At 45.9% G+C, this 144,179-nt stretch overlaps 2 protein-coding genes across 3 annotated transcripts; both read left to right on the top strand.

The window, feature by feature from the left end:
- The first annotated feature begins 5,720 nt into the window (after positions 1 to 5,720).
- KPNA7 (karyopherin subunit alpha 7) lies at positions 5,721 to 44,268 on the top strand. Of its 2 annotated transcripts, none has more exons than XM_069643085.1 (11): positions 5,721 to 5,770; positions 13,926 to 14,033; positions 30,234 to 30,374; positions 31,191 to 31,276; positions 32,071 to 32,339; positions 33,222 to 33,304; positions 34,669 to 34,932; positions 38,429 to 38,662; positions 39,841 to 40,023; positions 42,062 to 42,211; positions 44,047 to 44,268. In XM_069643085.1, the coding sequence occupies exons 2-11, from the start codon at positions 13,968 to 13,970 to the stop codon at positions 44,140 to 44,142; spliced, it is 1,572 nt and encodes a 523-aa protein (XP_069499186.1). In that variant the 5' UTR covers positions 5,721 to 5,770; positions 13,926 to 13,967; the 3' UTR covers positions 44,143 to 44,268. The 2 variants fall into 2 exon arrangements, with proteins under 2 accessions (XP_069499186.1, XP_069499187.1); XM_069643086.1 differs by having other exon boundaries at positions 5,761 to 5,847.
- Positions 44,269 to 51,573: 7,305 nt separating this feature from the next.
- LOC138567879 (general transcription factor II-I repeat domain-containing protein 2A-like) lies at positions 51,574 to 113,915 on the top strand. Its single transcript, XM_069646373.1, has 7 exons — positions 51,574 to 53,065; positions 94,702 to 94,836; positions 98,185 to 98,285; positions 109,014 to 109,098; positions 109,201 to 109,303; positions 112,100 to 112,221; positions 113,848 to 113,915. Exons 1-7 carry the CDS (start codon positions 51,574 to 51,576, stop codon positions 113,913 to 113,915), a joined length of 2,106 nt encoding a protein of 701 aa, XP_069502474.1.
- Positions 113,916 to 144,179: the final 30,264 nt, after the last annotated feature.

The following is a 144,179-nucleotide window of genomic DNA, read 5'->3' as shown; positions in this document are numbered from 1 at the left end:
TAATTAGCGCCTTCCCCAGTCCCATTGAGCCCTATGGGGCAAAAATGGGAATGGGGAAGGGCCATGGCGGCATGGGGAATTACCGCCCTGCCAACCTCGGAATGGGGCGGTAATTCCCCATTCCGCCATGGCGGAGTCGGTAAGTTACCGGCATGGACCATGGTGCTATTAGCACCATGGTCCAACGCCCGGGTCTTAATGAGGGCCAATGTGTTACTTCTGAGTATTTGCTCTCCCCTCTTGCTTCTCCACTCTTTTTGACTGCTTACTCTCTGTTCTCTCCTCCTCTCCCTTTCTCCCTTTTCTTATCTCCTCCCCTCACTTTCTCCTATGCTCTACGTCTATCAAAATTGTCTCTGGACCTAGTATGAGAGCAACCTTGTTTGTCTCCTCCCCCTTCCCCTTGCTTTTTTCCTCCCCCAAACCCTCCAGCACTATCTGAAATGTTGTCAGGCCTAGTACGATAGTCGCTTGTTTTGTTCCTCCCCTCCCTTTCTGCACCCCTCTCCCTCACCTTTTGTTTTTCTCCGGCTCTACCAGAAATTAAGTCAGGCCTATTATGGCAGTCGCCTGTCTGTTTCCATTTCCTTCCCACTCTCCCCCTCCCTTCTTTATCTATGTCTTAGCTCTTGCACTATTTGAAATGTCGTCAGGCCGAGTACGCTAGTTAATTTCACATCCTTACTGTTCATGGCCTGTAATAATGTCATTGTATTTTCCCTTGTTCCCTCCCTTGCCTTGAAGCGCTTTGAAACACATTGTGTATAGGCGCTATATAAATAAACTATCAAATCATATCATGATGATGGGGAGGCTTGCTGGAATATATTTTTCAAAAGTGGCTGCTGTCCCTAGAGGTGTGGTTCTTCTGGAGAGGCAACTTTCTGTCAACCTCCTGCTGTGACTTTGGAGAGACACCTCCCTCCCCTTATCCTCCCAGAGGCCCAACAGGTGCTGGGGGCCTCATGAGCACTGCTGATCACTTTCTTTCTTAAAGCAGAGCGTTTAAAGTGGGTGCAATTTACTATTGATGGCCTATTTAAGAGATCATTGTTGTATTAAGAACTGCAAAGCTGCATTTTTTATTTTGAAAGCACATGCAAAGCAGCAGTTGGCTACCTAAAATCTGTGCCTTCCTTCAGCGCAATTAAACATATTGCACAAAACCGTTTTAGCTATTTGCCTTATTTCCACATGTCTATGTTTTCCAAGCCAAAGAGCGCTTAAGTAGAATGTAACACTTTCCTCACATTGTATATGAAGCCTGCAAGTGAGCCATGAATATTAACCAAGAATGTGACAGGAGAGGTTGTCATCCTGGAGAGTGGAGAGGATATTTTCTCTGGTTCTGGCAATGCACTGATTTTCAGGGCACAAGTCGATACATGTGAGTGGACAGCGTCCGCCCACTTTTTTCAAAGAGTAGACGCAACCCTGGTTCTCTGTTTTTGAGACAAGCATTAAAAAAAATGTGCTTGCTCAAGTGTTCAGCTACTAGGATTTCACACCCGGTTGTCATGTTTGCAATGCAGGCGCGTACCCACAAGAACTCATAAAAGTGCCATTTAAACTTGCGTCTCATTTTTGGATTTTATTTTCTCTGGAATATTTAATTATAAATTGTTCGGCTTAAAAGGTGGGCACCTTTTAAACTTTGCTGATGTAGTTATTGGAAATTCTCCTCTCGGATTACAATGTTTTTGCTGCTGCCTACATATGTAGTCATCATTATCTTGTGATGTCACTTCCTTTGACGTTATCACATGGAAATTAAGGGGCCCCCATTTAAATTGCCGCACTTGGCCCCGCAAATCCTATGGCCGGCCCTGCTCGTCGCACCCAATTTTCCCCATGCCTTGTGTACAACTGTTTAGAAGGGTGTCTTTTGAACTTTAAAGACTTATGATTATTTAGTGATGTTTGCAATAATGTACATGTATACACTTGTTTAATACAAACTGTGGCTTTGTTTGTGGCATAACAGATATTTTGCAAACAATTTTGCATATTTGCACACTTTATGCTGATTCTTTGCACATCTGATTCTATGCGCAATGTGCATAACTGTTGATTTTTATGAAATGCCTTTTGTCTATTATGTGTTTTTGTGGAATGTTTTTTGTATTTTTAGAAAATACTAATAAATAATGAATATTTACTCACCGGCCTCAACAGATCAATTGTTACTTCTTGAGCCAAAATTGATATTCCATTTTAAATACAAAAAGATGTTTTAATACTCACGAGGCACCACTTTTGTAGTATTCGTTATTGTTGTTCCCCAGTTGCCTGCAAAGAGAGGGTGATACCCAGGGGTAAAGTCCTAAAAATTAAAGTGGGGGACTCATCAACAAACGCAATGGGATGTGACGTTGCCAGCAATTAGCATACCAAGGTGAAATAGGCACTTTTCATTAAATTAGCACTGCATAACCACCCAAATTGAACAGGAAATATGACATTTGCCTTTTATAAAATCAACACACACACAAAACCAGGAGAGGATATTTTCTTCTAATAGTGTTTTTGAAAACTTTAAAAGGTGTGCATGTTTTAAACTCTAAGAACCAATACAAATGGTTTCCCTGGGTCGTGCAGTACCAAAATGGGACATTTCACCTTTAGTTGTTTTAGTTTTAATCAGGTTATATACTGCAGCGACTGCGGTTTGATCCCGAAGTCTGATCCCTGAGGTTGGCGTTAATTCATAAATTCAAAGGCAACATTCAATGTTTCTTATTTTAGCTGGGGGGAATGAGTCCACCCTCTGAATAAAGTGGGGGGACTCCGTCCCCCGCGTGTACCCTCGACTTGAGCCCTGGTGATACCCATCCATAGGTTTGGGTGAGTAGGTCTTCTAGTCCTGGTTTTGTTTTTTGCACTTGTAGTTTTGCTTTTCCCATTTAAAATCAGAAGTACACGGATCACAATGCAAACAAAGGGTCAGGACTGGGGCACGCTCCCCGAGACTGAGAATTCTAAGTCCTGTCATTGAAAAGCCAGAACTGGCACCCACCTGATACAGCAATGGTCCAGCCCAAATGTAGTTAGGAATAAAGGCATAGCCAGCTCTGAGGCCGTTCCATACTACGTGGAAGCTGTTGAGATGTTTATTTTTTTTTCCAGATGGGGTCACATAGGGTTCTCTTGTATGCCTGCGTCTATTCGGCTTTGCAGAGCGCAAACCTAGCAGTGTGCTTCTACTGTTCCGCTCTGCAGGAGGAAACGTTCCAGAACGCAAAATGGTGCCAGCTAAAATGGCAAGCTGGCCTGAACCTCTGCCACTGGTCAAGTGGAGAGCTCTGCAATAAATAGCAGAATTATTCAGATGGTGAAAGTGCACATACAATGAGCGATATGGGTGTCCCCCAATTTCACGCAGCAAGGGGCGCACTAGCCTACATTGAACTCTGGAGATTTCGCGGTGGACGCCTTCACCACGAGACACTTTTATGAGAGCACGGAGGATGTGTTCTATTGCTGCACACTAAATTAAGACGCTTTTGCCCAGTCTAATATGGACAACCCACGGCCTCTTTTGGTTGTAAGTAGACGCCTGACAACATTATCTATTCCATTCGCAAGACACTAATCCAGTCCTGGTTTTAACAATGCATTCCGGGACTTGTAGTCCTAGGCGTATAATCGGTAAATGCAGAACTACAAGTCCCAGAGCGCAATGGTAAAACCAGGACTGGTCTAGTGCTTCCTGAATGGAATGGATAATGTTGACATGCATGGGTCAGGGAGTAGGGGGCTGGGGGATTGAGGGTTGCGAGTGCGTGGTTCTGTAAAAATCTCTCTTGCCGAAAAATGTGATGGGTCTGTGATATGGGCCTAATTCCGAAAGCCCACCTTGTAGGGCATGGCTGGAGAGGCGAGTGTATAGATGCCAGAATTATCCATTACAATCAGGCGCGCTGCGTTCTGGGGCTTGTAGTGCTGGGTTTATAATGGGAAAATCCAGGCCTACAAGTCCCAGAATGAAAAGTTAATTCCGGGACTGGCCTATCTTCCCCCGAATGGGATGGCTAATGGTGCCATATATAGACAGGCGTCTAGTGAGAGATGGAAGGCAGAACTCTCGGGGTTGCCCATGCTAGGCGTGAGTTGGGCATCCAGTCCTGGTTATGTCTGCCCGTTAAGGGAAGTGCAGTCTTGAATTTAAAATAAAACCATTAAAACTACAAGCTCCAGAAAGCAAAGACAAGCATTAATTATGTAGTTATTCACATAAGGGGACCCTTGAGAGATATGAGAATGGGTAATGGGAAGGAACTTTACTGTTTCAAGACATTTCAGAGTCTTGACTACTGTCACCACTCACCTCGGGGTCTTAAAGCGCCCTTTTCTAACCAATGTTAAAAATCGTCTGCAACACCAAACTGGAAGCATTGTGCATCGTTTCACAATGAAAAAGTGCATTTGTGCCATCTGGCCCCTACATCACGAGGGTCACCGACAGTCTCTGCTCACTTCTTTACCCACAGGAATGTTGGATTCTGGGACTTGCAGTTTCTCTTTCACAGTTACAAATATGAGCCTGCAATTGACAGCAATTTTATTTCCTTGCCTTCTTGTTTTGTAAAGTTTTTTTTTTCATAAGTGCTAAATGTTTGTATAATAACCAATGAACAATAAAAAAAATGGACGGCATACAGCGCCCTGTTGGCCTAACAAACGAGGATAGGCTTAAGGTGATCCTCGTGACCTGGGACCAGTCATTATTTAAAAAAAATATTAATAATAAAGAAAGCAACAATCATGTTAAAAACACCTTTCCACTTTGTCCCATTTAAAGATGAAATTCCATTGCAATAGCACTAACAATTTCCCCCTCTGCATACACCTCTCAAACTCCAAACCAAACACAACCACAAACCTACAGCACAACAAACCGCAAAAACTTCACTACATTGCAACAACAAAACAAAAAACACACATAGACTTGCACAACAGTAAACGACGACTACCAGCCGCAAAACACCCCAAGCCCAGCCAACTGACCCACTGGGCTGAGGCTGCCAACAGCACATCACTGCTCTCTTGCACTTTTCCAGTTACTTCCCACTAACTCACCCCCCCCCCCCTCTTTCAGAGCCGCCAGGGGACCACTCCAGTGGTGATAGTGTGCGGTACAAATGTCCTTTATCATTAACATTGTAATACGGTACTTTATTCATGTTGGTTCAATTTCAGTGAAAGACGACTGTAATCCCTGTCTGGACTCGTGACGTGTTGTCACACGACCGTCCCCAGAATGCATATTTTGTTAAAAGGAAAGCCTGACACTGGATCGAAGGGGTGCTCGGAATGTGCAAGTCCTCTGATCACCTTCCAGGGGTCTGCAACCTGTGGCTCTCCAGAGGTTCTGGACTGCAGTTCCCATGACACCTCGCCATTTACTAAGCTGGGTGGGGCGGATGGGAGTTGTAGTCCAAGACATCTGGCAAGCCAACGGTTGCAGAGCCTGACCTGGCTGCCATTATTTTAGAAATGCCACACCTCATTGTGGTCGGAGCACATTGTTTGTGATGACCTTGTTTACTCGACTAACGCCTGCAGTTTTCCAGGTCCTATATGGTATTTGTTAAGCGGGCCCTTTAATTAGATGCTCGTTATGCGCCATGAAGCCAGCCGCTCTATAGGCCATATTCTTCTTACCCCATTGGTCTTCAAGTAGAATGATAGGTTTAGCCCCGCCTCTGCAGGAAATATAACCCACAGGAAGCGCGGGAGTTATCGTTTGTTTAGTTGTCAAGCGTGGAGTGTAAGTTTGCCGGTCTCTGGAGCGCTTCGTGTTTATGTAGTTTGGTTACTCTCTGTAGGTAGCTTTCATTGGAGGAGGTTTGTATGTGAGAGTGCATTTTTGGGGGGGGGCGCGGAAATCAGTGGGGAAACGCTTCGTTTATGCATTGTGTAGCTTTAAGGGTGGTTGGAGTGGGTTGTGCTACGGTTTTGGTCGGGGTGGGTGGTGGGGTTTAATTTTTCGTTGGTGGTAAGGCTTGTTTTGGGGGTGCTGGATTGGTCGACTTAAATTTGGTAGTTGTGTGGCTGCATGCAGTAGGTGACTTAAAGCTAGTCCCTGGCGTGGGTTTTTGTGCCTTCTCTTGGCGGGGTGTAGTAAGGGGTGTATATATACCTACTTTCGTAGTTTTTCTGCAGACAACACTAGCTTTGTTGAATTTGGAGCTACCCCTGTTGCAGTGCTTTAAATGGGCCCTGAGGACATGTACTTCGCGAAGGCAGTACTGGTACGGAATTAGGTGGCGCAGGGAGCATTCCTTTTCACTGCATTACAGCGAAGGACTAGGCTTCTGCAACCTTTGCTGGGGAAGCGGCGCCCTTTCCCCTCTTCTCTGCACCACCCACAGTGCCCGTAATGTCTCCTTCAGGGCCCGCCCTGTCGTCCAAAGGAGAGACTGACCTGCAGCTCGTGACACCATTTCGCTAAGTGGGTTTCACCTGTTACCTATGGTCTCGCGAGTTTTCCCATTGAGCCGATTGGTATGGAAAGCTTGGGCAATTCAACTGTTTCTTAGCCGCACCCTTTCTAATATGTAAACGGTTAAGTGATTGGATTTGTGATTGAGCACTTTGGACTGAAAACACGTACACAGCTCCTTATTAACAATGAAAGCGAGCACTAACAGCCATTTAAAACCTAGTTTACACCCACGATATCTACTAGTTTGACATGCAAGTCTTTATATGGCATTTCAGTTTCTTAAAACTATGAATAACAAATTGGTCGTTTGTGTGAAAGAATCCCAAATTCACTGCTTAACCAAAGCGCTCAAACTTTTGTGCCCCCTGGGTGGGTGAAAACACCAGAATTTGTATTCGGTGGGTGACAGCCCATTGATCTATATGGGCCTGTAAGGGCCTTGGTGGGTGAAAGCTGCCTAAAGTGTGTCAGGAGGTACGGCTTAACCATAGTGTGTGATCTTTGGCAAATGTTTGATCTCATTGTTCATTGCCTGAAAGAATTGGGATTTCTCAACGCCTGCCATTTTTTTTTCTGAATAATACCAGTATCAAAACAGGTCAAAATCACTCTGTGATGAGCAACGTTGAGAGATGGTTGCATTAGGCTGACGGTCAAACGTAATTTTTTATTTTTAACTTGCCAATGAACCACTACTAACATTTTGGGTGGAAACATTGATGTTCCAGCAGAACATGCTACAAGGCCAGAGCAGTTTGAACATAACTGAAGTGAGTGTAGAAATGGAGAATGACACACATAGCAAGTGAGACAAATGGAGAAGTAAGAACATGGCGTTGAAGGACAGTGATTAATGTCAATGGCCTTGCTGGACTCCAGTGTGAGTGATCTTAAGCCCCTGCAGCTGAACCCGGGCCCACTTAAAACCTGGCTTGGTAGTTGCCTGCATTTCAAGCACTGCTATTCTAAAGGGTGCCTTTTGTTGCATTGATGTGGCTGGGGAGGTGTAGTGTTCTGGAGAGGGCAGCTTCTCCCTATGTTATGCTTCAGTGTTGAGGGATTTAGCACACTGCGTGGAGACTGGCATGGCGTCCCCCAGGGTAGTTTGTAAGCAGTGTGACGCTTGCAGCTGCGTGGGTGTACGGCTGCTGGCGTGGAAGGAAGTACTACCAGTTTGGGCTGGTGGTTACGGCTGCAGCTCTAGTACAGCTGAAGAACAATATGGGAGTGGCTGTGTAGGGTGCTTTCTGGGGGTCAAATTGCAGTGAGTAGGCAAGGGGAATTCCAGTGATCGTGCAGTGCATGGCCTGTTTTTTTTTTAAAAAAAATCTTCACTGCCCTTGCCGCAATTGGTGGGGGCAAATAAGAGTTAACCAGGAGACTTAAAAGTGGTGAGTGAGAACTGAGCGCTGTTTCGTGTTCTTTTCCCCCCTCTAGACTAAAGCTTCGGCCTTGCAGGCCCAGTGCTTTGTGTCCGGATCACAGGATGACTGCAAGCTTCCCTTGTAGTGGTTGACTGATTGCTTTGGGCACATTGATGGTGTTGGGTGGGTATACTTGAAGGGCACATTGCACTGGCTCTTTTCCACGCAAGGAACGAAGGTGGGCAGTTGATTTTCTAGCAGATTGTAAGCTGCTGAATGTGACCATATGGGGTTTGAGTTTGGTTTATGGGGATAGCAGGCCTGGCTGATTTCAGGAGGCAACCTCTGGGTTGCTCAACTGGACTGACTTTGCATGGTGCCAAAGCAGTGGGGTGAACAAAGGAGTTTTACTGGTATTATGGGATGGCCCGTTAAAATAAATGAGATACTCCTGAGATCACCTTGAGTTGTAGCTGGGCACTGTACTATCATTAATGGGGCCCCATTTTGCTCTTGGGGACCCTGTGCATCCTACTTCTGCCATTTACAAGACTCCCCAGTATTATTCTTTTGGTCTGTTAACTAAATCCTTGTGGTAGACTTCAGTGAGGTACCATTGGTCTTTCCCAAACGTGTTGAATGTGTTAATTTCCTTCATGGTTTATGTGCCAGAGGCATATGCTCACAATGAGAAGCCTGCAGTACTCCTGCTCTTGAGCTTGGAGCACTTTGTGTAAGCTATCGGGTGAATGGTGTAATCCCTGGAGGTTCTAGTGATTTCATACTGAACCTCTGGTTGCATAGGCTTGATACAGGCAACATTGTAGTTACCTGGGGTTGGTTGCAGTGGGTGTTACTCTGGCACACAATGTATTCATTGTTTCAGAGCAATAGACATCGGGGTGAGCTTATCTGATTTATTAAATTAATACAGCATTAGACCCCGACCACAGCATCTCCCTTGGCCGCTTCCAACTGCTGTGCCGGGAATGTTCAATATGTACAGTAACGTTCTATGTGGAGTGTTGCTGACAGCAACACTCCTTAACTAACTAAAGTACATAACAGGTCTGTCTTTATTCAACACACCCTTTCTTCACCACCACAATTCCACACCTGACCCCCAATTACTCACACTGCACCCTTCAGTACAGCCACATCAGACAGGATCTGAATACAACAAATCTCCCTACCTCTTGACCACGCCTTTCTTTATCCTCACCCAGTCACCACACTACTCTCAATTATTTCTTGTCTCATATTATCTCATCACCCACCTTTTTTCATCCATTCATTGACAACGCAATCCAACTTTCTTCCCAACCAAGGCAACCTCACTTTGGTATTAGCCTTACAACCCCTCATCAGTTCAAAAGGGCTCGCAGCCATTGTGGAATGGGGCTGCATTCGCAAAGCATAACTTCTCTTGGATGGGCACATGTCCATACCACACATTTCAGCCATACGGATGGTGTCCATAACACACCTATTCGTTCAATCTTTCTACCATAACATTCCCTCCCGGGTGGTATAAAGCTGACTTCTTATGTTTCACATCACACTTTATGTATTCCACAAAAACACCTGTAAACTGTACAGTTGTTTGTCAAAATACTTCCTGGGAGTCCTTCTCTTGCAAACCTTTCTTGAAAAAATTCAACCATGCTCTCTCCCAAAATCTCACATGCAATCTTAAATTCTGACCATCGTGAGAACAAATCTACTATTAAAATAACCTAATTTCCCCTGTCCATTGCCAATCTCTACTGGACCCAAGATATCCGTGGCAATCTTATCCCTCATCTTCCAGTGAATGCTGACCTCCACAATGGGTTGCCTTCTGGCTTCCACTACTTTGTCCACTTTGATACACTGAAGGCAGTCCACTGGTGGTCTTTCAATGGCACTAGCAAATCCTGGCCACCAGTATTTGCACCTTAAAATGGTCTTGGTCTTTGTCGCACCAACATGCCTGCTATGTGCCAAATCAACTCATATCCCTAATGGCCTCAGGAACAGCCCATAGCCACCAAAATAAAATACCATCAACTGCTCAATTCTTCACGTACCTCCCGACGCATTTCCACCTTTTTGGGCACACTGATTCCATGTATGCTTGGACACTCATGAGAACCCCATCCTTCCACTTCTCAATACTCGGTCCCTTCATGATTCACAAAAACCATTTGAAATACCTCCTCCTTATTGACCCATGTGTTACTCTTCATTGCGCGCTGCTGACACATTATCTTTCCCTGGTATTACCTGCATCTTAAGTCTGTGGCTTTGTAACTTGTGACTTAAGTAGCCACAAGCCTAGACACCTGATCCAACCCCTTACACTGAAATATAACTTTGTGGCTTGTGATCTGTTGTAAATATGAAGTCGGTGCCCCACAAAAAAATCGTACTTAATGTCCCAATGACCTACCAGTTCCTTTTTCTAGAACAGAATCATTTTCTGGTCCCCTCAAACCTTTTGAGGCATGCGCAATTTTTTCCTCCCTTTCAGAACTTTTCACCTGCAACAATACAGCACTGATGCCATGTTACTGGCATCTACTGTTAAAGCACTCACCCTATGGGTATCAGAGTGCCCAAAAGTTGTGCCAAATCAATGTCGTCTTTTTATCAAGTCTCATCTGTACATTTTCCATTCCACTCAATCACCTGTTTCTTTAGCAACTTTTTCATTTCTACAATTTTGTCAGCATTGTTTTTCACATTTATGGTTTCATTTTATTCCCAGAAATGAACATAGTTCCTGTTTGGCCTTTCCACCTCCTTTATGGGACACATGTACTGACACCTCATGACCCAGATATTCAACTTTATCCATTTTAAATGTAAACTTTTCTTCCCTCAATGTTTTTCCTCTCGCTTCCAGAATGCTTAAGACCTCCTCCAAATTTTGTCATGTTGAAGCAGAACCTTTCATCACTATCCATTACTTTCTGAAATGCAGAGGAAGCGTAAACGAGGCCAAAAAGCATACTCCGACTGGAATACTCCCTCATGCATCTCAAGCATTATAAACGCTGTCGGCTTCCTACATCCTTCTTCCAATTCAACCCAATGAGCGGTTGCCATGTCCAATTTTGAAAATACTCACACTTGTCACCATTTCCACCATGTTGGGTAATGGATGTTGATCGATCATCACACCTAAATTTGCACAATTCCACGCACAACCTCAATTCAACAGATGATTTCTTAACCACTAGAGTGGATCTCAGTTCTACTCCACCAGCCCTTTAATGCTAATTCGCAACAGATTATCCAATTCTTTCTTTCCCTTAACGCTAAAGTAAGGGGCCATAATTTGGCTGCAAAAGGGACACTTCCCTTTTTTAACACAATTTAATGTTGCATGCCCCACACCTTTTTTTGAACACTTTCCTGATTTTCTTCACTCACTGTGTTCCCCACATGTAGGACCTGATCAAAGGTGTTAGGCTCTAACCTTATCAATTTTTGTTAGCGCCATCAAAGGAGTGTCATGCCTTCCATATGCACACCTTCCTTTTAAACTCGAATTTGGCCTTGAAATAGCCTAGATCAATTTTATCAAGATTGTACCCACCCAAAGTCCGGTTCTAGTAAATTCTGAATGTACCATCTCTTGCTCAATCACCATCCTAGACATGAGATGTCTTTGAAACTGAATCTGCCATCATTGAAACCTGCCTTTGATTAGCCACTTGACCAGCCGGTCAAGTAGCACAGCGAGTAGAGCGCTCGTTTTGACATCCGTGCAGAGCTTGCTAACGTAGGTTTGAATCCCAGCAGGGCCAAACTCAGCCTTTCATCCTTCCGAGGTCGATAAATGAGCACCACTCACCGTGGGTAATAATAAGCAGCGCTCAGATACCTGAGGGTTCGTAGCGCTATATAAATGCCAAATTATTATTAACTTGCTCTCATACGTATGTTCGCATTCTTCAACACCCTGAACTGTTAACTGTAACATTTATTTTCCACATGGCATGTTCCATCATCCTCAGACAACCTATGCCCTTCAATTACATATAACACCTTCTTTAGGTTAAACTAGAATTTCTTGCAGCACTCTTGTCTTTTGCACTTTGCATATCTAACTTCTTCCTGGACATGCCAACGAACCAGCAAAGTGAGTTACCAAATGTTCATGTTCTTGGGATCATGGTTCCCTTTAATGGTGACTTTTCTTTCTTCTTTGTATTCACTACATTTAACACTTCCACTTTAGTTTCTCAACACCTTTTCTGACAGTTTTGTCACAGACAATGGAGTGTTCAACCTGCTTGGCGATTTCCAGAACTTCATCCAATGTGTGCTCATCTTTCAACCATTGCTCCTCTTTGATCTTATTACAATTGCAGTGGGTCGTTACTTGATGTGCATATATTTTCATCAAGCAACTCTGAACTTGCAGGATAAAGCTACGTGTCATAGGGCTGTAACGTATTCCACTTTCTTCTTCCTCTTGTAACCAAACACCAAGTTATAGCACTCTAAAATGGTGCTTGTTTTGGGGTTAAAATTCAAGTCCAACTTGAGTAGCGCGTTGTCCAGTTAGTTTACGCAATCGCCTCCACCATCGTTAGCCAGATGAGGTAACATATCAAATGTGTTGGCGCACATATCCTAGGAAGTGCATTAATGTTTTCTATCGTGCAAATTGAGTTTCCCTCAAGCAGCCTTTATGTAATGCATAAATCCCCTTTTCCATTGTGCCCACTTTACTTTAGCTGGGTCCAGAGATGCTATAAATACCGGAGGGCCAGGCACTCCTGGCATAGCCTTTTTGCAACTACACTGGTGTTCTGAAGCAAAGCACTCGATTCTTATTTTTTCCCTTCAGTACCAGGAAATTGACCTTCTTTCTACAGTGTGGCTAGGGAGGTAGTCTCTAGGGCCTGTAGGTGTTTATCTGCATTCACCAGTTGAACCCTCTGAGAACAGTGCCTTAAACGTGTTAGCATTGTCTTTCAGCCATTTGCGCATGCCCGATGCCTATTGCAGGTTGAAGCAATTGGGGAGATAAGAGGGCAGGGGGAGGCGCACAGATTACTCTGGTGGCCTTCCTTGGTAAGGCTGTCATTGCGCTTGCTAGTACCCTGACGGGGCTTGTGGAGCTCACCTCCTTCACTGCGCGCCCACCCACTTGCTTGTGCCCTCGCAGGGACCTCCGCTTACTGCCTCACTGGCTTCTTCAAAACATGCCCAGATGGGGGCAGCGGCTGCTTCAGTGTGTGTAACACCTGATTCTCAACTGTCCGCTGCTCTCCCTCACTCAATCACCGGCCACATGAAGGTGGGTGGAGCAGCTGCAGAGTAGTAGGTGTAGGCCTACTATCACTCCCTCATTGACCGTGTTGCCCGGATGGGCCAGAACAGCGCTTTCCGTTTCGACAAATGGAATCTTGCTGTGTGGTGCCGGGGTTTAGCTCTTTAGGATCCTCATCGCCAATGTTAAGATATGAGCCAGAGACATCGGGGTGAACTTGTATCTCATTAAAGACATTAGACCCGCAACACAGCATTTAGCTGCTTCCACCAACTGCTGTGCCAGGAATCTTCAATCTGCACAATAAGTTTCTATGTGGAGTGTTGCTAACAGCAACACTAAACTTAACTACAACATAACACCTTTTTATACTAAACCCATCTCCAGTGGCCTTCCACCAATTTTCTGGACAAGATAACAGCAGTATCGTGCCCACTCATAGGGTGGGAGGGATAACTGGACTAGAGCCTGTAGAAGTAGGCGAAAATGCAAGTAAGAAGTCGAAATGGGTGAGATGACATAGCTACACCTGGTTGATGTAATGGGGTTGAGCTAGAATGTGATTGTATGCGGGGGCGTGTGTAATGGTTAACCACAAATACCTAGCTATTGTGATCTGTTTGGTTAATCTGTGGATGCAAACACTTCATAGCTCTAAGCTTTGTCGATATACCATATAGCTGGGCATCTATGTAACGTTTAACCTTGGTCTTCTCTATTGGCCTAGCTGCAGGCTGGGTGCTCGTATTGGTCACTGACCGGTCAGTGCTGCTTTTTATCGCAGGTTATTGCTTTTGCTGGGGCAGTTAAAGCCTCGTCCCACCTGAGCTTCTCTTACTTGTAGGAGGATCAACTGAAGTCTTTGTTCCATCAAAAATTCACAAAGATGCCGACCACTAACGAAGCAGACGAGCGTCTGAAAAAATACAAGAACAAAGGCAAGGACACAAATGTAAGTATACCACACACTAGCATAACTTTCTCGAACTTTACTTCAACGCATTTGTATTGTTTACATATTTAGTCTTGTGTTTTTTTTTTTTTTACCCATGATGGCACCATTGGTGGTTTGTGGCAGGTATTGTAAATCTAAAAACCTATGTTACTTACTGCAGATATTTTTGTCCTTTGTATATAACTCTGTCTAACTTTATTCCTTTTCTAGATCTGTAGTGCCAGGTTTTTCTTAACTTGGCTGCCCACCTAGTGTGGGAACCAGTCCTGACCTGTGGTGGTCTAGTCTAATGTATGTCAGTTGACAAGGCCATCGCCTGAGGCCTGCAGTACCCTCGTCTTGAACCCACTCTGGTCTTTCAAGGCAGCCTTGCTACTGCTTGACACCTCTATGCATTACAGCTGTGAACCCAGGCAAGATGGCAGTGTAGGTTTGGAAAAACAGAGGTTGGGTTCTGAAGAGGTTTGACATGCCATTGGTTGAGCAGTCTCTGAAAACGGGATTCCAGGGTTTCCTACTTAGTCTTCACGTGTAGTTTTTGGTCAATTTGTCCACTGTTCAAGAATTGCTAGGAGAACTCTGCACCCCTGGCACACCCAGAAACTGCAGCCTTAGGTCCTGTAGTCTCCCCTCTTGAGAGGTGTGAACTCACAATCAGCCTGGACTTCTGCAGGTTTAGCCAGCTTGACATGGCTGTGGTCAAAGGCTTACATCGATTTGCTGGGTCCAATAGACTGCCCAGTACCAAGAAGTGTGAACGCCACTGCAAGAAGGGAGGGATGGCTGGAGCACCAGTTGACTGACATAATCTCTTGCCAGGCATCCACATCACCTCATGGCAGTGTGCCCATGCCGTAATTGTACGTCTGAGCTGATACTACTCTACAGTGGTTGTATTATGCAGGGACTGTTGTGGATTTGGCATGAATAACTCTGCGCATACATTGGTATTCTAGGGGATTTGAGTTGGCCCAAGATTAATGTAACATCCTCAAAGCTGATCCACCACTTTAATTTGCGTTTCTTTCATATGAAGTTTAATAACGTGCTACCCTTCCACATTGCTGAAATTGTATATGACCACTTGTGGCTGTGTGCCACTACAGGGCTTGAGCAGTTGAAGTCTACTCTGGTTACGCTGAGCCCCTCTGCACAGCCTGGTGTGGCATTCCATCTATCTTTTGGCTTGGATCATGGGTCACTGATGTATTTTCAAAAAGCGTAATGAAAATTGACTGCGTATTGCCCACGGCTCTTCACCCTTGAAAGTAGGCTCGAACCAGTGAGGGTTTAAATCTTTAAACCCTTCACTCCTTCTCATGGCTCTTGGCAAACCTTTAGAGCAAGTAGCTCTTAACATTAGTAGTTAAGTGCTTCCTTTTTGGATATAGGATCTCAATGGGCTCCACTTTACACTTCCCCTAATTTGGTTGCCGCTCTACATATTTTTGTAGATGTATACCAAATCCACACCGTCCTGTTCAATGCTCATCTGTTCGGTTTTGTTTAGAATGAAGCAACAGACCGCAAAAGGTTACCACCAAACCAACAGCCTTCCAAGCAGTTGGTGTCATTACTTTTATCAAAAGGTAATGGTCTTAACACTGTCCTAGTTGAAGATGCTGGAAGCAAAAGGGCAGGCTACACTGGAAAAATCAACCGTCGCCCTCTAATCTTTATCTACTCTCATCACTCCACTACTGTTCATTCCTCACTTATCCTGGCGAAAAAGACCTACTTCTCTGATCTCCATTTTCTATCCCTGTAGTCTTTTCTGCCTTCGCAAACTGATCCTCTTCCCCATCTCTTGACCCTTCCCTCTCCCCCTTAACCCTATCTGACTTTGCTAGCTTCTTTTCTGACCCAAGTGTCTAATCTTGGTTCCTCACTTTCTTCTTCTGCTTACATCAGGCTACTTCATCTCTCTTCACTCCCCTCTCGGACTCGAGCACTGTTCATGTAATCGTGCTCACCCTACTGCCTCGCCTTCTGACCCAATCCCTTCTATACTTGCCCCAAAAATCTATCCTCCATTAGTCGCATATTTGACTTCATCAACTCCCCTTTCTCCTTTGCTACGTTTCCCTCTTCAAAAAGGCTGTCCATCATTCCCATTTTAAACCTTCCTTCAACCCCACTATTCCATCCAACTTTTATTGCATCTCTTTTTTTTCCATTTTCTTTCCGAATTGAGTCTACTTCTATCTGGACTAAGTGTTTCTATTTCTCTTTCTGCCTGCCACTCTAAGCTTTCTTCTATCCTTATTCTCCCTAGCTATTAGCAGCATTTGACACTGGATCACCCTACTCTTTCTATTGATCTTTGTTTGGATTGTTTGTCCTACACTGGTTTGTGTCCTATATTAGTGATTGTTCCTTGGTGGCTTCCTGGTGTAGTTGAACCTCATTTTTTCCCCTCTCTGATTTTGGTGTACCTCAAGGTTCTTTTCTGGGCCCTCTTCTTTGCTCTCTAGATCACTCCATTGTCTTTATCATCCCATCTCTGTGGAGGATTCCCACAAATGTTATTTTTGTCATAATTTACCGATTCTCTCCATTCTAACATCTCGACATGTCTTCTTGCAGTCCAGGCTAGGATGAATGTTTCCTTCCTTCCCCCTTAATGCTACCAAACATTCTCTTCCCTGCCAATCTCTTTTCATCCTTCCTCCCTCCTGAATCTACTGCTTGTAACCCGGGGTCCTTTTTGACTGCACTTTGCTTCACTTCCCACGTTGCTACTAAGTCTTGCTGTTTTCAGTTCTTCACTACAACTCTGCCTTTCATGTCTTTTCATGCTACCAACTTTTGACTACTGCTCCCCTCCTTATTGGCCTTCCTTCTTGACTGCCACCCCCCCACGCTCTTTAATTCTGCACTCTGCCTCCTCTCTCGTTTCATCCTTTCTTTGCAACTTTTGTTATGCACACATTGTCTCTCTCCTATGCTTTGTGTTCCTCCTCAGCTCTTTGATCTGCTAACCAGTTCTTGCTCTCTAGCCACCCTTTCCTCCCCTGTGCAACCTCCAGTTTCTGTTTCTCCCTGCTGGCTCCTCTCTGGAACTCCCTACCCCTTTGATGTAAGATCTTCTCCATCATTGCCCCTGTTCCGTACACTCCTCAAATCTGTTCTCCTGAATTCCAACTCCTAGGCTTGACTTTCTGCCCCTCTTCATTCCTGTGGTTCACCTGTGTTGTAAACTACTATGCAGTGCTTTGGCAATCCCAGGAAATCCTTTTAAACTCATTGGTTCTATGTCCCAAATGAGAATTGCCTAGTCCGCACCTCCCTGAAATTAGCGTACTCTTATGTTTCCGACCCCACCTTTCACCTTTGCTCCTGCCTTTACCTTTCTTTGCATTGCGGCCATACATGACTGGTCAGTATAGCAATCCCTCAGAGCGCTGTGTGGTTTGTTTAGTACTGTGTGCATCGCAAGTGTTTACAGCACCCAGCTTTGTTGGGGAGATGTGAATTGGAACCCTGAGTGGCAGCCTGACCATGGTCTGTTGCATGAAAAGGGGACTGGCCTAGAAGGAGTAATTCCTTCAGACTCACTACATGTGGGGAGATATAAGGGTTGGGGTTAGTGATCATGGAGATGGTTCCGTGTTTTGGCAAAAGGGGACGAGCTTCCCTTACTGGCTGGCAGAATTTTCACGGCGGCCATTCTTGGTGTAGTGGAACTACATGAAGTCATGTTTGTGCATGATTTCAAGTGTGCTGAAGCGTCATGGGAGTTACTAACTGCGTAAATGTATGGGATGCCCACCTGCTGATGGCCGAGGCGATTCTCGCAGAGCTTGCTTGCTGTGAGTGTCAGGAATTGGCTGTATGCGGAATACATGGGGATCAGCCGTATTTAGTGTTGCAGTACTAAAGGGGGAACTGGCTGTTATCAACCCCAAGGGCAACTGTCTATAGTTGAGGGTTCTGCTATACTTTACATGCAGAGGTTAGTAAATAACATGCAGTTGTATTCCCATTTTATGTCCCTTGTCAGGCACGTCTGATTCATTGGATACCTGTCCATTTACATAATCTCACCCAGTAAATGCAGTAAAAATGCTTAATGGATACAAATATCACTGTAATGTAGAGAACTATCTTTGGTATTGGTAGTAATACATAATGGAGAAATGATAGCTTGATATACCAGTGTGGACTGAGTCATAGACTGTAAAAGGCAGGCGAGGGACACACTGGGTTGGATGGTGAATCTGGCCATGTCCTCACTTATTTCCTTCAGGAGGCCCCCTTCCTACATGGCCAGAGGATGGTAGCCACTACCTGATATTAACCCTGGGGGCGGCTATGAGGGGACCATCTAGGGGAGGTACACCACAGAGTAATAGGTCATTGTTGAAGGAAACCACATGCACTCCTTTTCTTTCCAAGAGGTTTCCTGTACCCCTTGCCTTAACTGCATATTGCCACATTCCTCCCCAATCTACTGACAGATCTACTGTTATTGCTCCCCAAAATACCAAAGGGATGGTACATTGACAACTGGGACAAGGAGGAGTCGGGGTAGTGAGGATCACTTGAAGGAGGCTCAGTATCCACTTCCTCAAAGCTTTGTGGTAATGTTGATAGAACTGACACGAGCGAATATATTAATGAAGATTGAATGAGATGTGTTTGAGGCTTCTTTATAGCCAAATCACAAAATAAAGAATACCCATTAAAATGGGTAAGGATCTTCCTAAAATAGGGATGGTGAGATTTTCTTTTTCTAATCACAAACCTGTCTCCTGTGGCTGCATCTCATTCCTGGTCCTCACAGGAGGTAGGTGGGGCATGAATGTCGTGTGTGTGTGCGTGTGCGCGCTCAGTCTGCTAACTTGGTTATAATGCTTAAGGCTGAGGCACCTTTGCAGCAAGAGAACAGGACCTAGTATGTCATGAGTCTTGGTGGAGGGTCCCTTCTGGCCCTGAGCACCTGACTGCTGTGACCTTTACCCAATACTGAACTCTGGTGTTCGTGCATGCAATAAATGCTTGCACATTGGTATCCTGGCGAAAGGTATCGGTTAAATCGGGAGATGTGGGGATTTCCTACCACCCCCGCCCCCCTTATACTGACAATCCTTCACTTTCTCCCGTCGTCCCTGCTGCTTTCCGACTCGCTCCGTCACCAGCCAGACTTGTATCTGCTGAGGAGTTCCTCCTTCAAGAAATAGAAATATGGGGCTCCGTGCGGACCCCGTTTTACTTCACTGTCACACCAAGCAAACACTCATTGCTATTAGCACGTATGAACATATATTCTATTGTCCTCGCACAGATTTCCTCAATTACATATATTTGTAGCAGTGAAACTTGGGGAATTGTTCACCACCATGCTGTGTGGCTCCGGCCTATGGAATTTGGACCAGCCTGTCAATACAAATAACCATCACCAAGTCCTGTGACCTCACTTCCTTTTTTTCCTACATTCTCGGCATGCAATGATCGGAGCACTTCACTCCTCAAATACTATATTTTTCTGAAATACTCCCCACATTTTGTCAATGTTGATGCCCCCAGGATTCAAGCATTGAGGATTGTGACTCTGAAATGTTGGCCATCCAATAATCACAAGAGATGCTTGTGGTGTCTTGGCACAAACATGAATGTGGCTCCTGCCAATCCACGATGCCAAGGCTTTCAAGGTGAGGTGGTCAAAATGAATGCTCAAAATATCGTCTGAGGCTTTAACTATGCTGTTGAAGGTGTTCCTCTGAAGAATGTCTAGTCAATGGATCCATTTTCAGAGAAAACTCTCTCACTCCCAGAGGGACTCCATCACTCATCTTCAAATGAGCCATTCGTTTTGGGAGTCCTTGATGGAGGTTTCCAGTCAAATTTCCCCTTCTACAGAGAAATGGTGACAGTTCAGGCAGAAAAATGTTGCCCCACGATACTATAAAGCCGGCAGGGTCTGGTCTTTCAGTGCCCTGGATGAGCTCTTATTAGAGTCCAATGCCACAAACCTACAGACCATTGCATGTCCATATTGACTTTTTGCCAATTGGCAGCCAAGCTCAAATACCCTCTGTGCCATGAGGATGTGCTGAGGAGAGTTCCTATGCTACTTTGGGAGAATTCTTGACGACAAGGGCAAGTAATTCAGTTTTGGCCTTGAACCCATGCAGACCCCTGATCATCCTGAGGAACCTTTCTTGAGTCCCTGATTAAAGATATGGCTGCTGATCTCCAGGGGGCAAGTGGTATTGATACATTTCAGGAGGAAGTATCTGTACAAGCAAGACCCTCGTGCACATCCTAATGCAACATACAGGTTGGTCGTGGGGAAGGTGACTTGAGGCCCTTGAATGAGGACCCCTGACCAATATGGTGACAGAATTATTTAAGATATTCCTGACGGGCCTAGTAAGGGAACCAGTTTTGCCCATTCATGCAGCACTAAAGGATCCTGAGTTATGGAAGAAGCCTTGCTGCTGGTACTGAGCAAGAGAGCATTCATCCTCGTACCCTAACTTGCTCACAAAGGACCCTAGCCCTGGGAGCCTAGTGGTCCAGGCTGCTAGATCCGGGTCCAAAATCATCGGTCAGCCTACAAATCTTTATTCCCCAGATGGGGATACGAGGGTCGCTGCATAGGTGAGGATTTTGCTTCAACGAGCAAGGAAGTAAACTACTCCTGCGCCTTGGCCAAATAGTAATTGACCATGCTGCAGCGGAAATCTAGGTTGAAGAGACTGGTTGCTAAGCAGTATCTCAACCATCCTCATCCTCCAACTAAACCTTTTGTTATTATGGATTGTTACTATAAATCATTCAAAGGGGAGGAGTCCACCTGCCACAAACAAGATATCCCAGTCCTACAAGAGGTAGAAAGGCAAATCTGTTGTCGTCGGCTTCTGTCAGCACACCAAAACCTATCTAGCCACCCTACACCCCTCCAGTGGCAGGGCGTCTGACATGATACAAACTATGGCAGAACATTGCTTAAGAAGGGAGTGGGTCAGATGGCGAGAATACTGTCTTCCATCAGACGGACACCCTCTCATATCATGAGATCAAAACCTTCAGATCTGCTGCTCCAGCAGACTGATTCCCTGCTAGAGTAAGGTGTGATAGAGCAGTACCTAAGGGAGGGTTGGGGGTGTTACTCGAATTTAAAATGGACCAAGGACTGCAACCCGTCATGGACCTGAGTTGTTTAACAAAGTTCTTCTGGGAGGACCAATTGAAGATGCTGTCCCTTTTGCAGATCCTCCAAGCTTTAGAGCTTCAGGATTGGCTGGTGTTGGACCTTCTGGATGCATGCTTCCATGTTCGGAAACGCCCCAAGCACAGGAAGTACTTGATTTATCAGCAGTAGCAATGCATGCCACTTCCTGCACAAGGTGGGCTTCTCCCTCCAAGAAGTCCTAGATGACGCCTTAAAAAATGCTCTAGTTCATCGGGACAGAACTGAACACATCCAAAAGATAATTTACCCCCTTTGTGGCATACTGAATTTTTCTGGTGCCATAGACCACAATGACTACTTCAATGGGCTATCGGCTCCCAATGGTTGGCTCTTGGCCAACATGATGGCTCTGGAGCAGATCATGGTCTCTCAGGCCCACCTGTGGTGGTCCAGCAAGAAACGTAAGGGAGAACTATTTTGGCAACCTTGGCCAGAAGTGACTACAATGATTTCCTCAATGAAGAGCTAGGGCACGCGCGTGAATAACTACTGTGGTAACTAGCAGAAGCAACTCCACATACTCTTATTGGAGTTGGGCAACCAGACTGGTACTGATGGGCTTTTTCCACTTGATACAGGGGGAAACAAGTCCCGATCATGCCAGACAACTGTGTCCATGCACCCCCTCAAGAGGGGGAGGGTGTAGGCTCTCTACCACTGTGCAAAGAGGCAAGTTAATGCTGGTTTGGCGTTTCACAATGTAAACTCTCCTCAGCAATGCATCAAGTGGAAGCTATGCCAGGAAGTACTTACAGGTCTGTTCACCATTTGGGGAACGCCTTCGAGTAGCTGTGTTTGCATCCAGCTCCCAACAGAAGTGTTCTGCTCCACGTAATTACCCCCTGCCCCCTCCAGATGAGCACTGGGTGTGGTAGTATGCAGGGGGGGCATGTTGGTAGTGTACTGGAACCTTCTAGTTCATGCTTTCCACCTGGTGCCGGTCATCCCCATGTCGGCGCTCTTTTCTGTTACTCCTTGCAAGGACTCCAGGTGGACATGGCCAAAAGGTACTTGGTGGCAATCTTCTTTTTTAAAAGCATGCCAGACCAAGGCTCTGCTAGGTGACCCTCTTCCAATGTAGTCTTGGAATAATACTTGCGACAAAAGATTAATCTGCCAGCTTTGAACCCTCCCAGTTCGACAAATCAGTCTTACACTCTTCTCACAAAGCATTTTGTAACTAGTTGCTTTTTTTTCCCTCCTCGAAAGGGACAGCACCTCCAGATGAGTAATCCGTTGGAGGACACGTTCAAGTAGAAGAAATTAAATCCAGCTTTCTGATGGCTGTTCCTCTTAAGGATTCCTCATTGCCTTCCCAGCCTGCCTCCTGACCCCCCTCAAATCCAAGTGCTACCTTGCTCATTCCAGGTCGCTCCTCTGCCGCTAGACTCGTGACAATCGACGGGTTACTTTTTGAAGAGTACAAAACACAATTGTGCAACGTGTCTAAGCGTAGGGGTGGGGGGGGAGGGAGTACCTATAGATTCACTGTTCACCACTGCCAGCTGCATGGCTTACAGGCGCTTGCGTGGCTCTAAGAAAAGTGGCGAGAGGGTGTTGTGCGTGCAGCAGAGAAAGATACTTATTAAAATGTCAGACAACGGAGTGCGCGTCAGTATCATTTAATGTCTAACTGCCTGTTTCTTACATTCCACATTCTAATTCCATTTCACATTCTAACCCTACGCCGTCCCTCGACCTATGACGGATAACATTCTAAACATGGCGTTTACTATTAAACATCACAACAATCCCCCCACTTATCTTTTAACAACCATTTAAACTTGCCATTATCTTAACATGGCAACATATTTAAATAACTTACATTTTTGTTGACTTGACAGTTACATAAATCAAATGACTTGCAGTTTTGTTGTTGAGTTGAACATGAACTTGAAATTATATTTGTTCAATAAGCCGCTCCGGCCTGTGGGTTACTCGATGAGGCCTGCTTACCACTTTCCCTCTAATACTATATCAACTTCCTCGCTATCATCTTCTCCATTACCATTTTCCACATCACCAATAGCCACAACATCAAAGACCCTGAATATTACTTCCTCCCAATTGTTTAGCTGTCTCTGCAGTTTTGGTCCTCCAATGATATATTGTCCCACAGTAAGCCATCACCCAATTCATCTGATCCAGCAACCAGTTCACCATGGCCACTTTTCTTGGCACCTGGTTCATCCTCCGTGACGATTTCCTGAAACATCCTCTTGAAAAACGATGCATTTCGTGTGACTTCATGACGGTCCTAATCTACAGCTGTGGTCATTTCCTTTACCCTCCAGACCACTGGTTAATATTTAGTGTCCACTTTAGATTGCTATTTCTGACGAACCAGTACTTTGTCACCTACTCCAATGACACTTTCCTTGGCTCTCCTCTTGCGATCAGTCCATTCTTTGATTTTCTTTCTCTTTTCTTCATCCCTTTTTCTTATCTCTGTCCTCTTCCAAAGTATAGTCTTCCACTTGAAGCATTCTTGGATTTGGTCTATAATGAATCATCAGCTCTGCCGGCGTATGCCCTGTTATTTCATTGGGAGTATTACGATAACTCCTGAGCATTTGCGATATTGCTTCATTCATTGCTACATCTATTTTGGCTTTGTCTTTTTTAAATTCAGCATAAATTTCTCGACCATTCTATTTGCCTGTGGCCACAATGGAGTAATTTTTTGATACTTGAACCCCAGATATTCAGCAAACTTTTCTATGTCCTTGAAATGGAGCTCCATTATCAGTCTTGACTATTTTGTGGATTCCCCATTCACTGAAAACCTTGTCTATCGCACCAACCACATGCGTGAACGCATTTGACAACACATGCTTCACCAGGGGAAATCATGAGTATTCATCTATTACAAGTAAATATCCCCCCCCTCCTCCAGGGGACCGTAAAAATCCATCTGGTAATGGCACAATTAGGACATATCCCATCATCCAGCTTGGATACTTGACATGTAAAACATTTTCTCACCATCTCCAACCATTGTATCCATCCACGGGAACCAGACATGGTTTCTTAATATCTTCTTTGTATTAGTTATGCCTCTATGTCCCTCATGCGCTAATAGCACTAGCGATTTCCACACTCCTAGGTGCCACCAGCCTATTGCCTCTCAACAGCATACCATCTGTTGACACCAACTCTCCACTGATCCTTGCCAACCTTTGTATTTCATATCCACCTTTCCGTCAAGCGTGTTCCTCTTGGTGTGCTGAGAGCTTCCATTGACCAGTAGTAGTCAAATATATTGCCTCTTGAATCGGTGGGTCAGCTTTACTCTTTTCACTAAACAATGTCTTTGAAAAGGCATTAGCAGACAAATAAGATACATACTCGTCTGCCTCAACTTGCATCTCATTTTCCTTTCATTTCCAGATGTCTGGATAAATCTGCGGGGTTGGCCTCCTTTCCAGGTTTGTGTACAATGTATAATCCTACTCTTGCAATCGTATACCCCACCTCTCTATTCATGGTGGCATCCTCACTCTTGGGTTTCCAAACAGGGATGTCAATGCCTGATCTGTAATAAGTACAAACGGTTTTCCAACTGAAATGACAAAATTTCTCACAAGCCCATACAGCAGCCAAACTCTCCTTTTCCGCTTGTGAGAATCCCTTTTCGATCCTGTTTACGACTGGCGTACATTATAACATGTCTATCCGGATTCATCGGCTCAACTTGTGCTAGAATCGCTCCCAGCCCTACAGGACTTGCATCAACAATCGCTTCTGTTTCCAATTCCGGGTTGTAGTATGCCAATTGTCTGCTATTTGTGAGCTCCTTTTTTATTCGCTCAAAACTGGTCATGCACTCATCATTCCATGTGAAATTTGTCTCTTTAGCAATTGTCGTAAAGGATCTGTTTAAAATTGCAAAGTTCGGCACATAACGGGCACAATACCCTGTCATTCCCAGAAAGGACCTCACTTCCATAACATTTCTTGGTGGTTCCAAGTTAATCGTGTTCACTTCTACTCTCATTCCTTTCTCAGAAAATGTGTCCAAAAAACTTCAGACTTTTACTCACTCCACATTTGCATTCATTAAGGGTTAATCCACTATTTTGTAAGGCTTGACACACTCCAACTAGGGCATGATCATGTTCCTTTTGAGTGACGCCATATACCAAAATATCGTCACTGTAATTAATGTGTTTTTTATAGGAGAGATCACCTTCCTAATTGCTTCCTGAAAAACCTCTGCTGCTGACGAGATCCCAAAACTCAGCCTTTTATACCTGTATAGTCCATGTGTCACAAACGTGATACTTTGTGATTCAGGGTCAATTTCTAGTTGATGGTACCCCTGATTCAGATCCAGTTTTGTAAACCTTGTTGCTCGATTGAGTCTGATCATATCCTCTAGACTGGGTCCTGGATGTCTTTCTCTTTGTATTGCTACATTAGGGATTCTCATGTCCACACACACGGATCCGTCCATCTGCTTTTGGAACCACCACTAACGGTGATGCCCATGGTGTCGGACCACTTTCCACCTTTTCAATTATCGTTGTCAACCAATTGTTTTATTCTCTTGACCTTTTCTTGGATATGAAAACCTATTTTTCTTGGATGCTGTGGAGTTGGTCTAACCAGCGGGTTAGATAGGATAGGTAGATGTATTGGGTCACCTTTCAATTTTCCCACTCCTTTGAATAGATTGGGTGATCTCTCCTTGATCACATCAATGTTTATTCCGCTCTCTAATATATTTAATATCTCTGGTTTCCTATGTGGAATTCCTTTCTCATTTTTATTGTATTTCATTTATTTCTAAATCGGTTGCGGTCTTGCAACTAATGAGACACCTTCCCTCTGGACTGTCAATAACAAACACCTCAGAGGGCATGTGGATATCCTTGTATATTAGTTCACATGTTTTTCCCTCTTACAGATAATGGACGGTCTGCACCCCATTGATATGTTGGCTCCTGATGACTTTAAGGGATACAAATGTGCTATTTTCCCATATATTCTGTTATTCATCACATTCACAGTGGCTCCAGTATCCACTAGGAAGTATCTTTTGGTTGCCCAGTCTTATGGTGGCCTTTATTGCGTTTTGTCATCTCTCATGTTAGTCTCACATATTCTTTACTATATATATGTCATAGTTCACTCAATCTTTTCTCCCCTCATTCACATTTCCACCATTTTCCGTTGCAGCGTTATTCAAATATGGATCATGATATCTGATCTGTTTTGTGACTTTCTGTACACTTTCCTCAATTTCAGAATGTCCATAGTCCTTACAAAACCAGGCCGCAAGTACGACTGCCCTGTCCGCAGGTTTGGCTGATTTATTTTTTGTTTTCTCTCCGTTCTGCGTTCACATTCCCATTATATTGCCTCTGCTCTATGTATATCCTAGTCTGGGTCATTTGCGGGTTTGACCTCTGCGCAGATGTCCATGACAGCCTTTCTCTACACATTCTCTCAAAATGATTTTCTTGGCCACAACGTGAACAAGTGTGACCCAGTGCCGGGTGTTGTCCCCTATGCAGAAACTCATATCCGCATCTTTAACTGTGCTTGTCTGCATTGCCTCTCCGACCATTGTGCCATTTGGATCCCTTCTTTGCCACTGCATATTTTGTCTGTCCATGGCAGCTATTGTATCCATTCCTTTGGGGTTCTCTATTTGCTGCCTGGGTATCTATTCTTTCGTAGACTCGTGCTAGTTCTGGCACCTCCTTTAGAGGGAGCGATTTCTTCAATAAGTGCTTTTTGAATTGACACACAGCCTTCAATTCTTAATCGGATCGCCTCATCGTCGTTAAAATGGGGAAAAATCACAGTACATGGCTTTACGTTGCAACCACAATGCGAACTGTGCAATGGTTTCACTTGGGCTTTGACTGCATTGGTTAAAAATGTATCTCATAATCCCGATTCGGTGGAACTGATTCTCATATTTATTGCAGCTATCAATGTATACATGCTCTTTTCCTCTTCAGGAATTGTTCTGATGACATTTTTCATCTCCCTTCCCACTAAGTTTGTGAAAATGTCCAGTTTATTTACAGCATTTTGACTGCCCACGGCTCTTAAACTCTTCAAAATCCTCCAACCATTCTTGCCATCTCTGTCCCTGGTTGTCTTGAGGTTCTAGATTGAATGGAAGGGGCTTTCTTAGAAAATGTGTCAGATCAGTCGATATAATTGATGCTCCTGGCATTGCTTGTGATTATGCATTTGTCTCCTTTCATTGTTGGAGGATTTTTTTTTTTAATCTCCCCAATGTCAGATACGTATTGTTTAAATTTTACTTGCATTAGATTTGAGTTCTCATTTTTTCAGAGGAGAATTTTTTTTTTTATATATCCAGCTGTGTGCACGCTTCTCTGTATCCATACTGTTCTCCCAAACGTGTGCTTGTTTGTCTACTTGCAGTTCGCAGAATCTAATCACTACACTTCAGCGTGTTCGTTTATTCCATATGCTGCTTTGACTTTGCGTCGCTACTGCAACACTGTATTTGCCTTTTTGGCCCATCCAAAATGGCTGCACGTATCTGCACGCTCGCAGGTGCCTTCCTCTAATGGACTCGTGGGTGCGCAAACTTGTATCACGTACGGGCTTAATCCGACGCGCTCGCGCCCTGCTCAAGCCACGTCTTGTTCCAGTTATGCCGGTATTATATTTTAAATCGAATCCCCATAAGTTCCTCAGCATTGCATCGTAAAATATTAGTAGCTTAAAGTGCACATCCTACTGGCACTTGCTCATCGGATTCACCCCACGCTAGTTTTTTCGCGACTTCCTCAGCTCAAAATATGTTCATATCATAAGCATTTTCTTTCACGTTTGTGTATTCCTTGTCTAGTTGCCGCGCTGTTCACTTATTCCGTTTATCATTGCGCTTCATCCTCGTCACCATTGTTGTGCATGTAGCGGAGAAAGATACTTATTAAAATATCAGACAACGGAGTGCGCGTCAGTATCCTTTGTCTAACTTTAACTGCCTGTTTCTTACATTCCACTTTCTAATTCCATTTCACATGCTAACCCTACGCCGTCCCTCGACCTATGACGGATAACATTCTAAACATGGTGTTTACTATTAAGCATCACAACAGAGGGCTAGTATAGAGATCATCTGTTGCATGCCGACACAGGAGAAACTGGCATCTCTGCCTTATGTGCACTGGCCTTGTCTGGAAGGGATGGTGTCCACGGTTTGTCTGCAGATATTGGGTTTGTAGCATGACCAGCGTTGTTTGGCTAGTGTTTGTTTCACTAGCTCTGCGTGTGTAGTACGTGAGGTGTGGAAAGAGGGGGTGCCTGGGGAGGGTATCTGATTCTCTCCTAGTTGCGAAATTCTGATGTGGGGAATCCTTACTGTGACCAGGTTGTGGTGCAGCAAAATTCCAATGTGGTGAGACCTCACCGCAGCAAACTCTTAACATGCACGAACCTCATAGTAGCAGAAATTTAAACGTGGCGAAACCCAGCAGGAGGGCAGCTCAATGTGACTTCAAAGTGGACAAGATTTAAAAAAACAGGTCTTTTCACTGTAGAAAAGCTCCAATGGTGAAACCTCGCAGCCCCATTAATCAAAGTGGCACATTTTAAAACTGCAGAAGTTCCAAGTAGAGACTTAACGATGGATGATATTCAATGCTGAACAAATGCTGGATTCAAACTTTAGTGAGTATGTTGCATCTTCCCTTTTTTGTCTGTGGTCCTCTGGGTTTGGGGGTGGGGGGAGTGCAGGGGGTAGGGGTTGTAGTGCTGGGCGCCAGTCGAACAGGAAAATTGCCCATATCCACTACCCTGTGCATGCTGCCTGGGCAAGGCTCCCCTGCCAGTCAGTGATTGTTGGGTCACGTGAACTGCAGCAACACAATCATGGTTGGGGGGGGGGGGTGAATCTGGGGGGGTTCGGAGTTTAACAAAAATGTGGGCTGGGGTCATTCTAAAACAAGTCGGGTCACTGGGTGCTATGCTGACTATTTGTAGCAAAGTCGCATCCAGTCCTGATGCAGAAGTGTCCAGTGGCTCTTCACGCCGAAGCTGCATGGCCCCCACCCCTGGTGAGAGAGATCAAAGGTTTGCTGCTGCAGCTGAGGAATTCACAGGGGGCAGGGCACGTATTCCGCTAGCATCTGCCTAGGCTCATTCTGGTGGGCTGTTGGTGCCCAAGAGCACCCCAGAAAACAGGGCTCAACTCTGCATTACAAATAAAAGTAATGAAGCATTGATCTGCATGGCCAAGACGTACTGTATAAAGTTCCTATTAACACTTCCTGCATCCCGAGCCTGTCGTGTTTCTGCATCTTTACGTTGACCATGTAAATGAGACTTGCTCATTCTGGTGTTTCTTACTAGTCCAAAAAACGATGGCATTAATTGCACAATGGTTCTGTAGCCCGGCAAGGAGTCCATTTAACTTAATGGGTTACTGACCAAAGATGCTGATATTTGCCAAGGACTCCTCCTTTACTGGAATTCTGGGGGTGGATTGGCCTGTAGTTAACTCTGGAGACTTCCCAGTAGGCCTCTGCTCCCCGGGCCTCTTTTGTGGTAACTTCTTTCCAAATGTTCTCATGACAAGGGTTGGACTTGCTCAAAATGTGCAATTAGGCCATTTCCAGGGCCTCTTCTGGTTCAGTACTCTGTGGATTGGACTATGCTGCTTGGTGGCTCATTTACTTGTGCCCTACAGTCAAGGTTGTGTTATGTTCACTGGCAACCAAGCCGTGGGGATGTGTGCAAATACGTCATAGGTAATATTTTGGCTACAATGGTTTGCTTTGCAGTGAAACTATCTTAAACACTTGTAGTAATGCTTCACGCAGCCATGCCTGAAGTCTACTGGTGCTATAGAAGCCGGCAGGAGTGCACTGAACGGCCCATTTTCATCTAACGTTTGCGCGCTTCCGGTTGGCCCTTGTTCTTGTCGGGGAATCGTCTAATCGGCGGCACCTCTTGGTTACACCGCGATTCCGGGGGGCTCAACGTCTGGTATCTTGTTACAGGAGCTGAGACGGCGCCGAGTGGAGGTGTCCGTGGAGATCCGCAAAGCCAAGAAAGACGAGCAGATCTTGAAGCGAAGAAACGTTACCAGCTTCGACAATGAGTGCCTGTCCCCGGAGCAGCAGAACAGCGGCAGCCAAGCGGTGAGTGCTTCACTGTGGTGCTTGTTTACTTTGGGTCGCTTGCAGGGTAATGGCTGTCTCCAGCTGCAGCAGTATAGCAGTGTGGCATTCCTGGACGCTACCTCGCATACATGCTGCAATTGGAAGCATGTAATGATACTTGTATGAGGGAGAGGGTGATCAGGTGGGCCTATGTTGGTGCACTAGGTAAGACGGCATAGAAAAGACTGCACACGATCAATCTGGCTCGTGTGGTCACTATAACCACTGGCCATCCATGCATAGTCTTTGACTGACTTTTAACCAGTCAGTGAGCCTGGGTAGTTTAGTCCTGCTTTTCAGCTTCAGACATGTGAATTATCAAACCTAACACGTAATTAACTTTGTGCTGCATTTGTATGGGTTACTGGCATGATGCAAGAACCAATAACTGGACATTTCCTAACCCTTTCAAATTGGCTGTATCTTCAGTTGGATATTTGCATGTCTGATATATCAATTGACCGCTGGGCACATCCAGAGTGAAGGGCGGGTTTGTTCAGGTGGGCCGTGACCTTCCATATGTATTGAACTAACATTCCCATGATACCTCGTTGCTGGCTAGGGCTGATGGGGAGCTGTGCCCACATCTGCAGAGTTAAAAGGTTGCGCGTGAAGTACGATCACAACCAATCTCACTAGTCCACCTTGCAGTATGCCAAAAAGCAAACCTGAAGAGTGCCAGCAAATGGTTCCATTGGGGGGAGCCTTTGCTTCAAAGCTATGGCATGAGAGCCATATTTTGGCCTAGTCTGATATGGGTTGTGGTGACTTTCTGTTTTCATCAATTCTATGCAGGTCACGCCAATGACCCTGGAGGAAATTGTGCAGGGAATGAATACGCGAGATTCGGACCTGGAGCTCAGTGCCACCCAGGCGGCAAGGTATGGCTTATTACTTGTGGCAAGTAATTTTGAGGTCTCTAAGCAACGTGCCATCTGTTCTGTAGTAGGGCCATCACTTCCATTGCCCCATATGGAACTTGCACAGAAATTCAACCATAAGCTGTGAAGTGTTGGCATTAATGTGCTATGTATAGTGTACACAGTATAATGCCTAATCATGTCCAGGTTGCTACAGGATTTCTGTTTAGCCAAGCAGGACGTTTCAAGAACGGATTGGGTTGTTTGACTGAATTTATTTACCCATGCTCGATTTGACCAATTACATTTTTTTTTTCCTGTGGTAGTTTTGACCACAAATGTGAGACCCCTCCCTTGAGCCACCAAAACCCCTTATATTGACCCAATTCCACCCCCACATATATTTGCAGTAAAACCCCCTCCTAAATTTGGTCAAATTGACAACTGTCAAAACGGCCATCGTCAACTTGGGTGATACCTTCAAGAACTAGTGCTGTTGTTGCCTAAAGGTCACTTCAAACCTTATGGCAGGAGAGTACAGGTAGAATGTAAGGGCAAGTAGGTTTGGGAGGTGGGTGTTGGACCCCTTATGGAAAGTGCTGTCTTTGTGGCTCTCCTGCACTTTAGGCTGGGCTCCAGGAGTTGTGGAAGGGTTCAATGAGTTCTTGGTCTAGGGGCACCATCTTAGTTAAATATGCCCACTAGGTTGTGTTTTCCTGGATTGCGCTCCCATCCTTGATACTTCCATGGAATGGATTGCGTTCCATTGGCTAGTTTGTGTGACTAACCCAAATTCACACACATTTGATTGGCAGAAAAATGTTGTCGCGGGAAAGGAACCCTCCACTGAATGAGATAATTGAGGCGGGGATGATCCCGAGGATGGTGGAGTTCCTGGGGCGCCATGAGAACAGCACGCTGCAGTTTGAGGCGGCCTGGGCCCTGACCAACATTGCCTCGGGGACTTCGGAACAGACCAAGGCTGTGGTGGAAGGTGGTGCCATCCCGGCCTTCATAGCCCTGCTCTCGTCCCAGCACCCGCACATCAGCGAGCAAGCCGTATGGGCTCTGGGCAACATAGCTGGTAAGAGGAAACGTTACCTTGTGTGCAGGGACTAGTAATATTTGGCCCATGTAGTCTTTTTATTACATATTTTATTCCTGCTAACTGATGTGGATTTACTGTTTAATTTTATGCACCACTGGTTACGTAAATGACATTGTTTACCACCGCAAAATATAAACCATATAGCCAATCGCTCATGGCTATATGGTGTATTTCACTTGTTTATTACCTGAAGCGTATACAATTCTAAAGTGATGCAGAACATGTGCATTTAAACATACTGTCATTTAGGTCTTTGGCAAAATCTGTGAAGCCATTGCTGACACTTGACCGGAGTGGCTTGGCATCTGTTCAGCAACCTCGTTTAAATACTGCCCCAATTTCTGAATCTGGTGCCATGCTTGGTCTTTATTCCAACCTAACCATCTCTTCCATGGGTAGCTGTGTTGTACTCTACCCTCCCCAAGCTGACTGAAGCTGATCTCAGCTGCTGCCTACCACCTTTTTAGCTTTGGCCCCCACCACACTGGGCTTCTGGAAGCACTGGAGTGGAACCCTCCAAAGATGACCCTTTACAGGCTCCCAACTGCTGCCCTGCACATCTGGAGATTGTTTTGAGCCTTCCTAGCCAAGTTTGGCATCCCTGCTCAACACAGTAGCCACCAAAAGTGAGTGCCACCCGCCTACACCTCCCTCAATATCTCCCCTTCAAGTAGACTGACAGGGACTGTTCTCATGTAAATGACCGCATACGTGGTTTGCTTGCCTCCCATAGAAATCTGAATAAACGGGTACACCTGGCAACCTGTTCGCCTGAGTTGACACTAGAATATATTTGCGTCTGAACCATTGAACTTCCGTGCTTAATTGATGCCTTTGTGTTTTTTTTTTTTTTTACAGGCGATGGGCCACTTTACCGCGACTCTCTAATCAAGTGCAACGCCATTCCACCTCTTCTTTCACTAGTGACTCCAGAAACGCCGGTAAAATGTCTGCTTTTAAGCTGCTCTTCATGTTGAGTGGCTTGTTCTGTTCATCCTCCAGCTAACTGCTCAAATGGGCCTGGGAGAGTCTTGTAGGGGCACCGAATAAACCCGTCTTTCTCGGCTCTTCTGCTAGTGCAGTACTGTTTGTGCTGCACAAGTACTGCTGAATGTTACTCTGTACAGAAATGTGCAGCCCCCCCTCCCAAATATTTAAAGAGCCATTCATTCAATCTGAAATGGGGTCATGCTCAAGAGAATGTTTAAACCAGTCTGGTGCTCTTATGCTTATTTCCAAGTCTGGCGATGAAAATCAAATTTGGCTTCTTTGCCACGTTTACCAGGCTCCTACAGACTACTACCTGTAGCTATTTTAGCTTGGGCAACTGGTACCATGCACAGATATATCACAACACCCAGGTTTGGCCACTTGTCTCTATAGCTGCATTTTTCGTATGGGTTTAGATGGTGCTTTTTAGTATGTTTTATATTGCCTGTCGGTTGATGCTTGGTTAGTTTTTACTTTACAAACAGGTGGAAATGTCCTTTAAAATGTAAATGTGCCAACTATTTACTGAACGTCACTGATTGAGGCACTACTGAATCTGGTGCACACCAGGTGTACTTTTGATGGTGTGCACAAACCCCCCCCCCCCCCGCCTTCTGGAAACTTGAGCCACCAATCTGGCGTGGTCCATTGTGAACCAGGACTAACTTGGTGGAAACCCTGCAGTGTAACGAACAGTCCTGACACCTTCAGAAGTTTCCTAGAGTTTAGCTAGTCGCACAAGCCCCAATGGGAAGTCCAGTTTAATTACTTGGCATTGTATTTTCGTCAGAATGGCTGTAACCAAATACTTGTCTAAACCCACCACAATGCAATTGTGCAGCCCCACCACCCATCGTCGTGAAGGACTTTCCCCATGGAGTCTCTGCTAATATTACCCTGGAGTGCTTTAGATCAACTGAGTTGAATTCCAGCTAGCATTCTTACCGGCCACTCGCTGAAGTACAAAGCCAAGCCATAGTCCTAATGTTTGGGGAGAAGCGGGCAGGCTCTCGCATTCCTCATTGCACAATTAACTCCATGATGTGCTGTAGATGCCCTTGTGGATTTATTCTTGATCCTACCGATTTATAATATGGGGGTGATGCAATGGATGGGATGAGGAACTTCATTCTAGTGTGATGTGCGGCATGGGTAACATGGCTCTGGATGGAATCCTTGATTTCTCCAAGTAATTGACTGAATGGAAGCCCTTCATAGCGTTGTCTAGCAGAATAGGGCAGGCTCCAGACCATACAGTCTAGTTGTTTCAAGGACTTGTATTGCTTTGTCTTCATGGTGGTTTCTTTTTTTTCAGGTGGGATTTCTGCGCAATATCACCTGGACTCTGTCAAACCTTTGCAGAAACAAAAATCCACACCCTCCAATGGAGGCAGTTCGCCAAATTTTGCCAATGCTGATCCAGTTGCTTCACCATGACGACAAGGATATTCTCTCGGACACCTGCTGGGCCATGTCTTACCTCACTGATGGCTCAAACGACCGCATAGATGTTGTGGTGAACACTGGCATTGTGAAGAGGCTGGTGGAGCTCATGACTAGCGAAGAGTTGACAATATTGGTAATGGCCTACACAGTAGGGAATAGCTATGTGATAACATGCGTTCACTGGTTTACAATGCTATCTTAGTTTTTACATGGGGTTGGGGGGGCCCTTTGTTCCACACCTAGAAACTGGCTAAAGTAACTTTTCCTATTGAACATTACTCCTTTATGGTGCACATACTATTCGGAGTACCTTGCTCTCCCATTGGGAAGGGGCCTATGCAATTTATTGGGTGTGATATCTAGGACATTGCTGTTCATGCGGTGCTACAGTGATCCCGCTATATTACAACGTTCAACATGCATCATGAAGTCCTTTTTTAGTATTGCAACATGATTTCCAGGTTGTAGGAACAAGTTCCTGGACATGGACGCATTAAGTGACCTTCATTTGTTTCTGCAATGACACTGGGGCATTGCACATAAGTAAATGTCAGGGAGACTGAGGAGTTGGTTGTAAGTGGGCAGTCTACTTGTCATGCTTTTACCACTTCTACATTAGAAGCTGGGTCTGCGCTCAATGAATGCCATGATAAATAATGCAGTGGTTTCTCATGAGAAGGATTGGCATTGTCAATCCATGACTAAATAAGGTTATTCTGACCCCATCCCTTACCCAATTGGGTAATACCCAAACTACTCTATGAATGTAATTTATGACTGTCCATGGTGTACCACATTGATTAGTAGCCTTGTAAGTCTCAAGATATAGTTAAGACTTGTGCAGAACATGGATTGTCAGGGGCTATAGAGATGGTTCTTGTTTGCCTGCATATGTCTCGTCAGGTGGGCTACACTGTAGTGCTAGGGACTAGACGCAGGCTCGTGCACAATTCCTGCTTGAGACCCAACCTACTGTTTACTAACAGGTTGTTTTTACGTCCAGGATAGTTGGGAGGGGGTTAATATCCTTGGCATTGGCTTCAATTTTGTTTTTGGTAAGGGACAATATCCTATTAACTTAATGGTTCAAGATCTGTGAGTGCTCTTGGGCAGAGGGATGAGTTTCTTTTACACAAGCTCCAATCCAGTCTAGTTATTATGCTATCTGTCAAAGGACTGATCAAGATGTTCTGATGGGGAGAATGACTGTTCACATGCTGTGTACGTTAGACCAAAAGGCAATGATTCTCCTTGCTCACTAGTTTTTGGAAGGACGAGATTGCAAGTAATGTGGTATAGTTGGGGTTTCCTGTTTTAGGGGTTTGTTTTTTTTAACTTCCTGGGTGTTTTTCCAGTGTTTTCAAAAAATTTCGGAATCTGTGTTTATCAGTGTTTTCCCATTTGCCTCTTTCAAAAAATTGCAGACAACTGTTTTTCCAGGTGTAAACAGACATTTTATTGCTTCATTGCATGCAAATGTAGGGTAATCTCTCAATGTGGGATGTTCTAAGGTTCTGCTCCTCTGCCACGGCCTTGTTTTTTTATTTATTTGGACAATGTTTTTCAGGTCAACATTGCAGAAATAATCGGGTCCACGGACCCGAAGAACATTGTCCAAATTAAAAAAACAAGGCCGTGGCTGATGCCTGTAACTGCTGCTGGGCACCAGTGGCAGTAACCACCCTCCCCACATCCTGCTCCTCTGCTGGTGGGGGAGTTATCGGGGGCCAAGGGCATGACTTGCCTCTGGCCACGGCGTGGTTTATTTATTTGGACAACTTTTGTCGGGTCCACAGACCCATCCAAATAAATAAACCAGGACGTGGCGAAGGCCTGTAATTTAGGGTGACAAGTTTTCGTTTTGGAAATCTGGACAACCAACAACATCAAAGGGGACTACCACATCGCAGCCCACCAATGACCACCTCTCCCCAATACGTCCCCACAACCACCACAATCATATTTCCAGCTCTTCTCCTTTTTATAAACTGTATATGATTTCATTAGTGCAGTTTTGTCTCTGAATCTTGGCATGTTAATTCAAAACAAGCATTTGCTATATTAAGTGTTGCGACTTGCACCTGAAAGGTTGGGGGTTCGAGCCAATCCTCCAACATTGTGAAAAATAATTACAATTTTAATTACCATAGTCACCAACCATGCAAACCCTGGACGGGGTTTCTAAAATGAAACACCCGGGTCGCGGGACGGAGGGCGACTTCCCCGGGAAAACCGGGACGTCTGGTCACCCTACTGTAACTGCCTCTGGTGCCCTCTTGCAGGGGGCACCAGAGGCAGTAACTGTCCTACTCTTGTCCTGCTTCTCGGCCATGATCGTGTTTTATTTATTTGGACAACGTTTTTCGGGTCCGTGGACCCGATTGATTTATTCATTTCCGCAATGTTGGTGGGGACCAACATTGCAGAAATCAATCGGGTCCACGGACCCGAAAAACATTGTCCAAATAAATAAAAAAACAAGGCTGTGGCTGAGGCCTGTAGCTGCCTCTGGCAGAGGCAGTAACCGCCATCCCCACGTCTGGCTCCTCTGCTGGTGGGGGAGCTACTTGGGAGCCAAGGGCATGACTTGCCTCAGATACTGAAGGCAGGTTGCAAAATGCAATTCACCATTCAGCCACAAGGTGGCAATGGTGCATAATCATTTAAGGCACTAAATCCAAGTCTTTCATAGAGCTGCCATGATAGCTCACTGGCAATGCTTATGTCTTGAATACAAGACTGCAGAGCTTCAAATCCCTCTCCCTGCATATGATTTACCGGGGTTTATTGGAGTCCCCGAGTAATAAATAACGGGGGTATAGATATCCGAAAATCGGTAATCACCGAAAACCGGACTCCCTAGGTATGGTCTAGATCTGCAGTTTACAGGCAGTTCATGTACTGAGCAATGTATCTTCTAAAAGCTGAACTATTTCACAAGTCCAGCATCTTCTCTAATGACATTTCTGGACTTATCCATGCATTGGGATGGACCCATGTTAGAATGTATGCATTGGTAGTAAACCAGTGAGTGCTCACTGTCAATGACACCTGATTGTGCCAAGTAGTGCTGAGTACTTTCCTTGTGCAGTTTGGTACAAGGATCAGTGGATTTCTAAGCAAAATTCTAGGCCTTTTGTTTTTAGATCTACCTGTGAAGCTTCAGCTGTGTCCACACGACCTACTGTGACGATCCTTCATTTCAAAATTATCGCACATCTATGGCCTGCTCAGTATTAAGATTCCTACTAAATCTACCTACTCCAAGGATCAGCTGCTGTAGGCTAATGTTCCATTGTGTTATAGGTCTGCCGGGATATCTAGCTTAAACAGAAAATTAATGACTGGCCTCGAACTGATTGGCATATTACAAACTGATCAGGGTTGTCCCTAATTAAAATCTCTAGCTCAAATGTCTAGAGAAAGACTTGTAGCTCTGTCCTTCCTATTAATGGGTTGTGTGGAGGGGGCAAGAACTGTCAGGGGGTGATGCATGAAGGCCTGATGCTGACCTTGTGTGCCGTTATTGGCTTGAGCACTGAACACCCCGGCAAATGATACCTGTTTGTGGATGAAGCTGACTACCATTCCTGGCCATTGTACTGAACGCGTCTATTTTGTCTTGCCAGACTCCAGCTTTGCGCACAATTGGTAATATAGTCACTGGGACAGATGTACAGACCCAAGTGGCCATCAACTCTGGGGTTCTGTCGGTTTTGCCACAACTCCTGCGTCACCGCAAGCAGAGTATCCAGAAGGAAGCGGCCTGGGCCCTCAGCAACATCGCTGCAGGCCCTGCCCAGCAGATCCAGCAACTGATCACATGTGGCCTACTCTCGCCACTGGTGGAGGTGCTCAACAAGGTAATGCCCAACTGGGCTCATATTTGTTTTTGGGCACATTGTGGGTGCTCTTTTGGTAGTAGCCATTGACTTGCTTATGTTACTTTCTTTCTACCTCGAAGTATAGGTTAATACTAAATTGGTGCCGTGAGCGTGGTGGTAAACCCATTCGATCTTGTGTAATGGGGTTGCATGATCTTATGGAAGGATGTAGCTCGTGTAAGTCACGTCTAGAAATGGTACCTGGTTGTGTATCCGGTCTGTGCTGCTGCTCCTAATACAGCAGATTTGTGACTTATTTTCTATGTTGTAGAGTTCGTTGCTCCAAGGTTTGCATGTGTAGTTCTCAGTAGCACCTGGAACTTGTTGGCTGTAGCTTTGGAGCTGCAGTTTTTGGGGGAGGAGGGGTGGTGGGCGAGGTGGTTGATACCGCATGCTTGCAGCATTCCGAACATGAACGGGGCCACAGACTTAAACATTCGAGAATGGGTCTCCGGTGCTTCATCTGGGACACAAAGCTCAAGTGCTAGGACTTTATTTTAAGCCTTGCTCCTTGTTTTGGATCCCTGGGAGCAGCATGCTTTCCCCGAAGCATACCAAATATTTGGCTGTTGGAAAGGAGATTAAGGCTGTGCTCACAATTGGGTTAGGGCAACTTTGCAGTACATTTTATTACACAGCCTCACAACTCCACCTCTTGGTACAAGTGCAAAGGGTGCTGTAAGTTATGTCTTCACTATTTAACTATCTTGCAATACTGTGTACAGAGGCTGCATACAATGCTTCCTCCAAAATGGTCATATAATCACACCGGTCTTTGAGCCCCCCCCCCACGTCACCTTACTAAAGGTAGTGCTGTAAGCAATTCCATAGGTGTCTGGAAACCTTGAGCCTCCCCCTTACTAAAGGCGGTGCTGTAAGCAATTCCATAGGTGTCTGGAAACCAGCCAGGCACTTGTTAATAGACCTGTACCTAGCCATAGTTTGTGGATATGTGATAAATGTGGCTTTACAGTTCGGTCTTGCTAGCACGTTCAGTGAGCTGGTATCAAACCTATGCTACATCAAAAATAACCCATTGTTGCTGTAGTCTCCTGCAGGTGCTGAACTGCTTAAGAAAATCATGACTTGCTGGTAGGACTAAGGGCTGTTGTGTTTGGAATCTTAGTCCCTTTGTCACCGTTTCATATTTTTTGCAGGGCGACTTCAAAGCTCAGAAGGAAGCTGTGTGGGCTGTGACCAACTATACCAGTGGCGGCACAGTGGAGCAAGTGGTGCAGCTGGTCCAGTGTGGGGTTATGGCCCCATTGCTAAGCCTGCTCACCTCCAAGGACAGCAAAGTAATCTTGGTCATCCTTGATGCCATCTCAAACATCTTCATGGTGAGCGGCCTGTGGAGGGTTGAATGATGCTGGCACTTGTGTTGGTGTACCTGTAAGCACAGGTTATGGATGCTACTGGTAGTTATTTGGGGGCTGTCATAGGCAGTGAGTTGCACAGCTGCTTCAGTAAAATCCTAGGAGTTCTTAAGTCTACATGGAGGATCTGGTGGAGCATTCTAGCTGCAGCTTCCCTCTGTTCTTGGGTGTTCTGAAGAAATATGGCTAAGCCGCCCTAGATTTACAGCTGTTAACTATTTACTGTTGATGGCCTTTTTAAAAATGATGGGGTGGCATTCAGCTGAGTTACACTAGCCCATCCGAGTACCTCTCCTCAGATTAAAAATGCCCTGGAATATGGAGGCCAATCAATGTTTTAAAATTGGCATTAGTTTGCTCTAACCAACGGATCTCATGGAGTACTTGTTTTTGTTTTTTGGATTTGTAAAGTGCACTACAGCCCAGCTGGCAAGCGGTTTAGTAATTGGATGAGTATCTAGACATATTCTGCCTGCATCAGTTTCCTTCAATTGTCTAAACCTTTTGTGCCTTGCATCTGAACTTGGGCTTTCCCACAGAAGCAGCTTTGGGCCTGTAAACCAGACTCAAGTTTAAACTGGAGAACTAGAGACTGCCAAGTCCACATGTTATCTGTGATTAATCTCATAGCAAAAATGTAGACTTTATTTCTTGTGTATTTGATGCATGTTGTATTCGATAAAATCCACTGTCTTAGTTCCTGAATAGACTTGATTGAGGGCTCGACATTAAGATTGGATAAGCGGGAGCTAAAAGCAGATCCTGGTTGTCCAGCATTAACCAGTGACCAGGAGCTACCACTGGGGAACGAGGAGCTAGTGCATAGCGTTGTTCAAATGTTAGTTCTGCAAACCTAACAGTATGCATTATGTCCCCTTATGCCTTAAATGGTGTATAGATGCGTCCTAATGCTGATTTACAGATCAAATGCACAACATAGGTGTCTATTGCACATCCGTTGACCTGGGGACCGTAAAGTAGCGCCGGGTAGCACTTATCTCAAGCTAACCAGGCTCTACGATGCTACAAGCAGGAGCTAAATGGCTACCAGCTCCCCTCATTTTCGAGCACTGTACAGTAGAAACGGTTATTTAGCTTTACTTTGCAAAACCAAGGCCTTTGGAGAAATGAATACTGATGTCTTCCTCTCTCAGACATGTTACTTTGGCAGTCGCACATCTCACGTTCAAACTCTCATAAGACCTACCTAAACTAGATTCAATGAAGGCCTCACTTGTGCTGATTACTGCAGTCAAGAATGTTGTATATCTGGCAACCATGTGAGGTTCTCTAGAGCGAGATTTGGGGGTTTTAGATCCATCCATCCTGTGTAGTATAACATGCCAAGCAAAGGGAATAAATGGTTTCCTTTATAAATGTTGACTCTGACCTTAGTTGGGCACAGCTGCCTCGGAGCTAGAGTTGAAGATTGCTCTACTCTCTTAGCTTGAAACCCGAATTGATGTAAACTATTTGGGTACGACATGTCGTGTCTCCACTGATCCTTTTCAGTACTCTAGTCCAAACATTTGGTTGGTTGCCCTTCACCTGAAATTGATTTGAATGTAATCTGCTGCTGCATAACTACAAATTGCCATCTTCACCAGTTTTCGTTGCCTGATTGTTTTGATCCTTTCTAAAGGTTCTGAAAGGTGTATTCCATGGTAACTGTGCAAATGCTAAAATGATCGCACATTTTAGCTACATAATTTCAGACTGGATGGCTGCGTGGGTTGCATACAAAGCAACAATTTAACTTGACTGGCTGCAGGGTCAGTTAAAGGGCTAAATGGTACCTGTAGGTGGTTGGAGCTAAATGGTAAAGGGAGAAACGGGCCTATAGCTACCATACATCTGCACACTATACCATGACCCTTGTACTACTGTAGTCGGTACATCGGAGTACTCAATGGGGTCATGAGGTTCTGTAAATGGCAGTGGTAGCCTCCTGTAACGGTTCATCCGGTGAGATATTATGGTAACTTTTTTTTTCCCCCAACAGGCCGCTGAGAAGCTGGGAGAAGTTGAGAAGCTGTGTCTCTTAGTGGAGGAACTTGGTGGCTTGGAGAGTATAGAAGCACTACAAACCCATGACAATCACATGGTGTATCGCGCTGCATTGGCCCTGATTGAGAAATACTTTTCTTCCGAGGTATGTTCTACGTACATTGGGTGTTTTAGATCCATATCTTACCAAGTATGGACAGTTGATAAATTGAGTGTTCATTCTTTTTTCTTAATGGCATTTTGTATTCAGGTGGAAGCTTGTTCTAACCAATATATAATAATCACACATTGGTTCTACTGCACCCTTTCTGAAAGAGGGCTGCATGGAAGCATGTGCTGATTTTGCTGTTGCATGGCTTTGTAATGGTGGACCTACAGGTCTGCATTATGGGATGGATGTCGTGCGCAGGGGTATGCAACATTTGGTGCTCCAGATGTTGTGCGATCAGCCCCAGCATGTTCCATGGTGAGATAATGGGGTTTGCAGTCCAACATTTGGAAAGCCGCAGGTGGCAGACCCCTAGTTCTAGCCCAGAGCTATTGGGTGTCCCATCTGGAAACGAAATGGACCATGTGCTGAGGATGTCTATCGGGACTTATTTGCCACTTGGGTAACTATTTTGCAACTCCATGGTACCATAGTCTTCTGTCTCTTACGAAGACCATCAATGCGGATGTATTGCAGTTGGGTGTGGCCCTTATTGGCTGCAATGATAACTATCACATGTGCTCCACTTGTTGCTTATATCCTTAAAGGGTGGATTCAAGATCTCCTTGATAGATTGGTAAGTCTGGGCCTTTATTCTGAGGATAAAACCTGCAGATTGAGCTAATCAAATTCTAGCACTGCAACTAATTACTTGATGTGATGCAGGCACATAGTCTTCGTGCTATTGGGAGATATTTTTAATTGGCTGAAAAATCAACCTTTCAATTTGAAAATGCAATTTAAAACGGGCCATATAAATTTGAATTTGGAACCAGAGCACTAACTACAATTCATCTTATGCAAAACAACTAAACATTATATTTCATTTTGTGCAAAACGTCAATGGCCAAGCCAAAATATGAGCTCACTCTCCTTGAGCTTATTCATTAAAATGTTGCATGCCATGCATATTTCCAATGTTCACATTTCCGACAAACTTGTCTTGGGTACTTCACCCCCTCATGAGAGCGGTAACATGAACAGTGGTAGCTAAATTCAAGTGTTATGTGCTATGCATATTCAGAGTTCACATTTTCAACAGACCTATCTAAGTTACTCCGCCCAGCATGAAATTGCAAAGAACAGTAGTAGCTAACTCATGGCAGGATTCAGGCAGGCACTGTAGTCCAAACATCATTAATTCAACCGCAACGCTCCAAGAAAACAAAGCAGCAATGCTGACATTGTGGCTACAGAAAATAAGTTTCCACAGGATTTTGGAGTTAACAATTCTGAGATCTTAAGTGTTTCCCCAAGAAATCGTTTATCACTTAACATGGGACATTCAGTTGGCAAATGCTGCGGTTCCGTCTGATTTGGGTTGCTACAAAATCGACATGCATTTTGGCACTTGCTAATAATTCTTTGCCTCATTAGTACATAATTGGGCCAGAAATTGAAAAGCTGATCTGTGTGACGATGAGGGGCATTGTTCCAGTGTGGCAATTTTTGTTACCAAAGGGGATTATTCCTGAAATCCTTGTAGGACTGGCACATTTCCTGCATTCTAATAATCCAATCAAATTGGACTAATTTCTGCTGTGCTCTAGTTGGATTGAGCAGTAATACGCCTGTTATATCCACTTGGACCAAGGCATTTATACTAGTGATTTCCCACGCAGTTATGAACTTGTGATTTGACGTGTGTATGTGGCTAGTACTTAGTAGTGTGAATCCCTATGGAGCTAAAATGCTTTTCTAAATGGCGCACATAATGTCTATAAATTCCATAGAGGGATTTTTTTTAATGGTTTTTGTTGTCCACTACACAGGAGACGGAGGATGGTGCAGCTCTGCTACCAGAGGAAGGCGAAGAAGGCTACACCTTCAAGTTTACGGAGGAAGCAAAGGGTTCCTTTAACTTCTGAATGGGACAATCTACAACTGTGAAAGCATTTGTAACTGGGACCTGGAGCTGCCTGCAGTGCACTAGCAGGAATCTGGGTTACCAGTGTCTTGGCACTTACAATGATTAATAAATAATATTTTGCTTATTTTGGTTTCTGACGTTTTTCTTTTGAAGGCTGTTGTGACCTGGAACAGCCCAACCTTTGAGGGTAATTGTAACACAAATCCATTAAGCTGTGAACCTGATTGTGAAGGCCTCACTAATGTTGGGCAACTGGGTTCCTAATGGAAAGTAACTTCATCTGCTCACTCAACTACCCATTTTCAATGTCTCCTCCTACACTAGTGACAACTTCCAACTGCTCAGACATCAAACTACTTCATTGGTGTGTGGTTTCCTTGATGCAGCAGGTAAAGTGGCTCCATCTGAACAGTTGCAGTAAGCCAGTTGGGCAAGGGTTGTTAAGAGTTCAATCTTTAAAGGTGACAAAACATTTGACGAACACTGAGTCTCATTCATACTACTCAAATTTGTTATATTTCACAACGGCCCACTTGAAGCTTTGTTTGCACGTTGCCTATGGATTTAACTTTACCAATATTCTTTAACTGCAAAAATACTTTTATGCATCAAGTTCTCTTGGGAGCCTTCACTCGCATGCTCACTGAGTTAATTCTTATTTACGACCCTGCTCTATGCTGTGCGCACATTTGCTTTTCATCGAAACTCCAAATGGTAGCCATCCAGATGTGTAGCTTGTGGTCAGGTCTTTTAGTTCCGGAGACTACCAAGCTCCATCCGCCATGTTAACCCTTGTGGACTGCACTGTTGGATAAAGCGGCCTCTTGTGTACCATAGTAGTTTCCGAAAGTCCTCAAATTTCTTCACTCCTGTAAATGTCTTGACACAAGTGTATTGACTAATCTTTAACAATGGTGTGGCATGACTGGCTGGTTCTTCTGATCTGTCACTAGTTTCAGCTAAGGTAATAGTTGCATGGATTACTCTACATTAGCTTCAAATTCTTATTGGGGCATGCCTTGTGTTGGTTGTCTTGACAGCTGCCTCCCTCTTTTGAGCCAAATATCTGGACCTTTGGTTTCCTTGACCTGCAAACTCAACTTTTTGTTCGATGAACCAAATTAGTTATTGGCTAGTCTTCCCAGTCCTACTTGGGATCCTCTACTGTGGCCAAAAATGCTTGGGCAGCCAGCACGTTGCATGGGGAAGGGGACTTTGCTTACAACATTCTAGCAACACCTTCAGATCTGGCATTGTTGTTCCTAGATGCCAAATTTGACCCCATGTAAAGTAATTGTTTCCCCCTTTTTCCTTTTACATCCTTATTTTATAAGAATTCCTTTGGCCCATATGGACATGGGGGGAAACAAGAGAAGTTGACTAGAGGACCAGTGTCTTACCTTGATGAAGTTTGTCAATTCCTTCAACTTGCTGAAGCCTGCAGATCCTACTCTGATCAGCTTGTGTGGTAGATCAAGAATGCAGAAGAGTAAACTCGAAGCACCACGTTTGTCACTCACTCTTCTCACATCAGAGTAACCCTGTAACCAAAATGTTCTGCATGGCGCCCAATGCTATTGAGAAATTGACCTTGCACATGTTTCTTCAGCTGTTCATCTATTCTTCAGACTGGAATATTCCTGTTGAATATTGGCAAATGGCAATAGTACAGTAGACTTCAAAAGTCTAATGTACCTGTTGGGCCACATTCTGCAGTAAACCACTTGCTTTTAGACTGCAGGAAGAATGGTCCTTGGGGGAGGGAAGACCTCACTGGTGTCATAGCTGGGTTCAGTGCTCAGATATACATTTTTGTATCAACCCTCCTAATGCTGTAGAACTATTGGTTATGGTGGTTGAGGAGCATTCAAGAGGTGGTGAGCAGATTGCACTTAGATGTCTCGCCTGCATAGGAAACTGGCTCTAGGCAAACTCAAAATGGTGCCTGAACATGTACTACAAGTAAGGCTAATGATAAAGAACCATTAACTTTCGACAGTCCTGCACCATGAATTTGCTGAACTGTAATTGACCCTTTTAATATTTAAGCGTGGATACCCTCTGATTAGTGATACTTTAACTCCAATTGGTGTGAGCTTTTGAGGCCCCCGTGTAGTAAGAAAGAGGATTCAACTTGGGAACCCTCCTGTCCCCTGCACACTTTCAAATGTTTGGATTAATCCAATACAGTTGTTCAAATTGAGTTATATGCATTGTGCATATTTTTGTTTCTAACAAATATGGTCAGACACAGAAGTGCGAGCTAAAAAATATATATTTATAGCCAAGCTATATTTTCAACAAGAATTACAGTTCAGAGACGGATTATTTACAGTGCATAGAAACAAAATGGAATCAATGGATGAAGCTCAAATTGAGACAAAATGGAGTCCAAATTAAATGACACGTTTCGAGGAACTTCTCTTCAAAAGGCCAAACTTGGACTCTTAAAGTAAAATGAAAAACACAAATTCAGTAAAGAAAATATTGTAGACACCATTTATAACATATTCAATTTTACTATTTAGAAAATGTAGTGACATTTGTGGGAACATGTTGTAATGCATGCAACATTATAAGGTGAATTATGTGGTCCATGTATGAGAGAGAAACTGAAGGTCAATTGATACACCCCTTCCTGTAAAATAGACAGTAAAACATACATCATATTATAGTTTAGTGGAATGATCTTTCTAATGCGACTTGTAAAGTGGATGGTGAAACATAAGATAAACATAAGCTAAAGTGAATATATAGGGGAAAAAAAGTTAGTAGTTCCTAAAATCAATCGATCTAGTGGGGGAAGTAATGTGCAAGTAGTTACCTTTGTGTGGAAAGTGCCAGAACCAAAGAATCCGACGGTGCAGGAAAAATAAGTAGACTGTCTTTGTATAACAGTTCCTAGAGACACGGCCAATTCCCAAAAGGATACTAGGAATCTGTAAACAGAGCCTAATCAGTGTCAAGTTCAATGTTCAAAAGAAACAGACATTAGAATGAAAAAATCAAATAACATACCTAACCACAATGTGGATGATGGTAAATAGTTAAAAGAGGAACCCACGTAAAGTGTGGACCGCAAATATCTCGCTGTAGCGGTGCCTCGGAATGCGGGAGTTCTCTCGCAAATAAACAAGCTGAACAGGAATGGAGTCCTGATTAGCATAAAATACTCAGCAGTCTGATATGGAGTAGTGAAAAAGTAACATGATGTTTAATAAAGGCAAACTGATGTTAAAAATGACCATGATAAGGATGTGCACATGGCACAATTATTGAAGCTGATGTCAATATAGTGCAGCCGGTCAACAGCTGAAGAATCCGGCAGTAATGGATTAGGTAGAGTATCAACTAAAAGTTTAAGGAAAAAATAATGAGACTAAGGAACTTTATCCCTGGTCCCTAGATAGACAAATGCTAATGCATTTGCGCTTACCTGGGGCGTGCGGGGACAATCCTGAACGGGGTCTGTCCAGCCAAGCAGTTTGTTGTTCACGAACCATAAAATGTGACCATGGAGATAAATAGAGGACTAGAGTGAAAGATCGGCCATCTTGAAACAAGGTTCTGTTGTGATGGAGTATGAACCTCTAGATATACAATAACGGAGTCATTTTGAATAAAAAAGCGCAAAAGGTATCTGCACTGCATGAATTTTTCGTTTCAATTGATCTTATTGAACACTTTTGTGCTTTTCGATTCAAAGGACTCCGTTATTGTATATCTAGAGGTTCATACTCTATCGCAACATATAACCTAGTTTCAAGATGGCCGATCTTTTCGGCCTGATTGCTTTAGTCCCTCTATCTAACTCTAGTCCTCTATTTCCATGGTCACATGCTGTTTCCATGGTTCGTGAACAACAAACCGCTCGGCTGGACATAACCTATTCAGGATTGTCCCCCCACACTCCAGGTAAAAGCAAATGCATTAGCATTTGTCTATCTAGGGACCAGGGATAAAGTTCCTTAGTCTCATTATTCTTTTCCTTACACTTTCTTTAGTTGTTACTCTACCTAATCCATTACTGCCGGATTCTTCAGCTGTTGACCGGCTGCACTATCTTGACATCCGCTTCAAGAATTGTGCCGTGTGCACATCCTTATCGTGGTCATTTTTAACATTTCAGTTTGCCTTTATTAAACATGTTACGTTTTCACTACTCCATATCAGATTGCTGAGTATTTTATACTAATCAGGACTCCATTCCTGTTCAGCTTGTTTATTTGCGAGACAGAACTCCCGCATTCCGAGGCACTGCTGCAGCAACAGCAGGATATTTGAGGTCCACACTTTACGTGGGTTCCTCTTTTGACTATTAACTGTCATCCACATTGTGGTTAGCTATGTTCATATTTTTATTTTTCATACTAACGTCCGTTTCTTTTGAAAATTGAACTTGACACTGATCAGGCTCTGTTATTTACAGATTCCTAGTATCCTTTTGGGAATTTGCCGCGTCTCTAGGAACTGTTATACGAAGACAGTCTGTCAACTTATTTTTCCTGCACCGTCGGATTCTTTGGTTCTGGCACTTTCCACTCACAAAGGTAACTACTTGCACATTACTTCCCCACTAGATCGATTGAGCTTAGGAACTACTAACTTTTTTCCCCTATATATTCACTTTAGCTCGTTTCACCATCCACCTGACCAGTCCAATTAGAGCAGGGTTGTCCAACCTACGGCCCGCGGGCCACAATGCGGCTCTCCGAGCCATTTCATGTGGCCCGCGAGGCCGAACAAACAAAGGAAATACTAACAAACAAGCCGGCATGGGTTGTGATTTCCATTGGCTGAGAAACAGCCAATGGAAATACTGTTGCCATGCAAGGTACGTCATATTAAAAAAAAAAAAAGAAAACCTTGCATGGTCACAGTATTTCCATTGGCTGTTTCTCAGCCAATGGAAATCACATACGTCATGTTTATGGGCGGAGTGAAGGTAAGGTATACCGTGCCGGCACCACCTTCACACTTCTTTTCCTGCCCAGCCCAGCCCAGCCCAGCCCAGCCGAGCATTACGTGACCAAGCGAGGCCTGGTAAGGTTTCTTTGTGCTTTTTTTTTTTTTTTTTTTTTTTTTTTTTTTTTTTTTGGTACGTGACAGCCCAGTTTATTTATTTGTTAAACATTTGTCGGGTCCGTGGACCCGATTAATTTATTTATTTCTGCAATGTTGGTTGGGCCCAACATTGCGGAAATAAATAAATTAATCGGGTCCACGGACCCGACAAACGTTGACTAAATTAATAAATAATGTGGGCTGTGACTGGCTCTGGTGCCCCGTTACAGGGGCCGTGGCAACGGAGCACTGTGACTGCCTCTGGTGCCCCAACGGGCCACAGCCCAGTTTATTTATTAATTTATTCAATGTTTGTCGGGTCCGTGGACCCGATTAATTTATTTATTTCCGCAATGTTGGTTGGGCCCAACATTGCGGAAATAAATAAATTAATCTGGTCCATGGACCCGACAAACGTTGACTAAATTAATAAATAATGTGGGCTGTGACTGGCTCTGGTGCCCCGTTACAGGGGCCGTGGCAACGGAGCACTGTGACTGCCTCTGGTGCCCCCTTACAGGGGGCACCAGAGGCAGTTACAGGCCCAGTGCATTGTAGGCAGCACAAGGTTTGTTGGGTCCTTGGACCCGATTTATGTGCCGTGGTGGGGGACTGTTACTGCCTCTGGTTCCCCCTGTAAGGGGGCACCAGAGGCAGTAACAGGCCACGGGCCAGTTTATTTATTAATTTATTCAATGTTTGTCGGGTCCGTGGACCCGATTAATTGATTTATTTCCGCAATGTTGGTTGGGCCATGTCCATGTCTGGACTAGCCAGGGTACCTTAGGGTGAAGCCTTAAGTCCCCAAACATATATGATTTGGGATAAATATTCACTCTTGTAGTTGCAGTGTTCAACTTAGTGTCACGTGTTTTGTGAGTTGGGACAATCTTGCGCCAACATGTCCCATTCAACTTGACATATTTCCATATGGTAGCATTTTATTTAATTGTTTTTTTATAAGCTAAATGTAATACCTGAGTTCGGTTTCTAAGTGCGGATCTCAGATTTAAACCTCTGTTGCTCTGCGTGGCCTTGCTTCCAAGACTATCTGCCAATGCTATCCGCCGTTTTCCATTGCTCCGTTATCGTGATGTGGGACACCTTGATGGAACGTGCATTATGGCACCATCATGCACCTTCTGGGTATCATCAATGCAATGTTCACATACCAAATCAGTGGGTGTAGTTGGTAATTTCCATGATATGGTAGTCTTGAGTAATTGGTTCATGGACTGCACAAAGGTGGACATTGTACCACCCAGTGCCAGAGAGCAGGCCCTCAGAAACAGACACATGCAGCGCCTCAGGGGGATGACAGGTGTACAGAAGCCTACTAGCAGCCTGTGTTGGCCTGGGTATCTTCTGGAACTTGTTTTTGTTTCCTTTCGCTGTGCAGTGTTTCCCTTTTGATTAAATGCCCTTGGACGTCTGCTTCCACTCATAGTAATTTGACAATATGGATCTATACACAAAGATATTAATGATACATATTCCATTCTTGTAGGAAATGTGTTCAGTGTTTGTGGGGTACGTGGACCCGAGTTATTTTATTTCTGGGCCGTGGCGGTGGACTGTTACTGCCTATGGTGCCCCCTGGACCAGTCACCTATGGTAGCAGACATATAGGCTGAAATGGATCTAGTTGCAGCTCACTAATTTTGCCCCTGCTCCTCATGAGCCGCCATAGTTGGTCAATCTAGTGGTGTCATCAGGATTCAAATTTAGGAGGGGGCAAAGAGTGGGCCAAAGGCAAAAGTAGGGGTCATGGGCTTTGGTCATGGTCATATATACTTTGGGGAAAAAAGCATTGTGAAAGAAATTGCGCCTTCCCACTTATACAATGACATTATGTGTACTGGTTAATAGCCTTGCCTTTAATTTGCAGTACTACAAAACTGGAAGACTCGGGCAACTAGCACGCCGTAACAAATAAAACATGTTGTTCTCTGAGTTTATGTGCGTTAGAACAAAGCTGACAGAGCAATTACTATTTTTTCTGTGGCATTTTAGTGTTTTATCTCCCTCTGGCTGCCTGCCACGTGAGAATAAGAGCATTCCTTTGCATTAATTCATATTTAAGTAGCATCACAAGGGTGCCACAGCCTGTGTCCGCACCCACCCCCACTGACTTGTATATCACGTGCCAAACACTGCTTCTCTAGAGGCATTGTTATAGATTTGTGGGACAATAGTATGAGTGAGGCTTTTTTAATCATGCCATACAGTGTGGCCCAATGTTCTGCCTATATTAAAACCACTACATTATTACTTAGCAATACAAGTAAGTTTGAATTGATTTTATTGTAATGGGCCTGTGACAACGTAGCTTTCATATGACTAAAACCTACCCAACTCTCAATAGATGGCGAATCAGAAGAAAAGAAAGATTGATGCTGAATGTCGTGTTTTCAAGGATAGTTGGGCCAAGGATTTCTTTGTGTGCGAACAAAAGGGGAACATCTTGTGTCTCATTTGCCAGGAAAAAGTAGCTGTCTACAAGGAATACAATGTCAAGCGGCATTATACCACAAAACATGCCACTGAATTTGACAACCTGATTGGCCAGATTAGGATTGATCGGGCGAACTCGCTGAAGCAGGCCCTGATCGGGCAACAGTCGTTCTTCAAAGCTGGCAGACAGAACTCTGAGGCAGCAACCAAGATGAGTTACTTGATATCCGAGGCCATAGCGAGGAGAGGGAAACCATTGTCCGATGGAGAATTTGTCAAAGATTGCTTGGGAATATTGACATCTGTGGCATTCCCTGACAAACAAGCAATGGTGGAGAAAATCAGTCTCTCACATCAGACAATTGCTAGACGAGTAGATGACCTATCATCAAACATTGCAGACTCACTGACGAAAAGATTGGGTGCCTGTCAGTTTTACAGCTTGGGGGTGGATGAAAGCACAGATGTGAGTGATACCGCCCAACTGGCAATCTTTGTACGAGGAGTGACCAAAGAATTCCAAATTGTTGAGGAGCTACTTGACCTATGTTCAATGAAAGGCAAAACAACAGGACAAGACATTTTCAATGAAGTGAAACGTGTCTTGTTGAAATTCAATCTGCCAGAGGACAAACTCTGTGGTCTGACAACTGATGGGGCCCCTGCTATGATCGGCAAACACAATGGATTTGTCAGTTTAATGGCAAAGTCAGTTCCCCAGAATGTCATCACGCATCACTGCATCATTCACCAGGAACAACTGTGCGCAAAGGCCTTGGAGATGACGCATGTGATGGAAAAGGTTGTTTCTACAGTGAATTTCATAAGGGCAAAAGGGCTCAACCATAGACAGTTCCAAGCATTTCTTGCGGAGATGGGAGCAGACCATGATGATGTGATCTACTTTTGCCAAGTTCGTTGGCTTAGCAGGGCAGCCACACTATCCAGATTCTGGTCACTGCTTAATGAAATTAAAACATTCATGACGAACAAAGGGAAAGATGTCACCTTCTTGGAAGATGCGAGCTGTTTGAATGACTTGGCATTCCTTGTTGACATAACAAAATATCTTTCAGACCTGAATATAAAACTGCAAGGGAAGGAACAGTTTGTGAACAAGCTGTATGAGCACATCCAATCCTTTGTTCATAAGCTGGAATTGTTTCAGAAACAGCTGAATGAAAAAAATGCTACTCATTTCACAGTAGTGATGACAAGATCTGCTCACAGCATCAACCATGACAAGTATTCGGCACTGGTTGGGAATCTTTTGAATGAATTTAAAAACCGATTTTCAGATTTCAGGGAGCACAGTGATGAGCTGAAGATTTTTGCAGATCCGTTTGGTACTAATGTCACCAATGCTCCTGACATGTTTCAAATGGAATTAATTGACATGCAAAGTAATGGTGACCTGAAGAGAGCCTTTTCTGAACATACCCTGCATACATTTTATAGTAAATACATTACATGGGACTCTTTCCCAAATCTGTCTAATCATGCACTTCGGTTCATTGCACTTTTTGGCAGCACGTATTGCTGTGAACAGCTTTTCTCAAGATTGAAGAGCATAAAAACTAAATCAAGATCACTTTTGACAGATGGACACCTATCTGGAATACTCCGCATTGCCACATCAAGTGTGCCAGCGGATATTGAGCATTTGTGCAAGCAAAAACAATGCCAAGTGTCACACTGAAAATATGTTCAGTGTTAGAATTATTCTTAACTGTGCTGAATGCTTTACAAGTTGCAACTTTACAAGTGACTAATCATGCAATAAAAAAAGTCCTTCATACTTTTAGATTGGGCTCGCATCGCCTTTCTTCAATTGGGTTCACCTTTGGAGGATCAATTTTCAACAGTTTATCTTTTGAATGGGATTATGCTTCTTTCATTACCACAGAAGTAATGAACGTTTATTACAGAGATAAGTTGGCATATGTATTGGGCACACTGCACAGGCTCGGGCAGCATCAATCATGCTTTCTACAGGACAATGCTGTCCTAAATTTGGAACAACTAGCATAGACATGTTTCTACAGAGGCATATTTTGGCCACAACCAGCATGCCAATGTGTTACATCAGTGACAGTGCTGTCTTACACTGTGGCCACATTGATCATTAAAATGTGTTGTGCTCTACAATGTTCTTGTCTGCTGTTGGTGACATGGAATGTACATGTTCCCCTTTAGAACTGATTGTATACTTATGGCTTTTTGGACACTTTTCCTGCTGTGAAATGCACCATTTCAGCCCTATATTTGGAAAAAAATCTTTGGGGGGGGGGGGGGGAAACCCCCCCAAACCCTCCCTAGATCGTTATATCTCCCTTGCTATGCTCGGTCGCCCCCACCGTTTCAGTAGAATATCACAAACTGGTGGAAGAAATCACAACAAACTAACCTTTGATCACTGTCCCTGACACATCTTTGGGACTGCATGGCTATCACTGCCTGTGATGCAATTGTGTCAAGTCGCACACCATCGATTTTGAATATACTGCTTTGGGTGAGGGTGTTGACTTTTGGCTCGCCGGCCCTCCGGCCCTCCGGGTGACAAAAAGTTCATGCTTCGGCCCCACATTCAAAAAGGTTGGACAAGCCTGAATTAGAGGGATCATTCCACTGAACTAGAATATGATGTACGTTTTGCTGTCTATTTTACAGGAAGGGGTGTATCAATTGACCCTCAGTTTCTCTCTCAAACATGGACCACATAATTCATCTTATAATGTTGCATGTATTACAATGCATATTATGACATGTTACAACAAATGTCACTACATTTTCTAAATTGTAATATTGAATGTTATGAATTGTCTACAATATTTTCTTTACTGAATTTGTGTTTTTCCTTTTACATTAAGAGTCCACGTTTGGCCTTTTGAAGAAAACTTCCTCGAAACGCATCGTCATTTAATTTGGACTCCATTTTTTTTCTCAATTTGAGCTTCATCTATTGATTCCATTTTGTTTCCATGCACTGTAAATCTCTCAACTATAATTCTTGTTAATATTTACAGCCAAGGTGTATTTTCATCTCACACTTCTGTGTCTGACCATATTTGTTAGAAACAAAAATGTACAATGTTTAACTCAATTTGAACTGTATTGGATTAATCCAAACATTTGAAAGTGTACAGGGGACGGGAGGGATCCCAAGTTGAATCTTTTTTTACTGTTGTCGGTCTTGTGCCATGACTCCAGTTCCTCCCTCGCACCTAAAAATTATTTAAAATAATCCTCGAATTTCTTTACTAAACTTACCATAGATGTGCACTTCTATCTAAACCCTTGCGCCCCCCCCCCTCCCGCCCCACTGTGTAGCCTAGACTTCTGGCTTCACATCCTACTTCAGATGTACATGATGCCCTAATGTTTGTTGTATGGGTGCTAATAGGCTAGCTTGCAGCACAGGTGGAGGGAGGAGAAGATGCAGGGGAAATGGTGTGCACACTGCCTGAAGTGAGAGAGGAGTAGCAGTGTTTGGTCTCGGATGGTTGGTTTGCCCCACCCCAAGGTACCCATGGCCTTCATTCTTTACCCTGCGTTGGCCTTGGGTGGGTCTGGGTCACTGGGATCGCTTGCTGGTCATTTGCACTGGTATATCCTGTTTGGGGGAAACTTTCTAAAAACGACCCTAAACCTCATTTGGGGGTCGGATGTAGATGCAGGTGGGGGCGTGGGCAGAGTCCTGAGGTAATCTATGCAGTGAGTAGGACAGACTGGCACAAAGGGTAAAGGGGGTGGTGGTAAGAACACAAAAGCTGTTAGTCTTGTAGGAATAATTGCCAAGCAACTGGATGTTTAAGCCCTGAACCTGGACATGTTTCTTAGTCCTATTCGTCTTGTTGATGGCCACCACTGTCTAAAGTGGGGTGTGTGACAGTGGTCTTTCATCAAATACGTATTTTGCCTGCAATTAATGTTTTCGTTATTGCAGATTTCACATGTCTGCAGGATGAGTCTGCTTGAGCATGAACCAGAGCTTAGTCCTGGCATTTTTTCACCTAGTGTGTAGTTATTAAAGGGAATTGTCTTTTCCAGTTCCATATTTGTGGTGTTGCTCCTAAATGATTCCATTATATGAATACCTTCATATCTAAAGGTTTCGTGTAATCTTGTGGCATCGCTTTGTCTTAAATATTCCAGAAAAGGCTTTGATGCTCTTAATGGTCACTCCTGTGAACATGTTTTGTGCTTGTTTAGCTGATGTAGCAATTTCTTCTCCAAAGCCTTTGCCCATCTGTGTCTCCGATTTAGGGGCACACGTGCTCTTCTGCCCTGCTTGGGTCCCTCTAGACCCCACATACTTTACATCATGCCAATTTGGTAACTGGTGCATTATGAAACTTTGCACCTTTCACTGAGGTTGGCATAAGACAGCTTCTTGCACCTTCCACCAAATATATTCTGAAATGGCAATAGTCAAATCTACTGATTCTTTTTTTAAGTTTGGTGACCCGTGTGGGTTCTCAAGCTTGAAAATATTTTCAAGCAATATGTTATCTGTAATTTCAAGTGGTTTAGGTGTTGCAAGGGCGCATGGGCATCAAGGGGTTTAAGAGCATGGCAAAGTGTTCAAAATGTCCAAACCTAGTGTTTAAGGCTGCTTTAACCTCCCTTAGCTATTCACCAAATAAGTGCCCCTAAGCTCATATCCTGGTTAGATGATTGTATGTACTGTGGTAATCCATTTTCACCTGTGAAAATCGCTGCATCGGACTAATTCAATGGGTAAATTGTAGACCCTATGCAGGGCAGGTCTTCTGCTACTCTTTGAATTGCAGACATGGAAAATGGATATCGCAACATTTCTTGAGCGGGTTGGAATGGGGGCAACCCTAGATTATGGTTTCACTCATAGCTTGTGCCTTGACTGGGTTTTCTTGGCCAGGCTGACTCCAACAAAATGGGGCGGGGGTAGTAAGTGTGCAGATAATTGTATTGTTTCCTAGCGTCTTGTGGAATGGAACTGATTCTGACTAACACCTAATGCGAACCTTAACCAGTCTACTGACCTAATGCCTTCTGGAACATCTCTTCCTGAAGTATCTAGTTTGCTTGTGAAGGAAAGGTTGCGATCCACCCCTTGATCACCCTGAACCTCCTAGGTGCTACTAATGTCAATGGTCCAAGTAGTGAAATGGGTGGTTAAGAGAAATGCCCCTTGTTCGGAACTAGTGGTCATGTATCTTTTCCTGCCTGGAACATCTGGCATTTCTTGCCATCAATGGCAGTTTCCTTGCATATTGACTACAATACATGCCAAGTCTTCTGTGCCGGTTTGTGTTGGTGTCTAAGCATTATCCATAAAAATCAGTGCCATTTCTCACGGGTTTAATTTATCACGTTTAATTCTTTATTTTAAGAGTACAATAAATAGCCATGCAATAAATTGATATAGCTGATGTAATATGGATGCGTTTATTCTGAAATAAATTGAATCTTCAATATGAAACGTTTTGAGCAGATTTCAAGCTTTCCAAGGAAATAAAACAAAGTAGGCAGGTATTAACCATGTTATGCTACAATGTATGTGCAACAATTAAAGCAAGATAAAACTTGAAATGCTGTCCAATCATTCAATGTTTTGCGAAATGCAAAGATGACTCAAGCTTTCACACTACCATGAGATTTATACACGATGGAATTTCAACCTGTACAGCAGGACTAGCTGAGACCTGAAAATCCCACACAATTGTATTCAGATGTTGAGTCAATAATATACAATCGACTGGTACAGTTTATGGTGGGTTTTTCTCCTTGTAACATTTCTTAGCACTTTAATGCTGTAAATATGAACACTAGCTGCATCAGATTCTATAAATGAGAATCAAAAGTGGAAGGGTATTCTGTCAAATTGGCCATTGTTCAACCAGGCGTTGATTTTAGTTTTTGTGAAACCCTTCCAGTTGGAGGTTGGGACTTGAAAGAGAAAACAAATCTTAATTTGTAGAGGCACAATTAAGATCTGTGGCCAGTTAATGTACCGGACATATAAAGAAATTCTTGCATGCATACCAATTTGTTCCCAGAATTAATACACAATCAAAACATATTGCTGCGTGGCACTGCTCGTTTTCTGGTTTCTTGAAATTAAGGTAGTGTGAAGTGAGACAACTGCTAATTAAGTGAATTGCTGTTTACTTCCAGACTAGTGTGCAAGTTCCAGTCTCCATTCCCTTTTCATTGAAGGCCACTTATCTGAGTCTGTATCGTGGACCTCACAGGTCTCCTGTAGAATATACTGTAATGTTTAGCCCGAGCACATCTAGAGAAATGAACTCCAGGGAAGGTTGAACAAAATGGAGGATTCTGTACAGGTAAAATGATCAGCAATGTCAAACTGAATGTAATGCGTCACATTCAGGCCAAAACAAAGGCTTTCAGTTTGTCTTTTTTTGTTGGGACTGATCTTCAATTAAGCAATTTTGGCTTCATTGCATTGGGCAAAATAAAGGCTTTAACCATTTAATTACGCCACCTATTAAACTCCAACAGCTTGGAAAGGGAGGATTATGGCTTTTTCTGTAGAGAAAAGAGACCAAGCATTGAAAGCACAAAGATGGCTGTGTTTTGGAAAAATCAGCTTTAGTTTCATTTTGCACTAATGTATCATTTTTATTTCGTATTTGCAAGGGTAACTAGCTGCTTTCACATTCCCCACCAGAGGAACATGAGAAGGCATCGACCACAACCATTTGTTTTTTTTTAAAGACTGGATATGGTGAGACAAAGGATATTGGTGAAAATCTTTGATTTTACCTCCATGTTGGGTATAAAGGAGTGGTTTCATTTGCGAGCAGAACATCCCCACGTTGGTCTATATTCAATTTAACATTCAATAAGTGAGAAAACCATACTCTAATATTTCACGATGTGTATGACCATGCATTACTTACCGTAAAAGCATTTCTGATGGTTGTATCTGCTTAGATTCACATGCTGTGCCTAGGTCCGACATCCAGTGGTCACTGCAGAGTATTGCATTTTGTTTTTCGTAGTCGAAAAGGGGACGTCGACAAGGCGTGTCTGTAACACTATCCCTATAGTGACGTGCGTTGTACCCACAATCCCTCACGCGTCGAGGTCCCTCTGTTTGTATTTTTCTGCCCTGAGGGAGCCTTCTAGACGTGAGTATCGAAAGAGAAATATAGAAAAGGATGTCTATGTTCCTTCCATCCGAGCGGGGAGGAAGGGTGGGCGCATGTGAATCTAAGCAGATACAACCATCAGAAATGCTTTTACGGTAAGTAATGCATTGTCTTCTGATGTTTGTTAATCTGCTTAGAATCACATGCTGTGCATAGACTAGCGAGCAGTACCCGGAGTTGGCGGTGGGTTATGAGAAGGAACAGTAGAGAAAAGATGTCTTAATACTGCCTGTCCCACCTGGGAGTCAGATCTAGAGTGCATCTAGGCAGTAGTGTTTTGTAAAGGTGTGCACAGAACTCCAGGTAGCCGCTTTGCAGATGGACTCAAGGGGAACATTTGCAATGAACGCTATGGAAGCCCCAGTGCCTCGAGTGGAATGTGCTCTTGGCTTGAAGGGTAGTTCACTCTTAGCAAGAGTGTAACAGGGCGATGCATTGAACAATCCATCTAGATATAGTGGACTTTGAAACTGCATCTCCTTCTCTTCCTGCTGCCACAGAGACAAAACTGATTAGTCTTTCTCAGTGGTCTGGTTCTTTCCATGTAGAACATGACAGCTCTGCGTACATCTAGTGTATGCAGACTTTTTTTCTCCCAAGCTGGAAGGGTTTTGAAAGAACGTTGGTAGTTCTATTGACTGGTTTACATGAAATTTCGAGATGAATTTTGGTGCAAACCTTGGGTGTGTGCGTAGAACCACCTTATCCTTGTGAACTGTTACGAAGGGGTCTAGTACAGAAAAAGCCTGTAGTTCACTTACTCTCCTAATGGAGGTGATAGCTATTAGGAAAGCAGTCTTAAGAGTGAGATCTTTAAAAGTTGCCTTGTGCATGGGTTCGAAAGGAGGGCCCATGAGTCTAGAAAGTACCACATTTAAGTCTCATCCGGGAGCTGGGTTAGCTATCGGAGGGTTATTCTCTTTACCCCCTCCATGACGGCTTTGATAACTGGTATCTTCCACCACGACACTTTAAGTTGGGAAGTGGTGTATGCAGAAAGTGCCGCTAGGTGGACTTTAATGGAATTGAACACTAGACCTGAATCCAGTAAATGGGTCAAGTACAGAACAATGTTAGTGGGAGAGCAGTCAACCGGGTTGATGCTCTTACCTTTACACCAGATGACAAATCTTTTCCACTTGCTAGAATAGCAGTGGCGAGTATTAGGTTTTCTGGCTTCCCTGAGGATGTCCATACATCTCTGCGGGAGTTGTAAATGTCCAAATTCTATGATCTCAGGAGCCAGGCTGCTAGGTTCATGGTCTGAGGGCATGGATGCAGTGTCCTGCCCTTGTCCTGTGACAGCATGTTGTACGGGCAGGGAAGTTTCACTGGGGGGAGATAGGGACATCTCCATCAAGTGAGCGAACCATGGCTGCCGGGCCCACATTGGGGCCACTAGTATCATGGTAACCTGCTCCTGGTGCATCTTGTGCACCACTTTGTTGAGAAGGGGAGTCGGGGGGGGGGGGGGGGAAGGCGTAAACAAATTTCCCTGAGCATTGAATCGATAGACCGTTCCCCTTGGATTGGTTCTGGGGGCCTGGAGGCGTAACTTTGGCATTGTGAGTTCTCCATAGTTGCGAACAGGTCTATTTCTGGGAATCCCCATTGCGTGAAGACGTCTAAGACGATGTCTTCGTGCAATTACCATTCGTACTCTTCGGGCAGGGGGAAGTCTCTGCTGAGTTTGTCTGCTAGCAGATTGAGTTCCCCTGGTACATGTGATAGTAGGAACATGTAGTAGCCCACTTCCATATATTTTGGGACAGTTTGGACAGTCCTGGAGAGTGAGTGCCCCCTTGCTTGTTTAGGTAGTACATGGCTGTGGTGCTGTCTGTGAGGACCATCACTGTCTTTCCTTGTAGGTGTTCCTGAAAGGCCTTCAGTGCTTTCAACACCGCTAGTAGTTCCAGCAGGTTTATATGCTTGGATGCTAAGCTCGGAGTCCACGCTCCGTGAGCAGTCTGATGGGATAGGTGAGCCCCCCATCCTGTGAGGGATGCGTCTGTGGTTAGAGTGGCTTCCACTGCGGGTGTGGCAAAAGTTTTCCCTAATAACAGGTTTTCTTTTGTCCACCACTGTAGCGAGAGAACCAAGGCCTGCGAGATCACCACTAGATCGTCCCATTGTCCGCTGGCCTGACACCACTGGCTGTAGAGCCACTCCTGCATTGGGAGCATGCGCAGGCGCGCGTGAGGTACCAAATAAATACATGACGCCATCATCCCTAGCAAGCGCATTGCTTTGCGTACCGTCACCTCTCGACCTGCCACATAATGGGGGATCTGAAACCGCATGTTTTGGACCCTCTCGTTGGAGGGGAAGACGAGGCCGTCCTTTGTTCGAATTAGAGCCCCTAGGAATTGTTTGATTTGGCTGGGGTCTAAGCTGGACTTCTTTTCGTTGATGGAGAAGCCCAGTTGGGACAAAAGGTCTACGGTCTTTTGGGTATTGGAGAAGCATGTTTCGTAAGAATCCCCTGTTATGAGCCAGTCGTCGAGGTAAGGGTATACCGGGATGGATAACCTGTGCAGGTGGGCCCCTGCCACTGCCAGTACTTTCGTGAAAACCCTTGGTGCCGATGCTATCCCGAAGGGTAGTACTCTGAACTGGTAGTGCTTGTTCTCTCTTGAACCTGAGGTATTTTCTGTGCACTGGCAACATTAAAACATGAAAGTATGCATCTTTCATGTCTAGTGTTGTCATGTAATCCCCTTGTGATAACAGTGGGATTACTTCCTGCAAGGTCACCATACGAAACTTTTGTTTGACAAACTTGTTCGCTGGGTGCAGATCTAATACAGGGCGCATGGTTAAGTCCTTTTTGGGTACAAGGAAGTACACTGAATAAATACCTTCTGTTACCTGGGATAGGGGGACAGCCTCTATAGCTTCTTTTTTCAGTAGCTCTTCTACTTCTTGAAGGATGGTGAGGTGTTCCGGTGTCATGCGTCGGTTCCGTGGGGGTCTGTACTTCGGGGAACCGTTGAATTCGATGCAGTATCTGTGGGCTATGGTGGATAAAACCCAGCGGTCTGATGATATTCCCTCCCATGCTGATGGGAACGATGTTAGCCGGCCCCCGACTGGTGATGCATGGGAGGGGACCCGAATCTTCGGGTCATTGGTTGGTATTGGGCGTGGAACCTTTGGGGCTGGAGCCGCGACCTCTTCCTTTGCCACGGCGTTGGCCTCTTTGACTGAACTGGTTGTTACCCTGGTTAGAGGGCCAGTTGGTAGCAGAGTAAAATTGCTGTTGGTTTTGCTGGCGTTGGCCACGAAAGGAGCGTCTATTGCCATAGCCGCGTCTGTTAGGGGGCCTAGAAATTTGGTCGAGTCTTGATGGTATCAAACTCTTTCTTCGCATGTTCTAGGGCCTCATCAACTGCTTTCCCAAACAGATGTGTTTGTTCTATGGGCTTATTTATCAGGGAAGCCTGGGTTTCCGGCTTAAATCCCGAATTGCGCAGCCAGACATGGCGTTTGAGAAGTATTCCCTGAACCAGGGAACGGCCAGCCGTCTCTGCGGCATCTAAGGAGTTCTTTACAATGCCCTGGTTTACAAGAGTTCCCTCTGAGATTATAGCTAACGGGCGTGAACGCAGGGGTTCTGGTGCGTCCTCTGCTTCGCTGCGCAGCTTGCTCCACTGTGCATCTGCGTAGCTAGCTAGTAGGGAATTGTTATTTGCAATCCTAGTTGAGAAGGCGGCATAGAGCTTCTTGCCCTCTTTGTCAGGTGGTGCCTCACTAGTGGATAGTGGTACCCCCGCTCTTTTTCTTGTATTAGTAACTACAAGGGAGTCCGGAATAGAATGTCCTCTGATGTACAAAGGGTCAGAGGACGAAGGGCTGAAGAGCTTTTCTATCCGAGGGTTGACCCCTCCCCTCTGACTAATGCAGGATTGGAAAGGGAAGGAGTTATTCTTCTCTTTATAGAAGCCAGGAGAGGAATAGACTGACTAACAGGGGCTTTTTCTTTAATAACTTTTTCTACAAAGTCTGTCAGGAAGAGTTTCTCCTGTGTCTATTTCAAAAAGCGCTGCTGCCTTGCGCAATAGTGCATTAAGTGAAGGTTGGTCATCTATCGGAGAGGTGTTTCCAATAGGTGAATCCTTGGGAGGAGAAGGGTGATAGGCATCAGGGTCTGAGTGCACTGATGGGGATTGCCAAGGCTGCACTGATGGGGATTGCCAGTGCTGCGAGGTAGCTGTATCTTCTTCAAAAACTCCTGCACTAGTGTAAGGATCTTCTTCAAACCTCTCTTCCTCATGTTCTTCCTCTCCACCCAAACACTCATCTTTCTGGAGGTATTGCTCCTCTTCAGTGAGGTCATATACGTCTGTAGAAGGGGGAAACAGCCTAGGGATCTTGACCCTAGGGTCATCCTGGGGCCATTCTCTTGGTCTTTTGTGTGTGGGTGGGTTTTGGCTTCCCAAAAACCTTTCCATTTTCTCCATACAAGAATGGGGCCTTTCAAGGGTCTCATGGGGGACCCCTGAATAGTCTAGAGGGGGGAAATCAGTGTTTTCACCTTCCAAACGCTTAGAACGCTCCCACAACGTCGAAGAAAGGTTTCCGTCGCCCTCAGAAAAGCCCTCCGGTAGTTCAGAAGTGTCCTTAGATGAAGGGGGCAGTTCCTGGCTACTCTTGTGCTTTTTCGGCGTTTCTATAGCTTTTTGTGCGGTATTCGACGTCTGTTTCGTCGTCCGCTTACGTTTGTCTTCGGAAACAATTCTCGCCAGGCTCTCGACAACGAGTTCGTCAGTAGAGGGCTCTGGTGTCGACGTTGCCTGCGTTACGCGTTGTTCCTCGACGGCCGCTCTATGGAGCGTTACGTCGGATGATTTTGAGGTAGCGCCCGTGTTTGATGAAAGCCCAATCGCTGGTCGCGGCTGCGTTTGCGGGTGGGGCTTGAGACCCTTATGGTCTGAGGTAGACGCCGGAGTGCCCTGCGTCCCCTTCGGCGCTGATGGATTCTTCGTCTTTGACGAAGAAGAGCCGTGGGTTGTGTGCTTAGGTCTATGGGGTCTATGTGCGTCCTTGTCGCCGGGGTGTTCATCCCCATAAGCAGGGCGTGATCCGAGCCCGTCGGGGCCGGGGACGGACGTCGAGGAGCGCGAGCGCTCCTTCTGGGGGTTAATGACTTCCGTAATGGACGTCGAGTTATCACCCTCCTCGTCACTTTCTGTAACAGCGGCGGCGGGTGAGGAAACTGACTTCGACATAGCGTAGTCCGCCCACCTCTTAATGTTCCGTTCTTTAAGAGTTCTTGGTTTCAAGAGCTTACAGGCCGCGCAGCTGTCCTCATGATCGAGGGGCAAGCAACGATTACAGAGCTTGTGTTTATCCTTCCAAGTGTATTTGCCCCTACAGCGTGGGCGAAACTTAAAAGGTGTCCTCTCCATAGCTGAGGCAATAATAACTGGTGATAACCCCAAGGGAAAGATAGGGGAGAAAGAAAGACATTCTCAAAGAGAAGATAAAAGTTCGAACCCCCACTCTCCCTACTGTTTGTTGGCCGGCGAGGCCAGGCCACGTGTTCGGCAGCGCCGAAGGATCCCCTCCGTCTCTTCCCCTCCGTCAAACTTGCTCGGCGGAGAAACAGCTTCACAGCTAACGTCGAGTGGAGGGATCTTTAACAATATAATAAGTATAATTAAGGACCGAGGTCCGTAGTAAGTATTTTGCAATGTCTCTAGGAGCTCCGCGTAAGGCGACCAGAAGCTGGGTGGAAAAAACAATCTGAGGGACCTCGACGCGTGAGGGATTGTGGGTACAATGCACGTCACTATAGGGATAGTGTTACAGACACGCCTTGTCGACGTCCCCTTTTCGACTACGAAAAACAAAATGCAATACTCCGCAGTGACCACTGGATGTCGGACCTATGCACAGCTTGTGATTCTAAGCAGATTAACAAACATCAGAAACATGATTTCCGACCATATCAACATCGATCATAAAACAGATTTGAGTGGCATTCTGACTTATCCTTCAATTTATATGCAGAGAGATTTCACTTGTTAATATCCAAAGCACTTGCACAACTACTAGATTCCTAGGGAGTAAGAATATCTTTTATTTCCAAATCTCTAATGCAGATTCCTTTAATAGCCAGGCATTGACTTTCTCTCCCTTTCCAGGGAAAGGACTAAAAGTGAAGGGGAAGACGGGCCTGCTGTTAGGCGTTTTTAAACAGCAGTATTTTTCCTTTAGCTGGCTGGAAGAGCATCACGAGGCCATATTCTGGCTTGCAGGCCTCAACCCTCGGGTTGATTTTTTCTTTTCTTTTTTTAGTTCACATCTGCTGTGCAAACTATAGGGCTGATCTAATTGGGGTAGTTGGCCTATTGGGCACTAGGACGAGGGATTCATGTCTTCACATGGTCTTGCATAAAGTGATGTTGCCAGGCATCGGACCCCTAGGCTGGTGCAAACAAGTGTTCAAATGTGGCTGCATACAGAACCTGTTCTTTAACTGGGTCAAATGTCCTCAGCAACCAGCAACTTTGTTAGAATTGCCACTCTAGTGAACAGTGCCAGCTGTTGCCTTTCTGACTGCAGAAGTGCTTGCAGCTTCTCCAGTAGTCCGTCTTAAGAACCTTCGCCTATAACTGTTTAATGGGCCCATCATAAAGTCCCCTTTCAGTTCAAGCCATTGTTAGTTCATTGTTTCTTGTATAACTCATTTTGTGTTTCTTGCATAGCTTCTAAAACAATCAGTAAGGGGTTGTGATCTGGTTCCATATTGGTCTTGGCAAACGGTCAGCCTCTTGCTGGAGTGGTACTGGATTCCAAACTACCCTTCCCGAGAGGGAATGGAACTCCTGTGTAGGCAGTGTGATGGGCCCAACACTGGGAGAGGGTGCACACCCGGGAGGCCCTGGGAGGAGGGAAGATGGTATGTTTTATTTTGCAAGGTTTACATTATTTTCAGTGCTGTAAATGGACAAAGCTTTCTGTGGGTACTAACCCCTCCGTTTGTGGGAGGAGTTGTGGGTGCGGTGAGGGGGCTGAGCGACACCGCAGGTCCAGAAGCTCATGCTCACTTCAAGTAGAACAGGGGGGTAATGTGCAGGAGGGACTGTCCTGCCGATTTGCATACAATCAAAGGGCATTCTGGGACCAAACGAATGGGCAAAATGTGACATCTGACATGCCTGTGAAAGACTGAAGCATGAGCAAGGAAGTAAAGCAAACCGAGTGAGTGTTAATCAATGGAATGAGTAAAGAGTTCAAACATTAAAATGTCTTGGCCATACATAGTCTTTGGACAGTGCTTCTTTGTTGTAAGGCTTGGGCTGTTCCTTGCCGTAGAATGTCTCCTTTCCTACATGCTTCAAAGCTTGTTAATCTCACTCAGTCCCCCTCATTGCTTGGGCTGCTCTGGGGGCAAAGGGAGCCTGCGGCACGCCCCTCACACAACATTGGAAGTTCGAGCCTTTGCCTGTGTGGCACAGTGCTGCAGTAAGTCAAATGTGGCAGAGCACAGATGCCGCTTGTCTTGTTCTGGCCCAAATTAATCATGCATTACTTTAGTCCCCCCCCCCCCCCCCTCCCCGAGGGGGGGGGATATTTCTTCTGTGAAGGGTGCAGTGGGCTAAAACCTGGCTGTAGACCTGTGTGGAGGAACTTCCATAGAACAGGGTATTTGCCCCCCTGTTTCTCTGTAGAGGGGCTCCCACACGTTCTCTGGTAAAACCTGGGGTTTCACCCGAAGGTAATCCAGATGTGGACCCCTTGCTCATTGTGCTTTAGAGAGGCTGAGCTTCACCTGACTGGTGCCCAACATGGCTGGAACACGTGTCTGGGGTTGCTGATGGTACTCTTGAGAGAATTACCTAGCATTGTGGTGGTGGCCTACCCTTGTGGGTGGGACTAGACTGATGGCTAATTGATATTTCCCCTCTAAAGAGTGCAGTGAACTAAAATGTGGTTGTAGGCCCTCAGTGAAAGAAATTCCATTGAACAAGGTGTATGACTCATGTTTGATCTCAGTAGAGGCCCCACACCCATTTCCTGACACACCGAAGGCACAAATTGTGTACACTCCATTTAAACGCTGAAAGACTGTTGCGGTATTTAAATGTTCATGGTTTTATACTGCCACTAACAGCCATGATTGGTGGTTGCTTCTCGTTCTAGCCTCACAAATGCATTCATTTCAGACTTTTACACCAATGCATCTTTGCTGCTGATGAGACCATGCAAAGTGGAGCTAAATACCACTGCACTGGAAGTGTTGCAGATTTTTGCGAAACCCAGGGCAAACCAGTTTGGAGAAGCCCCCCAACAGGAGACTTGGGACTCCGCCATTCACTTTATGCATAGGAAATTGCATTTTATTCAGTACAACGGCAAATAAAAGCCATTTTTCTCTGCAGGAGAGGTTATATTCCTACATTTATTATACAGTTACACGCACTTTAAGACATTCTGAAGTAGCTTCAGACTGAACCTCCATGTACAGGACCAATCTGCAAGATTAGGGAACGATTGAGCAGGGTATCTCCATGGTTGTGCCATCTCTTTTCCCAGAGTTTTCAGATCTGCTCAGCACGGGAGATTTGTGATTGGGGTAGAGAGCAGTGAATCCATTTCACCCCTTCACCACTCCGTCTGGTGGGCACGAACCACGACTCATACCTACACTAACGTAGTTAATTGAGCGATCCTGTAGCAACAGTGACAATCCTGTTTGCGCAAGGCCATTTTACATTTGTTTTGGGGGTGTGGGGGGGGGGGTTTCGCAAAGACTCATTTGGGGGTATTTTTCAACCAGAAATGAAGGCATTGAATAGGTCTGTAAAACAGTTCCCGCCCCCCCCCCCCCTCCCCAATCGCAAACCATAGCTTGATCTCGACCACTGGTATTGATCAATGTAAGCCTGGGGTCTCCCCTGAATGCCCCCAAACTTCCTTTATCCTGGCTGGAATCAGAATAACGTGGCATTTCAAGGGCACTATTGGCAGTCTGACATGAGGGTATTTGTGTTCAGGCATATAGGTATGGGACTCATTTAAATGGCAGTCACGAGGAAGGCATGCGTATACATGCAAGACACACATCAGTAGTCACATGAAAGATGTACATCCCCAGCATAGATCCAGAGCTGTGATGGGCCTCAGAGAATGTACACATGATCAACCATGGGTACGGAAGTTGCCCAGAGCGGAACGTATATTGCGAGCAGGCGAGGGCCATGGTGTTAAAGGGTGTTGCCATGAGTGAGCCAAAGAACCTATTGCTTTGTGGTGTGCAATATACACATGGTCACTAATATTTCTATTGTGCCTCCTGCTATTGGTTATGACTTTGAAGCACTGCAGGTGGAATGGCTTTTTTAGACTGTCTGAACCAACCTGAGAAACGGAGCATCAGTTTGCATGCAAATAGCGATCTGTAATTAAAGCAACTGCTCAATTAGTAGAGGACTAGTGAAGGGATGCTGTCTAAGGCTCTGTGAAGAGTGCAGAGGTGTGGCTTGATCCGTCACTGACGTCTGGACCAAATGTTGGGTGGCGCTCAGTCATTCTCTGGGTTGCACTGCCATAGGAGGAAAGGGAGCTTGTGTATAACTCCCCGGGTAACTGAATATAGTAGAGGACACTGCTATAATTTACACCTGGAACACCTGCCCAATGCATTAGTCACACGCCAATTATGGTCTTGCTTTGTCAGTCAGCACCTGAACCTTACTTTTAAAACATTCCGGACCCACTCACACATGTATTGGCACTTGGGTTAACCATGCATGTACAGTTGAGAAACGTGCAATGCATGAGCAAGGGAAGCGCCACGCGTAAGAAGACATGTATCTTATGCACCACTTGAGTGAGGGTACTGCATGCAGTGATGGACTGGTGCCTTTCTTTCATCTAATGTTACTCTGCTCTGACTGTTACCATGGCATAGCCTCATGGTAAGGCTACCCTCCAGACCGAGGAGCAGGGAGCGAAGCTTCCAGGACCCAAGGTGGTAAAACTGAACTGTGTGCCCAACGATCAGCCCTTCAGCAAGCCTGCCAGTCAAAGTGAGGACGGGGTGTGGAATAGAAGTGCGTGCCCCAAGATGGAGACTCGTGCAAGAGAAATTGTGACCCAGGTGACTTCTACACTTGGAAATCGTTTTAATAACGAATTTTGGAGGGGTTGTGTACCAGAAATCGAATTTGCTATGTTTGCAAATCCCTGAGAATTTAGCAAAATATTCTCCGCCCCCCGCACTCCTCATTCGGCAAAAGAATGTTCTCCTTAACCAAGTCAGCAAACACTCTCATAAACCATGCCCAAGAAAAGGGGGTGGTAAATCCCTTTTACCTACTGACTCCCCTAGGCCCTGAACGGCCAGGTTTGATAGACTGGAAAGCTGGAAGCAAATATGGTCGCATTTAAATGAGGGTAGGATTTCAACCATTGGCTTTCTGGATGTTTCTGAGGCCTGCTAGGACATTTGTAGAACTAGTTACAGTGGTGAGAGGCAGGGTTCCTCTTAGGCTGCGTGCTTATGGGAGATACTCTGCACAATCCAGGCTTTCAACAGCCTTCTCAACCTGAGCTGCAGTAACTGTGTCCTTTTAGAGGGCAGGATCCAGGTCTTCGGTCACAAAAGGATTTAGTCTGTTTACAAAGCAGATCTACTTTCTGCTCTGGTGTTTACTTTCCTTCTATTTGGGTGTTCAATGTATCTTTTCTTTTCACATACACCGCTGAAGTTTTACATTTTTCTAAGGTGCCTTTTCCCAGTTTACACAAAGTCAGCAGCTACCGCACCACGTGTTTCTTTTTGTTTGTGTCCATTGGACAGTTACAATCAAAGTTCTAAGGCACACTTACCTTCAAGTCTGTTTTTGTATTTACTAAAGTTGAAATGGGCCCATTTTTATTCCTTCACTAGGCCTTATGTCGGAAAACAAATGTTTTGAACTGGCCTGCACTTTCCAATAGGCGTTACACAAGCCAGCTTCACTCTCATAGTAGGGGCCCAGCATGGCCTCTCAATGTCAGTCACTCTGGTGCTGTATTTTCACCCCACAAATCTATTAGATGCAGAGTGAAGTAACTCATCAAACAGGCACACATTAGCCCAAACAGTGGCCCACTTTGACCAAACAGGCATTTTGGGTTTTTCGTTCGGCCATGGTCCTATTGCCCAATAGGCCAGTCTGAGCCTGGTGGCAAAGCTTTATACGTGCTGTGCCCTTCCCTCTGGAAAGTCTTGGAACATCATCTGAGAACCAAACTCAGCCTGTCGCTCTTTGAGAGGGCTGGAAACCTTCCCCTTCAATGGTTAGCCATTGCCAACACTAAATCACCTCCCCCACCCACCTCCAAGAATGACTGGCCTCTCATTTGTTTCGTCCAGGAACAAACTAATAATCTGAGGGTGGGGGGGACACCACTAATGGCAGCACACCCCGAAATATTGTTCTGCGCCTTCATCCAGCACAAGGGTGATCTGAGCCAGGCGTGCGGTGCAACGCCATTGAGATAATCGTGCTTCAGCCACCTGCTCCGAAATGTGAGCTGAGGGGAGGAGCTAAAACCTGATTAGCTCAATGGTGCTGCGCGAAATCGTTTTTTGTTAGAGACGAAAGAAGCCTTTTCTGAAACCTGTGGCTTGAAAGTCTTACTCTGTTCGTGCAGAAAGTCTTCCCTCACCTCTCTGGCTAACAATCAAATGCACACATCAGCTCCCTCCACACGGATGCGAATGAACATATAACGTTGTTTTTTTACATCTGAGGGGAAGGGACTGGTGTGCACACTTGCTTTTTGTTAGGCAGAGATGTGAGGGGAAGCCTTTTCTGAAAGTAGCAGTGTTAAAGGGTGTTGTGTTTTATCTCATAATGTGTGCAAGGAGTGTGTATGTAATGTATGACTGTCAGGTTTTGTGGACAAAGAGCCAGGGCTCACCTGAGGAGACTTGAAGGAAGACTTCTTGGATGGTAACTGGATTTTCTTCTTTGCTGTGCGGGTCTCAAGAAGAAAGGGGGCAAGCTTCTTCTGACGCCACCCTGCTAGTACTAGAACGTCCAAGCAGGCTGACACCGGGGATACTACCCAGAAACGGGAGAAAACCCAAAAGAGGGGGGAAAAAACCTGTAAATGTTGTTGAGGAATGCAGCAGGCAGCGATGGATAACTGTCCAAAACAAGGTAAGGAGCCGGAACCAGAAAGCACAATTTCAGAAGGGATTGGGAACAGGAGGAAACTGGAGGAAATGCGGAGAACTGGGGAACCAGCATAGCAGGCAGCCAGGAAGCAGGAGGAACCAGAGAAGGAAGATTGGAACAAGGACGAAGGAGCACTGAACTAGGAAGCGCAAACCAACCGGCAAGGCTCCTGAGCATTGAGACGCAAAGTTGCAGACTCCTCCAGTGCATAAATGACTGCAGCCGGAGTAGTCGTGACAACTAGACTACGGCTCTGGGTCCTGCAGAGGCGTGCGCCAGCCATTTTAGGAGTAAAAATGGCTCCTGTGATGACCCGGCGGCCCCTCGCTGCAGTACAGAAAGGCTGGGAATAGCGCGGCATGACAGTATGCCCCTCTGAATGATCCGCCCATTGGGGATGAAGGAGGTGATGGCACCGGACCAGGCGAGGGGCATGCAAGTTGGAGACTGGCTCCAAAGAGCGTTCACTGGGAGGATAGCCCTTCCAGTCCACAAGATACTGAAGATGCCCTCGCCTGTATCTGGAGTCACATATCCTAGAAACTTCAAACTCCATTTGGTGGTTGGTTCCGAGCAGTCCTAGTTGATGGTTTGAGGAGTGACTTGTGAAAGACTGGATGAATTCTCTTCCAAGTAACAGGTAAGTGAAGCTGGCAGGCCACAGGGTTAATCACCTTGGCTACAGAAAAAGGACCGTAATACCGGGGAGACAACTTGTTAGGTTTTAGATGTCTGGGGAGGTACTTGGAAGACAACCAAACCTTCTTTCCAATGTTGTATAATGGTAAGGGATGGTGCCTTAAATCAGCGTATTTCTTGGTATTCTCTCGGGCTACTTGCAGGGTCTCTCTGACTGTCCTATGAGTTGTAACCAGCTCGCTGATGCAGGCATCCACTGAAGGTACAGGGCTGGTGCCGGTAAAGTCCACCAGCAAGACCGAGGGATGAAATCCATGATTGTAAAAAAAAAAAAAAAAAAGCGGCTGACTTTCATTGAGGAGTGATCAGAATTGTTATACGTGAATTCAGCCACTGGAAGCAAGGTTACCAAGTCGTCCTGTATTTGGGAAGAGAAGCAACGTAGATATTGTTCCAGGGTTTGTTTACTCTTTTGGTTATTCTGTTGCTCGTTGGTTGATAACCGGAGGATAAGGCTTGTTCCACACCAAGTAGTCGGCACAACTGGGAACAAAATCTGGACAAGTATTGGGTTCCTTGATCTGAGATGATTGTGGACGGGAGCCCATGAAGGCGAAATATCTCAGAGAAAAACGTTTGCCATTTCATTGGCAGAAGGTAGTTTAGGGAGTGGAGTGAAATGAGCCATGTGAGAACAGATCAATGGTCACCATTTTGGGAGTATATCATTTGGAAGGAGATGCCTCCACAATTAAATCTGTGTCACTGACTTGCCAGGGATACAAAGGAAGGGCTGGCTGATACAGTAGTCCAGATGGTTGTTTATTGTCATGTTTGGTTTTTTTTTTTTTAGCACAGATGGAACATGCTTGAATAGAAGTCTGGACATCTCCATACATCTTTGGCCACCAGAAATCTCTCAAGGTTCTGCAGGGTGACCTTAACTCCTCAATGTCCGGAGAAGGTGGAATCGTGACAGAGGTTCAAGACTTTTTCCTTTTAACTCCTGAGAGGGTATGTACAGAGTGGAGTTTCTTAAGAGTTTACCATCTTTGGCTACAAGACCCCATGGGTTACTGCTGGGAAGAATCTTCCAAAGTTCACAAGCCTGTGTCTCTTGTTGTACCTTGTATAGAAACAGTATCAAAAGGAGAAACCGACTGACGACCTCTCTCTAGAAGTCCTTGATAGACAGCAGGGTAGGAAAAAAGGTTCTACCTTATTGATAAGTGGAAAGGTCACCTGGGTTAGTTTTATTACAAAAAGTTCTCTTTAATTATTTTTCATAAAAACATGTTAAAAAACAATTAACATTTGATCCCATGATCCTCATTAAACACTTTCATTCAGATAGAACCTAATACAAACATGGGGTATTCTAACTTGATTATTTCTTGTAGCATAACATTCAGTGCATTATGCAAGTGAGACAAAGGAAAAATACATTGAGTTCCTTTTTGGAGGTCGACATATATTTCGGCCCTTAAATGTATACCACTCTTGTCTGGGATGGTCACTTATGCAAGTGTAGGGCCATCTTCAGGACATGTATTTTTTAACTGGAAGATCAGTTTTTCCCCAATGGTAGATTTGACGATCTGTTGTCCATATAGTGTGATGTTAGGACTTCTGAGTGTGTCTACTTGGAATTATTTATCCAGTATACAAAAAGTTAGTGAAGCTCTTATGTAGCCGTAATGCAATTTTAGTTGCTTAATCTGGCTAGGGCCAGGCAATGGCAGTCTGGCGATTTGGAGCGGCACTTCAGGAATCCTTCTGTTGTGCTATTTTATTATTTATTATTTTATTTGATCTATTCTTAGATGCAGGTTACAATATATACAAAATATGCAAATTATGAATTTACAAAAATAACAGTACAAGATCACATATATACACACCAATGACATAAATTACAAATCGGTAGCAGAGCTTAGGTGAAGGAGCCTCATAGAATCTGCGTGAACAGCCAAGATTTGGTATTATTCTTAAAAGTTAGGAACAACGGCTCGGTTCGGATGGAAGTAGGCAGTGTGTTCCAGAGTTTTGAAGCTAGGTCAGGGAAGCTCATACCACCTGCTTTTTGGAGTTTAAATCTGGACAGGATTAGGCTGTCAGTTTGAGCTGATCTGGTAGGTCGTGAGGAAGTGCGGACTGTACTTCCTCACGACCTACCAGATCAGCTCAAACTCATGGTTTTGTGGACAAAGAGCCAGGGCTCACCTGAGAAGACTTGGAGGAAGACTTCTTCTTGGATGGTAACTGGATTTTCTTCTTTGCTGTGCGGGTCTCATGAAGAAAGGGGCGAGCTTCGTCTGACACCACCTTGCTAGTACTAGAAAGTCCAAGCAGGCTGACACCGGGTATACTGCCCAGAAATAGGAAAAAACCCAAAAAGAGGGGAAAAAACCTGTACATTTTGTTGAGGAATGCAGCAGGCAGCGATGGATAACTGTGTCCAAAACAAGGTAAGAAGCACGAACAGCAAGCATAATTTCGGAAGGGATCAGGAACAGGAGGAAACGGGGAGAACTGGGGACCAAGGATAGCAGGCAGCCAGGGAGGAGGAGGAACCAGAGAAGGAAGATGGGAACAAGGACGAAGGAGCGCTGAGCTAGGAAGCACAAACCAACCAGCAAGGCTTCCGAGCTTTGAGATGCAAGGTTGTGGACTCCTCTGGCGCATAAATGACTCCAGCCAGAGTAGTCGTGACAACTAGACTGCAGCTCCGAGTTCTGCAGAGGCTCGTGCCAGCCATTTTAGGTGCAAAAATGGCCACCGCAATGACATGACGGCCCCTCCATGCAGCCCAGAAAGGCTCGGGAATAGCGCAGCATGACAGTGAGTGCGTGTGAATGAGTGTATGATGTATAGGGGCTGGGTGTGCATGTAAATGAGTGAATGTATGGTGAATGGGTTGTTTAAGTGAGTTAATGTATAATTGTGTGTGCGCGCGCCTATGTGTAATGCTGGGCTGCTACCATTTTATACTTGGGCCCCATGCCAGACAACCCTTGGGGTTGAACAGAGGGGGCGGAGCTTCCAAGTTTGTGATGTCCAGTTTAGAAAGTGCTCACTCCCATCACCAGTTATCCTCCCACCAAATATAGGTTTTGTTGCACCCCTGATCGGGCCCTACAGTCAGTTGACAGCCTGCTTTGGTTTCAGCTGTTAGTCTGGTGCTGTGAAAAACCATTTAATAAACTATACATACGCACAACCTTCAAATTTGTGAACTAAGTAGATGGTACAGGAGTTCCCATTGGCTGTATAATTTATAGGACTCGAGTGCTCGGGTAGCGTCAACCCTGAATCTTCCCAGTTCTCAACGCTGATCAGTGCTGACGGCCCGGCGCAAGGCGTGTGCGGCTGCACTTGGCCCTGTGCCTCCTTGGGCCCTGCGCAGAGAGCCGCTGACTCCCTCTGCTTGCTGCAGTCCACACTGGGCACAAAGGAGGCACACGCTCAGGGGCATAGGAGACACGTAAAACCTGGGGGGGGACAGGACCCCTGTACCAATATTCGGCACAGGCCATTACTGGGAGTTATATTGGCTTTGTTACCAAAAGTACACAAACACTCGCACAGTTCATGTTCACAGAATCTCTGACTCTGCCAGTCCTGCCTTTCAGCCCAGTGCACGTGTGTGAGGTTCAGGCTGGCAATGAGCAGCAACTTCTGAATATACTTTACTGTTCTATGTGGGTATATATTTGCTGCTGTGTGCTGTACGAAAAATCAAAGAATGTAAATTAGAAGCTTCCGTGAATTGCCTCGAAACTTAGTCGACTCAGTATGTTTACTAAATGCTTTATTTGTGTGTTAAAAACATTTCTGAAAAGTACATTTTACCCAGGCAGCACTCTCGGCTTGTGCCCGGGGCAAATAGCAATTGTCCAGTATGTCCATCATGTTTTTGGAGCAGCGTGTAAAGGCCTAGTAGGCCTATAATTATAAAGGGAAAATCCAAACTACACTTAGCAGAGTGCAAACCATCGTGAATGGATGGGCTGCCTTTTCCGCAGTTATGCAGGCGATGGTGAGGAGGTGCATATGATGATTAGGGTGGATTTCACTGCATTGGGGGGACTGAAATTACGCAAATACTTGTGGCACAGTCTAGCTGTCATAAATTGAAGACAGCGTAATAAGCAATATAGTAGAGAGTATGTTGGCACATATGCCTAGGTGTGTACGAGAGCCTGGTTTACTGGCGCACATGCGCATTTCAAATTGTTTTCAACATCTGCGATACAAACCATTGTCGACTTTTTAGTTGAAAGTGCCCCCACACACGTCTTACACTGTGGAAGCCAGTCCAGGCTTTCCTTACAGCAGCACTTTGAATTCTGGGTTTTGTAGTTTTGCTTTTCCAGGACAACCTGAAGGTGCCACATTGCCCCTGTCTCACATAAGAAGCCTCTTGGCACCCATGTTTGTTTCATTGCTGATATAAAGGTTTTACTATCCACTTGACTTTTGCACTTTCATAGTAGACATTTAATGTTAATACTGTCTAAAAATAAAGAGCTTGAAGCAAGCAATACGAGTAAAGGAGCAGATTCTAATTCAGGGGCGGATCTTCCTTCCACCAACAGTGACGCCAGGGAGTAACCCCAGTGCCAGCCTGCAGCAGGCCCATCCTGCTCACCTCATCCACAGACCATGACAACTGTCTGCGCCCTGCTTTGCGTAAGTTACTAGCAAAATCTGCATGTGGTTTTTACCCCCTAAATACTAAACGTGCCACCTTTCCAGGCTCGTCTAAGACTTGAGGTTGGTAACAGTGGGGTATTTCGACAACTGACAATTTCGATAACATGACAACTGTCTGCGCCCTGCTTTGCGTAAGTTACTAGCAAAATCTGCATGTGGTTTTTACCCCCTAAATACTAAACGTGCCACCTTTCCAGGCTCGTCTAAGACTTGAGGTTGGTAACAGTGGGGTATTTCGAACCATGCCAGTGCCTTCCCAATCAGTGCACTGCGCCTATCCACACAAATAATCAAATAATGACGGAAAATAAGTCACTCTGTGAAGTCTTATTAAGGGCGCCATATAAGTACTTATGCCCAGGCATTTACATTGTTCGTACTGCACGGACCAGTCCTGTCCTCACCTAAAATCAATGTGGCAGCGCCCTACTCGAGCGCCGGCCTGTGGTCACGTTGCTGCCTGTCTGCTCCACTGTCACTTGCCTAGATCTCCTCCATGCGCGGCAGACTTGGCACTGGTCGCTGCTCATCATGTGATACAAGCCCAGGGGGAGGGAGCAACAGTCATTCTGCACGCACGGTTTACTTCCCTGCCCGAGCGACTGTTGTTTTTTCCCCCGTGTTCCTACCCTCCTTGAGCGCTTTGAAGCACTTGCCTGTGTAAAGGTGCTATATAAATTAACAATACATACATACATACATGCCTGGGCGGTGCCACCTGTGTCCCTGAAATGCACACGCAGAAAATAAATATCACTGCAGGCAACGCAGAGCTGGCAAGTGAAGTGTTTTCAGACACACTTCAGTTGGAAAAATAACCCCGGCCTTTCCCTCCCCTCGCTTCTCATTGTGGAGAATTGTGGGGGGGGGGGGGGGGGAGGGGTGGGCGGGTGAATTACATTATATCCCCCCTGCCTAAAATTGTGAGGGGGATTTGTCCCTCCTGCCCCCACCGTTTCCTACGCCCATGCACACGCTGCAGCCTGCATGATGACGGGAAGCTAATATTAAGTTGTGGGTCAATTTCCTGCTGCGGCGCTGGCGAGACAAATGCCACCCCTGCCAGCGGCCCAATAGCCATCGCGATGCAGGCGCTGCTGATCCCTTTAAAAGTGGGTGTGATTTACTAGTGATGGCCTATTTAAGAGACCATTGTTGTGGACAAGGCGTTCTTAACGTGTTAAGAACTGCAAAGGGTTTATTTTGAAAGCACCTGCTAAGCAGCAGTTAGTTGCCTAAAATCTGTGCCTTCCTTCAGCGGAATTAAACATATTGCACAAAACCGTTTTATCCATTTGCCTTATTTCCACATGTTTCTATTTACCAAGCCAAAGCGCGATTAAGTAGAATGTAACACTTTCCTCACATCTTATATGAAGCCTGCAAGTCAGCCATGAATATTTACCAAGAATGTGACAGGAGAGGTTGTCATCCTGGAGAGTGGAGAGGATATTTTCTCTGGTTCTGGCCATGCACTGATTTTCAGGGCACAAGTCGATACATGTGAGTGGACAGCGTCCGCCCACTTTTTTCAAAGGGTAGACGCAACCCTGGTTCTCTGTTTTTGAGACAAGCATTAAAAAGAAATGGGCTTGCTCAAGTGTTCAGCTACTAGGATTTCACACCCGGTGGTCATGTTTCCAATGCAGACGCTTACCCACAAGAACACATAAAAGCGCCATATAAGCAAACGTCGCTTGCCTGCATTTAGTTTTCTCTGGAATATTTCATTACAAATTGTTGGGTTTAAAAGGTGGGCACCTTTTATGCTTTGCTAGTGTAGCTATTGGAAATTTTCCTCTCAGATTATTTATATATATATCTTTTTTTTTTTTACCATGTTTTCGCTCCTACCTACATACATAGTGGTCATTGTCTTGTGATGTCACTTTCCGTGATGTCATCAATTGCAAATTAAGGGGCCTCACACTTAATTTGCTGCACATGGCCCCACAGATCCTAGGGCCGGCCCTGAGTGCTGAATGGTGTCTATAAGCGTATTACGCGCCTTTCAATGTGCCCATTTCTAAAAGCAGGCTAACGTTTGTCGCGCACATCGCTGTCCCGATCACACTGCATTCGCAACAGGCAGCTGTTCAATTAACAGCTTGATTGTGTCAAATGAATTGTGCAGCAGAGTGCAAATTAGCAACTTCACCTGATGAGAGCTGTGTATTAATTCCTTGTACACGCTGCCGCACTGCGCAGTCTGCCGTTTGCGAGGTGTCGGTGCTGCCCCACTAAAAGTCTTGCCATTTGGCTGAGCTATGTCTGCGTTCCGTTTTATAATATAATCTGTGAACCCGCCAAATGAAAGCACCACATGTGGCCTGTGTGCCCGGTTTAGTAAGAGGTTCTCGGAGTGCTAGAAGGGGTGATTACAGGCGGGGCAAAACCGTCCCCTGTTCTCGGGCTGTGAAAGGAGAGAGTGCTTAAAAGCTGCGCATTGGGGAACATTTTTCATTTGGAGCACACGTGCTTTCTTTTCAATATTCTGCCCAGTGGCGTCGGGTGAATTTTTTGATTGGGGCATGTAAATATTTGCCACAAATGTGGGTGAGCTTAACGAGGGAGCACGAACCGACGAAGGATAGTCCAGGGGTTATCCTCGGAGAATTTGTTTTGCATAATCATTATACAACAGTTTCTGTGAAAATGGGCTAAAAAGTCAGACCGTTTGCAATTTTTGTAGTGTAACTCATGAAAAAATACAATCGATGCAAGCCACCGACATTGCACGGGATATTTCCGAATGCATTTTTATGATGCCTTTCCCCACAGTATATGTTAGTATACAAAATATGTTCATGCGGTCTGTGCCCATACATTTCCATGCTGGCTGCACCTATATATACACCAGCATTCCCATATGTTATGTTATTTTGCATTTATATAGCGCCTTATATACCATTGGTATGGTCTGAAGGCGCTGGTAGGTTGAACGCCCTTGGGAACCGAATTTCAGGTCAGTAGAGAGAGTAGGGAGAGTCAACTGCGCGTGTGCGCACCGGGTATGTGTGCAGCAGGTGTGGTATTCGTGAAAAAAGCTGCTTCTTAGCGGTAGGTGTGATGGTTGAGATCAAGGGTATGTGTTCCTTCTGGTAGGATTTATCCAGACCGACTGTGGCTGCGTTAGGCCTGAGGAGAACGCCTGGCTGGGGGGGCGGGGGGGGGGGTGTAACCAGCAGTGCTTACTTAGAATGATGGGGAGTGAGCGGGAGATGTTAGTATGAGAACAGTAATACCGAATGGTATCATAGTATCCCTGTGTTGTAGCTGAGTGGTGGTGTAAAGAAGAGAGTAAGCGTGGGGTGTGATATGGTTGGTTACATGCTCTTTCAAACGTTGCTTGCATTCCAGACCATACTATGTACGTCGCGCAGTTCTATGCGCTCCAGTCAGTTCTATGTACTTTTATTCATTCCATGCGTCCCTGCTACACACTCCGGTCTGCTCGACGCACTCAGGCACTCCAGTCCGCCGTGCGCGCTCCTGTCTGCCCCATGCATGCACTCCTGTCTGCTCCACAGATGCAGTCATGTTTGCCCCTCAGTTTTGTATTCACCCACTCTACGCAGTCACCCGTTCCCCGCATTCACTCTCTCCAGCACTCATGTGTTCTCGGCACTCATCCGCTCCCCGCACCCATCCATTCCCCGCATTCTCCAGCTCCCCGCACTCTCCAGCTCCCCTGCACTCATCCGCTCCCCTGCACTCATCTGTTCCCTCACTCATCAGCTCTCCTCACTTCTCTGCTCTATGCACTCATCTGCTCTATGTACTCATCTGCTCAATGCACTCATGCTTTCCACGCATTCAACTCGTCCGATCCTTGCACTCATTCGCTCACTTCATTCATCCACTCCCGGCGCTCATCAGTTCCTCGTATTCATCCGCTCCCTATACTCATCTGCTCCCGTACTCATCCACTCCCGGTACTCATCCGCTCAATGCATTCATGCTTTCCACGCATTCAGCTCATCTGCTCCTCGCACCCATCCGCTCCTCACACTCATCCGCTCCTCACACTCATCCGCTCTAAGCACTCATACGCTCTATGCTTTCGTGCTTTCCCCGCGTTCAACATTAATAAGCATTCATCAGCCCCTTAGAGACATTCGGTAATACGTAGTAATCCTGGTCTATAAATTCATCCGCTCTGTAGCCTTGTTCGCTCTGTATCTGTAGCCTCATTCGCTCTGTAACCTCGTCCGCTCTGTAACCTCTTCCGCTCCACACACTCTTCCGCTCTACACGCTCCCCCGCTCTACACGCTCCCCCGCTCTACACGCTCCCCGACTCTACAGGCTCCCTCACTTTACACGCTCCCTCACTTTACACGCTCCCTCACTTTACACGCTCATGCGTTCTGTACATTCATCAGTTCTACATCCGTTTCTCCATAATTATGCACTCATCCGCCATACACGCTCGTCCGCTCTTCACACCCAGCCACTCCAGACGCCCATCCACTTAACATGTTCATCCATTCTATAACTTCATCCGATCCACTTAACATGAAGTTATAGAATGGATGAACATGTTAAGTGGATGGGATGAAGTTATAGAATGGATGAACATGTTAAGTGGATGATCAATTTACACACTCATTTGATCTGTGTATTCATCTGTTCTTCCACTCATGCATTCTTCCATTCAGTGCATTCAACTGTTTATACTCAACCACTCTACACACTCAAACGCTTAACAAGTTCATTCGTTCTATACACTTATCCGATGTACATACTCATTCAATTTACACACTTATTCAATCTATATAGTCATCAGTTCTTCCACTCATGCATTCTTTCACTCGGGGCATTCATCTGTTCAACGGGCTTCATCTATTCTAACTATTTCATCGACGCCATTCATTTCGTTCCCTCTTCATGCATTATGTGCGTTTCAGCAGTTTACATCTTATTACAGTTTACCTATGATTTATTCTTATTATCTGCATCACTGTTTTGATGTACATTACTCGTTTAATTCTGTTTGTCTTTCTAGTTTATATTCAGGGTCATTAGCTGTCAATTTCTCGCCTCAGGTAGTTAGTTGGGTTGGTGTTGTTGAGATGCTGATTGTCTGTTTGGGTTAGTTTGGTTACCGGTTGGCTTTTAGGGGAAGAGCCAGGTTTTCAGCAGTTTGCGGAAAGATGTTAAATCCTCAGTTTGGCGGATGTGGGGTGGGAGTGAGTTCCACAGGGTGGGGGGCCAAGGCTGAGAATGTTGATCTGCCTAATCTGACTGAGTTTGTCTTAGGAATGACTAGGAGGCCGGCTGAGCTTGATCTTAGGGTGCGAGGGGGGTGATAGGGTTTTATTTTGTCTTGAAGATATTGAGGTCCGTTTTATGCAGTGCTCGATGGGAGATGCATAAGGTTTTGAAAGTCACCCTTCAGGCTACTGGAAGCCAGTGCAGTGTCTTAAGGGCTGGGGAGATGTGGTCTCTTGGGCCGAGCGCAAGTAGCAATTTGGCCGCCATGTTTTGTGCCCTTTGGAGTTTATTCAGTTGGTACGCGTGGATTCCGAGGTATAGGGGGTTTGCATAGTAAAGTCTTGACATAACGATTGATTGGACCGCGGAGAGTCTGTTAGGAAAGGAGAGATATGGAAAGATGCGCCTAAGAGTTTTAAGGTGGTAGTGGCAGGATTTTGAGACGTTGTTGACTTGACGCAAGAGTGTTAGGTCAGAGTCAAGGATGCACCCAAGATTTTTCACTGAGTTGCAGGGGTTCGGTGAGCTGCCCATGGCGGATGGCCAGGGTAGTGGTTGCGGAAGAAGCTCAGAGTTGCCACATACCATGATTTCCGTTTTGGAGGGGTTTAACAAGAGGTGGCTTTGGGTCATCCAGAGTTCTATGTCGAGGAGGCAGGAGGCCAGGTCAGGTCGGGAATTGGGATTTGAGTTCATTAGTTTTAGAATTAGTTGAGTGTCGTCGGCGTAGTTGTAACACAGGATGTTGTGTGAACAAACTATTGGAGGGAGAGTGCTCAAGTAGAGATTGAACAGGAGGGCAGATAGGCATGCTCCTTGTGGCACTCCCGTGTCGACTGGTCGGGCTTGGGAGGTATAGGTGGAGAGTATCGTTATTTGGTACCTATCTATCCCTATGGGGCTCGAATGGGGAGCATTTTTTACTGGCGCCTGGGAATGAACAATTACCGCGTCCGGCAGGGCTGTAATGACCCGGTAATTGCCGGGTAATTGGACCCAATGGGAAATGGGGAATTACAGTTACCGGCCAACCCTTGATCCAGTGCTAATAGTGCCGGACAGGTTGGCTGTAACGCTATTAGAGCAGGTGGTAACCCAGCTGTAATACCACTGGGTTATCACCCAACTCGTGATAACGCCCAATGAGTGGAAGGCAAACCTCCGTGAGCATTGACATTTTTACCTGATGTATTAGAATTTTAGTAATGTAATCATCAAATGTTTTTCTGTAGTCCTGAAGTAACATCTGTGTGTATAGTCCTTTAAAATTTCTATTTTCTCCTTTTTTGCATGTATATTTTGTAATATTAATGAACTCTGTTTTATTGTGAAAGTTTATTTTCTTAAAACAAAACACTACATAAAACAAACCCAACAAAAGTGAAATAAAACAACTCCCAGGACATTCACATCAGCTAGTACCCACTGCAGACAATTTATAGGTATACAAACATAACTTCTAACAAAGTTCCACAGACACTATTCGACAGTTGTAGTGGGGGATAAGCCTGTTAACTACACCAAACCGGTCTGTCTTCTGCTCCTATTCCTGTAGTTTTTGTTTTAGCCTAAAAGATGGCCTTGTCATAACTTTGGCAACTAGTTTGTACCTGGTTCTGATTATTTTGCTTAATATTTCCATTCGCTCCACTTTACTTTGGCTGGAGTTAGCGTTGTTTTTTTAGTTTGTTTAACTGAAATTAGCATTCAGGCACAGTACCGGTTGGCACTCCTTTCTTTGAGTGAGTGTGTAAACGGAGGTTTAATGATGGAGGGTTTTCTTAGGATGCATGGAGGCCTTAACAATGCTCTTTAAACGAAGGGAGGTAGGTTTGTAATAAGATGGCTACATTATTTGACCATAAGAGGAGTGTTGCATGTCACCCCTCCTGGGAGCATGGTAGCTCCCAGGATGTTGTAATGGATCACGTGGCAGTTGCCACGTGACCAATTTAATAAAAGACACAAGCCATTTCCGGCTCGTCAGTCCCACAAAGAGCTGACTCCGGTGTCTTCATTGTTGCACCATGCTGGTGCTGCACCGCATGCGTCAGGCCCGATGGAGGGGCCTTGCACCGGGACGGTGCCCCTGCTGGGCAATGTCGCCCCACCTTCAGGTATTGGCTGTGTGAGCACGGCTGCATGGGCAACCCCGGGCCTGGGTGCCCCCAGAGCCGGGGCTGCCGTGTGCTGGGTGACCCCAGCCATGTGGGTTGCTCCAGTGCTCCAGAGTGAGTGGGGTGATCCCAACTCTGATGTCTGCTGTGTGACCGCAGCACAGAGGATCAGTGTTGGGTTCTCACGGGTGCCCGCCTGGTTATCTGGATGGGGCCCTCTAACAATGGCGATGAGGATGATGAGCCCCCGTGCCCCCAGTGTGTTATCGGCCACACGAAAATGGAAGCAGCGTTTGCAGCGTGAAGAGGAGCTCCTGCCCCCCCCTGCCACCAAGAGAGGAGCTGCCCCCCCCCCCCCGTGTGGAGGAGGCCGCATGTATGTGGGAGGCTGCATTGGCACGCGAGCTGCTGTCCCCTCCCCCACTGTGAAAGTGGCCTCGGCTGTAATGCTGGGGGTGGTGGTGCTGAGCCCCCTGCACCCTATGAGGAGGAAGGGGGGCCCCCGGGGATTATTTTGGCGCTGCACACGGCCAGCGAGTGGCCGTGGAGTGGCAGAGGGCCTCTTTGGGTATTTAAGGTCCCAGGGAAGGTTCGGGAGGCAGGCGACGGTTGGACTTGGAGATTGTATCAGTCCTGTCGCCTGCTCCCGAGCCTTCCCTGAGGTAGCTGGCCTAGTGTGTCGAGGGTAGAGCAGGTGAGGTAGGGTTTTGTTGGGCAGTGATAAAGGGGGTTAGGTATTTAGTCAGGTTTTGAATAATAACATTATAGCAAGTTAATTAAATAATAACATTACAAAAAAAAAAGTTGTCAATAGTCGGGGTTACCGTACATAAGGTACCCCCCCCCCCCCTTACCGGTGCCGCCGTCGGCATCAGCTGTCTCCTTTTGGGTGGGTTGGTGGTTTGTTCTAGTTTACAGGCCCAGCTCTCTGTTAGTGGGGGAGGGGGGGGGGGGTAGGTAGGGGCGTGGCAGGTATCCTCCGGCATTTTCGCTGAGGAATTGCAGGGTGCTTATCCTCCCGTCTCTCCTGGTGGGCGTTTTCTGGGGAGTGCAGGAAGCGGGGGCTCTAGGGCTCCGTGTGCAGTGGGTGGTTGGGTAAGCTGCGCAGGCCCATTTTTCGTCCGTTCGCTCGTCTGAAGGGTTTGAGTTTATTATTGTATTGTGCTGCCACGTAAGCACATCCGCGACGTAGCGTTATTAAGCAGCTCATTTCCTTGTCTGCCGGCGCCTGTTCCTTTACGCCCGGGTCCTCTGGGGGTTTTTTCGGGCCGGCCGACTGTTTACAGGCTTAGGAGCCCGTGCGGCGGCTTGATTTACAGGGGTCATTGCACGCGGTAGCGGTCTCCTTACAGAGGGGGCAGTGCGGCTGCCTTAAAGGGGGCCGCACTATTTTGCTGGATTTCTTGGGAGCACGGTTCGTCTCGCGAGCCATCAGAGGGCAGTATTGAAGGTGTTTTTCCCCAATTAATCTTGTTATATGGTTAGAGAAGTGCAGTCTTCTGGGGCAGGGTAATACCTGGTTTCTTTGGGTCTCCTAGGGCAAGGGAATTACTAGGGGGGGGGGTTATAAAAATAAAAAAATAATAATAAATAAAAAAAATATATATTTCTTTCTGTTATATATGATCATTTTTATTATTGTATATTTTAAATAGGTTATATAGTGTTTAGGTGAATATTTTACAGTGAGATTAGTTATAGTTCAAGTTACTTCTTGGATTTCCCATTTCTAACAGTATTTGCCCACGGGTAGGTACTGGCTCGGGGGTTAGTTAGCTAAGTGAGCTACAAGGGGCATATTTTAGTGCACAGCCAGTTTTTTTGGTGCACGATGGTGGGTCAGGGAGCCAGCAGGAAGGGTCTGGTTGATGCTAGGGCTCTGAGGGAGGCCCTGGAAATTATCAGCAGGGCGTCTAAGGCCCAGCTGGAAGGGGCGGTGGTGGAGGTCACGGGTGAGATGGTGTTAGGTGGGGGTAGGCTGCAGCGTAGAGTGGCGGCAGATGGGGCTCTCGCGGCAGTGGTGGCTTGCACCCCCGCGGAGGGGAGAAGGGAGGTGTGGGAATCCAGGGGCAGGAAGACGAGGAGGGAGATAGATAGGAGGGCGTCCGGGGGAGAAATGATTTCGGGTGGGGAGCCAGTGAGGGAGGGAGTGAATGATAGCCCTAGGGAAGCTAGGAGTGCTCAAAAAGAGGTGGGTCGAGGGAACAACGGTGGGGGCGGTGATGGGGCACAGGAGGGGGTGGCAGGGCAAAGGGGAAAAGGAGGTAAATACCTGCAGAAGAATGCAGGTGGGAGAAGGAGGGAGAGGTCCCCATCAATTGAGGAGCTTGGAGTGGGGCGCGGAACGGCCCCCCCGGGTAGGAGGAGTGAGGGCGGAGGGCGCTGCGCAGCCCCCGCTTTTCAGGTGGAGGGAGAGGGTTTTGGTATGGCCCCTCCGCGGTCAGCGCAAGGAGAGCCTAGAGGGTGCAGCACGGCCCCTAGCGTTGAGGATTCCAGGGTGGAGGATGGCACGCCTCGCCCGAGAGAAGAGGACCAGGCAGGGGTTTCTGCGACCCTGCCGAGAAGACGTCAAAGGAGTGGCGGGGCGGACGCCCCGGGCTCGCACGAAGAAGATCAACTCAACTCGGGCATGAGCTCGCATCCACAATGGTATTTAACGGGTGATGAAGTTGGATTGGAGGATTATGTGGGGCAGTGGGAGGTAGAGGGTTATAGTGCTGTAAGGGAAAGGGGGGAGGAGAGTAGAACTGTGAGGTGGGATCGCAAAAGGCAGGTGCAGGGTGGTCAGGGGGCAAGAGGTCGGGGGAACTATTGTCTGGGTGAGTCTGCTGACATGTTTTATCCCTGCAGTAGGAGCCCTCTAAGAAAGGAGATGAGGAGCATCGGTGTGGACGCCAGACCGCAGATGGCCTGTGTGGAAAGAGGTGAGCGGGAAAGGGAATGGTCATCTGCATGGCAGGGAGGGATCACGAGAAGGGGGACGGGAAATGAAGGGTCTGGACTGCAAGGGGTGAGGAAAGAAGTTGGTGTACAGGCCATTGGAGCCTTGGGGGATGAGAAGGGCATTTGCTCAGTGGAAGTTCAAACGGACAAGGTGGTGGAGCCAGTGGTGCTCGAGGTGCAAGGTGAAAAGGAAAAGGAGGTTGAAGCGAAAGGCAAGGAGAAAAAACTGCCATACATGGGTATAACAAAACCGTTGGGAGCGCACTTGATGGCAGCGACCAGGGAGAAGATTCAGGCAGGGGAATTTGTAGATGTTTTTAAGTTGCTCCATAGGGAAGTGAGAGCAAAGGAGGAGTCTAAAGAAGAAGAGAGGGAACTGGCTTCGCGCCCAAGGGTCCCGGTGACTATTGAGAATTGGACGTCGGCATTTATCATTTATGCCAGTGTATATTGTGAAAAATTTCCGGAGCGTTGCGTGGCCCTGCTTAAATATATGGACGTAATTAGGAAGGCTTTCACGAGTTTTGGGGGTTTTGCCTGGGTACGCTATGATGAGGAATTCAGAGCGAGAATGGCGGAGGACAGTTCGGCGGTCTGGGGGGAGATAGACATGGATCTTTGGCTGCAATGGATGGCTCCAACGAGGCCTGCCCCGACTTTGCACACAGCAAGTGGGCTGCCTGTGCCTTACCGGCCCTTTCTTGGTCGCCCAGCCCATGAGGGGGCAGGGGGAGGAGGCAGAGGACAGCCCTCGACAGCATGTTGGGCGTTCAATAAAGAAGGTTGCACGAGGTGGATGTGCAAATTTAAACACGAGTGCAGCAGGTGTGCGGGTCGGCATCCGGTTACAGATTGTTTTCAGGCAGGGGACAGTGGGTCAGGGCGAGGAGCGGGGCAAGGAGGTGGGGGGGAAGGACCGTATGCCAGGTAAATTGGGGTGTGCTGGTAGATCGGGCTCAGTTTATCGTAAAAGGAGGGGGGCGCACAAGGTTTGATGAAAGGTTTTTGGGGGTGACTTAAAGGGGGTAGGAGAAGGGTGAGGAGGAAGACGCGTAGGTAGGGGAGGGCTGCAGGGGGGATGTAACTGTGGAAATTGTTAAGGGGTGGTGGCCGTTGTTTTGGAGGGCATAGACGACGGTGGGAAACCCTCACACTTGCCGCACGACAAGGTGAGTAAGTTTCAGGCTGCATGGACGGAGGTGCGGGAGCGATTCTGGTGCAGCAGAGGGAAGTGATGAGATGGGTCTGCATGGACGGGGGTGCATTAGGGCCTCTGGTGCAGCTGGGGGAAAAAATGGAGCAACGAGGCAAGGTGCTGGAAGAGGAATTTATATGGAATGGACTGCATTGACGGGGGCGCAGGTTTGGCCCCTGGTGCAGCGGAAGGCAAAGAAGGGGCCTGCATGGACGGGGGTGCACTACGGCCCCTGGTGCAGGTGGGAAACAGGTGATAATGGATGCAAGGAGCTTGAAGATTAGTTCTAGGGAATGGTTTGCATGGACGAGGGTGCAGGTTTGGCCCCTGGTGCAGTGGCGAAAAGGAGTAATAAAGAAAAGGGCCTGCATGGACGGGGGTGCATGTGGGCCCCCAGTGCAGCGTGGGCAACGCAGGGACATATTAGTAAGGAGGGAAGGTGGGGGCAAGGGTGAGCAGGAGGGTAATAGGTTAGGGGGAAAGAGGGGGTCTAAGTGGGATTAGGTGTATTGTTTAAAGGTTAGGTGAAAGGTGCGAAATATAGGGTGACAGGTAGGAGAGGGCCAGGGGTGTTTCCGGAGAGGGATAAGGAGATGGCCAGGAAGGATAGGTTACTGAGGAAGATGTTACTAGTGGATGGGAAAGGTTAGGAGGTTGGAACTCATTCAGTTGGGAGGGGTGCAGCATCTGAAGGTAGCAGGCTGGGCTATTCAGAGGAGTAGGTGCAAAGGTTGGGATGCTGGAAGTAAGGGAGTTACAAAGGGTATGTCAGGGACCAGGGCAAACGGGATGTCTTTAAATACATTTTCAGTAGGTAGCAGGAGTGTTGCAGTTATTAGGATGTTGTTGATTAGTAAGTGATTTTGTAATTTCTTTTTCAGATGCTAGGAGGTCGGGTCAGATGTCAGAAATCTGATTTGTGGGACATTCTATGGTTAAGTGGGCGGGGAAAGAAGCTGTGAAAAGGGTTGTTGGCAGGCAACAGGGTTGCAGCTATAAAGATGTTGTGCTAAGTTGGTCCGGGTTTAGGGGGCTGCGCTGGGATCAGTTGCTTCCTATGTTGGCTGGGTTGAGGGAAAGCTATGGGCCTCCAGATGGGGTGATTATTTATGGTGGGAAAAATATCTGGTAAGGGATACAGGTGTGGCTCCTCTTAAGAAAATAAAAAGGGATTTTGTTATGGTTTCGAGAAGTGTGGCCTCAAGCATCTGTAGTAGGGACTAAGTGGTTGCTGCGGAGAGTTTGGAGGGGAGCGAAAAGTGAGGGAGTGATAGAGCGGGCTAGGAAGGGGATAAACAGGGATATGGTAAAGTTTGTGCCTCGGTGACGGTACAGGTCATGGACCATAAGAAAATAGTTTGAGGGATTCATGATCTTTGGAGAGGATGGTGTACACTTGTCACTTTATGGGCATAATAATTATCTGGCGGACTTGGGCTCTTGGCTGGGAGATTGGTTAAGGAGTTGGAGGTAAAGAGAACTGGTGGGGGGGGCAGAAAGAACACCTCTGTGGAGGGTTTTTCTGGTGCCGGGGGCATGGGCCCTTTAGATGTGGGGGGAGGGAAGCACAATGGGGGAATGGCACGGGAAAGGATGGGGTAGTGCTGTTTGCACAAGCGGGCCACCCCGGGGGAACAGGTATTGAGCCTGGAGGGGCATGGCCCCGGGGAGAAAGCGAGATGCCTGGAAAAGGGGTAAGGAGACGGTAAGGTCCAAGGGATAGTTAGGGAGGAAGTGGCTTTAATTAATTATTTAATTGTTGGGGGGGGGAAGGAAAATATTTATTTATTTAATTGGTTGTTTAAAATAGTTCTTTAGTCTGCAAGGCCATGGAGCCAGGTAAGTGTTTAATTGTAAGCTTTGGCCTGTTACATTAAAGCAACCTTTTCCACTTTTAAATGAGTCTGGGTTTTTGTGCAGTAAGCCAAAACATTGCCCCGCGGCTCCTGCCGCATGGATACCGTGAGCGGCTGTCTGCTGCGTGAAGGAGGGGTGGGTCTGCGCCTCCCCATCCCATCGTCGTGGGGAAGAAGAGATGCCGTGGCTGCAGCCATGGGAGGTGGAGCTGCTGCCCCTCCCTCCCGCGTGGAGCGAGATTGCCCTGTGGCGTCGGCCGCAACGGTGACGGGAGAGGCGCTAGCTCAGGTAGCTGCTGCCTCTCTCGCCCCAATGAGGGGGGAGGAATGCTAAGGCGGTGTCGGCCGCAACAAAGATGTGCAAGCTGGTGGCCTAAGCCGCAACAGGATGCCCGGCGGCCCCCAGCTGCAATGAAGGGGAGCTGCCCCACCCCCACCGGAGCAGCTATACATGCGGAATCTGCCACGAGGGGATGGGCTACCATCCCCTAGGAGGAGGACTGCCAGGTGGCATTGGCCGCAGATGTGGGGAGGTGGAGCCCCGCTCCCCCCCACACGAGGTGGGCCCAACACCACCTGGGCCCAACACCACCTGGGCCCGCAAGGACCGAAATGTGCTCCGGAGCGAAAGAAAAAAATAAAATAAACGCTAAATGGAATAGATGCCCGTGACAGCCCATCAAGAACATGGGCCTGCTGCGGCAGGAAAAAAAAAGGGAACTGAATGGAGTGTGTTCTAGTTTTCCAGCCACCCAGCTGAGCTGCAAGCACCTATCGAAGCAGGGTTGGGCATCAAGTCCCTGCAGCGTGTCCTCCATCTGCCACCATCAGGGGGCGCTGCCTTTGTCAAATGGGGAGCAGAAGGATGACCAGGCTGGCTGCAAAGTGAAGATGACTGGGCTCAAGGATGAATGGCGGCTATAGCCCCAGAAGGAGGGGCGGAGTGGTGTTACCACCGGGCCTGCTGAAAAATAAATGAAAGTGGGCAGTGAAGCTGGCAGTGCCCGAAAGAAGGAGGCAGCGACACTGGCACGTCATGTCAGCCCACCAGCATCAATCAGGCGAGGCTGGGGGTGTTCCAGCACCAGGACAAGGAAGATCACAAGGGGAAGCTCTGCCAGCCCATCAGGAGGGACCAGCACAAACAGGACTCTATGGGCCTCATCACGATTTGGGTGGTAACGCCAGCGCTATTAGCCCTACCGCCAAACCCACCGGCGCTATTAGCGCCGGATCACGGGTTTGGCGGAAGGGGAAATCCCCATTCCCCACTGAGCCCATTCGGGAATGCCCCATTCCCCATTGGGCTCAATGGGGAAATTTCACACTCTTACTGCCGGCGGATTTCCTGCCGGCGGTAAGAGAGCGAAATTTTGGCGGATTTCCCACCAGCTAAGAGCTGGGGGAAATCAGCCAAAGCTGTGATTTGGTGGACGCTTAACTGCAGCGGTAATAGCGCTACCACTGCATTTAAGGGTTACCTCCAAACTCGTGATGAGGCCCTATGTCAGGAGAGGGCTGCATTGCTGGCCCAGCAACAGGGTAGAGGCTCCCCAAGGAGCACTCGTGCGCCCTCAGTGAAGGACCATCTAGCGGGATATCAGTGTCCTCCCTGCGGCAAGAGCGGACTCCAGCCAGGCGCAACATCAGGCCCGCACCAGTGCACCAAACAGGCAGTCACCACCTCCGAGCGATCGTGAAAGTTGGGTTGGCCGGTCATCAGAACACTGGCGTCCTTCAACAGTCTGTACCCCCACCCCCCTGCTGAAGGGCTAGGCCGATGTGGCCAGGGGTTCCCTCAGGTGCGGCTTTACTGGCCCGGGGACTCCGAACTGTCCGGCAGAGAGATCATGAACAGTGAAACTGGCATCCTGCGAATCTGCGAGTGATGAGTGGACCCAGAATCATGAGCATTAAGTCTGGGAGCCCGCAGACCGGAGCAGGCTCAGCCAAAGTACTATGTGTAAATGTGTTCCTGCAGTGGTGGGGTTTGTTTTGTAGTGATGGGGTGCCAAGGGGGGGGGGGCGGCGGGGGAGCGGCGGGGGAGCGTGGTGGTACAAGATCCACCCACTCAGAATAATAAAGTGTGTATCTGTATGTGTAGTTTCAATGGGTCACCAGTAGCCCACCAACCCTGGACATCACCCTGATGTAGCCTGGGCCCCTGAGTGGGTGACTAGAAGTTGGAGGTATAGTCCCAGTAGTTTTGTATATAGTGTGGGGTGATGTTGACTTTGTTCGTTGTTATGAAAAAGGAGGAGTGCTGTCGGATGCAAGTTGCCCACGTCGTGTAGCCGAAGAGTTCTTCCTCCTGATGGAACCCTCTGGCTCCAGGAATAGACAGCCAGAGCGATCAATCAGAGGAAAGAAAGGATGCCAGATGAGACACAGACGACCCAGATGAAGACACGTGCCGCATGAGTTGTTATCGGTGAAGTCAGGGTGGTACGAGTGGCCGAGGACAGGCGTTGGATCTGCAAGTGAGGGGTTAACACAAGACAGAAAGTATAACCAACCGCCTTTCTGACCAGACCCCAACACAACAGTTTAAGAAGGCAATACGTGTTGATCAAATTCCAATAACAATCCCCTTCCCATGCGAGACTATGGCTTACCGTGTTATTATCCTGATCAACGCCGGGGAAAGTCAGGTGGAAAAAAGGAAGGGAAGCAAATCCGAAGTCCACAATCCAGAATCCAAGAAAAGTCCAACCACCTATCCCGCCGGCACGAGGACGCCTAATACACACTTAAGTGTACTCCAAGTATCAAGTTTGAACAATCCAAAAAGTTCGAGTTCCAAAGTTCAAAAATCCAGAAAGTTCGAAAAGTTCCAAAATCACCCAGACGCAATCCAGGTGCGTGAGGATCCAGAAGACAAACGAAGAGTAACCAAAACAAATGGGCGAAGGCAAAGATGTCCGTGAGCAGTCCGAGGTCGAAGCACGATGCAGGCAGCAAACAAGAACAAGGTAGTCCAGAATCAAAGCCAGGTAACGGTCCGGGTCGAGGAAACGAGGCAATCGGGAACACAGGAGGGAAGGGGGAGGAAGGGTACTGCAACAGGGGTTCAAGGGAACAGGATACAATGCACAAGGTACGAAGCGCCACCAATTCTCAATCAGAAGCACCGATACGAAGTGAAGGCGGTGCCTAAAAAGGAGAGGTCACATGACAGCGTTCCGCGGCTTCCAGCGTCGGCCGTAGGAAACGCTGAGAGGACGCCAGCGTTGCCATGCCAACTTCCAGGCACCTGGTTGCAGCGTTCTTAAAGGGCTATGCAGCCGTTTCCTGTACATGACAAGTGCTGCATTTCACCCCTCCTGGGAGCATGGTAGCTCCCAAGATGTTGTAATGGATCACGTGGCAGTAGCCACGTGACCAACTTAATAAAAGACACGAGCCGTTTCCGGCTCGCCAGTCCCACAAAGAGCTGACTCCGGTGTCTTCATTGTTGCACCATGCTGGTGCTGCACCGCGTGCGTCAGGCCCAATGGAGGGGCCTTGCACCGGGACGGTGCCCCTGATTGGCAACGCCATCCCACCTTCAGGTATTGGCCGTGTGAGCATGGCTGCATGGGCAACTCCGGCCTGGGTGCTCCCAGAGCCAGGGCTGCCGTGTGCTGGGTGACCCCAGCCACATGGGTTGCTCCGGTGCTCCGGAGCGAGTGCGCTGATCCCCCCCCCTCCGATGTCTACTCCGTGACCGCAGCACAGAGGATCAGTGTCGGGTGCTCCCGGCACTCACAGGGGCCCGCCCGGTTATCTGGACGGGGCCCCCTAACAAGGAGAATGGGAGTTATTTCTACCAGATGGCAGCCCTTCTGACATAAAACATAAAAGGAACGGCCGAGGACACCACCTGACATACCATAGCCGATCTAGCGGCAGACCCTCCCTGTGGCACCTTCAGCTTCCTGCAGCTACCAATATTCCACATCCAATGGAGTGTATCCTCAGTTGGTCCATGCTGACCTATGTCAGTGGGCCATTTCAACAACTGTTTTGGCACCAGAAGGGCGACGCGTTCCGCGCTATGAAGCCTGGTAGGCAAAGATGTGCATGAGTTGTTCCTGTCTTTACTGAACATCAGCGATGCCAATGAATATGAGGCAGCAGATCGAGGTGACCTGGGGCTGTACTCTAGGTGTAATGATGCACCCTGCTTTCAGGAAGGGTACAGTTACACACTGGCTCTCCTCCTTGGGCCCCTCTAGAGACCCCTAACAGGTTGCAAGTGTGACTCCACTGTCAAGGAGAGCAAATAGAAGAAACCTCCCTCCAACCAGACCCAAAAGCAGTGGCAAGGGAATTCAATTCCTTTCCCTTTAAGGGAGCAAAGTTACTACATTTTAAATCCTTTGAATGATCTGATACATTTATCTCTCCGGCAAAGCTGCCAAAGGAAGTATTGTTACAAGTTTGCAGGGCTTGCATGGTTCGTGGAATACCCACAAAGGCCTTTTTGGACTTTGTAAACAGAAAGAAACAAACAATGCCTCTATGGGAAGGATGAAAACAAATAGGCATTGTTCGCCTGCTCTGGCAAGTGTCACAGGAGTTGCATTGTTCAAGCTCACTGCGAGAAGTACATGCTAACACACAAAAGCCCTTTGCGAGGCTTACTAGAGGGTTTCTCGAACGGGCGGACAGCAGGAAGATGTTGGGTGAAGCAGGCAATGGAAAGAAGGCTTCCGGGTAAGAGAAGGAAGACCTCACACATATCCAGCCCAATTTACAAAAACAAAATGGTGGCAGGGTTTAAAGTAAGGTTGTGCCTGCATCTGTCCGAACCACATGACCTTAGCCACATAGCCCAACCCCTTGCTATAGCGAAGGGTCTCTCAGAGCTGTTGTTTTACAGGAACCAGAGTGCACACCTGCATCAGTTAGTCTTAAACAAACCCCCTCGAGAGGGAAAAAATAAAATGGAAAAATAATAAAAGAACCATAAAAAATATTACAGATCAATAGATCGGCCTGAGTTTCCACATGCGTGAACAACTTATTTCTTCAGGCACCACCCAAGAGAAGGAGACAGTGACCTTTAAAAAGCAGTCATCCCAGTCAGTCAGTGTCAAGTTGTGGGAGAGCTGGGAGGAGGAGAGCTGCAGCCCCTCTGGAAACCCCTGTCCAAGAGACCCCATGCAAGGTGAGTCTAATGGTGGAGACCAGGAAGAGATATTGGTGTGTGGTCAGAAAGGGACAAACGTGTTGTACTGAGGAGGGTGGAGTTATCCTGGCAAAATAACTGTGGTGTGTGAGAAACCTGAGGGTATACTCACAGCTACTCCCCCTGGATACTCTGTTCAGGTGGCCAGGGAAAGGCCATCACTCTTGGAGCCTGACCCTGGGGGTGGAGTTGCGAGGGAGGATCACCTGGGTGGAGGGTTCTCAGAAATTGCCAGTGAGGCACCCATAGACGAGACATGATATCCCCCTTTCCTTATTGTTGACCAACCTAATCCTCCCCTGGGGTATTGCAAAACCTCCACTTTCATTTCCCCACGTTTTACACTTGAAAGTACTGGGACGAGGAACACTTGAAAGTACTGGGACGAGGAAGAGGAGACTAAGAGTAATGAACACTACACCTACATTTCACCACTCTGGTACTGGGATGAGGAAGATGCCTGCAGAGTATGGTGAGTGTCAGGCATGTCCCCTTAATCATAGTCAGGCAAACGTACTTAAGGGTTCACACTTGCAACCTGTTAGGGAGTTGCAGGTGTTTAAAATGAGAGCCAGGGAACTGCTTTGAGGAAGAAAGAGAAGAGGAGAGGAGAGGCAGGGAGGCCTGTGGAAGAAAAATCAGCAAGGGACCCTTTCCAGGAGGAGGAAGCCATGGTGGGACCAGTGGAGGAGCCAGGACGCCCACCAGCAGCCCAACGAGGGAGCCTCCATGTTGTGGAACTTTGCAGGAGGAAGGAGGACGCCATCCACATCCTCGCAGAGGCAGCAAAGCTACCAGCTTGTGAAAGGTGGGCCCTGGTATGCGAGCAGGGCTCGCAGCCGCTGGTCTGCTGACCTACATGGAAGAAAGAAGCAGCGGGAGCTGTTCGGGCACGACTCCAAGTACTGGTGAGTGTGGAGGAGAGACACCTGAGACAGGGGGACAAGGGCTGCTAGTGGGGAATGAATGAATTCCATTTACCAAACTGCACAGGCAGTTGAATATAAGCACAATGGGCCTCATTACGACCCGGGCGGTAAGGGATTACCGGTACCGGTAAGGGCACTGGTGCCGGTAATCCCTTACTGCCCTATTCCAAGGTCCCTTTGCGGGTCCTCCTTTAACGCCTGGTTTTATCAGGCGTTAAGGACAGGACCCGCAAAGGGACTTTGGAGCTAATAACGGTACCGCAATTAGCGCCTTCCCCATTCCCATTGAGCCCTATGGGGGCTCAAATGGGAATGGGGAAGGGCCATGGTAAATGGGGAATTACCGCCCCCGCCAACCTTGGAATGGGGCGGTAATTGCTCCATTCACCATGACGGAATCGGTAAGGTTTTGGAGGCAACCATGGCGCAAATAGCACCATGATTACCGCCTGGGTCATAATGAGGCCCAATGAATACTTATTGAATACTGAACTGAATAACAACTGGAAATTAAACCATGCTGGGTGCATATTGAATACTGAATTTAAGAAAACCTTAAACAATGCACGTTTATTGAATATCGAACTGAAAAACATATTGAGTGCATATTTAAACATCAAAGTGGAGAAAAACTTGAATTGAAATATAACAAATGCACATTAAATATCAAACTGGATGAAAGTGTAGAGGAGGAGCCAGGTACCCCCACCTCAACTGTTTTGCCCATATTACCTATATGTTGGGAATCAGTGTTAAAACCGTGCAGTACCTTTAAGAATACCGATACCTAAGAGAATTCTATAAACAAGATTCCCATTGAGGAAACCCAACCTGCATTTGTTTAAATGAGATTCCTGAAGAAGCAGAGCAAATAAACAGCAGAGATTAATGGTGATGTCCCACAGAGTCGAGCTGACTTACATAAAGGATGTAGAGACATGAGATAATGAAGATAGTCTATAAGGCATAAAGAAAGTATTGAGGATAAGTGACATCTTGGGATCAAGGTGAAGAAGCTTATGCCACAGAACTAATAAAGACATCAAGCTATTTTACACGTGTAAAGATGCAGCAGAAACGCAAGCAGACAAAGTAATCTTGAGGCTAGCTTTATAGTGAATAGATTGCGGCAAGCGCCAATATATACATGTATGTAAATTAACAAGTAAAGGATGGATGTTTCCGATACGCATTATAGCAGTGCTGGACTTTAGCAAGAACACCTCCATTTTAGTGTGTCGCAGTTAAAAAACCACCTTCTGAGATTCAAGCAAGTTGGATGAGCCAAAGAAGCCAAGGTTTTATCAGACTGGAGCAAACTGACATTGGATACAAATCGTGTGAAAGAAAAGAGCTCCTGTTCAGAAGGCACAAACAAAACAAAGAAGACATCAGAGGTCTATCAAAAAATAGTATTTTAAAGACACTAGAAGCTTGATTTCATGGTCTCCAGTCACGTGGAAGGACGAAGTTGGATGAAGAAAATGCTCACACCAAAGCACGAGGGCCGAGCGTGCCTTCACTCCTTGAATTTCGCAGAGCTAAAAACACTCTCAAGGCTGAGCTTCAAAGCCTAATTGACAGTAGACCACTGAGGTGATGATGGATTGATATGCTAATTGGTGGGAAGCTATGGTTAAAACGAGCTCATAGCACCTGGATGGCCAGCGTGCGTGCTGCTAGACGTAGGTGGAAAAGTGCTGACAAAGGTTAGAGTGCCAACCAATTGTAGGGGACCGCGTAATTATGGGTCCTATAGCTTGTGTAACGTTGGGACGTTGTACATTTAGTGACGTTCATAGTGGTCATTTTTAGTGGAAGGCTTAGTTGCCCCACCCAATGTTAAGTAACCAATCACACAGTTTCACTTTTTTAGACTAGTATGGATCATATACTTAGATGATCAGTAAGAGCCTATCACCCATACTCATAAGTTTTTGTAGTTTGCCACGTAGGATGACGTTTGTGACACATAGGTTAACGTCACTTATGACAAGTTTTGAGTATATAATCTCAGTTTTTTAAGAAATGTGTTGAGTAAGAGGATCGAGCAAGTTCGTTGATGTTCGTTGTACTCCCTGTTTTAGATAATTGACATTAAAGTAGTTATCCTTTTGCCAACTACCTGAGTCGTTTTGATTATTGACGTATGAATAAAATCTGCATCCTCATCCATCTCCAGGGTAATTGCTACTCATCTTAAAGGGCTGGGTAATCCAGTTCACGTGGTAGCAGAGAGGATGGTTCAGACCCATCGACACAATAAACGTTGAGGTTCCGGAAAGATCACACAACCTCTGCCTTTTGGCTGAAAGGACGTTTAAGCTCCCCGTAGAAAGTGGTTAGTTTAATTACCAGGCTGGCAAGCACGGTGTGACAGGTCCCCTGGTTTCCACAGAATCCCCTCCCACGGTCTACAGGAAGCTGATTGGACATAAATTTGAAGAGGTGGTGAAAGAGGTGTACGATCCTGAGAGCCGGAAGACAAACATGCGAATGGTGAGTAAAAACTGAGAGAGCTGGCAAAACGTATGGGTGATGAGTGAAGAAAAGAAGTAAAAGTGAGCAACGGAGGGAGACTAGGTAAACATAACTTGAGAATAAGAGTGTTATTGAATAGACATTGACTTGAGTGAGGCCAAGCAATATAGGTATCATGAGGAGAGACCATGATAATAGAGTACGCCCATGCCTGCGTTTTAAATAACGTAACAGAAGAAATCTGAACCTAGAGTCCCGTAGCGGATGACGTCGAAAACAGATTTGATTAAAGACAAATCTAAAGAGGTTGGGTAAGACAGGTCTTAGAGAAGACTGTAGAGAAGAATATATGTGACCGGTCGAGTATGTCTGTTTGTCTGTTTGTTTTATGTGATTATGAAAATGATGACATCATAAACGAAACAAATTGATGGCAAAAGGAGAAGCACAAAGCTGAGAAAACTAATTGATTGTTTTAAAATTGAAGTCGATGGTGTTTTTTAGCAAGATTAAAGTAAAACACGTTATTTAAAAGGATTGGAGCCTGCGACCAGTGTTGCACGCTCATATTGTGTTGTTTTTCTGAAACATACCTTTTTCAAAATATGTGATAAAAGCAAACAAATGTTAGATGTCAAAAAGTGACGAGATAAGAATGGAGGATATTACTCCACTTGTGCACCTCTGCAAGCAGTTGCCGAAACATGCCCCTAAGCTGAGACAGTATAGCACGGAATGGGTTAAAGGAACCGCAGACAAAATGTTAATGCCGTGGCCACAAGGAGGGTCACTATCGAAGTTCTGCAGCATGTGATGACATATTTGCATGCAACATTTACAGGGAAGAAGCTAGACAAGCAACCAGCAAGCTTAGAGCTTTGGAAAATGTACCAGGAGGAACGAGATGCGCCGCCTCCTGTAGATTGGCTACTCAATGTATGCAAAGAGGGGGGTGAGGAGCCCTCTTCTGCCCCCCTCCCCGTCTGAAATGGAAGACCAGAATAAGAAAGACGATGGGTTATATCCATTGAGGGAGCTCAAAGCAGTAGCAGGGTATTGTCACGGCCATAGCCCCTGGCCTGAGGACTCAGGGCCTCTGGGCCTCGCCACAGTGTTCCCGCAATGCCCCAAGGGCCCAATCATGCTCTTCTCGGCCCTCCTGGAGCCAGGCTCATATGGCAGATGGAGTTCCCATTGGGCAATGGACCAACATGGCTGCCCCCACAAGATTCCGTTCGGAACTGAACCATGTAGTCTAGCATCTAGGGCGTAGTCCGCAATGGAGGCACCTGGGATACCTGTAAGCTATTTAAGCCACGCCCAAGCTGAAGCACGCACTTCGCGTTGTTCTGCACTCCCAGCGTCACATTCACCGAGATCTGCTCGCAGCATTCCAGGCCTGCATCTGGGGAGAGAAGAAGAACACCATTATTCTTCCTTACCTGTTCAGCAATCCAGCTCCTCGATTGCTTCGGAGTCTACTCTGGAACCTGTCCTCACCAGCAAGCAACAGCCTAGTGAGTGAGAGAGAAGGGGACAATTTAGTAAACGTTCGTCTTCCAATCCCAACACCTTTCAGACTTGCGCTTACCTACCAAAGCGCTCCTGGTATTCGACAGCGGTCCGGCCATCTTCCACTCTACGTTTCACTTCCATCTGACCGCTTCCTCCAGGAACTTCTCGGCGACCTGCAAGGGGAGAACAGCACAGGTTAGCCAAATTCCGAAGACGCTCATAGCGCCGCGCTTCGCACATTCACTTACCTTCTCGAGCATCGCCCTCTCCATCAGCTCAACGTCTTCATCATCCCTTCTGAACCTACGAGAAAAGGAGGAGATTAACAGGGCAACTACTAATACGGACACACACTCTTTAAGAACTATAGATTTACCTCAAGAGCGTAGTCGCAGCAGGACTGGAATCTCGGGCCCACGCCAGTGAAGTAACTTGGCTGTAAGGTGCCCAGCCACGACGCGCCCCTGCACAGAACAGCAGGACGGAGAGCGCATCTTATCGAGATACAAGGTGAGGAAGACTCTAAGGCGGTTGCAGTGGGGAACTTGGTAGGTGGGCCCCAAGAGAAGGAGATTGTGGCTAAAACAGAACTCCTGTCTTCTAGAATAGACCCACGGCAGAACGAGTCCCCGGGGAAGGTGAGCCCGATTCAGAAGCGATCCAGTCAAGTTGGGTGGCATCTCTATGGATACAAGGTGAGCGTTAAGGTATAGCAACCCGGCATATGAGCAGTTTCGAGGGTCCGGAGAAAAATATTGAGAGAGATGTAATCTCTAAGGTCCTGAGGGACAAGGAGAGATGTGATAAAGAGAGAAGTGATCGAGCAAGCACATCTCTAGATATAGGAAGTGAAATAAAGAGATGGAAAGGAGAAAGAGATAAAATTGACGAGTTAGCACTTCTACAGAACAAATTAATGGGTGGTCAGATTTTGCTCAAACTTGATGGTAAAAGCATGGAGGATGTAAGGCAAAGGGAAGATCAAGATGAGCAAGACAAAAAGGATAAAGAGAGGGAGGAACGATTGAAAGATGAAGGAGTGAAAAGGAAGGATAGACGGAGACGGGAGAAGTTATACCATGATGAGCAATTAAAGGAACAAGAGAGAGTAGAGGAGCAAAGAAAGCGCAATCGATGAGCATGGAAGGCTAGAAAGAAAACAATAGAAGAGGAGGAACAAAAGCTGAGGGATAAGAGAATACAAAGACGAAAGGATGAGGAGATACAAAAGGCAAACGAGATAAGAGATGCGAAGAAGAAAGAGGAAGAAGGGGTGAGAGAGGAAGCAAGGAAACAAAGAAAATTTGATGATGATATAGAACGTAAAAGAAGGCAGAGAGCACGTGATCTTGATTGCCTGGAGAAGGAAGTAAGGAATCCTGATCCAGAAGTAGCATGGGAAGACATAGAGGAGTTCATCATAGAATATGAGTCATTACCAGGCCTGTCTAGATCAAATCAGAGGACAGGTTTGACTTTAGGAGCATTGGGGAAGCGATAGATAAAGTATACCATGAAATGAGAGTCCAGAAAGAATTAAAGGGGAAGGGAAAAAATTATCGACTTGAGAGTATACAGTTGTACAAAACAAAGGGAACCTAATGTAGTGCGAAATACAAGGAGCTGTCTTTAGATAGACTGACTCTAAATAGAGATGAAGAAGAGAGAAGTTATACGAGTTGGGCACAGAAAATGTCAGACGAAGACAGAGACACCTTCTGTGGGGAAGAGAGAGGTGATGCATATGGTCCTGAGGGATGTTTTTCAATGGATAAAGAAGTACAATGGTCGGATTTAAACACACCTATACCTAGGGCATCAGAACCAGTGACACAATTAGACCGACCTAAAGGGCAAATCCATGGTGAGAGGGGGGAATCACCACCATATGTGAGCAGATTAAGATCACTGCTGGGAAGAAGGCGGTGCGGGAATGTTGTCCCTGGACAGACAAATTATGAGAAATGAGAACGAGTTTGGGGCTTCACAGTTTCCATTGCTAGAGAAAGGGGGGGCACACCACAGTATATACCGTGGCCCCAGATGGAAAAAGATAATTTAAGGTGTAAACTCCTGAGTTTAACTTCTGGCACTGGGAAATGGATGCATGAGTTAAAAAAGATGACAGGAGGAAATACATTGGCTATAGGAGACATTAAGGGTCGCCTAATCGCCATTCTTGGAGAAAGAGCTGATGACGTTTGGTCAAGAGCAGGATATGCTGGTATTACTACAGTTAACACTGCTCATGATGGAGCACTGTTTAATAACTGCAGGGCGGCAGTCTGGAAAGCGCTTAGAATACTATATCCGGACACGTCCGATATGGGAGCTATAATGACGAAAAAGATGCAAGAAGGGGATGATCCGCTTGTTTACATTCAACATTTCCAAGAGCAGTGGACCTTGGAGACACATATTATGCCAAGGGCTACCAGACCCAGTACAGAAGCAGCTCAAGAAGTTAGTGGGTATGGAAGCAAAACCGTGGTTGGAAATTCAGCTGACCAGTGCATATTATTGCAGACTCTTGCCGGAAAAGAATCACAAAAAAGATGATGCTAGGAAAGACAAAGATGCAAAGCTAGTATAGAAAGAATTGTCCAAGTATGCCATTGAAGGGGCAATGCTGACTAGCGTAGACAGATTGAATTCACAGCAGACAGTGAATATGCCGCAGATGAATAAACAAAGGCAGTTTGATCAAGACAATAATGGATTTGCTCCACGGGGAAGGGGGCGATTTCGAGGAAGAGGCTGGCAGAACAATCAAGGGAATTGGCAGAATAATCAGGAAAACTTCCAGAATAATCAGGGTGGGTTTCAAAATATACAGAATGACAATCAAAATATGCAGGATGGGCAGATTAGGAGACCTCCTCCTATAAGTTGGGCATGTGGGATGACAGGGCTTTTTGCTCGCTTGTCTAGAAGTCAAGGGTTCATGCAAAATTGTGAATTTTCAAGAGGGGGGACTTCAAACCCGCCTGCGTATTCACAGCAGAATGGAGATTGGTTTGCTCAGAATCAAACGATGTAACAGACACAAGCGCTGAAAGTGCAGCAAGGCTTGCAAACGCAGCAGGTAGCAGTCAATCCGCCACAAGGACAGTCGCAGCAGTCACCTATGCAAATTCAGCATTGCACAAGCACAGGACAGCTAATGACTCCTAGAATAGGGGGTGTCACTGTCGATGGAGGGAATCTTTTTACAGGTACTGGAATGAGACTGTATCTGCAATAGGACATCTCACTGGGAGACCTAAAGTGCTCAATACTATCCATGATGCCGAATCCTCATGAGGAACCAAGGGTAGATGTCAGTATAGGAGGCACATCTTTTTCGTTTTTAATAGACACGGGTGTAACACGCTCATGTATACGAGAGGGGAAGTGTTCAATGTCTGGCAATGTCATGAATACCCAAGGCTTCACAGGAGCTACAAGCAGAGTTCCTTTTACTGAAGAATTACCAGTCTCTATAGGAGAGTGTGACATGTCGGTGCCATTGCTATATTCAATGCAGACGCCTGTCAATATATTGGGTTGAGATTTAATGACAAAGTTGAATATGACAATTTTGTTTACTGATGAAGGCATAGTGTGTTCAACACCAGGAATGCATTATTTAAACGTGAGTGAATTTATTATGGCATTTGCAGGGCAATTGGCCATGTGAGCAACACCTTTAGAACCAGATGTTTTTCATTATGGAATATGCATTCTGTTGACATGGCTACCAGGCCTAGTAGGCAGAACTATGAGAATACCTGATGAAATTTTATTTAGACCAAGAATACCTATGCTTCAAGAAGAGGGACAAGTCTTTCCCGTAGAGCTACAAGCAGCCATAGTGTGAGGAGAAATGGCTTTGTTTGATGGAGTTGACAATGAAGGCAGCCGATGGTGTGCAGTGATTGCCATTGGGGAAGGTTAGAGATTAACTGATGTCACTGATGAGGATATGTTTAGAGATCATCCATCTGATGACAAAGTAGTATTTGAAATGAGCATTACTTATTGGGTGAGAGCAATCAAACGAGAAGTTCCTCAGAAGATGATGATGGCACAAAAGTGTCCTGAGTATTTTGATGAAGACATGGCAAAAGGGCCAGTTTCATTATGGACCACAGGCCCCTCTAACATAGGCCTGTTAAAAGGAGTTGGAGAAGTGAAAATTAAATTGAAACCTGGAGCAATTTTACCTCGAGCACGCCAGTATCCCATGTCTCGAGAGCCAGATGAAGGTATTTTATAAGACATTTTCCACCATGATGGATCATGGTAACTTAGTGACGTCAGAGTCACATTGTAATACAGAAATTTATCCTGTGAAAAAGGGGAATGGGGGTCATGGAGGCTGATTCAAGATCTGAGGCCGATTAACCATATTGTAGAGGCCGAGTTCCCTCTAGTTCCTAATCTTGCTACAATCTTATGTAATATACCTGTTGAAGCACGATATTTCACTGTGATTGACTTGAAAAATGTGTTTTTCTCAATCCCATTGCACAAAGACTCGCAGGATCTGACGTCATTTACTTTTAGACAAACTCGCCTGCAAAGCACTCGTTTACCTCAGGGGTACTGTGAGTCTCCATCGATTTTCAATAGAGTCCTTCCCATGGATTTAAGCAATATTGATTTAGAAACTATTGTGTTGCAATACGTAAATGACATTTTAGTTTACAGCACTTCAGAGGAAGAGTGCAGACGCAATTCCATTCAACTGATGATTACACTTGCTGACAAAGGATATAAAGTTGACAAAGAGAAGTTGCAATATTGTCAACAAGAAGTGTTGTGTATGGGCCAATGGATTTCACATGAAGGAAAAAAGGTTACTCCTGATAGAGCTGAGGCTAATTTGAAGACCACAAAGCCACACAAAATAAAACACATGCAAAGTTTTCTGGGATTATGTAACTATTTTAGAGCATGGGTCTTTGACTACAGCTCATATATAAGGCCTTTATTACAAGCCTTAAAGAAAGCACAGGCAACGCAAGAAAAAATTGTGTGGACTGAGAAAATGGAAGAAGGGTTTGACGAATTGAAAAAAGCAATTTGCACAGCTCCAGTTTTAGGGATTCCAAATTATGCTGAGGAATTATTTTTTATTCTTGCATACAGATGGTACTGTTATGATAGCAGTTCTTACGCAGAGAACCACATTCGGGTATAAGCCCCTTGCATATTATAGTGTGATTCTAGACCCAGTAATGAGGGGTCATTTTCCATGCGAGCAATCTTTGGCAGCCACCGCGTTCGACATAGAGAAGGCTGCAAGCATAGTGATGGGATGTTCTATGACATTAATTGTTGACCATGCATTGTTTGCTATTTTAGAGAAACAAAAAGGCACGTTGACATCTCAAAGGGTTTCTGCCTATGAGGTAGTCGTATCGAATTCGGCAATTAAAATAGTCTGATGCAAAATAGTGAATCCTGCCATGTTTGTAGCTGAGCCAATGACAGAAGGTGAGCCTGTGCACGACCGTGCAAACTATGAAGATTTCTATGATGAAATCCCTAGGATAAAAGAAACTGCTTTGGCAGGGGGAGAGACCGTTTTTATTGACTGTTCTTCAAGGATCGATCAAAATGATGGACATAGATATACAGGTGCCGCTGTGGTGAAGCACACGGCTGATGGGGAATTTCGGGTACTTATAAGTACATGATTACCGTCTCATTATGCAGCACAGGCTGCAGAATTATTGCCGCTGATAATCGGGCTCGAGAACCACGCAGATCAGGATGTAACAGTGTACAGTGACTCCGCCTATATGACGTCGATGGTGCACGCAGAGTTAGCACGTTGGAAAAGGAGGGGCTACCTCTGAGTGGATGGCATTCCAGTGCAGCATGCCACCTTATTGGATAGGCTCATTAAGGCACTACAACTCCCAGTAGGCATTGCAGTCGTTAAATGCGCAGCTCATACTAACAGGACAGATTTTTATCTCACGTGGAAATCAAGCAGCAGACGATGAAGCCAAGCGCATAGCAATTTCAATGAAATAATGATGAATGTTGAGACACCTGATGGAAATGAAAACATGGTTGTAATGATGAGTGTGTCTGAAAGCTATAACAATTTGTCAAAGACACAATTAATAGAGGTCCCGGGGGAAGCACCTTAAAATGAGAAAAATGTGTGGACGCAACGAGGGTTTTCTTTAAACCCCTCTGAAGCATTGTGGTGACAAGACAGCACTGGTAAACCAGTGATGCCTGTAGCCTTATTAAGGGTAGTACTGCAACAGCTATACTATCCTGTGCATACAACTAGACAGAACCTCGCTGCAACTATTGCAGAGGATTGGTTAGTACCAAATATTTTAGAGCATGTTGCATTCTACGTAGTGAACTGCATCATGTGTCAATAATTTACGGCTGGGCACACACTCCGCACAGTTAGGGGAGTTATTCCTAGATCTAATGACCCCTTTCAGCATTTACATATCGACTATGTCAACATGTTGCAATTATGTAATGGATATAGATACATGATTGTAGTAGTTTGTCCCTTTTCAAGGTGGATTGAGGCTGGTCCGTGTACACACCCAGACTCCACCAGTGCAGCAAAATATTTACTGTGGGAAGTGTTTCCTAGATGGGGAATATGTGAATTAATGAGGTCAGACAATGGTCCCCATTTTGTGAATCAGACATTTGAACAGATAAGCTTGCTGCTTGGTATAAAGCACAAGTTTTCATTGGCTTATCATCCACAAGGAAATGGAATCTGTGAATGGCTCAACGGCTTGCTTAAAGAAAGAGTAGCCAAGTTGAAGCTTACCTTGAGGAAAGGGTGGTTGCAATGCCTGCCACTGTCATTATATGCATTGAGGAACCAACCAGGCTGCCAACATCAGAACTGTTAGGAATGGAGCTATGTGAGTATCTTACTTGTATGACTTCAAGTATCTCTGTCATTCCAGATCAGATACGGCAAAAAGAGTGTGGGGCTGCACGGAACACAGAAGGAGATGCTTCAACAAGTGAATTTAAAGAACTTTGTGTTCCCCAACTATTCCCTGGAGATGTGGTCCTAATCCGGCAACTTTACGAGAAAGTGGCACGAACCTCGATTCACCGGCCCTTTCATTGTAGAGGACGTCACGCCGTCTGCAGTCAAAGTGCAAGGCAGACATACTTGGACTTTCTTAGGTGACATAAAATGTATGCTGGAGAGACCCCCTCAACCCTGCACCCTTCCGAAGCAAACATCGGGGAAGAACCTCAACACGTGCGAACAAGGTCTATGACGAGGAAGAAGGCAGAAGGATGTAGAGGCTGCCGAGTAAAGAAAATAGTTAATTGGTCTGTGGCTTGTTTCAAACACTCTAAGCAGTCATTTCAGGGGTAAGGGAAGATCTTTGTTCTTAAGCCACAGGAGTTTTGTTGACTTTGGACTGAGGCATGTTTAAGCCTTGACAAGAAGAAAAATATGCCAGATATTGAGTTCATTTTTGACAATTGGAAGAGGTTGCAGTACCCCGATTCGTTTATGACTGAGTTCCTGTTTAGAAGCGTCCATGGTGGTACCCAATGACAACGTTTCACAGAACATATTCAAAGTTTTTCTCTTTGTATTGCGCACGTATCCTGCACTCGTGGGGAGAACTACTAGCATTTACATTTTCTTGCAAGATCCTAAAAATGGTCCAATTGTAAGGAGACTACTCACAGAAATCATTGAGCAAGTTTTGCAATTACCTGAGTATAGTGGGGAAAGTGCAAATGCCCCTATCAGCTGATAACACACACAGACTCGTCAGTTTGGTCTTCTATTACCTAATTGAAGAATGCCCTCAGCTTGTTAATCGACATACAGATGTCGACAACTTTGTAAGAGACCCGAGGAATAGTGGAGCATTAAATGAAATCTTGAGGGACATTATCGTGCAAGTAAACACATATTCCGAGCGAACTCTGAGGTCAGCGTGAAACTTTCCTTCGAGAGACAGATTGAGAGGTTGCTGGTCAGAAAGAACTCTTGTTTCATGCTGAAAGAAATCCATCATGTCATCTGGTCTGAAACAGATTTGAGGCATCGACTGGGAACTGGCATATGTCGCATATGTAGTTGAAGTTATCTAGACAACTGAAGTAGATTGAGAACAGTCTAAATGAGACTTTTTGGAGAAAACGTCTAGAATATGCTTGTTGAAATCATTTTTCTTCTTGACATTTCATCTGATGAAAGACTGATACAAGGAGATCATTGAGAGCCTTGTTCTTATCATTCAATGAGCAGACAGCTGATGGAGGACAAATTGCAGAGTCAAGTCAACAGTTTCCAAAAGCAGTACATGATGTTGCTGTATTAAAGTTATTTTTTCCTTCCGTAGAAAATAAAGATGGGAAGTATTAATAGCAACATTATCATGCCCGACCCGGAGAGGTGTCCACGTTGTCCACAAAGTCGATGCTGCAAGATCACTTATCTCTGTATTATTTATGTTTGTATTCTGTTCATAATCATACTGCTTTCACTCACAGTGCGTACGTCGTATTATATAGATGTACGTGGAGCTAAGACGCCTGAGAATCTTCCTGAGCTGAAGGAAGACACAATTGTGGCAACTACCAAGCCAAGACCTTATGTAGTTATTCCTGTTCCAAAGAAAGATGACAGTAATATTTATCTCAGAGTCAGGCAACCTAACAGTCATTCACATGCAAAAAGTGTCTTAGAGGTTATTTTTGGGCACCTGAAACAGGCTGTGCAAGAGAGGCAGAAAAAATGGTTGATAGAAGGTGAACCCACACGGTGTTACGCTCACCTGGTCTCTGCGGGGACGTTGGGGCATGTTTGGAGCCCTCCCTGGATTTTGCTTTACCCCCAGCTGCGGCGATTTGGTCTGGTCAGGTTGCTGGCAACGTCCTTGGGGGAAGGTAAGAGGCAGTGAGAATGCTGTGACTGAATTGCGATCCCCCTCAAACTCCTCGTGCCAGAATGAGATGGCAAGCGGTTTCCCATAGGCTCTCACCTGTTATTTTGCAAAGATGAGCTTTCCGTCCTGCTTCTCTTAGGCAGGGGCGCGATAGACAGACCCAGTTGCTTCACTGGCCCGTACGCGTAATGGCCCAGACGGGCTGCGACCAATCCTCGTGGGAGGTGAGTGTTGATAACAATGATTATTGCCCGTATGCTTCTGTAAAGTCTTTCCCAATGATTATTGTCCGTATCCTTAATAATGTCTTCCTTTTCCCCAATAGGTGTTGAAGATGGCTCCGCTGAGTCGCGTTGCTGACAGCGTACCCACGCGGTGTCAGAAAAGAATGGAGCAGACCCCAATAGAAGGTAAGTAGGATTTTTAAATGAAACACAAGGCTTAGGTGTTGCGCGGCTAAGTGTTAACTGTCTATGCGGTTTCTAACCTTGTGCTGTCTTTATTTCTTGCAGGGATGGCCTGGTATCAGAAAATGGAGAACAGCTATCCGGGAAGCTGTTCGCGGCTGCGAGATGGAAGAACCTCGAGCATGCCTGACGAGAAGAAAACTTCTCCGTGAATGAAGACTCCGACAGGGCAGGAAGAGGCGCCCAACAGAAGATGGATTTGAGGACACAGGTAAGGTGCACGCTGGAGATAGTGGCGTGAAGCTCGTAGTATTTCAAGCAGTGTTATGGCTGGCTTCAGGTAAGGTGCGCGCTGAGGATGCCGGATCGGATGCTCCCCGGGCGATGTAATAGCTGGATCTAGGTAAGGTGTGCGTTGAAGATGTACAGCTGGAATCTGGTAGGTGCGTGCCAAAGATGTGAAGCTGGAATCAGGTAGGTGCGTGCCGAAGATGTGAAGCTGGAACCAGAAGATGCAGAGCTGGAGACAGGTAAGAGCTTCAGACGGCGGTAAGCGTTACGCTGCATACAGCAGATTAACGCGAAGCCTCAACATGCGGGTGGGGCCAGCTTAAATAGTCTGGCCCTAGCCACTCCCCTTTAGCTCCACCTTGTGGTCCCCCTCACAGCTCCCATAGATGATTGCACGTGCCTTCCAATGCTTTCTAATGGCCACGCCCAGCCTGGAAACACGTGCCTTTGACCCAAGGTGTGTAGAGCACACTTTCATATGAGCCAGGCGCCAAAGGCACCAGGAAGGGTCCATTTGGACCCTTTGGAAGGAGGAAATAAGGGCCCTTGGTTAGAGGCCATGACAGCACTCCCCCTCAAGGCCTCTCTCACAGGTGTTCTTCCTCCTGGCCCCGGTTAGTTGGGATTGCCTCGATGGAATAGTTTCACTAGTCGTGAAGCATGGACAAACTCGACGGGTTCCCAGGTGCGGTCTTGGGGTCCATAACCTTGCCAATCGATCAAGAAGTATAGTTTTGATCGTACTATCTTGGAGTCCAAAATTTTCTTAACTTCATATTCTGGTTCCCCCTCTATGATCTATGGCTCAGGTGGTGCCGAAATCCGAGTTTCAGGTTTCATTGGTTTTAGAAGGGAAACATGGAACACTGGATGAATCCGCATGTTGACTGCTAACTCCAAATTCATGCCAGCTGGATTAATGATGGCTTTGATGGGGCAGTGTCCGAGATATCTTGGATGAAAGGCCTGCAGTCCCTTCAATGGAATGTTTTTGGACGCCAACCAAACTTTATCCCCAACTTGATACTGCAGGCTTCCTTCCTGTGTCTTTCCGCAAACCTTTTTTGATGTTCCTTGGCTCGGTTTAAATTTTCGGTAGCTTCTTTAAGCGACTGGGTGATGATGTTATGTAAGGAAGTGATTGCAGGCATTTCTAATTCGTCCAGCGGATCAAAGGAAGATGTCCTAGGATGCCGACCATTCATTGTGTTCAATAGTGTCTATCCGGTGCTGGTATGAATAGAGTTATTGTAAGCAAATTCAGTTAGCCAGAGAATGTTTTTCCAAGATCCTTCTGTCTGCTGCAACATACATCTCAGGTATTGCTCGAGAGTCTGGTTGGTCCTTTCCGTTTGACCATCGGTTTGGGGATGGTGACTTGTGGACAACCGTAGGTCAATTTTGGCGATCTTTCAACATCTATTTCAGAAGGCTGAGACGAATTGCCTTCCTCGGTCCGAAACCAATACGGATGGAAAACCGTGTAATCTGACAATCTGTTCCAAGAATACCGTGGCCAGAGTAGCAGCAGTGGGAAGTCCTTTTAGAGGAATAAAATGTGCCATTTTTTAAAATAGATCCACTACGACCAGGATTGTGTTAAACCCTTCACAGGGTGGTAGATCGGTAGTGAAGTCCATAGATAATGTATGCCATGGTGCTGGAGGTACTGTTAATGGACGCAATAATCCTGCAGGATGTGACTTCTGGGATTTATGTTATACGCAAACTCTGCAGGTTGTAATAAACTGGGTAACATACTTTCTCCAGGTGGGCCACCAATAGTTCTTTTGGATCTTGGCCCGAGTCTTTGCTATTCCTGGATATCCTTCCACTAATGACTCGTGGTAGTTGGATATTATTTTTTTTGCATTTGCTTGTCTTCGACATATAGTCTTCCTTGAAAATAAGGTAAGTTGTCTTTGATGGAGTACTGATCTCCTTTACTCAACCATTCTTGTTGGGCTGATTGATCCATTTGAGATTGTAGATCAGCCTTCAAGTCTTCCCAGCAGGCGGTTGTAGCAATCTGAGTGTAACGCTTACCTCTGGGGCCCTGCAGGAGTGCCTGGTATGGTCTGTCGGAAAACTCTGGTCCGGTCTGTAAACGCCTTCTGATGATGCCCAAAACCCTCCCTCCACTCTGCTCGCTGCAGGTGAGCTCACCCAGCGGTCAGAGGGGCAGGAGTGGCCTGGAGGTACAGGATCTGGATCACTCTTATGTTATGCCTCCAAGGCGTGTTGCACCAAGTCTCTGAGTCTCTTTACTGATGTTGATGCTTTAGCCTGGTTTCCTCACTGAGCTAGTACCAGTCCTGCTCAGTTCCTTCACTGAGTATTAGTTAGTTCCCCCGGTACACTCGCCTTCAGTTCCTTCACTGAGGCGTGGCGGTTTACCAGTTGCTTCACTAATGAAATAGGCGCCCAGGCCTGCTGCGAACCCCAATCCGCCTTCAGTTGTTTTATTTTATTTAGTTATAGGCACCTCTCCACTAGCTAGTGGGTAATATGTCCTTGTGTCTGCTAATGCGCTGCCTTACTCTATTCTCTGCTTTCTTCCTAGGGTTGGTATGCAGATAGAAGAGGTTGGCGTGGGAGAAGACGGTCACTGCTGCTGATATATATTGTCCAGGTAAGATATTGCGAGGGTGGCGGGTGGGGTTATTTGACAAGACCGCCACTTACCATATGTCTTTTTGTCTTCCTTCTTCAGGTGCGGAGGTTGCAGAACTCTGTCGCGCGGGTGGAATCCAGCGGGCGTTGCAGAGCGGGCTTTGCAGAAGAAGTCAGAAGATTTGCAGAAGAAGTCAGAAGAGTTCCGCGACCCGCATTCAGGTAAGTAGCAGATCTTGACCCGCGTAGTGAAGACTCTGGCTTCCCACGTAGTGCAGATCTGTAAACGCGATGCCTTGACACGTCGTGCTGATCGGGAGTTCAAATCTTGATCCAACGTGCAGAATGAAACAGGACCGTGACAGGCAAGCGTCACACTGGCAGCCGAAGAAAACGTTAAGCACTGGGTGTGGCCTAGGGCGGGGTTTATATAGCCCTGGGCCCACCCAGAACCACTAGACCCCCATAGAAACTAACACAGTGGCCCTCTAGGGGCCATGTTGAATGTCACTGCCTGGTTCAGCCTGGGGGCCATCTTGGAAGGGGCTAAAGGCATACATAAGCCTGTGTCTGCACCAGACAGCCAGTTTCCCGGTCCAGGTGCCTCTCTGAGCCTTAGGGGTTCCCGGAATCATGACAGCACTCCCCCTCAAAGCCCCCCCCAAGGAGAGCCACTCCCGGGCCGGGTCGTTCCGGATGTTCTTTATGGTAACGAGACACCAGGCGAGGTGCATGCAAATGTTCCACTGGTTCCCAAGTCCGATCCAGTACCCCATAGCCTTTCCAGTCCACCAGGTAATAAAGTTTCTTTCGGACAATTTTAGAGTCCAGAATTCTTCTGACTTCGTATTCAGCTTCCCCCTCCTGCACTACTATAGGTGGAGGCCTTTCAAGAGTGTCTCGGGTTCCTGGATGGACCGGTTTCAACAATGAGACATGAAATACTGGATGTATACGGAGTACAGGTGGTAAATCCAGTTCCATGGCCACAGGGTTAACACTATTCTTTATCGAGTATGGACCGATGTATTTTGGGTGGAATTTCCTGGGTTCCTTTATCTGTATATGCTTTGTAGACAGCCATACCTTGTCTCCGATCTGGTACTGAGGTTCAGGTGTTCTTTTCCTGTCTGCAAAGCGTTTCTGGTTTGTTTTGGCCTCCTGGAGAGCTTGCTTAGCCCTTTTCAAGGTTTCTTTAATGTTAGTATGCAGGGTGCTCACGGCTGGCAGGTCCAAGGCCTCTGGTGGATCCGAGGTTGAAGATTGTGGATCCCGCCCATATAAGAAAAAAAAAGGAGATATGCCGGTGGAACTATGGACTGTGTTGTTATATGCATATTCCGCTGCCCATAGTAACTCCTTCCAGTTCTGATCTGTTTGGGCAAGCATGAACCAAAAGTACTGCTCGAGTGACTGATTTATCCTTTCGGTCTGTCCAGCAGTCTGTGGATGGTGGCTAATGGATAGACAGATTTCGATTTGAGCCTTAGCACAGCAAGCCCTCCAAAACTTGGACACAATCTGGCTTCCCCGGTCAAAATTACCACAGAAGGGAATCTGTGTGACCTGACAATGTTAGTCAGGAAGGTTTGAGCTAACTGTCCTGCTTTACGTATCCCTTTCAGAGCGATGAAGTGTGCCATTTTAGTTAAGAGGTCCACTACAACCAGTATGGTATTGTAACCTCCACAGGAGGGTAGGTCTGTGATAAAGTCTAAAGATATTGTGTGCCATGGAGTTGGTGGAATTGACAAAGGCCTAAGCAATCCTTGAGGCTTGGTTCTGGATGCTTTTCTTCTAGCACAAACATCGCAGGACTTTACATGTTGCACAATGTCTTTCCGCCAGGTATGGCCACCAGAAATGTCGCTGAATCTTTGCCATGGTTTTGGCTTTGCCAGGATGACCTGCTGTAAGAGCATTGTGATAAGTGTCCGTGATTAGTTTTCGCATTTCATGGTGTGGCAAATAGAAGCGCCCTCGGTAAATGGCAGATTGTTCATAGTGGTCCTTGTGTGACCCATGTTTGTACTTGCATTGGGGTCAAGGCTTCTTTGATTTCTTCATGCAGCGTCTTCAGTGTGGTCTGGTGGTCGCTAATTAGTCCGATGAGTTTCTCTTCAGGTATGATGGGCTGAGGAAGAGGGGATGCATAAGCGTCTTCTTTTTCAGTATTCCAACCGATCCGTGACAGCGCATCCGCTTTTCCATTCTTCACTCCGGGACGATAACTGACTGTAAAATCGTATTCTGAGAATAACTGGGCCCATCGCAAATGTCGTGCTGTTTGCGCCCTGGCTGTCCGTAGAAAGTTCAGGTTGCGATGGTCAGTAAGTACAGCGACTGGATGTCGTGCTCCTAAAAGATGGTGCTGCCACTCTTTGAAGGCTGCTTTTATGGCAAGGAGTTCCTTATCGGTTACTGCATAGTTTAGTTCTGTAGGATAAAATTTCCTTGACCAAAAGGCCACTGGATGTAATTGGTTGGTACCTGGATCCCTCTGGGACAATATCGCCCCCATGGAGGCGTCTGTTTCAACCAGAAATGGGAGGTCCGGATTTGGATGGCGGAGTATTGGCGCTGTGGTGAATCGTGTTTTTAATTCCTGGAAAGCCTTTTTGGCTTCTTCGGTCCATTGAAAGATACGGTTTTTCCTGAGCAATGATGTAATTGGATGGACTACTTCTGAAAACTCAGCAATGAACTTCCTATAAAAGTTCACGAAACCCAAGAAGCTCTGGACCGTCTTGATTGAAGTAGGCGATGGCCATTGCAGAATTGCTTCCACCTTGCGTTTGTCCATCTGAATGTCCCGGGGACTGAGTATGTATCCAAGGAATTCCACCGGGGTGACGTGAAAAGCGCATTTTTCAAGTTTTGCAAACAGATGGTATTGACGTAACTTAGCGAGGACAGCGCTTACGTGATGTACCTGCTCTACGTAGGTTCCGGAATAAATCAGGATATCGTCTATGTAGACCATAGCGCAAACATCCAATAGTTCTCTTAGTACATCTTTCATAAAATACTGAAAGGCTGCTGGAGCGTTGCATAGCCCAAATGGCATGACAGTGTACTCGAATAGCCCAAACTTGGTGCGGAAGGCTGTCTTCCATTCGTCTCCAGCCTTAACGCGAACCAAGTGATAGGCCCCCAGCAGGTCCAGTTTCGTGTAGATCTTTGCCCCTTTTACTTGGTCTAGAAGTACTGGAATCAGGGGTAATGGATACCAGTTTTTTTACAGTGATTTTATTGAGCCCACTGTAGTCTATGCAAGTCCTCAGATCTCCCTCCTTCTTGGGGACGAAGAAGAGAGCTGAGGAAACCAGAAATTTGGAAGGGTGAAGGAACCCATTTGCTAGATATTGGTCCAGGTATTCGCATAGGTGCTGGTTTTCCTTTTCCGTAAGGGCGTAGATACGACTACATGGAAGTTGTGTTCCAGGGATCAGATCAATTTGACAGTCGTAGGGCCTGTGAGGTTTGTTTGTTTGTTTATTTTATTTCTATAGCGCTCCGGACCCAGGAGTATAGGGGCGCTTAGTACAAGGTTGCAAGGCACAGAACAAGGTAATAAACAGTGATGCTAGAACAATTTAAAATAGCAGTTATATACAGGCAGTGGGGGTAATAGCACCCAATAGTGACATAGGTGAGCACAGTACATGGTATTAAATAGTGATGCTAGAACGATTTAGATAGCAGTTATAGACAGGCAGTGGTGGTGATAGCACCCAATATTGACATAGGTGAGGCATGGACAGATAGTGCAGTATATAGCTAGGCAACGCATTGGCCTGTTCCTTGTGGAAATAGTCTTGAAAATCGCTATACTCTGGAGGCAGTTGCCCTACGATCCCAAGGGCAGTTCCTGATGTCTGTACTGCCGAAGTGGGTTCCTTTTGGGTTGTAACTGAAGCTGAATAACAGGTTTGAGCACTGGCCCTCATTACAACACCGGCGGTAACCAATGGCGCTATTAGCACCATGGGTGCTGCCGGTATTGTAACGAGTCCGCCAATGGTAAATGGGGAAATACCGCCCCATTTCAAGGTTGGCGGGGTGGTAATTCCCCATTTACCATTGGCCCTTCCCCATTCCCATTTTTGCCCCATAGGGCTCAATGGGACTGGGGAAGGCGGTAATTACGGTACCACAAATTGCGGTACCGTAATTACCTCGGAAGTCCCTTTGTGGGTGCCTACTTTAACGGCTGGTCCAGACTGGCCTGCACGCCAGTCGCCCATTTTGAAGTACCAGGAACATTCACACCAAAATATGTGACATACGAGGAGCAGATAAACCAGCAGAGAGCCGCAATAGGGCTCTGCCCAGTACCTATCAGAAGAACAATACCTATTGAAGTACCAATAACCAGACACCCATGGACAGTAAGGTATCCACTAAGAAAACCCTACCAGCAAATGAAACGAAATGAAGATTGCTTAAGTACTGTACAGGAAGAAACCAAAACATCCTTAATGGAAGACGAATGGTGACGTCACGAGGGTCTGGACTAACGCACCCATAGAGGATATGATGATTCAAGGATGACACAAAGCGATGAGATACTATGAATAAAGATATCATGAAACTAAAAGAAGAGAACATTGATAAAAGGCAAAGGAGCTTAAACCGTAAGCAGGATGAAGATATTCAACCAGCTAACGCCTGTACATATGCTTGTAACTGCAAGAAAGCTAAGAAAACAGTGCGGCTTGCCATGCTAAGTAGAAGAATAGAGCGGCAAGTGCCATTGTACACAATCTACCTCAAAATGAAGCATGTTATACAAGTTCGAGTCCACTTTGCATGAAAAGCAGAACCAACCCAGGTTATTATAGGCCAAATGCAAGAAGTTTCATATTCTAGTAACACAAGGAAAAAGGCTGAATCGAAACTCGGCAGAGGCAGCTTGTGCCAGGGAAGCCAAGGTCATATCAATAGAAGCTATGAACAGTAGCTACTTTTAATTGAAGCTAAGAACATAATATCCTGCCACTGAAGGATTGAGATAAGAAGAGGAAAGCAGGTGGCGGTGAAATGAAAATCAAATGCACAAATTGAAAGAAATCAGGTAAATCCATGTTATGCTAGCACGTAACCAGCCGAGCGAGAAGAGGCACAGTTTCACACCTACGCTTGGCATCCGCCCAGACAAAGATATCAGAACTTTTCAGAGACAAGAAGATGCAGTGTTGAGGCCAATCACAGTGAACTAATTGACACATAGCCCATAAAGTGATGATTGATTGATTGAAGGAAGGAAGGGTGAATTGGGGAACACCCTGCACCTGGTTGACCGTTCTGCATGCTGCTAAGCAAAGTGGAGATTTATGCATGGGTTGATGCCAACCCAATCACAATGGACCAAATAATCTAGGGTCCCATAGTTAGTAGAACCAATGAGACGTTGTACTTTTAGTGACGTCGACAGTAGTCATTTTTGAAGGAAGGGCTTAGATACCCACCTGACAGTGTTTACTCAATCTCCTCACTCCGTTACCATATACAGATATAGCACCTATATTAAAGTTACCTTTTCTAACCAATAGAATTGCATGTTAACTTTTGAGTGTTACACGTCAGATTATGACGCGTTTTTAGTGTAAAAATTATGTTTTGTATGAAGTTCAAGGGAGTTGAAGCGAGACAGGCTATCGCATCACTGTTGATTTCCATGGTTCACCGTTTTTTGTACTTGTCATTAAACGGACTCCCCTTTGCCAAACCATTGACTTGTCCTTATTGATTGGTGTTGGAGTAAGAAAACCTGCACCCCCATCCATCTCAAGGTGCAGCTATCTCGTCTTAAAGTACTGCAGAGCAAACCCCGACTCTATGGGCCGGCCGGAGGTCTCTCCAGTACACTGTCATTAGGAAAGGCCCCGGGGTGGCACAGGAAATGGAGACCACACTGGTTCATGAATATAGGATATTAGTTGGGATCGCCGGTAAAATGTTTGGGCAGGGCCAAAGGCACAGCCCTCGGGAGGACCACTTGGACTGGTGGTGATGGCTCTGGCGAAGGGGTTGGTGCGACCCCGGGTAAAGGAACTTGCCCTGCATGAGTTTGAAGCATCTGTGTTGCCAGATCATCAGTTCATTCCCGAGCGACAATAAGATTCCTTCTTAGAGCATTAGTCTCTTGTCTGGAGGCATGCACTTCAGCCTGCAGTTGCCCCAACAATTGGGCCAACTGGTCAGTCTCAGAGGTTTCCATAACGCTGAGGCAGAGATTCGTAGAGGCTTTGCATTCTGTTACGCTCACCTGGTCTCTGCGGGGACGTTGGAGCCCTCCCTGGATTTGGCCTCCCTGGATCTTGCTTTACCCCCAGCTGCGGCGATTTGGTCTGGTCAGGTTGCTGGGAATGCCCTTGGGGGAAGGTAAGAGGCAGTGAGAATGCTGTGACTGAATTGCGATCCCCCTCGAACCGCTCCTGCCAGAATGAGATGTGCAAGCGTTTTCCCATAGGCTCTCACCTGTTATTTTGCAAAGATGAGCTCTCCGTCCTGCTTTTCTTCAGCAGGGGCGCTATAGACGGACTCAGTTGCTTCACTGGCCCGTATGCGTAATGGCCCAGACCGGCTGCGACCAATCCTCGTGGGAGGTGAGTGATGACAACAATGATTATTACCCGTATGTTTCTGTAAAGTCTTTCCCAATGATTATTGTCCGTATCCTTAATAATGTCTTTCTTTTCCCCAATAGGTGTTGAAGATGGCTACGGTGAGTTGCCATGCTGACAGCGTACCCACGCGGTGTCAGAAAAGAATGGAGCAGACCCCACTAGAAGGTAAGTGGGGTTTTTAAATGAAACGCAAGGTTTAGGTGTTGCGCAGCCAAGCGTTAAATGTTTATGCGGTTTCTAACCTTGTGCTATCTTTATTTCTTGCAGGGATGTCCTGGCATCAGAAAATGGAGAACGGCTATCCTGGAAGCTGTTTGTGGCTGCGAGATGGAAGAACCGCGGGGATGCCTGATGAGAAGAAGACTTCTGCCTGAATGAAGACTCCGACAGGTGAAGAAGAGGCTCCCAACAGAAGATGGATTCGAGGAGACAGGTAAGGTGCTCACTGGAGATACTGCATGAAGCACATAGTACTTCAAGCGGTGTTATGGCTGGCTTCAGGTAAGGTGCGCGCTGCGGATGCCGGATCGAGGTTGGATGAGCTCCGGGCGATGGTATAGCTGGATCCAGGTAAGGTGCGCATTGAAGATGTACAGCTGGAATCAGGTAGGTGCGCGCCGAAGATGTGAAGCTGGAACCGGAAGATGCAGAGCTGGAGTCAGGTAAGAGCTTCAGACGGCGGTAAGCATTACGCTGCATACAGCAGATTAACGCAAAGCATCAACATGCGGGTGGGGCAGGCTTAAATAGTCTGGCCCTAGCCACTTCTCTTTAGCTCTGCTTTGTGGCCCCGCCTCACCACTCCCATAGATGATTGCACGTGCCTTCCAATGCTTTCTAATGGCCACCCCCGGCCTAGAAACATGTGCCTTGGACCCAAGGTGTGCAGATGAAACTTTTTGAACTTTCTCCTACTCAGGTAGCACATATAGATGTACCTAGTCCACTGATAAATGTTCCTATAATTGATCCAATTGGAAGGAGTTATGCTGACATACTTCATGAAATAATTATAGACGGTCATGAGAGAAGAATGAGACCTAAGAGAAACACCAAGGAGGATGATTTCGAGCTAAATGATTACCTGCACAGTACAGCTCACCTGGGAAGCAATATATTTATTTTATTTTATTTATTTATTAAATTTATAATACACCCAGACTCTGAGGTATCATGGCGTAGTTACAGACAGTGGGTAAATACAATCTTCATATTAAACATAACAGAGTACAAAAAACAAGGTATGGTATCAGCATATGAAGGAAGTGGGAAGAAGGACCTTAAAGGAGGAATGCTTTGTATGTGCACTCCTGCCTTACAGCTTGGGAAAATCCAAGATCTTTATAGCCATCAAAGTAGATGTCCTGACAGCACATTGTCTTTCCCACATAGCACTTTGCCGAACGAGAGGCCAGTTCATGGGCTGAGATGCCTATCTCAAATGGGCAAATGAATGGACAGATCCAGATGAAGATGACTATGTACAAGACTCTAAGACAAGAGACAGAGAACACACCAAGAATCATGTGATCAGGTATGAGAATCCAGGAATAAAAGGAGCTGGAATCAGATGGGACGTGAACAAGAAACTTGATAGTCCAGGTAAAACTGAAGAAAATATCTGACACTGGAAGTACAGAGGCCAAATGCAGATTTGGGGATCAGTATTATCACCAGATGGCTGGGAAGAAGGAGTAGTTATCTGTAGAGCATGGTTGGTGTATGATCATCCTGAATCGACTGTTTGGAATGCACAGGTTTTATGTCAGATTTATGGAAAAATCTGCCAAGTTACTGACCTGGGTCGAAGACAGAGGAGGACCCTTGCAGATAGTCCTTTTGGAGAAGACAACGTTTTGTTTCAGAAACAATGGTACAAGAAAGGTTGGAGAGAACCAGAACTGTGACAAAATCTTTGATGCACCAAGAATGAACATTGGGACTGCAGTGATCATTGATCACTATTGGGCGTGTGGAGCCAGAGCTAATATAAGATTGCCTGCAGACTGGGGAGGACTTTGCTCCATAGTAAATGTCCATGTTCCAGCATTGGTGATTCCGAAAAGTGACCTTAATCTTGATAGTTTTCACAAAGCAGATGCTCACCTAAGGAAGAAGAGATCTGTGAAGCTGATGAGAAGAATGAATAGAGAGAGAGAACTATTTCTCAGCAAAATCTATAGAAGCTTTCAATGCTATTCCATATGAGCACAGGCTGTTCAGCCAGACCTCATCAGTTTTCACAATGATCTTCATGCTGAGAATCCAGGTTGGAGCAAATACCAAATGGCTGCAGATTACCAGATGGGAATTACTACAGACAATCAACACGACTATTAAAGGATTTAATACAATCAAAGAAAAAATGTGAGCCATAAGACTGATGACTCTCCAGAATAGATATGTCTTGGACATGATCACAGCAATTGATGGAGGTGTTTGTGCAAAAACCAGAGAATCATGTTGCACAGTCATACCTTTTCACGAGGATGAGAATGGAACCCTGACAGAGGCCATAGACATGCTGATGAAACTCCATGGCCAGATGATAGACAAAGTAAAAGACATTGTTGATGACAGTTGGTTTGGATCACTCTTTTCCTGGGTCCCACAGTGGATTGCAGACATTTTCAAGTTCCTTGGAGCCCTGATAATAATGCTATTGCTTGGATTCGGTGTGATCAAGTTGATAATCTCACAATGTAAGAAAGCCACAGGGATGAAGATCATGATCGATGTTGAGCAAGGATGGAAGGCCAAAGACTTGACTGATGAAGAAATCAGAGACTTTGTGAAGGCCAGTATCCATGCACCGGAGGGAACAAAGTTCCTGTATCCAAGGAACCATAAGAAATATGTGGGAAGATGAATCTATTGCAGTCCAAGTGGACAATGCAGGCTTATGACATGGAACAAGGACGAGCACGTCAAATCAGCAGGTTGCCTGAAAGGAGTCATAAAGGTATGGATCCCTAAGAAGCTCTTTTTCAGAAGAGGAAGCCTGGATGTGACGGATGATGAGAGAGTGGTTGATGAATCGCCCAGAGGGGGGAGTGTAGAGGAGAAGCCAAGTAGCCCCACCTCAATGTTTTTGCCCATATTACCTATATGTTGGGAATCAGAGTGTGAAAACCGTGCAGTGCCTTTAAGAATACCGATACCTAAGAGAATTCTAGAAGCAAGATTCCCATTGAGGAAACCATACCTGCATATGAGGAAATATGATGGTCGTTTAAATGAGATTCCTGAAGAAGCACAGTAAATAAATGGCAAAGACGAATGGTGACGTCACACAGAGTCGAGCTGATGTACGCAAAGGATGTAGAGACATAAGATAATGAAGATATTCTATAAGGCATCGAGAAAGTATTGAGGATAAGTGACATCTTGGGATCGAGGTGAAGTAGCTTATGCCACAGAACTAATAAAGTCATCGAGCTATTTTACACGTGTACAGATGCAACAGAAACGCAAGCAGACAAAGTCATCTTGAGGCTAGCTTTATAGTGAATAGATTGCGTCAAGCACCAGTATATACATATATGTAAATGAACAAGTAAAGGATGGATGCTTCCACTACGCATTATAGCAGTGCTGGACTTCAGCAAGAAGGTCTCATTTCTAGTGTGTCACAGTTAAAAAACCACCTTCTGAGATTCAAGCAAAGTTGGATGAGCCAAAGAAGCCAACGTCTTATAAGACTGGAGCAAACTGACATTGGATACAAATCGTGTGAAAGAACAGAGCTCCTGTTCAGAAGGCATGAACAAAACAAATAGGACGTCAGAGGTCTATTAAGAAATTGTACTTTAAAGACACTAGAAGCTTGATTTCATGGTCTCCAGTCACATGGAAGGACGAAGTTGGACGAAACAAAATGCTCCCACCTACGCATGAGGGCAGAGCGAGCCTTCACTCCCTGAATTTCTCAGAGCTAAGAACACTCTCAAGGCTGAGCTTCAAAGCCTAATTGACAGTAGACCACTGAGGTGATGATGGATTGATATGCTAATTGGTGGAAAGATATGGTTAAGACGAGCTCACCAGCACCTGGATGGCCAGCTTGCGTGCTGACAGAAGTAGGTAGAAAAGTACTGACGAAGGTTAGAGTGCCAACCAATTGTAGGGGACCACATAATTAAGGGTCCTGTAGCTTGTGTAACCAATGGGACATCGTACATTTAGTGATGTTCATAGTGGTCATTCTTAGTGGAAGGCTTAGTTGCCTCACCCGATGTTAAGTAACCAATCACACAGTTTCACTTTTTTAGACTAGTATGGATCATATACTTAGATGATCAGTAAGAGCCTATCACCCATACTCATAAGTTTTTGTAGTTTGCCACGTAGGATGAAGTTAGTGACACGCAGGTTTAGTGGCAGTGATGACGAGTTTTGAGTATATAATCTCAGTTTTTTATGAAATGTGTTGAGTAAGAGGATCGATCGAGTTCATTGATGTTTGTTGTACTGCCTGTTTTTAGATGATTGACATTAAAACAGTTATCCTTTTGCCAACTACCTGAGTCGTTTCAATTATTGATGTATGAATAATATCTGCATCCCCATCCATCTCCAGGGTAATTGCTACTCATCTTAATGGGCTGGGTTATCCAGTTCAAAAGCTTGAAAATAAGTAAAGTGAATATTTGTTGGGTGGGGAACTGAATGAAACCTAGCCATTTCACTTATTAAATATGGAACTGAATAACTATTTTTTATGGGCAAAGCAGAGGACAGCCAAAGAGAACGTGCCCATGGGAAAACAGCGCATAGGAAAGAGCGCAAGTGTGGAAAAGTGTTCTAGCAAGGTGGGACACAAGGAAGACTATCGTAAAGTGAACTTTATGGACAATTACAGTGTGGCAAGGCCAAAGACTGGCCAGAGGATTGTGACACTTTGGGGCAGAGCCACGAAGCTAATCAGGAGAAGCCAAAGGAGTGTGGACATTGCACATTAGCCAAGAGGCCAACCAAGAGAGACTACAATAATACAACTCTGTACACCAGGGCACGCCTGGAAAACCTGTGTGAGCTGAGAAACCTAGGGATCCAGGTTGAGCAGCCTGTGATGGAAGACAACTGCGCCTCAACCAGTGATCCTGGAACGGTGTGAATCCAAAGACATTGTGTAAACTAAAGTCTTGGGGAAGGGCACCCTGAAACTCAAGGAATTGTATCCAAAGACACTGTGTAAACTAGAGTCTTGGGGAAGGGCACCATGAGACTCAAGGAATTGTGAATCCTGTCTTGAGAATGAGGTCTCAAGACACTTTTGCTTTTGAACTTTGTTACTTGGAACTTGAGGAAGGGGAAGCCGAAGAAGCTAAGAGCTGCAAGAAGTTCAGAACCTTCTGTTGATCACCATTACTTTTATTATTGACATCCCTACACATTGTTTAGCTTTAGTTGTGAGGGTAAGCAATGGTTTTGGGCACAGACAGACTTTTAAGTTGAACTCTTTGATTCAGACTTTCCTTAGTTGTGTTCATGTAGGGAAATCCCACCTAGGGCAAGTTAGGCCTTCAAACATCCTGACATTTAACTTAATAAACACCTTTTGTTTGAACTTTGTCTGTTGTCTGTGTCTTGCTTCATGATGCACAGGTGTTAATAGAGGGGCTGATCGTTGTGTAGAGCAGGAGGGAGGTCCTGGCTTGTTAGAGGGAGAGAGAGAAACTGGGAGCAGAGACAGAGGGGTACCACTTTGGAGAGGAGAGTGAGGGGTACCATTTAGAAAGAAGAAACAAGTAATATTGTGCGGCAGGAATAAACATTTTTGGAAGGCATCAGTGGAGGAAAGTGGTGTTGGAGAAAGAGAGGTAAGAGGGAGAGGTTAGAAAGAGCAAGGAGGGGTGTGTGGCTTGGCGCCGTGAGAGATGGCGGCTTAAGTGCACAGCTCAGGCTCACTATATAAATATAATTCCTTGTAGCTTACTTTATTTTCTTTTTTCTGTACCTTTCGCATTGCGACGGTGTCAGTAAGTCCAGACCTGACTTCCCGTCCCTTTTTCTTCAGTTCCAGTGCCTCACGGAGCTCCAAGGCGACCTTCCAGAACTCCGTTGACAGCTGACTTCCAGAACCCGTCACGTGTGAGGAAGCCTTCGGCGTTAGTATTACGCAATCTGCCGGCTCAGGCCTAGGAGGCTACAAGAAGCGCGAACAGCGCCATCTAGTGGATGTTGGCAGTATAAAGCTATATAAACAGAACTTCTCAGGTATTTTGAAGAGACACGCTTTATATTACAGCACAATTATAGTTTATTGCATACATTTTTCTGAATATAAGCTCTTCTTTTGGATAACCAGGGTACTTTGGTGTAGCTTTCTTCTAACATATCACAGTTCCAATACATCATTACTCTGGAATTATTGTGCTACTTACCTCAAAATTTGACTCTTTTTTGACTTGACTGATATCCTTGTGGTATTTTTTTTTCAGATTGTTTCTTTTTTACGTGAGCATGGCTTCTGGGAAAAGTAACCAAAAACGACTTATAACTTCAAAAGAAATGCAAGCAGTGGCTACTACTAATAAAAGATTAAAAAGCGAGTCACCTCCACTGCCGGCACCTCTAGACCCTGTGATAGAGACCATATTACAAGAAATTAGGTCTCTTAAACCTTTCATAGAAACTACCAACCAGAAATTACAACAATTGGATGAAAGATGGAATGTCTTTGAAACAAGAATGGCAGAAGTGGAAAACAGAATTGGCCTTGCAGAAGATATTTCCCCTAAAGTGGTGCTGATGGAGAAATCGGTTAAAGACCTACAAAAACATAATGAAGATTTGGAAAACAGGAGTAGGCGTAACAACCTTTGCATTACAGGGCTTCCCTGAAAGGAAGCTATCTCTTTCTTCAAAATCTACTGTCAGCGGTATTACATATACCTAAAGAAATCCCCCTCAATATACAACGTGCTCACCGCATTGGCCCTGCCAGAAGTTCAACACCATTACAACGCTCTTCACGTACTATGATTTTCTGTTTACTGGAATATACCCAACTACAGCTCATTATAGCAAAAACCAAAGAGAACAATTCTCTTTTCTGGCATGGACACAGAATCTTCATCTCACAGGATGTAGCCAAAAGGACTGCTCAACGTAGGAAGGAATTTCTCTCCTATCGCCCTGCGCTTAAACAGCTCAACGTTAAGGTATGGACTTTAGCATCCGTGCTCCTTTAAGGTAACCTATGATTGTCACGTTTGATAGGAGCAAGCGGATTATCTTCTATATCTGATATATCAATGTCCACCTCCCCTTTCTCCTCACCTGTCTCTTCAGAGAAGGGTTCTCGTCTGGAGGTCTTGTTCTTGGGTCTTTTTTTCTTTGTGAAGAGATACGGCCGTCCGCGGGAAGGAGCCACCCTGATTCCCTGATAAACAGGGAAGCAGCCGGCTCCCGTCCCGCAGGAACCAATACGAGAGGAAAAAAGCAGCCGCTTAAAAAAACCTCTCTACGGATGTTGCTGGAACTGATTCCGTTCAGGAAGCGATGACAAATGTCGTCCGGAATTGCAGGTAAGACGAGCAGGAGCAGCAGGTAACCTCGGAGATGAAGGTACAAGTTCGACTATGCAGCTGAGGACCGGAGAGGTCCGGATTGCGGAAAAGCTGGTAATGAGCAAGAGGCAGTGCAAAGGACTTGTGAAAAAACAGGCACCGCAAAAGGACTGTAAAGGAAGAACCGACAGGGACCAGGGAAGCGGTCCGGGAAAAAAGAAGGAGGGGAGAGACCCAATACGGTGCGGGAACCGTAAGGAAAGGGAAATCAGAGAAGGAGAAGGGAGGAGGAGTTAGCACGGAGGGAAAATCTGCGCGAGGAACAGCAGAAAAACAACAGGTACGGAACAAAGGTAAGGAGTAGCACGGCAACAAAGCGAAAGGAAACAAAGTTGCAATGCACAGAGCCCAGAGAAGGGCGTGGCTAAATACGGAAGGGAGAAAACAAGGGAAAAGACTAGACCGTCAAACCAGGAAGTGAAAGAAAAACACGGGACATTCTAATGGCGCCGCCAACGCCAAGCCTTCCATAGCCGCCAGCGACCACCAAAAGACGGCGGCATGACAGTATGCCCCCCTCCAAGGGACACCCCCCCGGCCTACCCGGGAACAGGCGGTGAAATCGTTGAACCAACGCCGGAGCGTGCACATGAGACACCGGTTCCCAGGAGTCCTCCGAGTGAGGATACCCCCTCCAATGGATCAAATATTCCAAGCGACCCCGCCGATAGCGGGAGTCACGAACGGAGGCCACCTCATACTCATCGGAAGGAACCACAGCGGGGACCGGATCCCGTGGCAAAGGGCGATGATAGGGATCTCCCTTGCATTCCCTCAGGAGAGAGGAATGGAAAACAGGATGGAGACGGTGCATGTGCTTGGGCAACAGGAGGCAGAAGGCCACCGGGTTGATCCGGCGAAGTATAGGAAAAGGACCCAGGAAACGGGGAGACAGCTTAGAGGGTTGAAGCCAGCGAGGCAGATACCTAGTAGACAACCAGACCTTGGTGCCCCTCCACCACGCCGGAACGGGCAAGTGCTTAAGATTACAGTAAGATCGATACCGAAGACTGCTTGCCCGCAAACATCCGGCGGCCGACTTGTGGGCCTCCGAGAATCTGGTAAGTAGTGCATCCACAGATGGAGTGGTAAAAGGGGGAAAGGAGAGAGAAGGAGTAAAGCTGGGATGGAAACCATAGGAACAAAAAAAATGACTGAGACCAGTGGCACTGTGCTCGGCATTGTTATAGGCAAATTCTGCGGTGGCCAGCAGACTAATCCAATTATCCTGTTGGGCATTCGTGAAGCACCTAAGATACTGCTCCAGTGTGGCATTGGTCCTTTCTTTCTGCCCGTTAGTCTGCGGGTGGAAGCCTGACAACAAGGCACGTTCAATTCCCAGTCTATCACAAAGCTCCTTCCAGAACCTTGAAGCATACTGAGGACCTCTGTCGGAGATAATCTTGTCCGGAGTACCATGCAAACGAAATATTTCTCTGGCAAATACAGCCGCCATCTCGGCGGCAGTTGGAAGACCAGCCAAGGGAGTGAAATGAGCCATCTTGGTGAAGCAGTCGACGGTAACCATGATGCACGAACAACCTTCCGAGGGTGGCAGATCCACAATAAAATCCGTGGAAATAAGGCTCCAAGGTCTCTTAGGAAGATCCTGCTGTTGGAGAAATCCAATCGACTTCTAAGTGCAATGTTTGGATCGACAGCATACAGGACATGACTTTACATAGGATGAAACTTCTTTGGCCATGCCGGGCCACCAGAACCTGCGACGGAGCAATTCCAGAGTGTTCTTAACACCTCTGTGACCCGCCGTTGGGTCATCATGACACCACTTTAAAGCCGAATGACGGGTGAAACTGTCTGGCAGGAATAATCGCTGTTGCTTAAAACATAAGCCATCTTGAATGGATATGTCCTTTGTGAGAGGAGAACCAGAAAACATGCTGGTAGACTGTGTGGCCTTGCGAACCCTTTCCAAGAAAGACTCCACCGTACAGATTACCTTGACTTCAGGAAGCATGAGACTAGGGTATTCCTTTTGAGACATGTCTGGATAAGGCCTTCTTGAAAGGGCATCAGCTAGGATGTTCTTGGATCCTGGCAAGTAGGTCAATGTGAAATCATATTGGGAGAAAAATGCGCCCAACGGGCCTGACGGGAGTTGACACATTCCATCTTCTGCAGAATGTTAAGATTCTTGTGGTCAGTTCTGATTTCAAAGGGGTGGTTAGCCCCTTGTAGGAGATGTCTCCATTCTTCGCATGCGGATTACATGGCCAGGAGTTCTTTTTCTATTACCGAATAGTGTGTCTGGCTGTCATTCAACGTCTTGGACATGTAGGCAACAGGATATTCCAAACCTTCATGTTCCTGTAGAAGAGCTGCACCAATAGCAACAGAGGAGGCATCAGTTTCTACAATGAATCTTAAACTTTGATCTGGTTGATGAAGCACCGGGGCAGATCAAAAATCCTCCTTCAGTTGTTGGAAAGCCAAACTTGCCTCAGAAGACCAGACAAAGGGCATTGAAGACTTCTTTAACAGTTTTGTAATGGGAAGGACTCGATCCGAGAAACCTTGGATGAATTTGCGGTAAAAATTAGCTAGCCCTAGAAACCTTTGAACGTCCTTAATGGAATGGGGTGTGGGCCATTGCAGTATGGCGTCTATCTTAGCGGGATCCATCCGAATTCCCTCCGAGGACAGGATGAACCCAAGCTAGTTTACCTCAGATGCTTGAAAGACGCACTTATCCGCATTGACCTTAAGTAGGTTGTCTTGCAGTCTTTGAAGAACTTGGTGAAGGTGATTAGAGTGGAGTCGGGCGTCCTTAGAATAAACCAGGATATCATCAAGGTAGACGATGGCACAATGAAAAAGCAGATCAGAAAAGGTGCAGTCCATGAATCTTTGAAAAACCGATGGAGCGTTGACCAGACCAAAGGGCATGACGCAATACTCGTAGTGTCCGAAAGGAGTGCGAAAAGCAGTCTTCCATTCGTCGCCTGAGCGAATCCGCAAAAGGTGGTAGGCTCTTCTTAGATCGATTTTAGAAAAGATTTTAGCACCTTGAACTGCTTCCAGAATGTCTCCGATCAGCGGCATGGGATACCTATCCCTTAGCGTGACTTGGTTGAGGCCCCTGTAGTCGATACAAGGTCGAAGTTCACTCAGACCTTTCTTCGGAACAAAAAAAAGTGAAGCCCCAGCGGGAGAGAATGATGGTCGGATCAGGCCATGATGTAAGTTAGAGTCCAGATATTCCTTGAGAGCCTTCTTTTCCTTGAGGGAAAGAGAAAACATTTGCCCAAAAGGAACAACCGCATTGGGCTGGAGAATGATTTGACAATCTTCTGGTCTATGAGGAGGTAACTCCTGAGGGCCATCGTCCGTGAACACCTCCTGATAGCGGAGATAATCTTTGGGGATGCTATTTACCTTCAACACATCCGATCTGGAGGCTAGATCTGGAAGAGTGTGGACAGTGGTATGCAGGGTTTGCGTAGAACATGACTGACAACAAAATGTTGAAGTAAATGACAGCTGATTCTTTGTCCAATCAATGGTCGGGTTATGCTTCCAAAGCCAAGAGACCCCCAAGATCACTGGAAAATGTGCTGCTCGGATCAGGTCGAATTGAATGGTTTCGCTGTGATGGAGGATCTTCATCTGCATAGGAGGAGTGGTATGGGTAATGAGACCCGAGCTCAGGGCTTTTCCATCAACTCCTTCCACCTTTTGGTCCTCATCTTTCTGCAAACGGCGAATGCCGGCCTTGTCAGCCCAAACCAAATCCATAAAGCAACCTGCAGCGCCACAGTCCAGTAGCGCCAGGACCTCATAGGACTGCTGAGTGATGAACAACTCAACTCCTACTACCATGAGACGGTTGTCTTCTGTGGTATTCATGGGTGTTACTGATAAAGAAACAAAGGGACCAGGAAATCCCCCTCGGTAACTTGCCCCTACTAGTTCAGAGGAATGGCGTTTCCCGATCGTCGTGGTGGTACATCAGGACAGTCCCTAAGAATGTGCTGGTTGGATCCACAATACATACACAGGTTGTTCTCCCAGCGTCTTCTTCTTTCTACCGAGGTAAGTGGCCCTCGAGTAGTCCCAATCTGCATTGGTTCTTCTTTCGACAAACAGGTAGGAGAGGGGGAGGTAATCCCAGGATCAGCCGTAGCAGGAAACCCACGTTGCTTTCGACGTTCAGACCGCCGCTCTGAAAGGCGGAAATCCAGCTGTACCACCGTAGACCACAAGTCGGTTAACGTAGCGGGTCTGGTTACCCTTGCCAATTCGTCCTTAAGGTCTTCCCTCAATCCTCGACGAAAAATGGTGTACTGGGCGTTCTCTTGCCAGCCTGCATCTGCAGCCACCCGTTTGAAGCGGGAGATGTAGGACAGAAGATCTGAATTTCCCTGTCGAATATCAAGTAACTGTTCGCTGGCAACTACCGCAGTTTCTTGCCTTTCAAAGGCCAATTTGAACTGGGCGGTGAACCCGGCGTAATCTTGTAATAACAGACTGGCACCGGTCACTAGTGGAGTAGCCCAGGAAAGAGCATTGCCCGTAAGATTAGAAATCAGAAAACCTATGCGGGCTGGATCTGAGGCATAGGTCTGAGGTCTGAAGGTGAAATAGATTATACAAGCCTCCATGAATTCTTTAAATCCATTAGGTGAACCATCATATTTGCCGCAGGCTAAAGGCATGGGAGGTAGATCACTCCGGGACTGTTCGAAGCGGTCGACTCGCTGTCTCAGAGCAGTGTTTTCGGCCTTCACAGCCTGTAATTCTAATGTCATATTCTGCATTGCTGTAAGCAGCTCCTGGGCCTGTTCTGGGGTAGTCATTGATATCTCCTTTTTGACGTTGCAAACTGTCACGTTTGATAGGAGCAAGCGGATTATCTTCTATATCTGATATATCAATGTCCACCTCCCCTTTCTCCTCACCTGTCTCTTCAGAGAAGGGTTCTCGTCTGGAGGTCTTGTTCTTGGGTCTTTTCTTCTTTGTGAAGAGATACGGCCGTCCGCGGGAAGAAGCGACCCTGATTCCCTGATAAACAGGGAAGCAGCCGGCTCCAGTCCCGCAGGAACCAATACAAGAGGAAAAAAGCAGCCGCTTAAAAAAACCTCTCTACGGATGTTGCTGGAACTGATTCCGTTCAGGAAGCGATGACAAATGTCGTCCGGAATTGCAGGTAAGACGAGCAGGAGCAGCAGGTAACCTCGGAGATGAAGGTACAAGTTCCACTATGCAGCTGAGGACCGCAGAGGTCCGGATTGCGGAAAAGCTGGTAATGAGCAAGAGGCAGTGAAAAGGACTTGTGAAAAAACAGGCACCGCAAAAGGACTGTAAAGGAAGCACCGACAGGGACCAGGGAAGCGGTCTGGGAAAAAAGAAGGAGGGGAGAGACCCAATACGGTGCGGGAACCGTAAGGAAGGGGAAATCAGAGAAGGAGAAGGGTGGAGGAGCCAGCACGGAGGGAAAATCCGCGCGAGGAACAGCAGAAAAACAACAGGTACGGAGCAAAGGTAAGGAGTAGCACGGCAACAAAGCGAAAGGAAACAAAGTTGCAATGCACAGAGCCCAGAGAAGGGCGTGGCTAAATACGGAAGGGAGAAAACAAGGGAAAAGACTAGACCGTCAAACCAGGAAGTGAAAGAAAAACACGGGACATTCTAATGGCGCCGCCAACGCCAAGCCTTCCATAGCCGCCAGCGATCACCAAAAGACGGCGGCATGACAATGATGTCCGCACTTCAGTCTTCGATGAACCTGCAGATCCTCAAAGCTTTCATCCACTCTCTTACGACCGAAAACATGGATACTTCTCTACCCAATATCCCAACAACATCTGGCACTTGACTATTTTTGTTTTACCAAGTTATGCTGTAAGTCTTAAAATGTACCCACTAAAGTGGTGGGCCAGGGACCGCTGGTTCCCATTTTCTCTCAGGGTTGGGCTTGCCCTGCTGGTGCCATCTGCTCCTGCTCTTCTTTTTCCCTTTCTCTTTTCTAGGGGTACTTGATCTCTTCCATATCTTTAATCCTTTGCACATCATCACCGTTATGCTCATTAATATTTGGCTTCTATTTCTTCTATCTCCATCTCTCTGGTCCAGTTTACCCTTCCCTCCCCATGTTCCTTTTGTGTGTTTTTCCTCGTGGTCATCCTTGGAGGTGAATAGAATAATCCATTATATGTCGGCACAGATTGTTGCATTTATTACCTTGCTTACAATGCTTAATGACTTCTCTTATTTTTTGTTGTACTCTAAAGTCTCCCAATGTACTGACATTAACAACTCATGTAAACTATAATGGTATTTAGATGTGTGACGTGGAATATCAAAGGCTGTAATCACCAAATTAAGAGATACAAGATAATTTCCCATCTGTAGAAGCTTAAACCCTCTATTGCTTTTTTGCAGGAAACCCATTTAACCATTTCAGAAGCTATGAAACTCAAATCCTTTTGGGTAAAAGATGTAATAGCAAGTGAAGCTGTCAAGGAGTGCCCCCCTTCTCATCTGAGTTCGATCTTTGCTGGGTTTCTTGATCAATGCCTTCTTGCGGACGGATCGAGTCTTGAATAAGGGTGCACGAGTCTCTTCCGACTCCAGCGTGCGTTCAAAGTTCCGGGATGCAAGGATCCAGGAATCCGGGAAATTAACAGAGTGCGCTACTAGCACACCAGTCCAGGAATCAAGAAAGGAAGGAAAGGGACTAGGAATGGGGTTGGCTGGAAGAAGCAAGGAAAACAATACCGCGAGCTACGGAGCACACATCTGGTCGCTACTTCGTAATAGCATTGAGACGCGTGGAGCCGCGGGAAGCGTGGTCTATAAATAGAACACGCTACGTCCAAGGTGTAGAGCGAGGAAGGTGTTTCACAGTGGACGGCCATTTTGGAAGTACAAGGGAGTGTAAGCCCCGTTGAGACAAGGATCAGGAAGTCCAAAAGGGGCGTGTTCTGTAGTTCATGACAGAAGCAGTTGGCAAAAAGAGTAGCATTGCTATTTGGATTAGTACAAAATGATCATATAAGATTATAGATCAGGATGCCGACACCTTGGGAAGATGGGCCTGGGTTAAACTATGTATTGGCTATGACATCATCACAACCATGTGCATTTATGGTCCCACCCTGCCTGATCCGGATTTTTGGGCCTCTATCAAACAAATTATCCTTACATCCAACTTACCTAACCTTGTATTTTGTGGAGACATGAACCACGTTGTTGATCCTTTTCTTTATAGAAAATCCAAATGTTTTTTCAAAATCTCCAAATCACATAAAGCCTTCAAACAATGTCTCTTGGAGACAGGTCTTATTGACACTTGCACACCCAGTTGATTTAGACTACACTTTCCATTCACTTCCAGATGATACCCTCTCTCACCTTGACTACGTATTTACTATCAAATCCCTTACAAATTTCATCATAGACTCCTACATCTCAAATATTACTATCTCAGATCACGTTTCTATTATCACCACATTGGACCTCACTGACATTAAAAGACCATCATCTAAATGGAGATTCAACAACACTCTACTTCAGGGTAAGGATTTCATCACATCTCTTCCTTCATTCCAACAGCAATATTTTGAAGAGAACCATGACGGTGATACATTGGTCAGTAATAACTGGGATTCCTTTAGAGCTGCCCTTAGAGGACATATCATTGCCTATTCTAGTATGAAAAGGAAACAATACAAGAAAGACCTTGATGATCTTTATTTGCATCTTACTAAGGCTGAAAAACAATTCCATCTTTCATCTTCTAATTTAGACCTTCATACTGTCCTCTTTCTACGTTTTAAAATTAGCAAAAACTCACAGAACAAGTCTCTGGCACTATATTAAAGTATAAATCCAAAATGTATCAAACTTCAAATAAGGCAGGTAAAGCTCTGGCTTCCTATCTAAAGGCAAAACAAGACAAAACTCGTGTTTCTGGTATCAGGAATACCTTGGGTACTATTATCACAGACCCCTTAGGCATCATTGAATCCTTTAAGAAATACTATTCTGATCTTTATACCCCTGAGTCTATTATTACAGAAGCCAAGATCTCTCATTTTTTAACTAATATCAACAGAAACTCCTACCCTACAACAGATCTTGCAGATATCAAGGTAGAACTTTCCACTAATGAAATTAATCAAGCTATTATAGGGTTAAGTAGATGCAAAGCACCAGGACCAGATGGCTTTTCTACAGAATCTTTTAGTACATTCTTGCACCAGCTTATCCCTATACTTAAAACTGGTACCTTTTCAGAAGCCCTTTTTAAAAGTAAAATCTTCGCCAAAATATTAGCTAATAGAATAGAATCTCACCTTACCACTTTGATGAAACCCGATGAAGTAGGATATGTTAAGGGTAGAAACATCTCAGCCAATGCCAGACTTTTACTAAATGCCCTACACGTTACTGCCAAAGATAAAAATGATAAACAAGGTTATGCAGCCATTGTACTAGAAGCTGAAAAGGCCTTCGATCGTGTCAATTGGGACTATATATTGCATGCCCTAAAATGGCACAGTTGTGGCGAAGGCTTCATCTCATTAATAAACCTCCTTTATTCTAACCTAAAATCCTCCATATTTATCAATGGTCAAAGCTCACTATTTTTCTCACTAAAAAGAGGCACCAGACAGGGATGCCCTTTCTCCCCTATTCTATATGTGCTATCCCTTGAACCCCTCCTAGAACACATCAGGCAAAATAAAGCTATTCCTGGTCCTTCCGTAGGTAACTACGAGTCTAAGGTTGCTGCTTATGCTGACGATATTCTTGTCCTGTTAAAAAACCCAAAGCTGCACCTTCCACACTTGTTAGCGGTTTTACAAGAATTTTCAGCAGTTTCTGGGTATAAACTCAACAAAGACAAATCAGAACTACTGCCTCTGAACTCCGTTTGTCTTAAACACAAATTAGATACTTACAGTTTCAAATGGTGTGCGAACTCCTTTAAATACTTAGGTATATAATATGCCTCTACTATTAACAGTACTATTAAAATGAATATGACATTCTACTCAATAGACTATCTGAACTTACTTCCTCCTGGTCTCCTCTATATCTTTCCTGGTGGGGACGTCTTGACACCATCAAAATGATGCTTTCCCCCATTATTTTATACATACTACAAATGCTTCCCATCTCTCTTCCTACCACTCTTTTTAAATCCATTAACTCCATCCTACTTAATTTTCTTTGGGGCAAAGGTAAATCTAAAAGAATTGCCCTTAACAAAATTAAAACCCCCTTTAAACAGGGAGGAGTCCGCTTTCCTGACTTCAGAAAATATCATCATGCTTTTATACTTAAACAGACTAGCTTCTGGTACGCCACAATTGACTTTGATGACCTTCCATCTTGGTGTAAACTTGAAAAACAAATTGCCTATCCTCATGGCATTGCTGACTCCATTGTTCTCTTTCATCATGCAGCCTCCATCCTTTCTGACTCCATTAAAGCATCTAGATCCGCCTTAAGAATATTCCTTTTTCCATCTATTAAATCCCCCTCACAAGAGCTCTCTCCTTATCTGTGGTATAATAAATCTGTTACTACAAATGGCAGAATCCTTTTCCGGGAAGGTCTGACTCACCAAAGGTATCGGATATATTGACCAAAACATCCAAAATCATACTATAACATCATTCCAGGACCTTAGGATATCATTCTCTTTACCTCTATCAGATTTGACGTACTTCAACAAACTGGTTAATGCATGCCTTGACGGCCTTCAGGCTCATAATAACTCTGTATTATTACCTGACACTACGAAGCTACATTTGCTCTCCAACTCTCCTAATGTCAAGCCAGCCAAACTTTATAAATTATTGGTCACTGCAGAATCATCTAGGTCCAAATGGATGGTCCAGACGCATTGGGAAAATGATTGTGGGACTACCTTTGATGACAATATATTGTCTCTGTTAGGGTCCAGAATTAGAAAAGTCTCTTCCTTAGCCAATGTTACCCAAAACCTTTTATTCTTAATGCATAGAGCCTCCATTACCTCCTCTAAATCGTACAAAATCTAAGATAAATGCGAAGAGCAACTTTTGGTCTTGTGAAAATATCCTAGGTTCATATAGGCACGTGTTCTTTGACTGTCCTTATGTTTTTTCGACTGTGGGAGGATGTGTGGAAATACATGAAAATGTTTTTCTTGGCATCATCGCAGTTAAAGGAACAATTTCTCCCCCATCCTACACTTTATATGACCTTCTTCTTGCCATTGTCATCAAACTTGTCACCACAAACTGGAAGCAACTTAAAAACATCTCCTGCAAGAATTGGTGGAGCGTCTGTCAGACACACAGATTGGAACATTACATGGCTTTCTACTTGGATAAACTATCTAACTACAACTTGAAATGGGCTCATTTCATTAACTACTTAGATTATCACAATATGACCACTCATGGTTCATATATTATATGTTATTACATTATCATCTCATATCTCCTACTGCACATTACTCTTTGTTTATGTACATTGTTGAATATAGAATGCTTATTAGAACATTTACCGTGCACCTCTCCACCCCCTCTCCTCTTGTTCCCTCCCCTGCATGTCGTGTTGTCTCTTGTATGTTCCCTTGTAAGTCCTATGTCTTATGCTCGATATATATCATTGTAATTTTTTAGCGACATTTACTGAATACTCAGCAAAATATAGGAAGGGTCTGGTGATGTCAGCGCTCTCCCTGTATAATAAAGTTCAAAAAATGCTATTGGTTCATATGTTGATACAAATTGTTTTTAATTAAGTTTTCAAAACAGCCGACACGTGTTTCGACAAACTCTTGGTCGTCCTAAAGGCACAGAAACGAATTGAGGTCTCAGATGATAAGTGTTTGGTAAAATACTGCAGTGCTGCAAAATGTCCCTGTATAATGTATTTCTGACGTTGATATTCTTGACTCGGCTCGTTTAATATACGTTGCTTTCAATCACCCTTGAGCGTATAACAATTCTGTTTGTGAAAAAGTCTCTCTGTCAGACTTCATAGGTTAAACGTGTTGTACTCTGCCATGCGGTAGTCCGCCATGCATGTCATCCCATCAAGTATTCGATTTTGCTTGAAGGTGCTTGAATATTCTTCTGTTGTCACTATTCATATGAAAAAGTATTAGGCTCAAATGCCTAGCGTCATGTCCTGTTGCCGTTCTAAAGACGTCGTCCGACTTGACTACTTAAAAGCGGGTCGCACCCGTTATCTGTCTTTTCATCTTTACTGAATACTCATTGGTTCCTTTATTGACTCAATTGTACTCATTTAAATACTTCTAATGTTCTAATTATATTAATGCATTATATTTTACAATGTATTTTAAACAATCTTATTTAAAGTCATTGTAACCTTCAGTCGCTATTATGAATCTTGTTTTTGTTATTTAATTGATAAATAAAAATCATTAAACAAAAAAAAAGAAAATACAAGGAGGGAACTAATAGGGAAGTCATTTTTGGGAAGTGAAAGGAGAAGGAGACTGAATTGTAGATTTGTCTTGGGAGGAGGAGAGTCAAAATCAAGGAAGTGGGGGCTTGGTGTGGAAAAGGAGGTCACCTGGAGGCAACTCAGGTTTATATTGAAAAGGAGAGATACACTAAGAGGAGGGAGTGTGGTTGGCAGGAGGAAGAAAACGAATGCCACCTTGAATGAGTAGAAAGTGACTGAACAGACCGAAATGTGGATAGAGTCGGACAACGTTGGGCTAGGAAAGAAAGAGAAACCACCCAGTTTGTGAGGAGCACGTTGGTCCGGGGTGACACGAGGTGGGTGGAGGAATGAGGGTGCATGATTACACCAGGGAGAGAATGGACAGCCCAGGAGTAGGAAGGACAGAAAACGGGTCCTGCAGGAGCCAGGGGTGAAAGGTGAGATTAGGGCCATGCTTCTCTGCCAAATCCCACCAGGGTGCACCAGACCCAGCCAAAAGCACCAACCTTGGGCCCAGCCTGGAAGGAAGTCATGTTCTGCCTGCCTGCATAATAATAATTTTGCATTTATATAGCACTACAAACCCTCAGGTATCTGAGCTCTGCTAATTATTACCCACTGTGTGTGGTGCTCATTTATTGACCTTGGAAGGATGAAAGGCTGAGTTTGGCCCTGCCAGGATTCGCACCTGCGTCAGCATGCTCTGCATGGATGTCAAAGCGAGCGCGCTACTCGCTGTGCCACTTGACTGGCATAGAGCATGCCTCAAAGAAACTCTCTAGAAGGTAGTGAGCAGGAGGGCCCCCAATTACTTCTGGCTTACTATAGGCAATTGGACCACATCTGGAGGAAATCTATACCATTTGCCAAGGGCGGGTGGGCTGGATGACCTCTACCAGTCTGTCATGCATCTGGGTACCTGAAAAACAAAGGGCGGGTGGGCTGGATGACCTCTACCAGTCTGTCATGCGTCTGGGTACCTGGAGGCTGTGGAATAGATATTGATGGGGCGGCCATTGAATGTGCCATCACGTATTCTTTCAACGTTGTGGTGACGGTCTAGCTTTTTCTAACTCACGGCTAACTGGGAGGTACATTACACTCTTCCTCCCAGCTACCTGTGCGTTGCAACCTCGGAGTTACGCTTTCACTTTTCTCCCTTGGATTCGGTCAGCGCTCTTTTTGTGTCTTACCTTCCCTGCGGGTCCTTCCGTTGGTCGATCCCTCTTCCTTCCCCTCTTATTATCCTTCTACCATTTTTTGGCGTGTTTCATTCCGCCGCCACTTTCTCTTCTCGCTTTCTTCGATACCTGCCTGTTCGCAGCTGTGACGGCGGCGCTCTGGTTGTCAGATCGCTGCCCGACTGCTTTCACTTTCCACCAAACGTTTTTCCCTTGCTGCCGCGACCTTCCTCTCAATACGTGGCAGTCTTTATAACAAGCCGCCAGCAAGTGATCTGAAGCAGACATCGGCGTACACCACAAGTCCTGGATTGTTACTGTGCTTGATTTTCATCCTCATTTCACGCAATAACCACAAGAGAAGACTTCTGTCTACTACTGCAGCTGGCAATTGGGGTGTTTTTCAACTTCCGGCTTTTTCCAGGATATTTTCGCCTGCCTCGGTGGAGGAGCCACAGGGCTACAGCTCACTGGTGGCTACTGTGGCTTCCTATCGAGACAGGTCTCTACCACAACAACATATTAACATATTAAACAACGCCAATACAGAGAACGCCCAGTCCACTATCAATCTGACTCCAGTACTTCAGATGAGGAGACGGAGGAGGGCAGCGGATCAGAAGAAGTTGAACCAGTTTGTGACACCGTCTGACATGGAGAGAAGCAATGACATCCTGCATGAAGGAATCATGACAGGATACACAGCCCCGAGGCACTGAAGTGGCACTAACCAACCACCCCCACTGCGGTTTTGGCGCCTGCAAGTCTGGGCTTACATAGACCTCCACGACCCCAGCAGTGAAGGATGGCTAGGGAAATATTGGTTGGATAGGTATGGGGACAGAGGGCAACTGGGAAGAGGTTTAGGAAGAGGTTCTGGATGGTTAGGGGGACATAGGGTAAGTAAAGATTGTATACATAGCAGTAACCCCAAAGCACACTCCCACCCATACATACATACATACATACATACATTTCCCACAATGCATGATTCACATTGACGCTGGCTTGTACCAGTACTGAACAGAAAAATGACTTAGCTCTGGGTATGGTTGCTGGTTGCTGGAGTGTCCCTTATTGACTCCTCACCTGCATGCTCTCTGATTCGGACAGCGGGAGCAGTTCAAATGCTACAAAGAGAGCCAATATTAGTTTGCATGGAGTATGGCCGCATGTGGCTCACGTGTGCAGAGCATGTGTTCAACTGAGGAGGGCTATGGGGTTTTCAGTAAGTAGCTCAGGGCGCTAATGCCATGTAGGGACATGCGGGGGCCGCATGTGGCTTTGCATGCAGCGTCTATGGTTAGCAGGCCACACGTGGCTATAAACATTCATCTTTTGTTTGGGGGCTGCACGTGGCTATGTGTATGCAGCTTTGGGAAGCCGCATGTGACTAATTTGCATGCATCGCAGAGGTCTGGCTGTCTGTGATCTTGACAGCCTGTGAGCTGTCCTAAATTCTGCTCGCGTTCGCGCTGACTTTTGAGGGCTGGATCGTATGCGCAGGTTCAAGCGGGGTGCCTGGGGCATGCAGCTGCTGGCGCGCAGCACTTAGCTTAATGGGGAGCAGGGGCCTTTTATGGGCAGGGCTGGTCCCCCTTCCCATGTCCCCCTATGTCCCCACTGCCTCAGGAAGCACTAAAGGACTTATCTTGACTGGGCGAGGGCCGGGATCGTGACCCCGTGGTTGGAGCTGCTCAGCATGCATCTTTCCTGGACAGAATTCTCGAGCACAAGCCCGTGCTTTGCTCGGCGCACGCATGCGCGCGAACGTGCCACTCCCAACAGGGCCTGCTTTTTGTACATCCTGGGGCTGCTGGGAGGTGTGGTCCTGTAATCGTCCATCCTGCAATGAGGGCAAAGAAGCCTTTGATAAGGCTTAAGTGTTTTGGAACACCCTTGTCCCTGGTTTGGGTGTCTGTTTGGTGTTGGTGGTGGGTTCTTTGAGCCCCACCCTGCACTCATGCCACACGCACTCTGACCCCCAGCCCTGACAGTGCTCCCTCCCCACCCCCGCACGGAAGGGCCTTGGCTTGGGTTTCTCGGGCTGATTGCTATGAAAGGCACGCACCAGTTTGGGGGCATGGACATTGCAGGCTGGTTCCCAGGACCGGTCTTCTGGACCATATCCAACCCAGTTGATGAGGTAGTACACCTGATCATCCTTGCGTAGTTGGGAGTTTAGGGTAGCCTGCGTCTTGTACTCTAGGTGGCCCTGTACTAAGATGGGGGAGGTTTGCTGGTGCAGACAGTGGGGCGAGCAGGCTTCAACAAGGACACATAGAATGTCGGGTTTAGTTTTACCTGGTTTGGGAACCCTAGCTGAACGTCTACCAAATTGATAACATCTGTTATGGTAAATGGACCGAGGTATCGTGATTGCAGTTTATGAGGGCCCTGCATTTGGATATCTCGAGTGGACAGCCATACACGGTCTCCTTTCTTGTTTTGTGGACCTCTTCGATGATGCTTGTCGGCAGATTGTTTTTATGTAATTTTGGCTTGATTTAAATTGGTCTGGATATGCAACCAGACTTGTTGGGCATGGGCAGGTCTGGTTGAGGGAGTGCAGCTACCCTGGGCAAGGCCCGTGGATGGAACCCATACACACCGTAAAAAGGGGTGTGCTTCGTGGAGCTATGTACAGCGTTGTTGTATGCGATCTCGGCCAGCCAGACATATTGAACACAAGATGTTTCAGTGTTTGTGGCATATCATCACAGGTACTGCTCTAGTCCCTGATTCACCTTCTCTGTCTGCCTGTCCGTTTCCGGGTGGTACCCCGAGGACAGACTAACCTGCATTCCTATCATTTTACAAAATGAGTGCCAGAATCGGGATGTGAATTGTGGGCACCTACCGGTGACGATGCAGGTGTGTAGGCCATGTAACCATACCACGTTCTGTAGAACGAGCTCAGCAACTTCCCCTACAGTGGGGACACCTTTTACACGGGATGAAATTACCCATTTTAGTGAGCGAATCCACTATTACTAGTATAGAGGTATACTTATGAATGGGGGCAGATCCAAAATGAGATCCATTGTGACTGTGTGCCAAGGAACCAGTGATGTGGAAAACGGTTGAAGCAGGCCTGCGGGTCTCTGGTGACTGGCCTTGTGCCTGCTACACGTTTCACAGTCGGATACATAAAGTCAGACGTTTCGATGCAGAGTGGGCCACCAGAAGTGTTGAGGCACCAGTTTCTGGGCTTTAGCAATCCCAGGGTGTCCAGCCAACAAGGAGTTGTGGCATCAATGTATAACCTCTTTTCTCAATTTTTCTGTGGGCAAATATAGGTCATCAGTGTGGTATGGGAGCCCATCCACTAATGTGTGTTGCGCACCCCCAGTGCATCAGTCCTGCAGCTCCTTGTCTTTTGCACATCTACAATTATGTTTGGTCTACCCACGGCTCTGTCAGAACAGGCCGTCCTGAGAGTAATGAACTTCGAGTTAATTTGAACTCGTTGTGTAGACGATGAGTTTTTCCCAGTAATGTACCCATCAAGACAGTATGTGTTACGTACTGAGGGATCAATTACTTGGAAAAATACGAACACTGGAGGCTGCAGAAAGGAAAACAATATAATCAGTGGCTCAGGATAATCACAGTGAACAGATGTAAAGTAACAAAGGGTGATTGAGCTAACCTGTAAGGTACACAATACGAATCTAGGGGAGGAGCACTTCCTTCTACGGCCCTCTCAGGGATGTGACCGGTGAATCTGCAAAATATGGTAAGACTTAAAGGGATGGTTCGCCCAAAATTTTTTATTTCAAAAATAGATAGGCAATTAAAAAAAAAAAACGATTGGCAATTTTTTTTCCAAGTCCCTATGTAAAATTTTGAGCAAATCAAGCTCAAAGAAAGCACATGGGGGCATCCATTTTGTGAAATGGATGGCCGCCGCTGTGCTCGGTTTGGCTTTTGCGGCACTAATGAAGGAAAAGCCAGCCAACTGTAGTAAACAAAAGCTACCACTGGGTGGCTTTTCCTTCATTGGTGCTGTACGCGGAGGACGGGGACCGGAGACTACAGGCAGAAATGCTACAGCTCCATCTCGGTAAGTGCTTGGGCGGGAGGAGCCCAAGCACCCTCGATCACGTGACTGTTTTCGGTGCCGATCCCTGAACGGGACTCGTAACTCCTAACCTGTAGAGGATGCCAGCATCTCCATGGCAACCTCCAGCTGTCAGTAGACCGCAATCTGCTTCCCAACACATTTCGCTATGTACGAAGAGACAGCTGACATGAGACATGCATCGGGGAACCTTTGCGAATAGCCCCATATAGTGAGGAGAAGCCTGTTCGCCCTGCAGGCGGTGTCAGAAAGCGTACTTGGTGTGACATGGATGATCCACCCCCCTGAATCCTGACAGGCTCCCACAATCTGATCCGCTGGAATAATAGGTTGTGGGTCTCCAGGCCTTTTCTCATCTGGCTGTGTGTATCAGGAGAATATGTCTGCCTTCCTATTGTCTGTTCTGGGTCTGTACGTGATAAGGAAATCGAAATCTACGAAGAACAATGTCCAGCGGAGCTGCTGAGAGCTGAGCGTTTAAGCTGTTTTGATAAATTGTAAGTTGCGATGGTCAATCATGACCGTGACAGCATGATGAACCCCTAGGGGGTAATGCCTCCATTCTTTGAATGCAGATTTAACTGCTAATAGCTCACAATCGGCTATAGTGTATTTGGCTTCTGCAAGCAGCAGTTTGTGCGAATGGTAAGCCACTGGGTGCAGCAAGCCAGTCTGTGGATCCCGTTGAGAGAGGACTGTGCCCAACACATAGCTAGATGCCAGGTCCGGATGTCTGAGGACCGGGGCAGAGGTAAATGCTGCTTTGAGTTGCTGGAACCCGTGTTCTGCCACGCTGTTCCATAGGAACGTATGCCCCTTCCTGAGTAAGGCAGTAATTGGTGTAACCAGATCGTAGATGTTTTTAATGAAGCGCCGGTAAAAATTGGCACCCCAGGAAGGATTGCACATCATTTACTAGGTGGGGGCCGGCCAGTTCAATATAGCCTGTACGTTTTGTTGGTCCATCTGTACCCCTGATGGAGTCAGGAAGAACCCCGGAACTCGACTGTGGTGTGGTGAAGCTCACATTTTTCTAGTTTGGCAAACAAATTGTGTGCCCTTAATCGTTGCAGCACTGCTCTCACATGTTTAATGTGGTCTTGCATGTTTTGGGAGTATATCAAGATGTCGTTGATATAAACTACGGCAAACAAATCTAGATATTCACATAGGACTTCATCTAAGAAATGCTGGAAGGCATTGGGGATGTTGCTGAGGCCGAACGGCATGACCTGGTACTCGAAAAGGCCAAACTTCATCCGGAAAGCCG

The sequence above is a fragment of the Ambystoma mexicanum genome, chromosome 2p (genome assembly GCF_040938575.1).
Source record: "Ambystoma mexicanum isolate Mex_15411 chromosome 2p, UKY_AmexF1_1, whole genome shotgun sequence".
NCBI classification, from domain to species: domain Eukaryota; kingdom Metazoa; phylum Chordata; class Amphibia; order Caudata; family Ambystomatidae; genus Ambystoma; species Ambystoma mexicanum.
The sequence above is the reverse complement of the archived record's forward strand: the minus strand, read 5'-3'. Positions and strand labels throughout refer to the sequence as shown.

What these genes read in the sequence shown, in the direction of transcription:
- LOC138567879 (XM_069646373.1), top strand. Translation starts at nt 51,574, where the DNA reads ATGGCGAATCAGAAGAAAAGAAAGATTGATGCTGAATGTCGTGTTTTC. An exon ending in TCCAAGAGACCCCATGCAAG is followed by an intron (nt 94,837 to 98,184) that starts GTGAGTCTAATG and finishes TGGTTTCCACAG; the next exon opens with AATCCCCTCCCACGGTCTAC. An exon ending in GGAAGACAAACATGCGAATG is followed by an intron (nt 98,286 to 109,013) that starts GTGAGTAAAAAC and finishes TTTCCCCAATAG; the next exon opens with GTGTTGAAGATGGCTCCGCT.
- KPNA7 (XM_069643085.1), top strand. Translation starts at nt 13,968, where the DNA reads ATGCCGACCACTAACGAAGCAGACGAGCGTCTGAAAAAATACAAGAAC. An exon ending in AGTGCCACCCAGGCGGCAAG is followed by an intron (nt 31,277 to 32,070) that starts GTATGGCTTATT and finishes TTTGATTGGCAG; the next exon opens with AAAAATGTTGTCGCGGGAAA. An exon ending in TAGTGACTCCAGAAACGCCG is followed by an intron (nt 33,305 to 34,668) that starts GTAAAATGTCTG and finishes CTTTTTTTTCAG; the next exon opens with GTGGGATTTCTGCGCAATAT.